The sequence below is a fragment of the Nyctereutes procyonoides genome, unplaced genomic scaffold (assembly GCF_905146905.1).
Source record: "Nyctereutes procyonoides isolate TBG_1078 unplaced genomic scaffold, NYPRO_anot_genome, whole genome shotgun sequence".
NCBI classification, from domain to species: domain Eukaryota; kingdom Metazoa; phylum Chordata; class Mammalia; order Carnivora; family Canidae; genus Nyctereutes; species Nyctereutes procyonoides.
Window position 1 is genome coordinate 41,055,053 of NW_026575125.1, and position 109,716 is coordinate 41,164,768.

Consider the following 109,716-nt stretch of genomic DNA (forward strand, 5'->3'; position numbering starts at 1 on the left):
ACCTGAACCAGAGAGGCAGATGAGAAAATGCTGTGCGGGAGCCTCTGGCAAGAGGCTTCTGGAACCTAGGGAGGCAGATGAGAAATGGCCTGGGGATAGCTCCTCACATGACCATGATGTCCCAGGGGAGGATCACAGGTGGTTCTACCAAGACTTGGGTGACTGCAGTCAAAACTTGACTATGTGACCTATGTGGAGAGAAGCAAGATGGCCACGGTGCCATTTTGAATCTGTTTACCTGCAATTTATAAATGAACATGCAGACCTAGTAGCTTAGAGTCTTATTTGCATTTCATAGGAAATGACAGGCTAGGTGTGAATAATTAGCGAATAGAGGATTTTAAGTGGTACCACTAGCTGAAAGTTGGTCTTATTAAATATTGGTTAATATGATTCAAACAGAAAATTCTTTGTTAAAAATATTAGAACACAAAGATAAATGTTTTCTGATTCATGTGCCATTTTTATGACTTTGTAATTCACCTAATAAAAATGTAGAAGCAAATACATAAGATCAGAATTAGAAGCTAAATAAGGGTTCCACAATTAGCTCCAGATTTATGATAAGAGGGTAAGTCTAAAACAAAATCTTTATGCTTTTGGGCAGAATAATCTTATACATTTAAATCTGATGTTGAGGGCAGCCCAGATGGTTCAGCAGTTTAGTACCTCCTTTGGCCCAGGGCATGGTCCGGAGACCCAGGATCAAGTCCCACATTGGGCTCCCTGCATGGAGCCTGCTTCTCCCTCTGCCTGTGTCTCTCTGCCTCTCTCTGTGTGTCTCTCATGAATAAATAAAATCTTAAAAAAAAATCTGATGATTCATTGTACAATTGCCTTATATTCATAGTCACTTTTTTTTTTTTATTTACGATAGTTATACAGAGAGAGAGAGAGAGGCAGAGACACAGGCAGAGGGAGAAGCAGGCTCCATGCACCGGGAGCCCGACGTGGGATTCGATCCCGGGGCCTCCAGGATCGCGCCCTGGGCCAAAGGCAGGCGCCAAACCGCTGCGCCACCCAGGGATCCCCATAGTCACTTTTGGTAAACCCTCAAATGGTGTAAATAAAACAGCTTTCAGGATGCCTGGGTAGCTCAGTGGTTGAGCATCTGCCTTTGGCTCAGGTCATGATCCTGGGGTCCAGGATCGAGTCCCACATCGGGATCCCTGCATGGAGCCTTCCTCTCCCTCTGCCTGTGTCTCTACCTCTCTGTTTCTCTCATGAATAAATAAAATCTTTAACAAAAAAATAAAACCTCCTTCTGTTGCCACAGCTTATATTTAAATCAACATTACTGACCAAACATTCGGATTTCTTTTAACACATGGTTACCTGTTTATTTCTTCTATATTCTTCCAGGCAGTGTAAATTGAGACCCTTCTCAGGTTTTAGATTCAAAAACCTTTTGCATTGCTGGAAATATTTTCATGAAATGAAATTTTTAAAAGATTTTATTTATTTATTCATGAAACACACACAGAGAGAGGCATAGGGAGAAGCAGGCTCCTAGCTGGGAGCCCAATGCAGGACTCAATTCCAGGGCCCTGGGATCATGACCTGAGCCAAAGGCAGACCCTCAACCACTGAGCCATCCAGGTGATCCAAAATAAAATTTCTTTTAAGGATATATCAGAAGGCAGAGGGAAGGTAAAAGTTATAGGAGTAAATGAAAAGAATGAGAGAAGAAAATGAAGGTAAAAGAAAAAAGGAAGAAGGTGTTTCATTTCTTTATATTTTGGGGGAGAAACATGCCAACTGTTTAGACTTTACTATTTCTTTTTTTTTAAAGATTTTATTTTTAAGTAATCTCTACACTCGACATGGGGCTCAAACTTACAACCCCGAGATCAAGAGTTGCATGCTCTGCTGATTGAGCCAGCCAGGTGCCCCTAACTTCACTATTTCTGAAAAATGTTAGGACAGTTAATCTCTAAGAATCTTAAACTTTGTAATTTCCAACAATGAAAATCACCATTAGAAAATTTACAGGAGGGGATCCCTGGCTGGCTCAGTGGTTTAGCGCCGCCTTCAGCCCAGGGCCTGATCCTGGAGTCCCGGGAATGAGTCCCACATCCGGCTCCCTGCATGGAGCCTGCTTCTCCCTCTGCCTGTGTCTCTGCCTCTCTCTCTGTGTATGTGTCTCTCATGAATAAACAAATAAAATCTTTAAAAAAAAAGAAAATTTACAGGATTCAAGAATGAAAAATCATACTTTTAATTGAAATGTATATTCCTAGGTAATAGGGTTTCCTGTAAAAACTCTTGTTAAATGCTGGGGACTTTTCTAGAGATAATATCATGCTAGGTGTGCATTCATTATACACATTATTCTTTTGGCTATGAGAGGCTGTTAATCCTTCTAAACCTTTTTTTAAAAGACCACTTTGTAATGCAATGCAGTTATGAGAATTACCTAAAGAAGCAGTAACAATACTCAAGTTGAAACTTGATGTATAAAAGTATAGGGGACATAAAATGTTATATGTCAGATACATTTCTACTAAAATTTGAAAAATTTGGGGATGCCTGGGTGGCTCAGTGGTTGAGCATCTGCCTTCAGCTCAGGGTGGGATCCCGGAATCCCGGGATGGAGTCCCATGTCGGGGTCCCTGCAAGGAGCCTGCTTCTCCCTCTGCCTGTGTCTCTGCCTTTCTTTGTGTGTGTGTCTCTCATGAATAAATAAATAAATAAAATATTTTTTAAAAATTGAAAACTTTAAAAAACAATTACTCTACTGTAGGGGAAATAGTGAGAGATGGATGGAAGTGGGCACTTCTTTGGGGTCTGGGCCAACTTGGAAGCAACAGGAGGTGCATTGCACTTTACCAGCCTCAGCTGGTAGCTCCTGGAGCAGCTGTAATTCTTTCAGCATTGAGCCCTCAAACTCTCCCTCCTACTGTCCCAGGAAGATAGTTGTTTAAAGCTCTTGCTATCCGTGTCAGCCAGGACACTGTTTGCGAAGGATCATAAGATATGTGGACAATGATGTTTGGGATCAAAGTGGAAATCTGTTAAAAAACAAAACTCATGGGACGCCTGGGTGGCTCAGCACTTGGGCAGCTGCCTTCGGCTCAGGTCATGATGCTGGAGACCCAGGATCGAGTCCTGAGTCAGGCTCCCTGCATGGAGCCTGCTTCTCTCTCTGCCTGTACCTCTGCCTTTCTCTCTCTCTGTCTCTGTATCTCTCATGAATGAATGAGTAAAATCTTAAAAAAAAAAAAAAAAAAACTTGGAGACAACACACGTGTTTATCAATAATAGAATGTATAGGTTGTGGCATATTCACACAATGAAATACTATGCTGCAACTAAAAGAACAAACTACAGGCCACCTGGCTGACTTGGTGGGTAGAGCATGTGACTCTTAAATATTTGTATTTTGTTTTCATTTTTTTTATCTTAAAAATTTTATTTATTTATTCATGAGAGACACACAGAGAGAGACAGAGACACAGGCAGAGGGAGAAGCAGGCTCCTTCTGGGGAGCCCAGTGAAGGACTCGATCCCAGAACCTGGCATCACACCCTAAGCCAAAGGCAGATGCTCAACCTCTGAGCCATCCAGGCTTCCCTTTATTTTGTTTTTAAATAGGCTCCACACCCAACGTGGGGCTTGAACTCATGACCCCCAAGGTCAAGAATCACATGCTCTATCAACTGAGCCAGCCATGTGTCCCTAGAGCATGTGATTCTTTTCTTTTTTTTTAAATTTTTTTTTAATTTTTTTTATTTATGAGAGAGAGAGAGAGAGAGAGAGAGAGAGAGGCAGAGACATAGGCAGAGGAAGAAGCAGGCTTCATGCACCGGGAGCCCGATGTGGGATTCGATCCCGGGCCTCCAGGATCGCGCCCCGGGCCAAAGGCAGGCGCCAAACCGCTGCGCCGCCCAGGGATCCCCGAGCATGTGATTCTTGATCTCAGGGTCATGAGTTAGAGCCCCATGTCAGGCACAGAATAGAGATTACTTTTAAAGAAATAAAATTTAAAAAAATAAAAACAAAAGGATAAATTACAAGTATATGCAACAACATAAATGAATCCCATAACATGATGTTGAGTGAAAGAAGCAAGACATCAAACAGTGTGGTTCCACTTTTGAAGAAAGTTCAAATCCAGACAAAACCAGTGTATAGTGTAATAAGTCAGGATAATGGCTACTTACTTTGAGGAGGTGGAAGGAGATACTTGGGAGGGGCCCAAAGGGAGTTTCTGGGGTTCTTGACCTGGGCATCAGTACCTGGGTATATATGTTCACTTTGGAATCATCCAGACAGATGTATACTTAGGATTTGTGCATTTTTCTAATAAAAGCATTAATGAAAACTTAAAAAAAATCAACTGAAAAAAATAAAATATTAAGAGGAAAATGTCATGGAAAACTGCTTTATTATAGATAAACGTAAGCAGACACAAGCTATGACTAGTTTTAGGTGTCCTTTCGAAAGCTTTTTCTTTTGCCTTCAAGCTTTGTTCTCAGTCATCACTTCTTCTCACTCCATATGCTCTGTAGTGATCTTATCATTTCTATGCCTTCTGTTGACATGTTAATAAAGTGCTCCCATGTTGCTATTCCATACTTTTCTCCCTGGAGCTCAAAACTAGTCTTTTTGAAGGGTTCTTTGGAACAAATCCCCCAGGATACTCTATGAGAAGAAAAACAGGTCTATGTTCAAATAATTTGGAGAAATGCCTTTACTCTTGGAAATTCACAATGTACATTAACATATTAACAGCTCCCTACCTGTTCAACTTCATGTAGCTTGGAGCTATTCCCCTAACTTCTTTTATATGGAGCTTTCCTCCTTCATTTATCCTTTTAAACTTGCTAATGCCCCAGAGAACAATCAGTTTTTGCCAACTGCTTTGGGATAATGCTGCCTGCCCTTAACCCTTTATCTAATTCTCTGATGGATGTCTCTATCTGGATGTTGTGTAGATACATCAAATACATTTTGCCTGAAACACATCTCATGCTATCACTATAACCTTCAGTTCCTATGTGTAATCAGTCATCAAATCCCAGGGCGCATTCTTCAAATCTGTCTCAACCCACAATCCTCACTGTTTTTTTTCTTTAGGCCATTATGACATTTCTCACCTGGTCTACTGCTGTACTATTTTTTTTTAAATTTTTATTTATTATTTATGACAGTCACAGAGAGAGAGAGAGAGAGGCAGAGACACAGGCAGAGGGAGAAGCAGGCTCCATGCACCAGGAGCCTGACGTGGGATTCGATCCGGGGTCTCCAGGATCGCGCCCTGGGCCAAAGGCAGGCGCCAAACCGCTGCGCCACCCAGGGATCCCCTACTGCTGTACTATTACAGTAGTATGCTAAATATCTCTTATCTCATTCTTTCTTTCGTTCCTTAAAGTCACAGCCCACACTGCTGCCAGATGGATTGTCTAAAAATATAGGCGATGGCTATTGCCACTAGTTAAAACTAAGGATTATTTCTCCATTTGCTTCAATAAAAAGCTTGAATTCCTTAGCAGGGTCTACAGGATGCCCTGTGACCAGTTCTTGCCCAGCTGTAAGACTCTCATACCTATCTTCTCTTCTGCTGCACCATATACAGATTGCAGAAGACAGCAAACCACTTCCTACCCTTCACTCCCTCTGCCTAGAACTTCTCTACTGTCCTTTTTGATTCAGGACTGGGTTCAAGTTCTAGCTTTATTTATTATTTATTTATTTATTTATTTATTTATTTATTTATTTATTTATAGATTTTATTTATTTGACAGAGAGAGAGAGCACAAACAGGGGAGTGGCAGGCAGAAGGAGAGGGAGAGGGAGAAGCAGGCTCCCAGCTGAGCAAGGACCCCTATGCAGGACTGGATCCCAGGACCCTGAGATTGCAGCCTGAGCTAAAGGCAGATGCTTAATGGACTCAGCCACCCAAGTGCCCCTTAAATCCAGCTTTACATCTTACCAGCTACATGACCTTACACCTTACATGACAGGTGCTTTAGCACTATAGGCCTGATTTTCCTCATCTATAAGTTGGGGAATCATCATAGTTTCAGTGATTAGAGGGAAAGAAATCTATACATCGCATATTATTTATTTTTTTTAATTTTTGAATTTTTTAAAAAAGATTTTATTTATTTATTTATGAGAGACACACAGAGAGAGGCAGAGACATAGGCAGAGGGAGAAACAGATTCCCCACAGGGAGCCTGATGCAGGATTCGATCCCAGGACCCTGGGATTATGACCTGAACCAAAGGCAGATGCTTAACCACTGAGCCACCCAGGTGCCCCTATATGTCACGTATTTTTTTTACAAAATAAAGCTGTGACAACTTCATGCTTTAAGACCCAATTTTTATTTTTTTATTTTTTATTTTATTTATTTATTTTTAAAGATTTATTTATTCATTCATTCAGAGAGAGCGAGAGAGAGGCAGAGACACAGGCAGAGGGAGAAGCAGGCCCCATGCAGGAAGCCTGATGCAGGACTCGATCCCAGGTCTCCAGGATCACACCCCAGGCTGCAGGTGGCACTAAACCGCTGCGCCACCGGGGCTGCCCTAAGACCCAATTTTTAGTAGTAATTTTGCAGAATCTCTATTCAGGTTTACAGAGGAAATCAGGGGCAGCCCTGGTGGCGCAGCGGTTTAGCGCTGCCTGCAGCCTGGGGTGTGATCCTGGGGACCCTGGATCGAGTCCCACATCGGGCTCCTTGCATGGAGCCTGCTTCTCCCTCTGCCTGTTCCTCTGCCCCCCTCTCTCTCTGTGTCTCTATGAATAAATAAATAAAATCTTTAAACAAAACAAAACAAGAAAACAGAGGAAATCAGTATTATTTTACCTCCCCCCCACCTCCCACCCCAGCTATATTGAGATATAATTGACATATAACATCGTGTAAGTGTAAGGTGTACAATGGGCTGATTTGATACATTTATTTATTGCAGTCTGATTACCACCATGGCATTAGCTAACACCTCCATCTCATCATATAGCTATCTTTCCTTTTTTGTGGTGAGAACATTTAAGATGTACTCTTTAAGCAACTTCCAAGTATATGATATGGTATCGTGAGTTAGACCTGCCATGTTGTACCTTAGATTCCCCCAGAACTTGTTACTCCTCTAACTGGCAGTTGGTACCCTTTGACCAACATCCCCCCACTTCCCTCATCCCCCAGCCCCTGACAACCACCGTTCTCCTCTCTGCTTCTCAGAGTTCGGCTTGTTTTGATTCCACATAAGTGAGATCATACAGTATTTATCTTTCTCTGCAAGACCCAATGTTTTACACGCAGCCATTATTCTAACTTTGAATCTAGCATTCAGCCAGAAGTTACACATGTTAGGCTGAGCCCGCCCTTAGCACTGCTGGAGCGTGTCAGCAACCCTGACCCCACCAGGCTTCAAGCTTTGCAAGGAGGTCCAGGCCTTACAGGGGCCTCTGAGTGTGATGATGCCTACAGAGAAGGGAAGCTGTGTGTGTGTTCCTGCCCCCGAAGGTCTGATTGCTTGTCACCTTGTTGACATCCTCTCCTTCCAATCCACCCTCTCTTCCAAACATCTGTTGTTTCCCATCTTGTTAATTTTCCCCATTCTCACTGGTGTGAGGTGGTATCTCATTGTGGTTTTGATTTGTATTTCCCTGATGGCCAGTGATGCGGAGCATTTTCTCACATGCTTGTTGGCCATGTCGATGTCTTCCTCTGTGAAATTTCTGTTCATGTCTTTTGCCCATTTCATTATTGGATTGTTTGTTTCTTGGGTGTTGAGTTTAATAAGTTCTTTATAGCTCTTGGATACTAGCCCTTTATCTGATATGTCATTTGCAAAATTTCTTCTCCCATTGTGTAGGTTGTCTTTTAGTTTTGTTGACTGTTTCTTTTGACGTGCAGAAGCTTCTTATCTGGATGAAGTCCCAATAATTCATTTTTGCTTTTGTTTCCCTTGCCTTCATGGATGTATCTTGCAAGAAGTTGCTGTGTTCAAAAAGGGTGTTGCCTGTGTTCTCCTCTAGGATTTTTTTTTTCATTACTCCTCTAGGATTTTGATGGAATTTTGTCTCACATTTAGATCTTTCATCCATTTTGAGTTTATCTTTGTGTATGGTGTAAGAGAATGGTCTAGTTTCATTCTTCTGCACGTGGCTGTCCAATTTTCCCAGCACCATTTATTGAAGAGACTCTTTTTTCCAGTGGGTAGTCGTTCCTGCTTTGTCGAATATTAGTTGACCATAAAGTTGAGGGTCCACTTCTGGATTCTCTATTCTGTTCCATTGATCTATGTGTCTGTTTTTGGGCCAGTACCACACTGTCTTCATGACCACAGCTTTGTAGTACAACCTGAAATCTGGCATTGTGATGCCCCCAACTGTGGTTTTCTTTTTTAATATTCCCCTGGCTATTTAGAGTCTTTTCTGATTCCACACAAATCTTAAGATGATTTGTTCCATAGACCACATCTTCTTTATCCATTCATCTTTTGATGGACACCAAGGCTCCTTCCACAGTTTGGCTATTGTGGACATTTTTGCTATAAACACTGGGATGCAGGTGTCTTGGTTTTTCACTGCATCTGTATGTTTGGGGGTTAGAGTTTATTTATTAACTTATTTTTAAGATTTTATTTATTTACTCATGAGAGACACAGATTGAGAGAGAGGCAGAGACACAGGCAGAGGGAGAAGCAGGCTCCATGCAGGGAGCCTGACGCAGGACTTGATCCTGGGCCTCCAGGATCACGACCTGGGCTGAAAGCATCGCTAAACCACTGAGCCACCCAGGTTGCCCCTAGATTTTACTTAAAAAAAAATAATAATAAATTAGGGATTTCCGGGTGGCGCAGCAGTTTGGCGCCTGCCTTTGGCCCAGGGCGCGATCCTGAAGAACCGGGATCGAATCCCACGTCGGGCTCCCGGTGCATGGAGCCTGCTTCTCCCTCTGCCTGTGTCTCTGCCTCTCTCTCTCTCTCTGTGTGTGTGTGACTAGCATAAATAAATAAAAATTTAAAAAAATAAATTAATGTACAGTTTTAAATTTTTAATTTTTTAATTTTTTTAAAGATTTTATTTATTTATTCATAAGAGACACAGAGAAAGAGGCAGACACATAGGCAGAGAGAGAAGGAGTCTCCCTGCGGGCAGCCTGATTCAGGACTTGATCCCAGGACCCTGGGGATCAGAACCTGAGCTCAACCACTAAACCACCCAGGCACCCTTAAAAAAATTTTTAAGCAAATAGGGGACACCTGGGTGGCTCAGAGGTTGAGCTCCTGCTTTTGGCCGGGGGTGTGATCCTGGGGTCCTGGGATCAAGTCCCACATCTCCAGGACCACGCCCCGGGCCGAAGGCAGGAGCTAAACCGCTGAGCCACCCAGGGATCCCCTTAAGATTGTATTCAGCAGGGATCCCTGAGTGGCGCAGCCGTTTAGCGCCTGCCTTTGGCCCAGGGCGCGATACTGGAGACCCGGGATCGAATCCCACATCGGGCTCCCGGTGCATGGAGCCTGCTTCTCCCTCTGCCTGTGTCTCTGCCTCTCTCTCTCTCTCTCTCTCTCTCTCTCTCTGACTATCATAAATAAATAAAAAATTAAAAAAAAAGATTGTATTCAGCAGCAAGAATTTAATTCTGGACTAGTGGCCCATCTCAAAACCCAAAATTCTGCTAATGCTCAAAGAAAACAAACTCCATGCCCTCCCCCCAATTCTTATAGCAGTTGTAATATTGGTTTTCATTTGCTAGATAAATAAATGAATATAACATTTTGGTGTCCAAAGAAGACATAGACATGGCCAACAAGCACATGAGAAAATGCTCCACATCACTGGCCATCAGGGAAATACAAATCAAAACCACAAGGAGATACCACCTCACACCAGTGAGAATGCGGAAAATTAACAAGACAGGAAACAACAAATGTTGGAGAGGATGTGGAGAAAGGGGAACCCTCTTGCCCTGTTGGTGGGAATGTGAACTGGCATAGCCACTCTGGAAAACTGTGTGGAGGTTCCTCAAAGAGTTAAAAATAGACCTGCCCAGCAATTGCACTGCTGGGGATTTACCCCAAAGATACATATGCAGTGAAACGCTGGGACACCTGCACCCCGATGTTTATAGCAGCAATGTCCACAATAGCCAAACTGTGGAAGGAGCCTTGGTGTCCATTGAAAGATGAATGGATAAAGAAGCTGTGGTCTATGTATATAATGGAATATTACTCAGCCATTAGACACGACGAATACCCACCATTTGCTTCAGCGTGGATAGAACTGGAGGGCATTATGCTGAGTGAAGTAAGTCAATCGGAGAAGGATAAACATTATATGGCCTCATTCATTCAGGGAATATAAAAAATAGTGAAAGGGATTAAAGGGGAAAGGAGAGAAAATGAGTGGGAAATATCAGTGAGGGTGACAAAACATGAGAGACTCCTAATTCTGGGAAACGAACAAGGGGTAGTGGAAAGGGAGGTGGGCAGGGGAATGGGGTGACTAGGTGACGGGCACTGAGGGGGGCACTTGACGGGATGAGCACTGGGTGTCATACTATAATTGGCAAATCAAACTCCAATAAAAAAATATACAAAAAAAAAAGAAATGGAAGCACCATTACCTTAAAAATAAAAATAAAATAGTAAACTCTACCACTAATGTGGGGCTCCAACTCACAATTCCAAGATCAAGAGTCCAGCGCTCTGCAGACTGAACCCAAGACCATACTTTTAAAGGGAAGAACTTTTATACCTGTAATTGTATGCCAATACATTTAGAAACGTGCGTGTTTTACTATATAACAATGTCAATATTTGGTAAGGCAAAAAGATATGATGAACAAAGTCACCAAAGAAAATTTAGATTGAAAATAGTGTCTTTTATTTTTTTAGATTTTACTTATTTATTTGACACAGAGCAAGAGCACAAGCAAAGGGATCAGCAGAGGGAAAGGGAGAAACAAAAAAAAAAGGGATCCCTGGGTGGCGCAGCGGTTTGGCGCCTGCCTTTGGCCCAGGGCGCGATCCTGGAGACCCCGGATCGAATCCCACGTCGGGCTCCCGGTGCATGGAGCCTGCTTCTTCCTCTGCCTATGTCTCTGCCTCTCTCTTTCTCTGTGACTATCATAAATAAATAAAAATTAAAAAAAAAAAAAAAGAAAGGGAGAAACAGGCTCTCTGCTGAGCAGGGAGCCCGATGTGGGGCTCCATCCAGGACCCTGGGATCACCACCAGAGCCAAAGGCAGATGCTTAACCAACTGACCCACACAGGTTCCCCATAACTCTTGCCTTGTTAATGGAAGTTTTTTACTTTTGTATATTTTAGGCAAACGACACTTCTATGAAATCTGCCTCTGGCACAAAGGCAGTGGAAGACCTCAAGAGTGTTGGCCCTATTATTGAGCCAGGGCCTCAGGATCAGTTTCCCCATTGATTTACATATGCAGCCGATGACAGATTAAGATAAAGTTGATGTGGGGTGCCTGGATGGCTCAATAGGTTAAGCAGTTGCCTTCAGGGCAGCCCAGGTGGCTCAGAGGTTTAGTGCTGCCTTCAGCCCACGGTGGGATCCTGGAGACCTGGGATCCAGTCCCATGTTGGGCTCCCTGTATGGAGCCTGCTTCTCCCCTCTGCCTGTGGCTCTGCCTCTCTCTCTCTCTCTCTCTGTGTCTCTCATGAATAAATAAATAAAATCTTAAAAAAAAAAGTATCTGCCTTCCCCTCAGGTCATGATCCTGGGATCCTGTGATCGACCCCACATAAGGCTCCCTGTCCAATAAGCAGCCTGCTTATCCTTCTCCACCACTTGTGCTCTCCTGCATTCATTCTCTCTCTCTCTCTCTCTCTCTCTCTCTCTCTCTCTCTCAAATAAATAAATAAATAAATAAATAAATAAATAAATAAAATCCTTAAAAAAGATAAAGATGTTGTGGTATTTATTTTAGTGTTTCAAATATGAACAAGGTTAAAAATTAAATGTTGCCGACTTTTAGAATAAACTCTATTGGCAACTCCTCTATATTACTGATCAATGTTTACATTGCTATTTCTCCGTATTCTTCTTTTACTTTTTTTAAAAAAAGATTTTACTTATTTATTCATGAGAGACACAGAGAGAGAGGCAGAAACATAGGCAGAGGGAGAAGCGGGTTCCATGCAGGAACTCTGATGTGGGACTTGATCCCTTGATCCCAGTTCCCCAGGATCATGCCCTGAGCCAAAGGCAGATGCTCAACCACTGAGCCACCCAGGTGCCCCTTATTTTTTTTTTTTTAAGATTTTATTTTTTATTTTTTTAAGTTTTTATTTATTTTTTTAAATATTGTATTTATTTATTCATGAGAGACACACACAGAGAGAGAGAGAGAGAGAAGCAGAGACACAGGCAGGGGGAGAAGCAGGCTCCATGCAGGGAGCCCAACATGGGACTCGATCCCGGGTCTCCAGGATCACGCCCTGGGCTGAAGGCAGCGCTAAACCACTGAGCCACCCGGGCTGCCCTAAAAGATTTTATTTTTTAATAATCTCTGCACCCAATGTGGGCTTGAACTCACAACCCCAAGATCAAGGGTCACATGCTTTACGGATTGAGCCAGCCAGGCACTGCCTCCTTTTACTCTTAAATGGAACTATAAAATATAATAAGGCTCACAAATCTTGAGTATACAACTCAGTCATATTTTATACACTTACACCTATGTAGCTACCACCAAGATCAAGATATAAAACATTGCCAGGACCTCAAAAGCCTCCCTCATGCCTTCTCCAGTCAATACCCATCCCCCAATCATAACCACAGTTCTGACCTCTATTACCACAAACTAGTTTTGCCTGTCTTGGCACTTCATATATATTGAATCATGCAGTGTGTAGTCTTTTGTGTCTGGCTCAACACAATATTTGTGAGATTCACCCATGTTGTGTGTAGAGTGATAGTTCATCCTTTTATCACTGCACATTATTCCATTGGGCTAATGCACTGTGATTTATCCACACTCCTACAGATGAGCAATTTGGGTTGGTTCCAGCTTTGACTATTACAAATAGTATTTCTACAAACAATCTAATGCATATCTTTGAGTAAGCAGAAGTACCAACTTCTGTAATGTGTATAGCTATTAGTGGAATTTCTGAGTAGGCAGATATTCAGCTTTCCAAACCAGTTGTTCTAATTTAGAATCTCACAGGCAGTATATAAGAGTCCCAGTTGTTCCACATTCTTGCCAATACTTGGTACCATCAGTCCTTTTATTTTTAAACATTCTGGTGAGTGCACATCTTGACCTATCATTTTTATACATCATCTATGTGATATTTATATCTATTACCTATTAACATCCTGCCATGATATAATTATGCCTACATAATATCATTTATTAGTCTGCATATTTGAACTTATTTAGTTTTTACATAGAGAAGCCCTGAAAGGACAAAGACAAAGTCACAAAAAGGGCACTTGGATGGCTCGGTAGTTGAGCGTCTGCCTTTGGCTCAGGGCGTGATCCCAGGGTCCTGGGATCAAGTCCCACATCAGGCTCCTTGCATGGAGCCTGCTTCTCCCTCTGCCTGTGTCTCTGCTTCTGTGTGTCTCTCATGAATAAATAAATAAAATCTTAAAAAAAGGAAAGTGAGTCTTAAAAAAAAAAGAAAAAGAAAAAGTCACAAAGATGGTTATTTAAAGAGGCCTGGAGTAGATCAGTTGTATGAAACAGGAGAAGGAAAATCTGCCAATCTTTACTTCTCATGTTCTAGTTTTTGAACAGTGTGCATGTGTTATCTATTCCAAATTTTAAAAAGGAAAAAATGAAAAAAATATTGCAGATCCAAGTCCTACATAAGAGTTATATGTAGGGATCCCTGGGTGGCGCAGCGGTTTGGCGCCTGCCTTTGGCCCAGGGCGCAATCCTGTTGACCCGGGCTCCCGGTGCATGGAGCCTGCTTCTCCCTCTGCCTGTGTCTCTGCCTCTCTCTCTCTCTCTCTCTCTGTGTGACCATCATAAATAAATTAAAGAAAAATAATAAAAAAAAAGTTATATGTAGGGGCATCTGGGTGGCTCAGTCAGTTAAGCATTCGACTCTTGATTTTGGTTCTGGTCATGATCTCAGGGTCATGAGATCGGGCTGCATGCTGGGCATGGAACCTGCTTAAGATTCTCTGTCTCTAAAAAAACAAAAAGAGGGATCCCTGGGTGGCGCAGCGGTTTAGCGCCTGCCTTTGGCCCAGGGCGCGATCCTGGAGACCCGGGATCAAATCCCACGTCGGGCTCCCGGTGCATGGAGCCTGCTTCTCCATCTGCCTGTGTCTCTGCCTCTCTCTCTCTCTCTGTGACTATCATAAATAAATAAAAATTAAAAAAAAAACAAAACAAAAAGAGTTATATGTAGTGAAAATCCATCACTGTCTAAACCAGCTGTTTCAGTAAGTCTAAAATTAAAAATCCATGTAATGAAAGCATTATGTCAATGTTTTATTGGCAGCATTTTTTTCTTGATGTTACATAAAATAATGGTGCATCTTACAGCTGTTTTAGATTTCCAGAAATACAGAACATATAGCTTCTATTATATTTTATATTCCATAACATTAGTAATTATAGTCCATGCATGAGCTTCATTTGTTAATCTGGCCAACTTTCTGACATTGAAAAAATTCTAGTACCCAGAATGAACAATGCTATTGCTAATGAGTGTTTTGCACAATATTTTCCATTAGAAGTTAAATATGAGGGGCACCTGGGTGGTTCAGTCCGTTAAGGGTCTGACTTCAGCAGGGTCATGATCCTGGGGTCCTGGGATCCAGCCCCTCCACCCTCCCCAGGTCAGGATCCTGGCTCAGCAGGGAGTCTGCTTCTCCCTCTCCCTCTGCTCCTCCTCACCACTTGTATCTCTCTTTCTCTTTCTCTCTCAAATAAATAAATAAAAATCTTTTTAAAAAAAGTTAAATGTCCCCAATGTTTATAGCAGCAATGTCCACAATAGCCAAACTGTGAAGGAGCCTTGGTGTCCATCGAAAGAGGAATGGATAAAGAAGATGTGGTCTATGTATACAATGGGATATTACTCAGCCATTAGAAACTATGAATACCCACCATTTGCTTCAAGGTGGATGGAACTGGAGGGTATTATGCTGAGTGAAGTAAGTCAATCGGAGAAGGACAAACATATGGTTTCACTCATACGGGGAATATAAGAAATAGTGAAAGGGATTACAGGGGAAAGGAGGGAAAATGAGTGGGAAAAATTACAGAGGGAGACAAAACATGAGAGACTTCTAACTCTGGGAAATGAACAGGGGTAGTGGAAGGGGAGGTGGGCAGGGGATGGGGTGACTGGGTGACAGGCACTGAGGGGGGCACTTGACTGGATGAGCACTGGGTGTTATGCTATATGTTGGCAAATTGAATTCCAATTAAAAAATATACAAAAAATGTGAATTACTATCTGGCAATGATTTTATAGATAAATATACATAGAGATATATACAGATATTTATTTTTTTTTAATTTATTTATTTATGATAGTCACAGAGAGAGAGAGAGAGAGGCAGAGACACAGGCAGAGGGAGAAGCAGGCTCCATGCACCGGGAGTCCGATGTGGGACTCGATCCCGGGTCTCCAGGATCGCGCCCTGGGCCAAAGGCAGGCGCCAAACCGCTGCGCCACCCAGGGATCCCTATGTACAGATATTTAAAATAAATAAGTAATTATGTCAGTGTTGTTAGGAACCAAGATTTTCAGACTTGGTTTATTTATAGACCTCTAAATGCAAAATCAAAGAAGCTAAGTAAAAATCCTGTAGTCCTATATTTGAATGGAAAATAATGGTATGGATTTATGATGCATTTTTTCTCTCTCTCAAATATATATCTTTCCTTGTTTGGTCCACTGAAAAATCCTGGCAACAATGACCGACCTTGTAGCAACAAGTAGCCCTAGCATCTTTAAATATCATCTCCCACTAAAAGGAGCTAAATCTCTTTGGAGAAAAGGGTATATTCTAAGTCTGTGGCAAGGAAAGATATAAATGAGCCTGGACTATCCTATCATCCCAGATAGTTGTCAAAGATTACTAGAGACATGTCAATAGGACACCAGAACCAAACTGAAGGGTTCCCACTGGCTAAAGGTAGGGCAATTTTAGCATCAGTAAGGATACTAATGCTAACGACTTGAAACACAGCCAAATACTAAAATTCATGAGTTCCTAATAATCTTAGCCATCCTCCCCTCAAAAAAAATCCCCAAAATAAACAAACTTCATTGGTTACATTTGGACCAATAAAAGGAAAGAATAGTATTTATATCCTACCTTTCCTGTTTGAAATGTACAGTAGGATGAACAAACAGTTGATTAGAGGAGATTCTTCTTTGAAGTACAATGAAATTGATAAATGCAGGAAGAGGACAAAATTAGCATATCACTCTCTTGCAATAAAAATCTCAGCAGTGATCAGCAACAGTGTTCAAACCATGGTGAAAAGCTGGTGGGCAGTTTTAATGGTTGGATCAGGCTCCACCACCTAAACTCACTCATCAATGTTAACATAACCCAAAGTGAGACAGTCACATTATGTGCCTCCTAGTATAATATAATAAGAAGTACATGGCACCACATATTAAGTTCTCTTGCTAGAAAAAAAATAATTTTAATTTAAAAAAAATTAAAGCTGAATTTTATCAGACCTTTAGATCTAACTACTAGTTTAAAGGAGATATAAGGGGATCCCTGGGTGGCTCAGCAGTTTGGCGCCTGCCTTCGACCCAGGGTGTGGTCCTGGAGTCCCACATCAGGCTCCCTGCATGGAGCCTGCTTCTCCCCCTGCCTGTGTCTCTGCTTCTCTCTCTCTCTGTGTCTCTCATGAATAAATAAATAAAATCTTTTAAAAAAATAAAGGAGATATAAGTCTCAGAGAAATTTTAACACCATGATGATGTAATCAGAAAGCCATGAACATGAGAACATGAGAAGTTAGAACATGAGAACATGTAAGGTTCTAACCTTAGAACATGAGAAGTTCTAAGGTGAATGATCTGGATTCTTCAGCAAATAAATTTCAAGGGAAAAAAAAAAGAAGAAAGAGAAGATCATAAGAGGCTTCATTAAGCAAATGCAATCCATGAATCTTGTTTGGAACTCAATTTGTAAACTCAAATGTAAAAATAAAACTAAAAGACATTGGGGAAACCTGAACACTGAACAGATATTTGATGGTATTAAGTAATTATTGCTAATTTTTCAAGTGTGCTATGATATTTTGTTTTTATTTAAATTCTTATTTAAAAATAAATTATTATTTTTAAAACATTTCAAGATGTTTGACATCACATCTGAAATATAACCTTCCTTATATAACTTTTTAAAAATTTTATAATCTCTACACCCATCGTGGGGCTCACACTTAACAACTCCCAGATCAAGAGTCACACCGACTTGTGCACACTTAGTCACTGACTGAGCCAGCCAGGTGTCCCCTTATACTATTATATTTTAAAAATACAAATGCTGGGGCGCCTGGGTAGCTCAGTCAGTTAAGCATCTGCCTTCGACTCGGGTCATGATCCCAGGGTCCTGGGATTGAGTCCTGAATCAGGCTCCCTGTTCAGTGGGGCGTCTGCTTCTCCCTCTCCCTCTGCCCTTCCCTGCCACTCGTGTTCTCTCTTGCTTGCTCTACCCTCTCTCTCTCTTAGATAAATAATCTTTTTTAAAAAAATTACAATGCTTTCCTAACTTCCTCAAATTGATGATTTCTCCTGAGAGGGAATACTCTGATGCTTATAAGTCTGGAGCCAGGTCTAAAGTCATTCCCACATTCAGAAGATATACAGGGCTTCTCCCCAGTATGAGTTCTGTGATGTAGGATGAGATACGACGTTGTGCTAAAAACTTCCCCACATTCAGTACATTTATAAGGTTTCTTCCCTGTATGAGTTCTGGATGTACAATTAGTTCTGACTTCCAGAAGAAGGCTTTACCCCATTCAGTACATTCATAGCTTTTCTGCCCAGCATGAATTCTTTGATGGTTACTAAAAGATGTGTTATAAGAGAAGGCTTCTTGCATTCATTACATTCATAGAGCTTCTCAGAAGTATGAATCCTACGATGAATGGTGAGTTCCGATTTCCTAGTGAAAGCTTTATTGCATTCAGAGAAGGATGAGGAAGCTTAAAGGGTCCTATAGCTTGTTAGTGCTGGTTACATAGGTCAATATATTTGTCAAATCACACTGGGATTAGGATTTGTGCACTTTACTGTATGTTTTCTTAATATAAAATTTACTTTGGGGTTGCTTGGAGTATGCCTTCGACTCAGGTCATAATCCTGGGGTTCTGGGATCAAGTCCTGCATCGGGCTTCCTGCAGGGAGCCTGCTCCTCTCTCTGCCTATGTCTCTGCCTCTCTCTGTGTGTCTCTCATGAATAAATAAATAAAATCTTTTAAAAATATATAAAGTTTACTTTGAGAATGTCACTTAAATATATCCTGCCACTTGCTATGCATCTTTCTTCATCCCTTAAAAAAAGGAAGCCTGGGGGGCTTCTTTTAGGGCCCTCATGCCAATGATCAGAGCAAGTTGATGGCCGGGGGTTTATTAACCCCCCCCCCCCGATAAATTCCTTTTTTTTAAAGATTTTATTTATTTGCTCATGAGAAAGACAAAGACTCATGCACAGGGAGAAGCAGAGGGAGAAGCAGGCTCTATGCAGGGAGCCCAATGCGGGACTCAATCCCAGGTCTCCAGGATCACACCCTGGGCTAAAGGCGGCGCTAAACCGCTGAGCCATCTGGGCTGCCCAAGATAAATCCCTTTTACTAGGTAGTTTGAGGACCTAGAGAAACAGGCCTCTTTTTTAAGAATTGGCCTAGGGATTGGAGGGCAGAGTGTGTGGGAGGAGGACAATTCTCCTGCTCAGGAAAGTCAAGTATGTGCACAGGAGAGGCGTGGGAAAGGCTGAGTGGGGCACAATAAATGGTCGTAGGACATGAGAGGGATGGTATTCACAGAGGGAGAAGCTGGATCCTAGAGCACAGAAGGACTCCATGGGCTCAGAGGCTGCAGATAGTTCTGTAGGGATACTAAGGACAAGAGATTGCGTGCGTGTGTGTATGTGTGTGCACACATGTGCTGGAAAATATTTAACAACCAGCTCTCTAGGGGAAATGTACTATATAACTGAGTTTACTATAAATTTTACCAGGGATCCCTGGGTGGCGCAGCGGTTTAGCGCCTGCCTTTGGCCCGGGGCGCGATCCTGGAGACCCAGGATCGGGTCCCACGTCGGGCTCCCTGCATGGAGCCTGCTTCTCCCTCTCCCTGTGTCTCTGCCTCTCTCTCTCTGTGTGTGTGTGACTATCATGAATAAATAAATAAAGCCTTTAAAGATTTAAAAATAAATAAATAAGTAAATTTTACCAATATGAAGGATGTGTAGCACTCATTTTATAGTGGATAATTAGATATACAATACTCTTGTTTTAAAGACTTACTAACTGGGATGCCTGGGTGGCTCAGCGATTTAGCTCCTGCCTTTGGCCCAGGGCCTGATCCTGGAGTCCTGGGATCGAGTCCCACATTGGGCTCCCTGCACGGAGCCTGCTTCTCCCTCTGCTTGTGTCTCTGCCTCTCTCTCTCTGTGTGTCTCTCATGAATAAAAAAAAAATCTTTAAAAAAAGAAAAGACTTATTAATTTATTTTTAGAGAGAGAGCAGGAGCTTGAGCTGGGGGAGGGGCAGGGGGAGAGACAGAAGGAGAGAATCCTCAGGCAGACTACCCTCTGAGCACGGAGCCCTATGTGGGGCTCTATCTCATGACCCTGAGATCACAACCTGAGCCAAATCAAGAGTCAAATGCTTAAACAACTGAGCCACCCAGGCACCCCAATATACAATACTCTTTATTTTAAATATTGTATAGCCAATTCATTATCACAGAATTCTTTCATTGTCTTTTGCCAAATTCTTGTATCTGTGGCCAAACTATCTCTTTCAATTGCACTCCAATCTGCTAACTCATTTCCAAATAAATTTATTGTCATTACATCTGATATGTGATCTATTGGGCGATTTCTCATGGTCATGCAGATTATTTTCATTACACAAAAATTGCTTCTATTTCTACTCTTTTTTTTTTTTTTTTAGTTTCAGGAATAGAATTTAATGATTCATCACTTACACATAACACCCAGTACTCATCACAAGTGCCCTCCTTAGTCCCCATCACCCATTTAGCCCACCCCCTGCCCACCTCCCCTCCATCAACCCTGTTTTTTCTCTATAGTTAGGAGTCTTTTTTATGGTTTGTCTCCCTCTCTTTTTAAAAATTTCCTTCATGTTCATCTGTTTTGTTTCTTAAATTCCACACATGAGTGAAATAATATGGTATTTATCTTTCTCTGATTTATTTCATTTAGCTTAATACACTTTAACTCCATCCATGTCACTGAAAATGGTAAGATTTCATTTTTTTAATGGCTGAGTGATATTCCATTGTATGTATATACCACATCTTCTTTATCCATTCAGCAGCTGATGGGCATTTGGGCTCTTTCCCTAGTTTGGCCATTATTGATACTGTACTATAAACATCAGGGTGCATGTGCCCCTTTGAATCAGTATTTTTGTATCCTTTGGGTAAATAACCAGTAGTGCAATTGCTGGGTCATACAGTAGTTCTATTTTTAACTTCGAGAGGAATTTCCATACTCTATTCTTTTCTTTTCTTTTTTTTAAAGGTTGTATTTATTTATTCATGAGAGACACACACACACACACACACACAGAGAGAGAGAGAGAGGCAGAGACATAGCCAGAGGGAGAAGCAGGCTCCATGCAGGAATCTCCATGTGGGACTCAATCCCAGGACTCCAGAATCATGCCCTGAGCCAAAGTCAGACACTCAACCACTGAGCCACCCAGGCATCCCTCCATACTGTTTTCATCAGTGGCTGCACCAGTTTGCATTCCCACCAACAGTATAAGAGGATTTTCCTTTTTCCACATTCTCGACGTTATCTGTTGTTTTCTCAGTTGTTAATTTTAGCCATTCTGACAGGTGTGAGGTGGCATCTCGTAGTTTTGATTTGTCTTTTCCTGATGATAAGCGATGTTGAGCATATTTTATGTGTCTGTTAGCTATCTGGATGTCTACTTTGGAAAAATGTCTATTCATGTCTTCTGGCATTTCCTAACTCGATTATTTGTTCTTTGGGTGTTGAGTTTGATAAGTTCTTTTTTTCTTAAAGATTTATTTGAGGGAGAGAGAGAGAGAGAGAGAGAGAGAGAGAGAGAGAGAGAGAAAGAGAGCAGGGAGGTGGGGGTGGTGAGAGTGACAGAGAGAGAAAGAACCCAAGCAGATTCTGGGCTGAGCACCACAACCTAAGCCAAAACCAAGAGTCGGATTCCCACCTGACTGTGCCACCCAGGTGCCCTGAGTTTGAAAAGTTCTTTATAGAGTCTGCTTTCCTTCCACTTCTATTTTTTAGAACAGTTTGAGAAGAATAGGTACTAACTCTTCTTTAAATGTTTCATAGAATCTCCTGGGAAGCCATCTGGCCCTGGACTTCTGTTTGTTGGGAGATTTTCTATTCCCGATGCAATTTCTTTGCTGGTTATGGATCTCTTCAAATTTTCTGTTTCTTCCTGTTTCAGTTTTGGTAGTTTATAGGTTTCTAGGAATTTATCTATTTCTTCCAGGTTGCCCAATCTGTTGGCATAAAGTTTTTCATTATATTCTCTTATAATTGTTTGTATGTCCATGGTGTTTGTTGTGATCTCTGCTCTCTCTTCCATGATTTTAGTTCTTTGGGTCCTTTCTTTTTTCATTTTGATAAGTCTGGCTAGGGATTTATCAATTTTATTAATTATTTCAAAGAACAGTCCCTAGTTTCATTAATTTACTATCCTGGGTAGGGTGTTTTTTTTTGTTTCTATATCTGCTCTAATCTTTATTATTTCCCTTCTTCTGCTGGCATTAGGCTTCATTTGGTGTTATTTTTCTAACTTTTAGGTGTAAGGTTAGGTTGTATATTTGACATTTTTCTTGCTTCTTGAGGAAGGCCTGTATTATGCTATACTTCCCTCTTATGACTGCTTTTGCTACATCCCAAAGGTTTTTTTTTTAAGATTTTATTTATTTATTCATGAGAGACACACACAGAGAGAGAGGCAGAGACACAGGCAGAGGGAGAAGCAGGCTCCATGCAGGGAGCCCGATGTGGGACTCGATCCCGGGTCTCCAGAATCTCACCCTGGTCTGAAGGCAGTGCTAAACCACTGAGCCACTTGGGCTGCCCCCATCCCAAAGGTTTTGAACCATCGTGTTTTCATGTTCATTTGTTTCCATGTATTTTTAAAATTTCTTCTTTAATTTCCTGGTAGACCCATTCATTCTTTAGTAGGATGTTCTTTAACCTCCATGTATTTGTGGTCTTTCCAAACATTTCTCTTTTGCTTGACTTCAAGTCATCGCATTGTGGTCAGAAAATATGCACGGTATGATATCAATCTCTTTGTACTTGCTGAGAGCTGATCTGTGACCCAGTATGTTATCTATTCTGGAGAATATCTCATGTGTACTGGAAAAGAATGTGTATTCTGCTGCTTTAGGATGAAATGATCTGAATATATCTGTTAAGTCCATCTGGTCCAGTGTGTCATTCAAAGGCATTGTTTCCTTGTTGATTTTCTGCTTAAATGATCTGTCCATTACTGTGAGTGGGGTCTTAAAGACCCCTACTATTATTGTATTATTACAATGAGGTCCTTTATGTTTGTATTAATTGATTTATATATTTGAGTGCTCCCAGGTTGAGGGCATAAATATTTACAGTTGTTGGTTCTTCTTATTGGATAGACTCCTTTATTATGATATACTGCCCTTCTTCATCTCTTGTTACAGTCATTGGTTTAAATCCTAGTTTGTCTGATGTAAGTATGGCTACTTCAGCTTTCTTTTGATGTCCATTAGCATGATACATGGTTTTCCATCCTCTCACTTTCAATCTGCAGGTGTTTCTAGGTCTAAAATGAGTCTCTTATAGGCATATAGAAAGGTCTTATTTTTTTTATCCATTCTGGTACCCTATGTCTTTTTTTAAAGATTTTATTTATTCATTCATGAGAGACACAGAGAGAGAGAGAGGCAGAGACACAGGCAGAGGGAGAAGCAGGCTCCATGCAGGGAGCCTGACATAGGACTTGATCCCGGTCTCGGGGACCACGCCCTGGACTGAAGGCGGTGCTAAACCGCTGAGCCACCGGGGCTGCCCACCCTATGTCTTTTGATTGGAGCACATAGTCCATTTACATTCACAGTAATTATTTTTTAAAATATTTTATTTATTTATGAGAAACAGAGAAAGAGAGGCAGAGGCAGGCTCCATGCAGGGAACCTGATGTGGGACTCGATCCCGGGTCTTCAGGATCAGGCCCGGGCCTCAGGCGGCGCTAAACCGCTGAGCCACCTGGGCTGACCCATTCAGAGTAATTATTGATAGATATTAATTTAGTGTCATTGTATTACCTGTTAAGTCATTGTTTCTGGGGACTTTCTCTGTTCCTTTCTAGTCTTTGTTGCTTTGGTCTTTCCCATTCACAGAGTCCCCTTTAATATTTCTTGCAGGGCTGGTTTAGTGGTCACCAACTCCTTTAGTTTTTGTTTGGGAAACACTTTCTCACTCCTTCTATTCTGATTGATGGCCCTGCTGGGTAGAGTATTCTTGGCTGCAGATTTTTCCCATTCAGTATGTCGAATATATCTTGGCATTGCTAAGTTTCTGTGGCAAGATCTGCTGCTAAACTTATTTGTCTTCCCTTGTAAGGGAGGGACTTCTTTTGTCTTGCTGGCTTTAAGATTTTTTTCTTTATCTCCATATTTTGCAAATTTAACTATAATATGTCTTGGTATTGGCCTGCTTTTACTGATTTTGTTGGGAGTTCTCTGTGCCTCCTGGATTTAGAGATCTGTTTCCTTCCCCAGATCAGGGAAGTTTTCAGCTATCATTTCCTCAGTAAACCTTCTGTCCCCTTTTCCCTCTCTTCTTCTTCTGGGATTCCTACAATACAAATGTTATTATGCTTTATGGAGTTGCTGAGTTCCCTCAGTCTATATTCATGATCCAGTATTTTTCTTTCCCTCTTCTTTTCACCTTCATTCTTTTCTTTATTTTTAAAGGTTTTAGTTATTTATTTATTTTTGAGAGAGAGAGAGAGCACAGCAGGGGGGAGAGGGAGAAGCAGGTTCCCCGCTGAGTAGGGGGCCTGATTTAGGACTCAATCCCAGGACCCAGGATCATGATCTGAGCCAAAGGCAGATATCCAACAGACTGAGCCACCCAGGTGCCTCTCACCTTCATTATATTCCATAATTTTATCTTCTTTATCATTTATTTGTTCCTCTGCTTCTTCCATCCTTGTGGCATTACATTCAGTTGGTTTCACATTTCAGTTATAGGATTTTTAATTTCAGCCTGACTAGTTTCTGGTCTCTTATCTTTGCAGTAAGGGACTCTCTGGTGTCTTCTATGCTTTTCTCAAGCCCATCAAATATCCTTATGATTGTTGCTTTAAATTCTGGATCAGGCATATTACTTATATTTGTTTTGATTAGATCCCTGGCTGTGACCTTTTCTTGTTCCTACTCTTGGGATGAATTCCTCCATCTTGGTATTTTTGTCTAGGTCTCTGCCTTCTTGTGTATTAGGAAAGCCTATCATATTTCTTGCATCTGAGAGGCACTTTGAGTAGTATTTCTGGTGTATGCTGTGTGCCTTCTGCCTCTGTGTTTTGGCTGCTCTTTCCTTCATATCAGTGCTCTGCAGTTTCTTCTTGCCTGCAGCAGGGAGTGTTTGGAACTTGGCCACAGTATGGTGAGTTTTAACTAGGTGTGCTCTAGGGTCTGCTTGTTAAAAGAGACCTGATGTTATTTCCACTAGAGCTAAAACTTTGTAGAACTCCATGGTCAGTAAACATGGTGCATGTGGTGCTTACAGGGCAGGAGAGTGAAATTTGTCCCCTGAGAGGCCAACACCACTTCTCTCAGATGTACTCCAAGATGGTGGAACTGTCTTTCTCAGTGCATCCCAGGGAATCCTTACATCATGCCATCCACTCCTGGGCCTCTGCCCTCCTTCTCCACAGGAACACTGTAGCACCCACTGGGCTCAACACCAGCTAAAGTGCAGACTTCTAAAACTCTAGACTTTGAACTCTGCTGGTTGTAAAAATTCAAGATAATCAGCCCCTCTCATTTTCCTAGTCAATAGCTTAGCAATCCCCTTTGTGATCCTCTCTGTCTCTCTCTTTTGCCTCTTTCCATGAGCAGAGCTCCCTCCTCTCCATAGCACCTGTGATCCTTTTCTCCTCCAAATCACATCTCTGCATCTCCTACTTTCCATGATGTGGCCGCTTCTCTCTCTCTCTAGTTGTGCAGATTGTTCTGTCAGTCCTCAGATCAATTTCTTTTTTTTTTTTTTAAGATTTTTATTTATTTACTCATGAGAGACACACACAGAGAGAGGCAGAGACACAGGCAGAGGGAGAAGCAGGCTCCATGCAGGGAGCCTGATGTGGGACTCGATCCCGGGACTCCAGGATCACACCCTGGGCTGAAGGCAGACGCTAAACCGCTGAACCACCTAGGCTGCCCCCTCAGATCAATTTCTTGAGTGTTCAGAATGATTTGATATTTATGTAGCTGTGTTCAAGCATAGGGTCCTCCTACTACTCCACCATCTTTAAAAAAAAAAAAAGATTTTATTTATTCATGAGAGACACAGAGAGAGTAAGAGAGGCAGAGACACAGGCAGAGGGAGAAGCAGGCTCCACGTGGGACTCGATCCCAGGACCCTGAGATCACGACCTGAGCCAAAGGGAGACGCTTAACCACTGAGCCACCAGGCATCCCCTGCTTCGCCATGTTAAACTCCATTCTCATTATGCAAAAATTTCTTTCAGCTTTAGCACTATATAAGCTGCAATTCCACTCATTGTTCCAATGATTTGAGTGATTTCTTGGATAAATTGGGTAATAGCCATAGACAATATGTAACAAATGTGCGTAGCTGGGTTTCAGTAAAACTTTACTTAAAAAACAGGTCGTAGGGGATCCCTGGGTGGCGCAGCGGTTTCGCACCTGCTTTTGGCCCAGGGCGCGATCTTGGAGTTCCGGGATGGAGTCCCGCGTCGGGCTCCCGGCATGGAGCCTGCTTCTCCCTCTCCCTGTGTCTCTGCCTCTCTCTCTCTCTCTCTCTATGTCTATCATAAAAAAGTTTAAAAAAAATCTTTAAAAAAAACCAAACAGGTCGTAGGTCAGATTGGCCTGTGAGCTACCATTTTGATCCCTGGTTTAAACAATGCACTCTAGAATCAATTGGCTCTGACTTATAGTATTTGCTGATTTCCAGTATGTAAATATTGCCACCATGGCTGATTTCAAAGCTGCCTACATGACATCATTAAACAGAGTTGGGGAGAAATGCACAATAGCACTCCATTATATAGTATTTCCACTATACACACACAATACATGTAAATATTCTGAAGATGAAAATAACAATAAACTATATAAAAATAATTAGGAATGGTTAATTCTGAGTATGTATTACCTTTTTAAAAATATTTTATTTATTTATTTACTTTGGAGGGGTGCTTGGGTAGTGGCTCCATGCTCAGCAGGGAGTCTGCTTCTCTCCTTCTCCCTCTCCCCCTCCATCATGTACTCTCTAGCTCTCTCTCTCTTGAGCATGGAGCCTGATATGGAATGCTTAATCCTAGGACTCCAAGATCATGACCTAAGCTGAAATCAAGAGTCAGACACTTAACAGACTGAGCTATCCAGGTGCCTATATTTGCTTTTAATATAACTCATTTAATTGTAAGTATATATATATATATATATATATATATATATATATTTAAAGATTTTATTTATTTATTCATGAGAGACACAGCGAGAGAGAGGCAGAAACATAGGCAGAAGGAGAAGCAGGCTCCAGGCAGGGAGCCCGATGTGGGACTCGATCCCAGGACTCCAGGATCACGCCCTGAGCCAAATGCAGACGCTTAACCGCTGAAGCCACCCAGGCATCCCTGTAAGTTTATATTAATATTTAATAGTGGCTGTGTTTGATAACCAGTTCACAATTTAACAATGAAAATTTAACAATCAGCTCTTGCAAACCAGTACAAGCCAGCTCCAGCATACCACTGTAATCTTTTATCCACTGAGGGGGCTTGGGAACATTCACATCCCAATTGCAATGAGCCCACCTGATGCCCAGATCTCAGTTTCCCAGTAACATTTTCCACCAATCAGAGCTCCCTGGAGAAATGGCGGATTGCAGGGCTGGGACAGGAAAAATATAATATGAACCTGGAATATCTTGTTATACCAAAAAGTAAGGAGATGCTAAAAAAAAATTGATGGGAACTATTGTAGCCTAGAGGAGCCTAAGGGGACATGATAATTAAATGTAATGTGATATCCTGAAACATGAAAAGGGTGTTAGTTAAAAACTAAAGAAAAAAAAGGGAAAAGTTTTCACTTTTTTAAAAACTGAATACAACCCTGATATCAACCTTACCAAAAGGAGAAAAAAATCAGATGGTAACTACAGCCATATTTCAGTTATGCCTATAAATACATAAATCATATATAAAAAAGTGTGAAACACACTACCCAACAAAAGAATACTACAACATGAACAAGTGGGTTTTTTTTCTAGGAAGGCCAGGAGGGTCAGATGAAAGGAAATCTATGACTATAAATCATAATGTATTGATTGGTGTTAGGAGATAAAACAGATTATCTCCCAGATGTCAAAAACAGATGTGATAAAAACCATTGATCATTCTGAATAAAAACTTGATATACTAGGAATAGTTGGTTATTTTTTTAATGTGATAGAGTATTTTTATCTTAAACCAATAACCAGGGGCAGCCTGGGTGGCTCAGCGGTTTAGCACTGCCTTCAGCCCAGGGTGTGATCTTGGAGACCTGGGATCGAGTCCCAGGTCAGGCTACCTGCACGGAGCCCGCTTCTCCCTCTGCCTGTGTCTCTGCCTCTCTCTCTCTCTCTCTTTGTGTGTCTCATGAATATAAAAAAATCTTAAAAAAATTAAAATAAACCAATAACCAGCATCATATTAAACATGGAACCACTAAAGTCATTGTATTCAAGTCAGGAAAAAGATGAGATTGGTCCCTGACAGGACTTGACATGTCCTAGAGGACCTAGCCAATGTTAGTTAAGAAATTAGAGGCAGGGGGTGCCTGGGTGGCTCAGTCACTTAGGTGCCTGCTTTGGGCTCAGGTCATGATCCCAGAGTCCTGGGATCGAGCCCCGAATTGGGCTCCCTGCTCAGTGGAGAGCCTGCTTCTCCCTCTCCCTCTGCCACTCTCCCTGCTTGTGCGCTCTCTCTCTCTCTCTCTCTCTCTCTCTCTGTTTCTCTCTCTCAAACAACTAAATAAATAAAATCTTAAAAAAGGGCAGCCCCGGTGGTGCAGCGGTTTAGCGCCGCCTGCAGCCCAGGGTGTAATCCTGGAGACCGGGGATCGAGTCCCACATCGGGCTCCCCGCATGGTGCCTGCTTCTCCCTCTGCCTGTGTCTCTGCCTCTCTCTCTCTCTCTCTAGCTGTGTCTCTATGAAAAAAAAAATAAATAAATCTTTAAAAAAATAAAATCTTAAAAAAACAAATTAGCAACAGAAACTAGAGGAGCAGATATTGGACAGACAAAAATTAATATAACTTTTTCAAAAAGATAAGTGTTCCTGCAATACCAAAACACAGAACAAACTGCAGCTGCTGTAAAGATGGAAAATGTGAAAAGCAATAAATGTCAAGCATTAAAAGAAGATTTAGAATGTTAGTTATATAAATTTGGGGGCAGGTCATCTTGACACGTCATTCTCTATATTGGGAAAGACAGCTGTATCTCAACTAGAAGTACTTTGTCATGTAACATGGTAAAGGAAGCCAAGGAAATAATAAAACCTCATAATTGACTTGACAGACATCCAATCATTCATTCTCTCATTACTCACCCCATAGACTGTTTATTACTGACCCCACAGATCTTCATAACTTGTCTTACCCACCCCCACCCCCATCATTAACCAAAGTCACCATTCCTGACAAACGCCAGTTTCTAAACGAGTTGCTATAACAAAGACCCTTACTGTTTTTTTTAATTTTTTTTTAATTTTTATTTTGTTTTAATTTTTTTTAATTTATTTATGATAGTCACAGAGAGAGAGAGAGGCAGAGACACAGGCAGAGGGAGAAGCAGGCTCCATGCACCGGGAGCCCGACGTGGGATTCGATCCCGGGTCTCCAGGATCGTGCCCTGGGCCAAAGGCAGGCACCAAACCGCTGCGCCACCCAGGGATCCCCCTTACTGTTTTTTATCTGCTTCTTTCTTTCTTTCTTTCTTTCTTTCTTTCTTTCTTTCTTTCTTTCTTTCTTTTTTTAAGATTTAATTTATTTATTCATGAGAGACACAGGGAGAGAGGCAGAGACATAGGCAGAGGGAGAAGCAGGCTCCATGCAGGGAGCCTGATGTGGGACTTGATCCCAGGACCCCAGGATCACGCCCTGAGCTAAAGGCAGGTGCTCAACCACTAAGCTATCCAGGTTCCCTTGCCCCCTTCTTCCAATCCTTGCCTATTTCCCACCAGTATGCATCCTCATTATCAGCTGTGAAGTAACAGTTTGCCACCTGTCCTCCAGGATTGTGCTCCTGGGGGTCGGTTCTTCAGGGGTTGTGGTCTTTGTGCTCTGGGATGGGTTGGCAGGAAGAGGACTAGTTTTTAGGGGTTAGGGAACTGCTTCCCAAAGTGTAAATTTGGAGAAATCCCCCTGCTTACATTGGTAAATATACACATCTAATACACAAAAATTTTATAGTATAAAATATGTATAAATATATATTTATATTATATAAATAATATAATTATATATAAAGTATATATTATATATAAAAACAAAACTACACAGATTAAATTAATCACATAGATTGATGTTACATTTTTAAATATGAGGATGTCATATCTATGTGATTTATGTAGGACTTAAAAATCATTTTGGGGAGTTGCCTGGATGGCTCAGTTGGTTGAGCATGGGTCTCTTGATTTAAGCTCAGGTGGTAGTCTTGGGGTCCTGGGATGGAGCCCTGAGATGGGCTCTGCCCTCAGTGGGAAGTCAGCTTCTCTCTCTCTCTCTCCCTTTGCTCCTCCCCCTGTAGTGCACACATGTTTTCACTTTCTCTCTCTCTCTCTAAAATAAATGAGTAAATCTTTTTAAAAAAAGATTTTCAGGGCACCTGAGTGGCTCAGTCACTTAAACGTCTGACTCTTGATTTTGGCTCGTGTCATGATCTCAGATTTGTGAGATTGAGCCCTGCATCAACCTCCACGATGGATGTGGAGCCTGCCTAACATACTCTCTCTCCGTCTCCCTCTGCACTTCCTCTCTCTCCCTTTCCAAAAAAATGAATTATTTTCATGAAAATTGTTGAAGCTTCTGATGGTTAAGGGCACTTGGCTCGCTTAGTTTATGGAGTGTGCGATTCTTGGTTTGGGGTTGTGAGTTGAACCCCATGTTTGGTGTAGAGATTACTTAAAATCTTAAAAAAAAAAAAAAGAACCAAAAAACTTGTGATGGTTATATGCCAGGTCATTATACTTTTTATTATCATTTGTCCATGTGCTTAAGTTTCCATAATAAAAATATCTAAAGGGGCACCTGGGAGGGGGCACCTGGGTGGCTCAATCAGTTAAGCATCTGCCTTCAGCTTAGATCATGATAAAAATCTTAAAAAACAAAAATAAAATGTAAATAAAATATCTCAGAGCCTATGTAGAAAGTTGACAATTTTCAGAAGTGGCATGTGTCACAAAACAGGACAGAATGTCCCATCAATTGTCTTTAATATATATATATATTTTATTTATCCATTCATGAGAGACAGAGAGAGAGAGAGAGAGAGAGAGAGAGAGAGAGGCAGAGACAGAAGCAGGCTCCATGCAGGGAGCCCGACGTGGGACTTGATCCCCGGTGTGCAGGATCAGGCCCTGGGCTGAAGGCAGCGCTAAACCGCTGAGCCACTCTGGTTGCCCTCAATTGTTTTTTTAATGCAGTCTCTGGAAGAGGTACAAACTGTGTGAACTAACTCTCCTTAAGGAGTCCCTCCCAGTCCTATGTTGTTATAATCCTCCAAATCAAAGCTATTTCTGTTTGTGCAAGATTGTTTCTATTAACCAGTTTTAGCTTAACCTTTTATCATCTGGTGGAAATACTTTTTGAGGCTTGTGAATAAAGTATTTTTTAAAGCCCACATCCTATTAAAAAATTATATTACATATATATTCTCTGGGATAAATGCCCAAGAATGCAATTTCTGGAGCGTGTTGAGTTTTATGAGAAACTGCCAAACTATTTTCCAGAGTGGCTGTACCATTCTACATCACCATCAGCAATGTATGAATGAGTAATTTCTCCATATCCTACTAGTATTGGTGTTGTAACTATATTTAATTTCAGCCGTTCTGATATGTGCAGCCTGATTTTGCTTTGTGGCCTAAGTTTGTATTTTCCTGGTGGCTAATGATGTCAAACATCATTCCATGTACTTATTTACCATCTGTACATCCTCTTTGGTGAAATATCTTTTTTCTATTTATGATTGGATTGTTTGTTTTACGCTCTTGAGTTTTGAGACTTCTTTTTTTTTTTAAAGCTTTTATTTATGAGAGACACACAGAGAGAGGCAGAGACATAGACAGAGGGAAAAGCAGGCTCTTTGCAGGAAGCCTGATGCAGGACTTGATCCCCGGACCTGGGATTATGCCCTGAGCTGAAGGCAGACACTCAAACACTGAGCCACCCAGATGTCCGGAGACTTCTTTATATATTCCAGAAACTAGTCTTTTGTTGGCTATGTCGTATACCAAAGTTTTCTCCCTTTCTGCCTTTTTGTCTTCCATTTTCACAAATGATTTTGCAAAAAAATAAAAAATAAAAATAAAAAAACAAATGATTTTGCAGAAAAAAAGGTTTTTAGTTTTGACAAGGTGATAAATTTTTCCTTATGTTTTTAAAAATTATTTATTTATTTATTTATTTATTTATTTATGATAGTCACAGAGAGAGAGAGAGAGAGAGAGAGAGAGAGAGAGGCAGAGACACAGGCAGAGGGAGAAGCAGGCTCCAGGCACCGGGAGCCCGACGTGGGATTCGATTCCGGGTTTCCAGGATCGCGCCCTGGGCCAAAGGCAGGCGCTAAACCGCTGCGCCACCCAGGGATCCCCAATTTTTCCTTCTTTGAATCAAGCTTTTGGCATCCAGTTTTAGAGCTCTTTGCCTATCCCTAGATCCCAAAGATTTTCTCTATGCTTTTTTTCTAAAAGTTTTACATTTCACATTTTTTGCATTAATTTTTATGTAAAGCTTAAAGCTTATTTTTGTTGTTGTTGTTTATGTCCACTTGCTCCACCACCATTTGTTGAAAATCTTATCCTTCTCCATTGAATTGCTTTTGCAACTTTGTAAAAAATAAATTAGTCAGGGTGGCTCAGTCGGTTGGGTGTCTGCTTTTGGCTCAGGTCATGATCTTAGGGTCCTGGGATAGAGCCCCTTCATCAGTTTCCCTGCTCAGCAGGGAGTCTGCCTCTCTCTCTCTCTCTCTCTTTCCGACCCTCCCCTGTTCTGCTCCTTCCTGATCTCTTTCAAATAAATAAAATCTTTAAAATAATAATAATAATAATAATAATAATAATAATAATAATAAATTGGCCATACTTGTGTGGGGCTTTTTCTGGGTTCTCTATTCTGTTCTACTGATTTATGTGTCTATCCTTCCTCCAAACCACACTGTCTTATTAATGTAGCTATATATATTTTTAAAATTTTTGTTTATTCATGAGAGACACAGAGAGAGAAGCAGAGACATCGGCAGAGGGAGAAGCAGGCTCCACGCAGGGACTTGATCCCAGGACCCTGGGATCACACCCTGGGCTGAAGACAGGCACCAAACCACTGAGCCACCCAGGGATCCCTGTTATAGCTATTCTCGTTCTTTTGTCTTTCCATATAAATTTCAGAAAATTATTGTCTATTTACAAAAACTTTGTTGAGATTTTGATGAGAATTGCATTAAACCTATATATTGATGTGGGGAAATTTGACATTTTTACTCTGTTGAGTCTTCCTATCCATGAACACAGTATTCCTCTTCATTCATTTAAGTCTTCTCTTACATTATCAGCATTTTGTAATTTCTAGGTCATGCAGATATTTTACACTGTTAAGTGTATACCCTAATATTTCATTTTCTTTTTTTTTAAATTTTTATTTATTTATGATAGTCACACACAGAGAGAGAGAGGCAGAGACACAGGCAGAGGGAGAAGCAGGCTCCATGCACCGGGAGCCCGATGTGGGATTCGATCCCGGGTCTCCAGGATCATGCCCTGGGCCAAAGGCAGGCGCCAAACCGCTGCGCCACCCAGGGATCCCTCATTTTCTTTTTCTTTTTTTAAAAAAGATTTTATTTATTTATTCACGAAAGACCCACAGAGAAAGAGAGGCAGAGACATAGGCAGAGGGAGAAGCAGGCTCCATGCAGGGAGCCCAACGTGGGACTGGATCCCAGACCGGGGATCACACCCTGAGCCAAAGGCAGATGCTCAACCACTGAGCCACCCAGGTGTCCCCATTACTTCATTTTCTTAGGACTGTTTGTAAATCATAGTGTATTTAAAATTTCAGTTTCTGTGTGTTCATTTTAAGTATATAGAAATGTGATTGTTTTGCATGTTGATTTTTATCCAGGAATGTCACTGAAGTCCCTGATTAATTCTAGGGGTTTGAGGGATAAATTTCTTTTTTTAAAGATCTTATTTGTTTGTTTACTTATTTATTTATTTATTTATTTATTTATTTATTTATTTATTTAAGAGAGAGCGGGGGAGGAGGGAGAAGCAGAGGGAAAGGGAGAGATAATCTGAAGCAGACTCCACCTTGAGTGCACAGCCCTACATGGGGCTCGATCTCACAACCATGAGATCATGACCTGAGCCAAAAACAAGAGTCAGATGCTTAACTGAGTGGGTCATCCAGGTGCCCCTTTTGGGATAGTTCATATAGTCAATCATGTCACTTGCAAATAAGGACAGTTTTGTTTCCCTTTTTATAATCTGGATGCTTATATTATTTCTGTTGTATTATTGGTGTGATCAGGACTTCTCATACTGGGGCACCTGGGTTACTCAGTGGTTGAGCATCTACCTTTGGCTTGGGTGGTGATCCTGGGGTCCTGGGATCGAGTCCCACATCAGGCTTCCTGCAGGGAGTCTGCTTATCCCTCTGCCTGTCTCTTCCTCTCTCTCTGTGTCTCTCATGAATAAATAAATAAATCTTTTAAAAAAAGAACTTCTCATATTATGTTGAATAAGAATGGTAAGATCAGATAGATATTCTTGCCCTATTCCCTAGTTTATTTTATTTATTTATTTACTTTTCCCTCAGACCATGCTGTCCACTCCTGGGCACCCTGTTCTCTCTTTTAGGGGGAAACAATTTGGTCTTTCACCAATAATATGATGTTAGCTGTAGGATTTTTGTAAATGCTCTATCAAATTGAGGTAATTCTCCACTATTTCTAACGTGCTGAGAGTTTTCTTTTTTTAATCAAGAGTGTGTGTTGGATCTTGTCAAATACTTTTTTGCATCAACTAATATGATTACATGATTTTTCTTCTTCAGGTTGTACAGTAAGATATATATATTTGGTCATTGTCCCTGGTTCCTGGCATAGAGTTCCTAAAACCTTTGGGATTTCCTGAACTACAAGAATGTCTTGGGCTATTCATAATGAACATCAGCCTTAACTACTGCTTCTATCAGGTTGTCATACTCCAGGCCTTAATCCACCTGCCCTACTCACCCCAAAGCCAGGTACCAGCTGACTAGAGACAGCCCCTTATACCCAGAGACTACTGAAAGTATTCAAATGAAACAATCTTAAACCTGAGTACCCTGCCTTGACAGTTTCTTACTGTGGAAACCACAGTAAATCTCTTACTCGTATTATTCTTTTTTTGTTATTTATTTATTTATTTATTTATTTATTTATTTATTTATTTATGGGAGAGAGAGACAGAGACAGAGATAGCAAGAGAGCATGAGCAAGGATGAGAGGGAGAACCAGGCACCCTGATGAGCCAGGAACCTGACATAGGGCTCAATCCCAGGATCCCAGGAACCCGGGATAATGACCTGAGTGGAAGGCAGATGCTTAACCAATTAAGCTGCCCAGATGCCCCCTCGTTTTATTATTCTGCTAGAGTCACCATAACAAAATACAGTGGACTGGGTGACCTGCACAACAGAAATGTATTTTATCACAGTTCTGGAAACTAGAAGTCTAAAATCAAGGTGCCAGGGACGCCTGGGTGGCTCAGCAGTTTGGCACCTGCCTTTGGCCCAGGGCATGATCCTGGAGACCTGGGATCAAATCCCATGTGGGGCTCCTTGCATGGAATTTGCTTCTCTGTCTGCCTGTGTCTCTGCCCCTCTCTCTGTGTCTCTCATAAATAAATAAATAAAATGTTTTTATAAATAAATAAACAAATAAAATCAGGGTGCCAGCAGGGTTGATGTCTAGTGAGGGAACAAGACTGCAGATGGCTGCCTTCTCTCTGTGCTTATACCACCTCTTTGTGCATAAACATGGAGAGAGAGGGAGAGACAGAGAGAACATGAGAACTCTAGGGTCTCTTTCTTTTTGTTTAATATGGAAAAATATATACTCTTGAATCGTTTTTTTTTTTTTTGCTTTTAATGTTTTGTGAAATAGAGTCGATATACAACGTTGTATAAATTTAGGTTATGCAACATGTTGATTTGATACATTTTTTATATTGTAACATGATTTCCATTGTAATAAGATAGCACCTTCATCATGTCCCATAATTGTCATTTCTTTTCCCTGATGGAAGTACAGATCTAGTCTCTTAACAAGTTTGAGGGCTATAAGACAATTTTGTTGTCTCTGATGTCTCTTTTTATAAGGTCTTTAATCCCATCAGATCAGGGCCCCTTCTGACCTCATTTAACCTTAATTACTTCTTTAGAGGCTCCATTTCCAAACACAGCCACACTGGGAGTTAGGGCTTTAACATATGAATTCTGGGGGATGCAAACATTCAGTCCATAATATCTTTGTTTTCTCCTTGCCCCTTCTTCTTTATTGACCCTGGGCTTCATTATGTGCACCCCCGTGGTGTGGCATGACCTTCCTCTTGGTATCTGCAAGTATAACCAACTCTCTTTCAATGGCACTTGTCTCCTGACTGGTTGGCTGTGAAGGTATAGTGATATACCTGAATAATATGAAAAATTTACATTTTAAAATACACTGGTATTGGGATCCCTGGGTGGCTCAGCGGTTTATTTTTATTTTTTTTTAATTTTTTAATTTTATTTTATGATAGTCACAGAGAGAGAGAGAGGCAGAGACACAGGCAGAGGGAGAAGCAGGCTCCATGCACCGGGAGCCCGATGTGGGATTCGATTCCGGGTCTCCAGGATCGCGCCCTGGGCCAAAGGCAGGCGCCAAACCGCTGCGCCACCCAGGGATCCCGGCTCAGCGGTTTAGTGCCTGCCTTTGGCCCAGGGCATGATCCTGGAGTCCTGGGATCGAGTCCCACAACAGTCTCCCTGCATGGAGCCTGCTTCTCCCTCTGTCTGTGTCTCTGCCTCTCTCTCTCTCTCTCATGAATAAATAAATAAAATCTTTAAAAAATAATAATAAAATAAACTGGTACAACATTTTGCCACTTTATTTAAACAAAAAAAGATTTTATCTATTTATTCATGAGAAACACAGAGGCAAAGGGAGAAGCAGGCTCCCTGCGGGGAGCCCGATGCAGGACTTGATCCCAGAACCCCAGGATCACAACCTGAGCCAAAGGCAAATGCTAAACCAGTGAGCCACCCAGGTACCCCCATTTTACCACTTTTAGTGAAATATGAAAACCTCACTTCCATCTAGATCCTTTTCTTCCCCACTTTTTTTTCTTTTAGATTTTATTTATTGGGACTCCTGGGTTGCTCAGCGGCTAGGCATCTACCTTCAGCTCAGGGCGTGATCCTGGGGTCCTGGGGTTGAGTCCCACATCAGGCTCCCTGCATGGAGCCTGCTTCTCCCTCTGCCTATGTCTCTGCCTGTCTCTGTGTCTCTCATGAATAAATAAATAAATAAATAAATAAATCTTTAAAAATATATAATGTATTTATTTATTTGAAAAAGAGAGAGAGACTCTGTGTGACTATCATAAATAAATAAAAATTAAAAAAAAAAAAGAAAGAAAAAGAGAGAGAGAGAGCACGAACAGGAGAAGCAGGAGAGGGAGAAACAGGCCTCCTACAAGGAGCCCCATGCAGGGTTTGATCTCAGGACCCCAGGATCACAACCTGAGCCAAAGGCAGATGCTCAACTGACTGAGCCACCCAGGCATCCCATTTCTCCACTTTTGTTTCAACCATCAAATATGATACATTATATAAAACTAATGAAGAAAAGGGTAGTGTAATTTCTGTACCCATATTTCTGCTCTTCTTCTTGAGTCTTTTTCTTTCCTGATGCTCCAAGATGCTTTCTTTTCTCATTTCTTATTTCTTGAAGAATTTCCTTAGCCAATTGTTAAGGGTACATCTAGCTAGCAACAAATTCTTTCAGTTTCCTTTGCCTGAGTATGTCTTTACTTCTCTTTTTATTTATTTATTTTTCTTTTTTTTCTTTGTCTTTTTAAAATTTAATTTAATTTGTTTATTTTTACTTCCTAGATCATCAGTTTACTAAAAAAGGATATAACTCAGGAAGGGCTCAGTGGAGGAAATGAATAGGGCAAAGTGTGGGGAAGTGTTGTAGAGCTTCCATGACTTCTCTTGGCCTGCCAGTCTCCCCACATCTCCATTTGTTTACTAATCTGGAAGCTTTCCAAACCCATCCTTTAGGGGTTTTATGGAAGCTTCACTACATAGGCACAATTGATTATTGATTAAATCCTCAGCCATTGGTGACTGAACTCAATCTGTAGTCCCTCTACTTTCTGGAGAGGTCAGGGGGTGGAATCAAAAGTTCCAACCCACTAACCACCTGGTTGGTTGCCCTGGCAACCAGCCCCTCTCCTTAGGTGCTTTCCAAAAGCCATCTTATTAACATAACAAAAGACTTGACTGCTCTCCTCATTTAGGAAATTTCAAGGGTTTTAGGAGCACTGTGCCAGAAATGGGAACGAAGACTAAATATATATTTCCTGGGACACCTGGGTGGCTCAGTGATTGGGCGTCTGCCTTCGGCTCAAGGCGTGATCCTGGAGTCCAGGGATCGAGTCCCACATCAGGCTCCCTGTGGGGAGCCTGCTTCTCCCTCTGCCTGTGTCTCTGCCTCTCTCTCTGTGTGTCTCTCATAAATGGATAAATAAAATCTTTAAAAAATATAAATAAATAAATAAATAAATATATTTCTTATTACAAATCACAGTATCACAGTCCACCACCCCCTGGTCTTTGAACATGGACTCCCTACAGCAAAATAATCATAAATGTCAAAAGATAATGCCACATTATTAGCATCTGATTCAGTCATTAGTAACTATCCAGTCCATCATCATATCACATGGAAATGTTTTCCAGGGTGAAATCACTCAGATTTGCAGGTGAAGGGGAGCAGACTATGTGATCCCTAAAACATGCCACTTTGGCACCTGGATTATTTTGAACTGAAGGCAGTCAAGACCCAGCATAGTCAAGAAAAACTTACCTTTACCTTAACTACCTAAAATAATTTAGATGAGAGGCCTGGCTCAGAGAAAGACCTATTACCAGAGATAACTTTTATCTGAACCTGTCTGAATGGCAGGACAAGTATCTCATTATCAAACATTTGCAATAAGAATTGTCCTGTGAATTTCCACCCTCCCCTCTGAAGCCCCACCCCCACCCCCCACCCTATGTTATTCTTAGTTCAGGATGGCATATAAGCCTCAACTGACCAACTTGCCCTTGAGTCTTATATCTTTGGGGCTCCTGTACTTATGTAATTAAATTTGTTTTTCTCCTGTTAATCTGTCTTATGTCAATTTCATTACAGAACCAGCCAAAAAAACTAGAACGGTAGGACTAAAAGTTTTCCTCTCTTACACAGGCTTCCATCTCATCTCATCAGTTTCCAAAAGCAGGAGTGGCGTCAGCAAGGTTATTTGTTTTTTGGGTGTTGATTTGTTTAAGTTCTTTATATATTTTGGATACTAACACTTTATCAGATATGTCATTTGCAAATATCTTCTCCTATTTTGTAGGTTGCCTTTTATTTTGTTGATTGTTTCCTTTGCTGTGTAGAGGCTTTGTGTGTGTGTGTGTGTGTGTGTGTGTGTGTGTGTGTGTAGAGGCTTTTTATTTTGATGTAGTCCCAATAGTTTATTTTTGCTTTTATTTCCCTTGCCCCAGGAGTCCTATCTAGAAAAATGTTGCTACAGCCAATATCATAGACATTACTGCCTGAACTGTCTTCTAAGATTTTTATGGTTTCAGATTTCACATTTAGGTCTTTAATCCATCTTGAATTTATTTTTGTTTATGGTATGAAAAAGTAGTCCAGTTTTATCCTTTTGCATGTAGCTGACTAGTTTTCCCAACAGAGTTTATTAAAGAGACTATCTTTCTTCCATTGGATATTCTTTCCTGGTTTGTTGAAGATTAATTGCCTATATAATTTGGGAGTTTATTTGTGGATTTTCTATTTCATTGCATTGATCTATTTTTGTGCCAATACCATACTGTTGTGATTACTTCAGCCTTGTAATATAACTTGAAGTTCAGGATTGTGATACTTCAGCTTTCCTGTCCTTTTTCAAAATTGCTTTGGATATTTGGGGTCTTTTGTAGTTCCATACAAACTTTAGGATTGTTTGTTCTAGCTCTGTGAACAATGGTGTTGGTATTTTGATAGATTGCTTTGGGTAGTATAGACATTTTAAAATTTTGTTCTTTTTTTATTTAATTTTTATTTATTTATGATAGTCACACACACACACACACAGAGAGAGGGAGAGAGAGAGAGAGAGAGAGAGAGAGAGAGAGAGAGAGAGAGGCAGAGACACAGGCAGAGGGAGAAGCAGGCTCCATGCACTGGGAGCCCGACGTGGGATTCGATCCCAGGTCTCCAGGATCGCACCCTGGGCCAAAGGCAGGCGCCAAACCACTGCGCCACCCAGGGATCCCTTAAAATTTTGTTCTTCCAATCCATGAGCATGGAATGTCTTTCCATTTCTTTGTGCTGTCTTTAATTTCTTTCATCAATGTTTTATAGTTTTTAGAGTACAGATCTTTCACCTTTTTGGTTAAGTTTATTCCTAGGTATCTTATTCTTTTTGGTGCATTTCTAAATTGGAATTTTTTTCTTAATTTCTCTTTCTGCTGCTTCATTATTAGTGTATAGAAATGCAATGGACTTCTGTACCTTAATTTTGTATCCTGTGACATTACTGAATTCATTTATCAGTTTTAGTAGTCTTGATGGATTCTTTTGGGTTTTCTTTTCTTTTTTTTTTTTAAGATTTCTATCTATTTATTCATAGAGACACAGAGAGAGAGAGGCAGAGACAAAGGCAGAGGAAGGAGCAGGCCCCATGCAGAGAGCTCGACGTGGGACTCGATCCAGGGTCTCCAGGATCACGCACTGGGCTGCAGGCGGCACTAAACCGCTGTGCCACGGGGGCTGCCCTCTTTTGGGTTTTCTATGAAAGTTTTACTTCTTCCTTACAAATTTGGATGCCTTTTATTTCTTTTTCTTGTCTAATAGCTGTGACAAGGACTTCTAGTACTATGTTGAATAAAAGTGGTGAGAGTGGATATCCTTGTCTTGTTCCTGACCTTAAGGAGAAAGCTCTTACTTTTTCCCCATTGAGTTTAATATTTGTTGTAGATTTTTTCATATGTGGCCTTTATTATGTTGAGGCATATTCCCTCTAAATGTACTTTATTGAGGGCTTTTATTTTTTTTAAAGATTTTATTTATTTATTCATGAGAGACACAGAGAGAGGTAGATGGAGAGGCAGGCTCCCTGCAGGGAGCCTGATACAGCACTTGATCCTGGGACTCCAGGATCATGACCTGAGTCAAAGGCAGATGCTCAACCCACTGAGCAACCCAGTTGTCCTTGTTGAGGGCTTTTATCATGAATGGATGTTGTAGTTTGTCAGGTACTTTTTCTGTGTCTATTGAAATGATAATGTGGGGCAGCCTGGGTGGCTCAGCTGTTTAGCACCGTTTTCAGCCCAGGACCTGATCCTGGGGCCCTGGAATCAAGTCCCACATCGGGCTCCCTGCATGAAGCCTGCTTCTCCCTCTGCCTGTGTCTCTACCTCTCTCTCTGTGTGTGTCTCTCATGAATAGATAAATAAAATCTTTAAGAAAAAAAGAAAAGAAATGATATTGTGGTTTTTATTCTTTCTCTTATTGATGTGATGTATCACATTGATTGATTTGCAAATATTAAACTGTACTTGCATCCTGGGAATAAGTCCCACTTGATTGTGGTGAATCACTTTTTTTAAACGATATAGAATTTTCTTGAATATACCATAAGGGAGTGGCAGGCAGGAGAGTAAAGCAGAGACTGCCAGATAATAATTTTAAATTATATATATATATATATATATATATATATATATATATATATATAAGATTTTATTTATTTGTTCATGAGAGACACAGAGAGAAAGGCAGAGACATAGGCAGAGGGCGAAGCAGGCTCCATGCAGGGAGCCAGATGCAGGACTCAATCCCAGGACCCCGGGATCACACCCTGAGCCGAAGGCAACACTCAACCCCTGAGCCACCCAGGAGTCCTGATTTTTTAAAATATATTGTTGGAATCAGTTTGATAGTATTTTGTTGAGGATTTTTGCATCTATGTTCATGAGAGATATTGACCTATAGTTATCTCTTTTGGTGCTATTTTTTATTTGATTTTTGGTATCAGGGTGGTATTGGCCTCGTAGAATGAATTTGAAATTTTCTTTCATTTTCTATTTTTTGTAACAGTTTGAAAAGAATAGGTATGAACTTTTCTTTAAATGTTTGGTAGAAGGGACGCCTGGGTGGCTCAGAGGTTGGGCATCTGCCTTTGGCTCAGGGTGTGATCCTGGAATACCTGGATTGAGTCCCACATCGGGCTTCCTGCATGGAGCCTGCTTCTCTCTCTGCCTCTCTCATAAATAAATAAATAAAATCTTTTAAAAAAATAAAATAAATGTTTGGTAGAAGAACAAACATTTGGGCAGCCCCAGTGGCCCAGCGGTTTGGTGCCGCCTTGGGCCCAGAGTGTGATCCTGGGGACCCGGGATGGAGTCTCAAGCTGGGCTCCCTGCATGGAGCCTGCTTCTCTCCCTCTCCCTCTGCCTGTGTCTCTGCCTCTCTCTCTCTCTGTGTCTGTCATGAATAAACGAATAAAATATTAAAAAAAAAAAAGAACAAACATTTGTTCCTGGTTGGCTCAGTGGTTGAGCGGCTGACTTAAGCTCAGGGCATGATCCCAGGGCCCTGGGATCAAGTCCTACATCAGGCTCCCTGTAGGGAGCCTGCTTCTCCCTCTGCCTATGTCTCTGCCTCTCTCTCTGTGTCTCTCATTAATAAATGAATAAAATCTTTAAAAAAATGTTTGGTAGAATTTGCCTGTGAGCTGTCCGGTCCTAGAGTTTTTGTTTGTTGGGAGCTTTTTTTTTTTTTTTTTTTAAAGAGTTTATTTATTTATTTGTGTGTGTGTGTGAGAGAGAGAGAGAGAGAGCAGGAGCAGGGGAAGGGGCAAGGGGGAAGGGAAAAGCTGGCTCCCCTCTGAGCAGGGAGCCTAATGCAGCGCTCAATCCCAGGACCCCAGGATCATAACCTGAGCCAAAGGCAGACATCAACCACTGAGCCACCCAGGCATCCCGGCATATAATTTTTTATAATATTCTTTTACAATTGTATTTCTGTGGTATTTGTTGTTATTTCTCATTTCTCCTCTTTCATTTGTGATTTTGTGTATTTGTGTCTTTTAGGTTTTTTTTTAAATTTTTTTATTTATTTATGATAGTCACAGAGAGAGAGAGAGAGGCAGAGACACAGGCAGAGGGAGAAGCAGGCTCCATGCACCGGGAGCCCGATGTGGGATTCGATCCAGGGTCTCCAGGATCGCGCCCTGCGCCAAAGGCAGGCGCCAAACCGCTGCGCCACCCAGGGATCCCGTGTCTTTTAGTTTTGATGAGTCTGACTAGACTCAGACATTTATCAATTTCTTGTCGATCTTTTAAAGAACCAGCTCCTTTACTATGGATTAGTTACTTTATGTTTGTTTTTAACTATTTTATATATGTGGGTGCTCTCATATTGGGTGTATAAATATTTACAATTGTCAAATCTTCTTCTTTGATTTTCCCATTTATTATTTTATAGGGTACTTTGTCTCTTGTTATGGTCTTTTTTTTTTTACATTCTTTCTCCTGATTCACTTTTATTTTTTATTTTTTAAAAAGGTGTTTTATTTATTTATTTAAAGGTTTTATTTGTTTATTTGTGAGAGACACAGAGAAAGGCAGAGACATAGGCAGAGGGAGAAGCAGTCTCCCTTGGTGAGCCTGATTTCGGATGTGGGCCTCGATCCCACAACCCTGGGATCATGACCTGAGCCAAAGGCAGATGCTCAACCACTGAGTCACCCAGGTGGAAGCTTGAGTTTATTTTAGAGAGAGGGAGAGACTGAGTGCAGGAGCATAAGCAGAGGGAGGAACTGAAGGGGAGGGAGGGGAAAGAATCTTGAGCAGACTCTGCAGAGATCAGAGCATGGCAAGGGGCTTGCTCTCATGACCTTGAGATCATGACCTGAGCTGAAACTAGAGTTGGGTGCTTAACCAACTGAGTCACCCAGGTGCTTCTAGTCTTTGTTTTAAAGTCTATCTTGTCTGAAATAATTATTGCTACTCTGGCTTTCCTTTGACATCCATTTGCATGATACATGTTTCTCTGCCCTATCACTTTCAATCTGCAAGTGTCTTCAATTTTTTTTTTAATTTTTTTTAAATTTTTTCAAAAAATTTATTTATTTATGATAGTCACACACACAGAGAGAGAGGGGCAGAGACACAGGTGGAGGGAGAAGCAGGCTCCATGCACCGGGAGCCCGATATGGGACTCGATCCCGGGTCTCCAGGATAGCGCCCTGAGCCAAAGGCAGGCGCCAAACCGCTGCGCCACCCAGGGATCCCTGCAAGTGTCTTCAGATCTAATATGAGTCTCTTGTAGGCAGCAGCTGCATAGGTCTTTTTTTTTTATCCATTCTGTTTATCCATTCTTTTTTTTTTTTTTTTTTTTTTAAAGTATATGCTCCATGCCCAGTGTGGGGCCTGATGCAGGGCAGGGCTTGAATTCAGGACCCTGAGATCAAAACCTGAACTGAGATCAAGAGTTGGGTGCTTAAATGACTGAGCCACCCACCTGGCCCACAACCTTTGTCTTTTGATTGGAATGTTTAGTTTGTTTACACTCAAAGTAATTATTGATATGTATTTATTATCATTTTGTTACTTGTTTCGTGGTTGTTTGTCTCTAGTGCTTGCTCTTTATTCTTTCCATATCTATTAGTGATTTTTGATTTGTGGTTACCATTAGGTGTGTATAGAACACTCTGCAGGGATCCCTGGGTGGCTCAGCGGTTTAGCACCTGCCTTCGGCCCAGGGCCTGATCCTGGGGTCCCGGGATCGAGTCCCACATCAGGCTCCCTGCATGGAGTCTGCTTCTCCCTCTGCCTGTATCTCTGTCTCTGTCTCTCTCTCATGAATAAATAAATAAAATCTTAAAAAAAAAAAAAAAAGAACACTCTGCATAGGGCTGCCCTGGTGGCTCAGTGATTTAGTGCTGCCTTCAGCCCAGGGTGTGATCCTGGAGACCCAGGATCGAGTTCCATGTCGAGCTCCTTGCATGGGGCCTGCTTCTCCCTCTGCCTGTGTCTCTGCCTCTCTCTCTCTCTCTCTGTGTCTCTCATGAGTAAATAAATAAACTTAAAAAAAAATGAGTTCTTTACTAAGGAGCCCCTGAAGAGCTGCTCTGGCCTGGGAACCTTAGATATTCAGTGGTATCTACCTTCTCAGAGTAACAGCTGGAGTTATAAGCTTATAGTTAGGAACTTTTTCTTTTTTTAAGATTTTATTTATTTGAGAGAGAGAGAGAGAGAGCATGCATGAACTTGAGCAGGGGGTGGGGAGGGGCAGAGGGAAAAGCAGGGTCCCTGCTGAGTAGGGAGCCAGCCATAGGGCTGGATCCCAGGGCCCCGGGATCATGACCTAAGCCCAAGGCAGCTGCTGAACCCCTTGAGCCACCCAGGTGCCCTGAGAACTTTCTTATAAAGTTGGTCTTATGTTGTTTTATGAAGCAAGACTAGATTATTGAGCTTGTTCCGAATTTTGTCTTTGGACCACTTCTTTTTGGCTCAAATTTGTTCACTGCGTCTTTGTCTTTTTCGGCTAATTTTCTGGCATTATGATCACTTTATGTCTTTCAGTCACAGAGGTAGCTTCAATTAATAACGTCTAATAGCTAGGTATTAAGTGCCCTTCAAGTGGAAATGCTCTAGGTCAAGGTCCAAGTAGTAGTCGCTGGGAGGTGTTCACAGGGTTTTGCCATAAGGCCCAATCTAAGCTCCATGTGGGCTATTGCATAATTTGTTCTTATCAGCACTTGTCGACTAAGAAAGAATTCACTGCAAATTTAAACAGGCATTTATTTGGGCAATTAGAATTGCAATTCGGGATACACACATTCAGATAGACACCTAAATCATGTTTGAAGGAACACAAAGAGAGGGTGGATTTTCAAATCAGCCTACAGTGTAGTTCTCTTTCAGGTCCTCCTTGCAAAAACAGGGATCTAAACTAGCTTAACTGGGATGGGTTGGCTTAATATGCAAAGGAAGGATTGAAACTTGTTAGATCACATTGGCTCCTTTCAAAGTGCAGTTGGGGATGATTTGGGTGTATGTGGTGAGGAGCAGTTAAGTCCTCGGAGGGTTTGCAGCTGGCTGGAAAGTTCAAAAAAAGTTCATTGTTTCTTCAATGAGTATGTGCGTAAATTCCTCCTCCTTGATGGCCTCCTGACCCTCTTTTTAAAAGAGTCTCTTATCTCTGCTTGCTTGATCCATTTTGAAATCTTTTACACGCTCCGGCTCCTGTTCTGCACTGTGGGCTTAGGCAATTTTACTGATTCCCATTTAGCATGTCCAATTAACATTGCTTTGAAGGGCAGATTTACATGCCTTCTGGGTTACTGGTGTTGGGCAGGGGAAACATTCCCCAGTCAGATACAATGCCCATCCCGATAATACAATTAGATAAAAAAAGATGCAACCGGGGTTCCTGGGTGGCTCTCGGTCGGTTAAGCGTCGGCCTTGGGCTCAGGTTATGGTCCCCTGGTCTTGAGATCGAGCCCAGCGCTGGGCTCCCGGCTTGGTGGGGAGTCTGCTTCTCCCTCTACCTCTGCCTCCCCCCCGCCCCTCTTTCTCAAATGAATAAATAAAATCTTAAAAAAAAAAAAAGATGCAACCACTTCACATAAAGCCTGTTCAAACATACCAATTCCCCTACAAACATTTTACCCTAATTTTATCAGCACTTATGTAGGGGTGGAAGAGTTTTCCCCTCTTCCCTTCTAGCTTCTTTGGCTGGTCTAATAATTACATTAATCAAGAACAATCAAGAGGAGAAAGACAAGTTTACTCACACACAGACCTCCGAGATACAAGGGAAAGACCCAGGGAAACTGAGTAACTCTTCCCAAAAGATCAAAGCTATCACCTTGCATACCACCTTCAGCCAAAGACAAAAGAGCACGCAAATCACAGTAAACCAGGGTAGGATTCTTTTTTTTTTTTCAGGGTAGGGTTCTTATGCAGATTTAAGTCACTGTCTTCTCCACTGATCAGATTTTCTAGAAATTGAATCATCCCCTGCTTCCTGGTTATAGCAAGGAAGACACTTTTACAAATGGAGATTTCCCTTATACATGTAAATGTCTCTTAGCAAACGTAATTTCTGCTCACTTTTCAGAGCTTCACCTGTGTCTGCTGTTTCTTGAAAATAAGCAATTTAAAATAATCCCCATGCCAAAGAAGCATGTTTTTGGGTGGCAAAGTGTGCTAGCCTTCACTTACATTTCTAACTGTAGCCTCCATGAAGACTTCAGGAACAGGTTCTCTTGTACTACATAGAGTTCCTGGGGCTTCTGTTTCAAAGAGTCCTGGAAACTTTTCCAATCCCCTAACCATTTTACCTACTCTGGTGTAAAAGGCCCTGGGGTCCTCAGAGAGGGACTCTGGCCCTTTGGTTCACGTTTTTTTTTTAAGACTTTATTTTTAAGTAAATATCCATGGGATTGCCGGTCAGGTTTCTCATAGTAATTTCTACCTTCTGACTTTTAATATTGCTTTAAACTAGGGTAAAATAAAGCAGAATTGTTTGGGGGCCTTTAATATTGGGGCATCTGCAGGGGGTGGGTCCTTTGGCAGTGCAGTATTAAAACCTTTGTTTTGGGACGCCCGGGTGGCTCAGCGGTGAAGCGTCTGCCTTTGGCCCAGGGAGTGATCCTGGGGTCCCGGGATCGAGTCCCACATCGAACTCCCTGCAGGGAGTCTGCTTGTGTCTCGGCCTCTCTGTGTCTCTCCTTAATAAATAAATAAAATCTTTAAAAAAATAAAACCTTTGTTTTAACTTCATCAATGTCTGTTTGATTCACCCCATTTCTTTTTTTTTTATTCACCCCATTTCTTAATAACCATCTAAAGATTTCCACCCTGCTAAGATGAGTCCCGTGCCTCCCCCTCTGTTTTGCTCGGAAATCATTTGCTTTATGCACCTTACTTCCAAACAACTGTTAAAAAAATTTCCACCTGGTCAGGAAACTTCCCGGGATTCTCCCCCTCTGAATCTCCCCCATTCACTTGTTAATTAACCTAACGTTCCATTAGCATCTGCAAGACCCAGGAGGGGAAGCTGAGATTGCAAATTCAATAAGGCTTCCGGGGTTGTTTTTCAGTTTTGCAACAATAAGTTTGTATGGTGTGCGGGTGAAAGTGGCCCCTTTAATCACAGCATTTCCCTTGACCTGGGTAGTGAGCTGTGAGTCCCGTAGCAATTCAAACAGGCTCTTCCACCCTGCAGCAGCAAAAAACACTGACACAGCTCCTGAGTAAATTATGCTCATAATCCATTTGGGTAAAGTCTTTTCAGGAAGCTGAAGACCCAGATCAAAATGAAAAAGCCCCTTCACACTATTGCCTCCCTCCTCCCCCAGTTTCAATAGTTTCCTGGCTTTGCCCTTCCCCCACCTTGATTTTTTTTTTCTACCTTGGGGGGCGAGTTTGAGGCCAGTGGCTGAAGCTCAGCCTCTGCAATCTGAGCTTGGACTAGCATCAAAGTCTGACCCAGGCGTTGTTTTACTTTTTGTTTAGCTCTTACAGATTTACAATAAACCAAGGGATTGAGTATTTTCCCTTTTTCTCCTCTGCTTGCTCCTTAGTTTCTCATTATTTCCTTATGCATTCAGTGAACCAACTGCCCAGGAGTTGGATGCATTTCTAAATTTCATTGGTCATTTTTATCTTTAGCAACTGAGCACAGCGCAGCTGCTGCTCCAAACCTTAGGTGACCACATGGCCACCCAGGAATCAAACGTTCCTCATCCCCCGCCCTTTTATACTTCTCTTTCCAAACCTCTTGTTTCCCTGGGCCAGGGCCATTCTTAGTAAATCTCATGTGTCCGACACCACTAGGTTGGGTTCCTGGACCCACTTACAATGCATGCGCACGTGTGAGTATGGGGGGGGGGGCTTCTGACACTACACCAAGCAATTCTTTTCTTTAAAAAAAAAAAAGATTTTATTTATTATTTATTTGTGTGTGTGAGAGAGACAGACAGACAGAGGGAGAAGTAGGCTCCACGCAGGGAGCCCGAATTGGGACTCGATTCCGGGGTCTCCAGGATCAGGCCCTGGGCTGAAGGCAGCACTAAACCGCAGAGCCACCCGGGCTGCCCCCTTTTCTTTTTTAAAAAAGATTTTATTTATTTATTCATGAGAGACACACACAGAGAGGCAGAGACATAGGCAGAGGGAGAAGCAGGCTCCCTACTGGGAGCCAGATGCGGGACTTGATCCCTGCACCCTAGATGATGCCCTGAGCCTCAGGCAGACACTCAACCACGGAGCCATCCAGGTCCCCCAACACCAAGCAATTCTGATTCTATTTACCCAGAAGTAGCCCCGGATTCCACAGATTAGGAATTCAGTCCTACAAGACTTGCCCCCTCCCCCCCCACCACCACATACACACATCAGATGGCAGTCACAAGCTCAGGTTACCTGGACTTCTGACCAACTGGCTATAAACCAGAGGTTCCCACCTCCTTAGGCTCTATTAATTTGCTAGAGCAGGTCATGTAACTCGGAGGAACAATTTACTTACTAGATCACTGGTGTTAAGAAGAAAACCACAGGCCCGAAATTGTATCCTTGGAGTTAAGGCCCCCAAGTCAGTAAACCAAGACTTAATACCTAACCTAACTGCAGTTTCAACCACCTAGTACTGTCACATTTAATCAGTCAACATGGGAATTTCCTGGTCAGTAATAGGAAATTTACTAATAGGACCCTTCTTTTCCCCTAAGGAGGGTGATCTTGCCTAAAAAACAGTGGATTTTGCTAATAATTTCCTTTTCCCCTACTCCCTCTCTAGCTTTAAAAACTTCTCCCTTTATGTAGCCCTTGGAGCTCCGCCTCTACTTGCTAGTCAGGATGCTGCCCAACTCATGAATCATTTAATAAAAGCTAGTTAGATCTTTAAAATGTACTCGGTTGAAAGTTTTTTTGAACTTTTGTTATTTTTTAAAAAGATTTTATTTATTTGTTTGTTTGTTTATTTATTTATTTATAGAGAATGAGCTGGGAGAGGGGCAGAGGATGAGGGAGAAGCAGGCTTCTCGCTGAGCAGGGAGCCCCACCTGGGGCTCAGTCCCAGGCCCTGGGGATCATGACCTGAGCCCAAGGTAATAGCTTCACCAACTAAGCCACCCAGGCACCCCTGAATTCTTGTTATTTAACCTTGGTTTATTAAAGCCAGATGGAAGAGGTATATAGGGCAAGGAGCTTCCATGCCCTTTCCAGTGTACCATTCTAAACAATTTTTTTAAATCTTTATTTATTTATGATAGACATACAGAGAGAGGGAGACAGGCAGAGACACAGGCAGAGGGAGAAGCAGGCTCCATGCACCGGGAACCCGATGTGGGATTCGATCCCGGGTCTCCAGGATCGCGCCCTGGGCCAAAGGCAGGTGCCAAACCGCTGCGCCACCCAGGGATTCCCCCAGTGTACCATTCTCCCAGAATCTCCACATGTTCACCAACCTGGAAGCTTGTTATTTCCTCATCTTACCCGACGGATAGTTTCGCCAGATACAGAATTTGCAGTTGACAATTGTTTTGTCTCAGCACTTTGAAAAATGTTATGCCTCTTCCTTCTGGCCTCCAGATGAGAAATATGCTTTCATTTTTACTGAAAGTTTTTTTTTTCCATTAAAAAAATTGGGATATAATTGACATATAACGTTGTGTAAGTTTAAGGTGTATAATGCATTGATTTGACACATTTGTTTATTTATTTATTTACTTATTTATTTGTTAAAGATTTATTTATTTATTTATTCATGAGAGAGAGAGAGAGAGAGAGAGGCAGAGACACAGGCAGAGGGAGAAGCAGGCTCCATGCACCGGGAGCCGGATGTGGGATTTAATCCCGGGTCTCCAGGATCACACCCTGGGCCAAAGGCAGGCACTAAACCGCTGTGCCACCCAGGGATCCCCTATGCTGTCACTTAGATTGGTGTTTCCCTAGAGGTAATGCTTTGTTTCTCTCTGGTTGCTTTCAAAGGTATTTTCATTGTCTTCAGTTTTCAAAGGTTTAATTATGACATATTTTGATGTGAATTTTTTGGGTTTTATCCTGTTGAGATTGCCTTGGCTTCTTGGATCTGTAGGTTTGTGTCTTTTGCCAAATTTCATTATTTATTCATTAGTTATTCATTTCATTATTTATTCAAACACTCTTGGCCTCACTGTCTTTCTGTTACCCTTCTGGGATGTCTCTGATTTGAATAGGCCTTTTGTTACTGTCTCATATTTTCAATCAGTTTTCTCTCTGTTCAGATTGGGTTAATTCTATTGTCCAGTTTTCAAATTTATTTATTTATTTATAATTTAAAAAAATACTGTATTTATTTATTTGAGAGAGAGAGCAGGAACAGTGGGGAGAGGCAGAAGGAGAGGGAGAAGCCGGGCTCAATTCCTGGACCCCATGTGGGTCTCGATGTGGGGCTTAATTCTAGGACCCTGGAATCAAGACATGAGCTGAAGACATATACTTAACTGACTGAGCCACTCAGATGCCCCCAGTTTTTAAATTTATTGATTGATTAAATTTATTGATTAAATTTATTGATTCTATCTTCTGTCATCTCCACTCTACTATTGAGCCTATGGGGAAAAAGACAACGGGCCCCAAATGAAGCCATTTGTGCTAAACTCACATCACCAATTTAGAGACTTAATACCTAACCTAATTGCAATTTCAGTCTCTCCCAGGAATGTAATATAATCCAGTCAGTCTGGAATTTCCTGGTCAGCACTAATGAGGTAATTAGCTGCAGACCTCTGTGACCCCTCAAAGGAAGGTGACCTTGCTTGAAACAATTCACTCTGCTAGAAACTTCCTTGTCCTGCCTCCTTCTACCTATAAAAATCTTCTGTTTTGTACAGCTCCTTGGAGCACCTTTGTATTTGGTACATGGGATGCTTCTAGATTTGTTAATGATTAAATAAAGCCAATTAGAGCTTTAAATTTGCTCAGTTGAGGTTTTTTTTTTTTTAAAGCCCAGTACAGTGAGATTTTTATTTCCTTTGTTGTGTTTTTCAATTTATAATTTTCATTGGGTTTTTTAAAAATGGCTTCTATTTCTTCGCTGAGATTTATCTTGTTTTTCATTTATTCCATGAAAATTTGCAGAATTTATGATTGCTGAATCATTTTGATGATGGCTGCTTTAAAGACCTTGTCAGATAATTTGAACATCTGAGTCATCTCTACATTGGCATCACGTTTTCTTTTTCTTTTTTTAAAAGATTTTATTTACTTAAAGATTTTATTTATTTATTCATGAGAGACACAGAAAGAGAGGCAGGGGCATAGGCAGAGGGAGAAGCAGGGTCCCTGTGAGGAGCCTGATGTAGGACTTGATCCCAGGAGCCCAGGATCATGACCTGAGCTAAAAGCAGATGCTCAAACACTGAACCACCCAGGTGCCCCTTTTAAGATTTTATTTATTTGTTTGATACAGAGAGAGAACAAGCAGGGGGAGTTGTAGGCAGAGGGAGAGAGAGAAGCAGACTCCTCAACCAGTATGCAGCCTGATGTGGGACTCGATCTCAGGACCCTGGGATCATGACCTGAGCCAAAGACAGAAGCTAAACTGAGCCACCCAGGTGCCCTGGCATCAGGTTTTCTTTTCTTATTCAAATTGTGATTTTATTGGCTCTTCGAATGATGGATAATTTTCTATTATCTCCCAGGCATTTGTTTATGATGTTAGGAGACTCTGAGTCCTATTAAAATCTTTTATTTCAGTGGCCCATTGCCTTGTTTAGGTATATTATGTAGTATTTTGGCCTAGTTTTTGTGCTGTAGTTCCAATGGAATTTTAATTTTCAGAAACTTTGTGGTGTTATTTTTTTTTTAAATTTTAAATTTTTATTTATTTATGATACTCACAGAGAGAGAGAGAGAGGCAGAGACATAGGCAGAGGGAGAAGCAGGCTCCATGCACCGGGAGCCCAACGTGGGATTCGATCCTGGGTCTCCAGGATCGCGCCCTGGGCCAAAGGCAGGCGCCAAACCGCTGCGCCACCCAGGGATCCCTGTGGTGTTATTTTCATCTGCCTGCTCATTCTGGTGTCTCTGGGGCTCCCCCCCATTTGTCTCTGCTGGTTCTGGCTGAAGGAGCAGAAGAAATTTCTACAAGCCAGACCTCTGGTGTCCCTCAGTGGTAGAGGAATGTGATGGGCTCCCCTAACCAGTGCCTCATGGTTGCCCAGGTGTCTCTGTGCAGGGAATGGGAATCTTAGGCCTACAAGTTCAAAGTGGCATCCTGGGGCATAATGCTTGTGTGGCTGAGCCCCTTTTGCTGGTTCCACCTTACTATTCCAGGACCTCTGGTCAGGTGAAAGGATTTCCAGGTCTGGCTGTCTGATTGAGTTCTTCCTGCTGATTTCACCCACTAGCCTTGTGCCTCCTGTTGGGAGAAGGGAATCTCAGGTCTTGGGGGCTTTCAAAGGAAAGGAAGTTTTCCAGGCTGGTCTCTTGCTGTGTCTACATTCCTCTTACAGCTTCCCCTGCCTGCTGCAGTGTGGTGGGGGAGAGCAGTCTCAGGCCCAGTGGAGAAAGACAGAACTTCTCATGGCCACTTATTGTAAGCAGACTCTCAATCCATCCCTTTGTGGTTCTTGGGTTTGCCTCATGTTGTCAGAGGGATTTTCTTTTGATCCAGGGGAGAAATGAACCCACTTAAGCTGCCTCATGTTGCTAGGTGAGGTGTCATGTTGCTAGGCAGGGCCTGAATTGCCTTCTGTTGGGGGGGGGGGATATAAGATGCCCTGCAGTTGTACTGTTCCTCTAGTCCAGGAATAGTCCTATCCTAAATGAATTCACCTTTTTTTTTTTTTAAGATTTTATTTATTTATTCATGAGAGACACAGAGAGAGAGAGAGGCAGAGACACAGGCAGAGGGAGAAGCAGGCTCCATGCAGGGAGCCCCATGTGGGACTTGATCCTGGGACTCCAGGATCACGCCCTGGGCCAAAGGCAGGCGCTCAACCGCTGAGCCACCCAGGGATCCACGAATTCACCTTCTTTTTGCCACCCTTCCTAGTTTTCTGTTGATGCTTTCTTGTTTTATTTCTAGGGTGGATAGTTGTGCTTAGCAGGGAGAAACAGGCCTATGCTACCTTGTCTATCTTGTGGAGACTGGAAACCTCTTTTTTAACCATCAACACCTCTCGGGGCTGGCCTCAAACCCAAGCTTCTGTTAATTCTTCCACCACCAGTGCTGCTTTGATCTATCCTTGAACGTGGGTTTCTGTCAACAACTCATCACCGACCTGCCTGGGCCTGTGCTGAAGGCCACGGGGCTGGGGGCGCAGAGGGGTGCAGAGCCTTCAGGGCCGTGCATCCTGGCACAGTGCAGCCCAGGGCCGCGGGGCGCCACCTGCCCGCCGAGTTAGCCCAGGTGCCACATCGAAGCCCCTTCCCTGGCACTGCAGAGCTGTTGTCCCGGATGTAAAGGTGGTGAGCAACCTCGGGTGGGCAGCTCGGAGCCCCTCAGAGCAGGAGCATCCTGCCTGGAGGAGGAAGCACCTGGATGTCTTGGCCCTTGTTAGAGACTCTGCTCATGCTGGGAAGGTGAGGGAAACGAGGCGTCGGGCACCTGGGGGAAGCGGGTCAGGTAAGGCTCAAGGAGGGAGGCGCAGCAGAGAGGCCCCTGCTTCGCAGAGGCATCGGCTTTCGGCCTGTGGGTCCTGCTGCCCTCCGAGGCAGGCCTGGGGCGGGCTGGGAGAGGCTGGGCGCATCTGTTTCAGCCCCTCAGAGCCGGTCATCCCGACCCCCCCACCCCACCCCCGTCCCCGAGACCGTCCCCTTGGCGGCCAAGCCACCCAGGAAACAGGTTCAGGCAGTTAGTGGCAGGAGACTTTTAGGTTGCAGTTGAAAAGCAGTGTGTGCCTCTTGTAAAGTGTTTTGAAATAGCAAGGCCTCTGGGACTGGGGCCTGAGGGGAGCCAGTAGCGGTTGGGGTCCCTCTGCTGGCCGCTGCGGGAGCCCCAGTTCCTTCTCCACCGCTGAGCCTGTCCGCCCCCACCCCCAGGCACTGCACCCCCACTTCTTTCTTCCCCATCAGGTCTTCCTTCTGCCTCCAGCAGGTGCCCTGGGGCAGGAGCGAGCTTTCCAGGACCGAGGGGCGTGCGCTGTCGGAAGGGGGCACGGGGGAGGAGGCTCAGGGGTCTGACCCCAGAGGTGCCCGTGGCCCGCCCGGCCTTGTGCGCCCCAGAGCCAAGGGCCGCCCCTCAGGTGGGGGGTGGTGCAGGGAGGATGGAGCCCTCGGCCCGCTCCCCTTGGGGCCCACAGCAGCCTGCAGCTGGGGTGGGGGGTAGGGGGACTGTCCGCGGGATGGGGGCGCTGAGAAACACCGCCACCACTGAAAACCCATCGTGTAAACTTGGAATTAAGTAACAAATCTGCAAAGCCCATCCCGGTCGGGCCGGTTTACCACAGCTCGTAGCAGGTGCCCTGCACAGAGGGCTTCTTTCCACCTTTATACCCACTCGGAGCAGGGCCCGCCGCGTGCAGAACCTGCTGCTTCCTGTGGGTACTGCTCCTTTGGGAATGGGACCATAAATTGGCTATTTTATGCTGCGCAAACCAAAATAAATTCGTTTGAAGTTATGCGGCGTCTTCCCTCTAACCCCCAAGTCCGTGTCCAAGAAGGAAACCCCCTCCTTGCCTTTGACATTCACCAGGGCTGCCTGGCTAGACCCAGACAGATTTGCTTAATCTCACTTCCACCACTATTGTTAGACATGTATTGTACTGAATCTACGTCCTAAATCAGACAGAAGAAAACAGAAATGTTCTTTCTTGATGCGTGCTTTTATAACATCTAAACTGTGGTCATGTATCTTCACTCTAACCTGGGAACATGTTGAATAGATCATGTGTCCTTGACTCACGTCTAGACACTGTAAGTAAAGTCCTGAGAGAGTTTCTTTCTTTCAGGTAAACTTCCATTTTGGACACGTGCTAACCCACGATCCACTCTCCTCCGCACTGAGGTCTTGCCTGAGGTCCTGGCCTAGGTTTTGGCGTTGGGGTGTTTTGTTTTGTTCCGTCTTGTTCCTTTCCTGTTTTTGCTGCTCTGTAAGCCCTCCTGCTACGAATGTTCTAGTTACCCCAACTGTACTGTATGTATATATGTGCTGCATGTGTGATCCCCAGTACATTCTGTTTCAGGTTTCTGGAGTTTCCATCTTCAGTACAGCTGGTCCTGTTGTGAACTCATGTTTCTGGTATGCTCCTCTGTGTCTGATTCCCAATTGCCAAAATGTTTGACCAAGTATGTTTTGACAAATGTCCCCAGACACCGGTGTGTATCCTAGTGAAAGGGCATGCTCTGTGTGGGACGACTCGTGTACAGCATAAATCTATCAGATGTGGAAGCGTGTATACAATTATATGCCAGATACCTAACATTCATGTAACAGCTGCAAAGATATTTAATGTACATCGGATTATTAATAAAAGAGCTTTTTTGCTCCATTATATATAAAAAAAAAACTCATCACCATTTCCCATCTTTTATAGATCTTCAACCCTGGCCTCTATGAACACTTTTACCATCCATGCCTACCTGGTCCACAACTCAAAACCATGCCTTTTTAACTCGACCACCATCAGTGGCATATTGTCTAGAATCACGCCATTTGAAATGGGAGACACTAGCATAACATGTGATTATGCAGTACTTGAAATGAAGCTAGTGAGACTGAGAATCAAATTTTAAATTTTATTTCTTTTAATTAATGAAGCATTTAAAATAGATACTTAATTCAGTGAATGGAAAACTTTTCAAGTACATTTGAACTAAAATGTGAATTTTTAAAAAAGATTTTATTTATTTATTCATGAGAGACACAGAGAGAGGCAGAGACACAGGCAGAGGGAGGAGCAGGCTCCATGCAGGGAGCCCGATGCAGGACTCGATCCTGGGACTCCAGGATCACGCCCTGGGCCAAAGGCAGGCGCTAAACTGCTAAACCACCCAGGGATCCCTAATCTGTGAATATTAATCTAGGTTTTCAAATTTAAATTTTATGAAATCTAAAGACAGATCAAGTATTTCTGGTGGAAATTCAATATTCCAACAGACATGTTGTAAGTGTAAAATACATATCTGATTTTGTAGACTTATTTGCAACAACAAAAAACCCACCAAATAATCTCATTCATAATTTGAAGAATTGATGACAGGTCAAAATGATGTTTTGGATATGCAGTTTAAATAAAACACATTATTACGTTTCATTTGTTTCTTTTTCTTTTCAACAGGTCACCTGTCTGCAGCCCCTCATGCTAAGTTTCCTCCTTTTCTTCCCCTTGGGCTGGACACTGAGACTGCCGTTTTGCATCAAAGTGATTTAGAGTCTCCAGGCAACAGTGAGAGGCTTCATTCTTACTGATATGATTTGGAACGGCAAAGTTATTGCTGCATAGTAACAGGGATGTTCACATTTCATTGGCCAAGGAAACTAGAGTCGGCCTCGCATAGCCCCTCAGACTATGCCCTGCCCCCTCCCTGCATTGGACCATGGGGACTTTGCTGGTTTACAGACCTAGCAGCCTTATTTGAGTAGGGAGGCCAGAGCCAGATTCTTAACGCTCAGCAACTCCCTTAAGTGCACCTTCAGTCTACAGTTTCTCAGGTACCACTTTGGCTGCCTCATTTCCCACGGTCTTGGCGCTTGTGGCATAGTAACAGTTCACCATAGGCTGAAGAGGCTAAAGTCCATCTTCTCCAGCAGTCATTGGCTATTTGTCTGGAGCTACTCAAGTTAGACCCTGCTTCTCCTTCGCACGTAGCAAAAGGGGCTTCGCCTTAGTAACAGGCTGCTGCTTCATCTCATTGGCCATCAGATACTAGACCCCACCTCTCTTACACAGCCATTGGCCAGTTGTACCATCTATCTACAACCCACAGACTTGGTCTAGACAAGAGAGCTCAAATTGCTGGCTTCTGTTAACTCTTCCCCCACCACTTCTCATCCAGCTGGCCCTTGAATTTGGTCATTTGTTATCTAATCCACCATCAATAACTCTTTTGTCAAAATCTAAAATCCAGGCCCCTTTTAACACTTCTACCACTTCTGGACCCGTTTCTTTCTTTCTTTTTTTTTTCTGGACCCGTTTCTAACTTTATAGAATATTGTTTTAGTCTCTGACTTTAGAGCTCGGATAACTCAGTGCTTTTCTGGCATGGTTTAACGTTCAGCCTACAATTAATCATTCCTCCATCAATGCCCCTTTGATCTGGAGCTTCAGTCCAGGTCTGTGAAAATTTTCACCATCAATGCATAGTAGGACTGATCTCAAACATGACCTCTGTAAACCCTTCCAACATTAACGACCTTGATAAAGCCTACCTGATAAAGACCCCTGGGGTCACATACATAGTCTGACATTAATGGGCTTATTAACTTGCTGCAGCAATGGAGACCACACATCATAAGAACTGAGGAGAATCTCACCTAGGGTGGCCAACTTGTTCAAGTTTACTTGGGACTTTCCTGGTTTCAGCAATGATTGTCCCTTGTCTCAGTTAATCCTTCGGTCTTGGGCAAACAGGGACAGTCAATCACCTTAGTCTTTGCAAACAAAGGAGGAAATGGGATTACTATAGGGTTTTGGGGAAGAGTTGAGTTTAGTTAAAATTTTATTTTATTTATTTTATTTTTATTTTTTTAGTTAAAATTTTAAATGAAAAAAATTTTTTTTAATTGAAAGCAGAGTTTGATCGCTTCTCGGCCTTTTGGCTAAGATCAAGTGTAGTGTGTGTTGAAAGCAGAGTTTGGATTAGGCCAAAGCAAAGCAAGTTGGTATATAAGAGAGTCAATGTTTTTTTTTTTTTTTTTTTAAAGATTTTATTTATTTATTCATAAGAGACACAGAAAGAGAGAAGCAGAGAACACAGGCAGAGGGAGAAGCAGGCTCCATGCAGGGAGCCTGATGTGGGAATCTATCCTGGGATTCCGGGATCACGCCCTGAGCCAAAGGCAGATCTCTGCTCAAGTGCTGAGCCACCCAGGCATCACAAAAGAGTCAAGTTAAGTCTGGACTGTGAAATGGATTCAGGGGCCTTTTTATTTAGAAACACTACAGTAGGGCAGCCTGGGTGGTTCAGAGGTTTAGTGTTGCCTTCAGCCCAGGGTATGATCCTGGAGACCCGGGATGGAGTTCCCGGTCAGGCTCCCTGAATGGAGCCTGCGTCTCCCTCTGCCTGTCTCTGCCTCTCTCTCTGTGTCCCTCATGAATAAATAAATAAAATCTTAAAAATAAATAAATAAAATTAAGAAAAAGAAACACTACAGGAAAAATAGACATGACATGTTCACTTCAGATGCCCCTAATTGGAGCCTCTGAACCTGGGTTGGAAATTGAGGCTGCTCCTCTATGTCAAAGTGACTTGGATCCTCCAGGCAGAGTAGGATGTTTTATTCTTACTGGTATAATTTAAAATAGCAAAGTTTCTGATAGTCTTTGATTACAGAGAACAAGTTTTCTTGGCAGAGCTGGGACTAGGACGAGGCACTCACCTCAAAGTGCAAAATTTAAGGGGGCACCAAAAAAACCCTCAGTAATCAAGATAAACAACATTTTAGTGCAGTGTTTTCAAAAGTCAGAATCAATACAAAAATCCACGATGAACAAAATACTAAAACTTAAAATGCCCATATTGTTACCTATTGTGGCACAACCAATTACTCTTAAAACACAGAAATTTAACAAACATTTATTATTTCACAGTGTCCATGGGTTTAAGAACTTGGGTGTGGCTTGGCTTAGAGATTCTGTCTCAGGGTCTCAACTGATGCTATCTTGAAATTGTAGCCTGGGGCTGTAGTCAGCTGAGGCTGGACATTGGCTCATTTAGATGGCTAGAGGCTAGAGGCCTCCGCTCCTCACTGACTATGGGCAGGTGTTCTTGGCACTGGGGCCTCTCCAAAGGCTGCTTGCCTGGGTGTCATTATGACATAGCAGCTGGCTTCTCCCGGAGTGTGTGATATGAGGGATAGAAGGAGAGAGAGAGAGAATAAGATGGAAGCCTCAGTCTTTTATAATCTATTCTCTTAAGTGACAGACCATCACTTCTGCCTTTGAACTCTGGGCCTCCATTAACCATTCCATGTCTATACCTTAGGAAAACATGAACTTTTCAACATCATCAGTCTCCCTGGTTTGAGCTAAAAACATGTTTATGGTTTTGCCAGAAATTACCATCTTGTTTTACTGGCTCTAAGTCCCAGCTTGTGGGCAGTCTTCTACTATGAATGCACTTGTACCAGGATTTGAGATATTGCCCAGAAGTCACAACAAGAATGTTTTGAAAATTTCTGTAGAAGTGTGTGTGTTACAAAAATGTTCTCACGTTTGCTACTTTCTTCCACTCAATTCACAAATAGAGGGTTACACTCTAACTTTCCAGGTTGTTGGGCTGAGACCCAGAGAGAGGGTATGAATGTCCTTAGGGGACTCAGCAATCCATACCCAAGTTTAGCTAGGGCCTATCTGTTCTGTTTGAAATGCCTTCAGCAGGCAAAAGAGCCCTCTACCTCTTGTCAGAGAAGGCCTACTGAGGAGTATATGTAGGAGTAGGCTTTGAAGAATGTTTAGGATAGGAGTTCAGAGGTGAAGAATCCCCCCCCTCCGTTTTTTAAAGATTTTATTAATCTATTCATGAGAGACACAGAGAAGGAGGCAGAGACATAGGCAGAGGGAGAAGCAGGCTCTCGCAGGGAGCCCAATGTGGGACTGGATCCCAGGACCCCAGGATCAGGCCCTGAGCCAAAGGCAGACGCTCAATCACTGAGCCACCCAGGCGCCCGAAGAATTCTCCCTTTCTCCCAAGAGTACTAGTAGCTCCTAAATTCCCACGTAAGAGAGGTTAAGGGGCTGCAAACTGGTTGACAGGAGGAGTTAGGAGTGTGTCTCGGAGATGTGTTTTCAGAGAAAGTACATTTATGATGTTTTCTAAATATTTTTTCTATTGATAATTTGCTTAAAAATATTAGTTGTCCATATCAATAGCTATTATTTTTATTCCTAGCCATTATTATTTTAGTGGGGATAATGGAGGTAATGGAGATTGAGGGGGTTTCCATTACCCTCTAACCAACTGTCCAGCACATCAAAACAATGTATCCCCCATGACTCCTCCCCACTCTTCTCCAGCGGTACCTCCAGGAAGAGGGCTGAACCAGAGCGACGCCTTCCCTCTCTTGCCCAGTGGTATCTGCCAGGAGGGGGACTGTACCATTCTAATTTCTCCTTTCCTTCGAGTGACATCTTCCCAGGGGAAACTAATCCTGACTCCCCCCTCCCACGCCGTGTGGTATCTCCCTTAAAGATCAGGACACCTCTCCCCGAGCCTCGGCACCTCTGCTTTTGTAAACTTTGTACAGACCCAGAGAACCCAGTTCCAAAGACCAGCTCCTCCCGGAATGCTTGCCCGCAGGTTTCTACCCCGGAACTGCGCCCCCAGCCCCCGCCTCCCATGGAACAGCCCACTGTACGGAATGGGCGCAAAGATGGCGGCCCCCACGGAGGAACGCCTCCGCACAGCCATGTTCCTTTCCAGACAGCACCATTCATGGGCAAAGTCTCCGCAGATCCGTAAGCGCACGTCTCAGAGCGAGTAGACCGCAGCATCACAGCCCTTAGGATCCTGTGCGAGACCAGCACCCCAGAAGGGGCACTGTCGGGGTGGACAGGAAACGGAAGTGGCCCTCAGAGGACGTTTAAGTCTTGTTGGCGCGCGGCGCTAAAGCGAGTGCACGAGGTTTTATGGCGTGACAGTCATCAGTGATTTTGAGGTGATGGCTTTGTTGGCTTTGGGAATGATGAATTGTCAGTTCGTGAAGGTCCATTGGTGGGAAGTTAAAGACTCTGGTGAATGGGAATCTGTGCATGTTAGGGATGGGGCTTCTGGGGCAGTCAGGTTTCAGATTCCTCGCTGCGTCTTGTCAAGTCTCAATAGAGTGTGTGTTTAGATTTTTCCTTATCAGTCTCCCCGGAGGTGTGCTGATCTTACTAGTCTTTCCAAAGAACCAACTTTTGGCCTTGTTGATCCTCTCTGATGTACCTTTGTTTTATATTTCCTTAATTTCTGCTCTTTTCTGTACCATTTTAACTTTTTAAATAGGATGTTAATTCACTAATGTTCAGTCTTTCTTCTTTGTTATAAGCCATTTAGAACATGAATTTTTCTTTAAGGATCTCTTTAGCTGCATTCCACAACATACTATATACACCATCTTATTATTGAGAGTTGTCTTTTTTTAATTTATTATTATTTTTAAAGATTTTATTTATTTATTCATGAGAGACACACACACACACACACACACAGAGGCAGAGACACAGGCAGAGGGAGAAGCAGGCTCCATGCAGGGAGCCCGACGTGGGACTCGATCCCGGGTCTCCAGGGTCACACCCTGGGCTGAAAGTGGCGCCAAACCGCTGAGCCACCAGGGCTACCCTAAATTTATTATTTACATTACTATAATGCTTTTGGGAGGGTTGGCATTTTTATAACATCTTCTTATCCAAGGATATGGTATATTTGTGTGACTACTTTATATTTGTCAATTTTTTAATCGTAGAAGTTCAACTCCTTCAATGTATTTTCCGTAATTCTTGCTGTTACTAATTGGTCCCCCCCCCCGTTTTCATTTGACCATTGCTATTATAGAGGAAAAACTATATGATCTTATAATTTTATGCGGTATCCAGCCCCTTAGCAAATTGCTCTATGAATGCTAGTACTGTCTTTTTCTATGTATAAAATCATATCATTGGCAAAGAAAGCCACATTTCCATTTCCTTACAACATTCATTCTGATTGTTTCATCTTCCATAGTGTGAGCTAGAGCCAGCAAAACAATTTTGAGCTGTGTCAGACATCCCTATATTGTTGATAATTTTAATGGCAGTAGCCTCATCATTGTATTTTTTTAGCATCATAGTTCAGGGCTATGTTTAGTAAATGATTTTTGTGATATTTAAGTGATTTACATCTTCCCTAATTTTAGTTGGGAGTCTTATTGGTAATGTCTCCTGAATTGTGTCATATGCTTTTCTGGTGTAAGTTCATAGCAGCATGGCCCCCATTTGTTGATTAATAAATAATATTATTGATGTTGAACCATCTTCTGGAAAGAAGAGGCTAAGAGCTTCCTGTAGAATTCAGGAGGGATTTTTCACCCTAAAATGGCAAGATAATTAAAGAGAGCAGAAAGAGATACCTTTCATTCAGATTGCCAGGTCTCCAGGTTTCCTGCCTCCACAGACACCCACCAAGTCCCCATGGACAAGCCCTCCCTCTGTTCACGGCTTAGGGCTTTAGCACCATTTGCTGTCCCATTTCTGCCCTCCCTGCAAACCCAGATCTACCTTGAACCTGGAATTGAGGAATAGGCTGGCTAGATAAGGTATGAAGCTCCCTGTGGAGCCACCCCAGTATAAAGGACTCTGAGATCATTAATTTGACTTCAAATATCATGATTGTTTCCATAATCCACCCTAACACTCAGAGTGGGGGTTGCTGAACTTTGTGGTGTAGATATGGAATGACACTGATGACATGGATACTGTCCTTTTAGGATTTCTTGGTGTCTCTGTGGAGCTGTTGAGCTTTCTCCTTACTGGAGGCTGCGGGATCTTCCATTCATTCTGATCGCAGCCCACATACAGACTCCCCTCCAGCTTTGGAAGGTGGTCTGAGACCCAGGGTGAACATGCCAGCTAATGGGAAATCACCCCAGAGGTTCCCTGCCTTGGTTCCAGGACAGTCTGGCAGATCATTTGAGGTAAGGAGGAGGAGTCTACTTTAAAATTTTTTTCTTTTTCTTTTTTTTTAAGGTAAATTTAATTTTGAGATAATTGTAGATACAAATGCAATGTACCATTTACTCAGTGTCCTCCAGTAGGAACGTCCTGCAAAACCTTGGTATAGTGTCACAGCCAGGATATTGACATAGGGAACATTTCCATCACTACAAGGACCCCTCATCTTGCCTTTTAATAGACACAACCACTTCTCTCCTCCCCCACTCTGTCCTTAACCTGTAGCCATCATTAATCTGTGCTCTGATTCTATAGTCTTGTCACTTCAAGTAATGACATATAAATGGAATAATACGGTATATAACCTTTTCGGACTGGCTTTTTTTTACTCAGCATAATTCTCTGGAGATTTGTGCAGATTGTTGTGTATATGGATAGCTTGTTCCTTTTTATTATTTTTTATTATTTTTTTTGTTCCTTTTTATTACCGAACAGTATTCCATGGCATAAATGTACCACAGTTTGCTTAACCAACCTCTAGTTGAAGGACCTATTGGTTGTTTCCAGTTTTTGACTATTATGAATAAAGGTGCTATGATTCGGGACGCTTGGATGACTCAGTTGGTTAAGCATCTGCCTTTGGCTCTGGTCACGATCCCAGGGTCCTGGCATTGAGCTCTACATTGGGCTCCTTGCTCAGCGAGGAGTCTGTTTCTCCCTCTCTCTGCCTGCCACTCCCCCTGCTTGTGCTCTCCCTCCCTCCCTCTTTGTCAAATAAATAAAATCTTATTAAAAAAAGATGCTATGATTGTTTGTGTAAGAATTTTGTATGTGTTGAATGCAATTGCTGGATTGTATGCTAAGTGCATGTCAAACAATTGACTTAATTTTTTTAGTAGAATTTTAGATTTACAAAATAATAGAGAAAATAATACATATACTTCCATGTACCACTCTGTATTCCCCCAGTTTCCCCATGATTAATCTCTTGCATTAGTTTAGTACATTTGTTATGATGAATGGATTCGGATACCCTATTATTAATTATAGTCTTCGGTTTTGTAGTAAGGTTCATTCTTTGTGTTGTACATTCTGTAGGTTTTGATAGAAGCATAATGACACATATCCAACATTATAGTTTCAATACAGAACAGTTTGATCTGTGCTTCAGCTACTCATCTTTTCTCTCCTATGCTTGGACTTCTGGCAACCACTGTTTTTTTTTTTTTAAATTGTCTATATAGTTTTACTTCTTTTAAAATGTCATAGTTGTAATCATACGGTCTGTAGCCTTTTCAGATTAGCTTCTTTTGCTTAGCAATTTGCATTTTAACTTCCTCCATGTCTTTTCATGGCTTTATAGCTCATTTTTATCATTGAATAATAATTCTATTGTATGGATGTACCACAATTTGGTTATCCATTCATCTATTGAAGGACATTTATGTGTTCCTGGTTTTGGGCAGTTATGAATAAAGCTGCTATAAACATTTGTATACAGGTTTTTGTGTGGACATAAGTTTTTTTTTTTTTAGGATTTTATTTATTTATTCATGAGAGATACATATAGAGAGGCAGAAACACAGGCAGAGGGAGGAGAAGGCAGGCTCTATGCAGAAAGCCCAATGTGGGACTCGATCCCAGAACTCTGGGATCATGCCCTGAGCCAAAGGCAGACGCTCAACCACTGAGCCACCCAGGCGTCCCGGGACATAAGTTTTTTTTTTTAAATATATTTTTTTAGTTTATTTATTCATGAGAGACAGAGAGAGGCAGAGACAGGGAAAAGCAGGCTTCTCACAGGGAGCCCGATGTGGGACTCAATCCCTGGACCTGAGATCATGCCCTGAGCCAAAGGCAGATATTCAACAACTGAGCCACCCAGGCATCCCTGGATGTAAGTTTTTAATTCACTTGGGTAAATAAGTAGGAGTGCAATTGTGGGTCATATGGTAAGATTGGCTTTATAAGAAACTGCCAAACTGTCTTCCAAAGTTCTTCACCATTTTGCATTCAAACCAGCAATGAATGAGAGCATTCCTGTTGCTCTACATCCTTGTCAGCATTTGATATTGTCGGATTTTTGGATTTTAACCATTCCAATAGGTGTGTAATGGTATCTCATTGTTTTAGTTTACAATTCCGTAATGATGTTGAATATAGTTGTATGTGCTCATTTGCCATCTGTATATCTTCTTTGGTCAAGTGTCTGTTCAGATCTTTTGTCCTTTTTAAAAAGATTTATGTATTTATTTGAGAGAGAGAACATGAGCAGGGGAGGGGCAAAGGGAGAGGGAGAGAGAATCTTAAGCAGGCTCCCTGTTGGGCATGGAACCCAACATAGGGCTCTATCCCACAACTCTGAGATCATGACCTAGGCTGAAATCAAGAGTTGGACACTTAACTGACTGAGCCACCCAGGTGCCCCCCTTTTAATCCATTTTTTTTAAGATTTTATTTATTTATTCGTGAGAGACAGAGAGAGAGAGGCAGAGACACAGGCAGAGGGAGAAGCAGGCTCCATGCAGGGAGCCCGATGTGGGACTCGATCCTGGGTCTCCAGGATCAGGCCCCAGGCTGAAGGCGGCGCTAAACCGCTGAGCCACCTGGGCTGCCCCTTTTTATCCATTTTTAAAAAATATTTATCTATTCATGAGAGACACACAGAGAGAGGCAGAGACATAGGCAGAGGGAGAAGCAGGCTTCCTGCTGGGAGCCCAGTGTGGGACTCGATAGGACTCTGGGATCACGCCCTGAGCCAAAGGCAGACCCTCAACCACTGAGCCACCCAGTGGTGGGTTGTTTTTAAATTGGGTTGTTTACTTTGTTATTGTTGAGTTTTAAGAATTTTTTGTATGTTTTAAATACAAGTCCTTTATCAGATATGTGTTCTGTAAATATTTTCTTTCATTCTGTGACTTGTCTATTTTCTTAATGGTGTCTTTCATAGAGCAGAATTTTAAAATTTTAATAAAGTCCAACTTGTCAGTTTTCCTTTCATGAATCGTAATTTTGGTGTTGTATTTTAAAACATTTCCAAACCCAAGTCACTTAGATTTTCTCTTGTTATCTTGTAGAAGTTTTATAGTTCTACATTTTGCATATAGGTCTAAGATCCATTTAGAGTTAATTTTTGTGAAAGATAAAAGGACCGAGTCTAGTTTTTTTGTTTGCATATGGATGTCCAGTCGTTTCAGCACTATTTTCTCTATTGAATTGCTTTTTCTCCTTTGTCCAAGATCAGTTGATTATATTTGTGTGGGTCTATTTCCTGTTTCTTTTTCTTTTTTTTTCCTGTTTCTTTTTAAAGATTTTATTTGAGAGAGAGAGAGTGTGCACAATTGTGCAAGCGATGCGGGGGGGGGCAGTGGGGGGGGAGGGATAGCAGCCTGATACTGAGCATGGAGCCTGATGCAGACCTTGATCTGAAGACCTTGAGATCATGACCTGAGCTGAAACGAAGAGTCAGATGCTTAACCGACTGATCCACCTAGGCGCCCAGGTCTACTTTCTTTCTGTTTGTTCCATTGATAAAATTGTCTATTCTTTCTCCAATATGTTGTTCTTTTTTAAAAAGATTTTATTTATTTATTCATGAGAGATAATAGAGAAAGGCAGAGACATAGGCAGGGGAAGGAGAAGCAGGCTCCATGCAGGAGTCCGATTCAGGACTCAATCCCAGATCCCGGGATCACGTCCTGAGTTGAAGCTGACGCTCAACCGCAGGGCCACCCAGTCATCCCTACCATGCTTTTTTTAAATTGAGGTATTCTTGACTTCAGCATTATATTAATTTCAGGTATACAACATAATCATTCGATATTTGTATGTATTGCAAAATGATCACCACAATAAGGCTAGTTAATATCCATCACCATATATAGTTATTAATTTTTTTTCTTGTGGTGAGAGCTTTTAAGATTTAGTCTCATAGCAACTTTTAAATATGCAATATAGTTTAATTAACTATAGTTGCCATGCTGTACATTACATCCCCATGACGTAATTTATTTTATAACGAAGTTTGTACCTTTTGACTCCCTTCCCCCATTTTGCCCCATATCTGGCATCCACCAATCTGTTCTCTGTACTGTGAGCTTGTTTTTTGTTGTTTTGTTTTGTTTTTAGAACCCACATATAAGTGACCTCATACAGTGTTTGTCTTTCTTTCTTTCTTTCTTTTTTTGCATTTTAATATAGTTTTTTAATATATTTTTTATTGGAGTTCAATTTGCCAACATATAGGATATCACCCAGCGCTCATCCCATCAAGTGTCCCCCTCAGTGCCCATCACCCAGTCGCCCCAAGCCCCCACCCATCTCCCCTTCCACCACCCCTTGTTCATTTCCCAGAGTTAGGTGTCTCTCATGTTCTGTCACCCTCACTGATATTTCCCACTCATTTTCTATCCTTTCCCCTTTTTTCCCTTTCACTATTTTTTATATTTCCCTTATTTCACTTAGCAGAATGCCTTCAAGGTACATCCATATTCTTGCAAATAGCAAGATTTCCCTTTTCTTTTATGGCTGAATAATATTCTATTGTGTGTATACCGCACATACACACCCCATATTTTCATTATCCATTCATCTGTTAATAGACACTTAGATCGGTTCCATATTTTGGCTATTGCAAATAATGTGGCAATTAACATGGGGGTGCATATATTTCTTTGTTACTGTTTTTTTTTTCTTTGTTACTGTTTTATTCCACTTTGAATAAATACTCAAGTGGCATTGCTGGATGATATGATAGTTCTAGATTTAATATTTTTAGGAAACTTCATACTGTTTTCCATGGTGGCTGTACCAGTTTCTGTTCGACCAACAGTGCACAAGTGTTCCCTTTTCTTCACATCCTCACCAACACTTGTTATTTCTTGTCTTTTTGATACTAGCCATTCTAACAGGTGTGGGGTGATGTCTCACTCTGGTTTTATTTTGCATTTCTCCAATGATTAGATTAGTGATTTTTTTTTTCAGTAGGCTCCATGCCCAGTGTGGGGCTTAAACTCAATCCTGAGATCGAGAGTCACATTCTCTACAGACAAAGCCAGCCAGGTGCCCCTAAATTAGTGATGTTGGGATATTTTCATGTATTTGTTGGCCATCTGCATGTCTTCTTTGAAAGATCATTTATCTATTCATGAGAGACACAGAAAGAGAGAGGCAGAGACATAGGCAGAGGGAGAAGCAGGCTCCATGCAGGGAACCCGATGTGGAACTCAATCCCAGGACCCTGGGATCATGCCCTGAACCGAAGGCAGATGCACTCAATTGCTGAGCCACCCAGGCATCCCTCTGCCCGTTTTTAAATAAGTATTTTTTTTTTTTGCTATTGAATTGTATGGGTTCCTTATATATTTTGGATATTGCCCCTTATCAGATATATGATTTACAAATATATTCTACCCTTCAGTAGGTTGCCTTTTCATTTAGTTGGTAGTTTCCTTTGCTGTGCAGAAGCTTTTTAGTTGGATGTCGTCCCATTTGTTTATTTGCTTCTGTTGCCTTTGCTTTTGGTATTAAATCCAAAAAAGCATCACCACGACTGTCAGGGAGCTTACTGCCTATGTTTTCTTGGATTTTTTGGCTTAAGGTCTTAGGTTCAAGTCTTTAATCCATTCTGAGTTGATTTTTGTGTATGATATAAGCTAGTGGTCCCCAGTTTCATTTTTCTGCACTGGCTGTCTAATTTTTCCAATGCCATTTATTGAAGAGACTGTCCTTTCCTCATTGAAAGTTCTTGGGTCCTTTGTCATAAGTTAATTGGCCATATATGTATTGGTTTATTTCTGAGTTCTCTGTTCTATTCTGTTAACTTATGTGTCTGTTTTTATGCCAATACCATATTGTTTTGATTACTATATAGCTTTTGTATGATAGTTTGAAATCAGCACAATGCCTCCAGTCCTATCCTTTTTTTTTCAAGATTGCTAGCATGTTGTTATTGATTTATAAGTTTTCTACATATTTTGTTAGATTTATACTTGAGTATTTCATATTTCTAAGTGATTATAAATGATTTTATATTTTTAAATTTTGAAGTCCACATTTTCATTGCAAACAAATACAGTGGGTTTTTGTATTGTATCCTGTTTCCTGTGACTTCATTGAATTCAATTATTAGCTCCAGGAGGTTTTTATTTTTATTTTATTTTATTATTATTATTTTTTAAAGATTTATTTATTTATTTATTCATTCATTCATTCATTCATTCATTCATTCATGAAAGACACAGAGAGAAGCAGAGACATAGGCAGAGAGAAAAGCAGGCTCCCCACAAGGAGCCTGATGTGGGACTTGATCCCAAACTCTGGGATCACGCCCTGAGCTGAAGGCAGATAGATGCTCAACTGCCGAGCCACCCAGGCGTCCTGAGGTTTTTATGTTTTTAGAGATTTTTTGGTGATTTTTCTCCATAGGCAATCATTTCATTTATAAATAGGGGCTTTTTTCTTTTTTATTCTGTATACCTGTCATTTCCATTTCTTGCCTAATTTTACATTATTAGAACTTCTAGCACTATGTTGAATAAGAATTGTGAGAATGGATATTCTTTTTTTTTTTAAGATTTTTTTATTTATTCATGAGAGACACACACAGAGAGAGAGACAGAGACACAGGCAGAGGGAGAAGCAGGCTCCATGCAGGGAGCCTGATGTGGGACTCGATCCAGGGTCTCCAGGATCAGGCCCTGGGCTGAAGGCGGCGTTAAACCACTGAGCCAACCGGGATGCCCCTTGGATATTCTTGCCTGCTGTTAATATTGTCTTTCACCATTAAATATAATATCAGTTGTAGTTTTGGTTTAGATGCTCTTTATCAAGTTGAAGAAGTTCCTGTCTGTTCCTGTTTCTGTTCATATTTTTGGCGGAAATGAGTGTTGAATTTTGTCAACATTTTTTTTTACATTGGTTATCATGTGATTTTTAAGATCCTGTTAATGTGAATTACATGGATTGATTTTTCTTTTTTTATTCATTCATGAGAGACACACAGAGAGAGAGAGAGAGGCAGAGACACAGACAGAGGGAGAGGCAGGCTCCATGCAGGGAGCCCGACGTGGGACTCGATCCCAGGTCTCCAGGATCATACCCTGGGCAGAAGGTGGCGCTAAACTGTTGAGCCACCCGGGCTGCCCATGGATTGATTTTTTTTTTAAAGATTTTATTTATTTATTCATGAGAGACACACAGAGAGAGGCAGAGACATAGGAAGAGGAAGGAGAAGCAGGCTCCATGCAGAGAGCCCTATGTGGGACTCGATCTCAGGACTCTGGGATCATGCCCTGAGCCAAAGGCAGACGCTCAACTGCTGAGCCACCCAGGCATCCCTCACATGGATTGATTTTTGAATATGGAACCTGCCTTGCGTTCCTGGAGTAAACCCCAGTTGGTCATGGTGTATAATTCTTTTAATATATTGTTGAATTATATTTGCTAATATTTTATCAAGAATTTTTTCCTACATATTCATGAGTGATATTGGTGTGTAGTTTTCTTTTTTATATTGTATTTGTCTGATTTTGTAATCAGGGAATGTATTAGTTTCATGTGTTTTCTGCAACAAATCACCACAAACTTGGTGGCTTAGAATAACAGAAATTGATTTTCTCATAGTTCTTAAGGAGGCCTTAAGTCCAAAGTAAGTATCCTTGGGCCAAAATAAAGGTTTTGGCAGGGCTGTCTGTACTCCCTCTGGAGCCTTTAGGGGAGAATCTATTCCTTGCCTCTCTTCTAGCTTCTGGCTGGCTGCAGCTATTCCTTGGCTTTATCGTTTTATTCTTATGGCCAGCATCTTCAAATCTCTTGGCTCTGCCTTCTCATCACTGCCTTCTGTGTGTGTGTGTCAAGTTCTTTTGCCTCTCTCTTATCGGGATACATGTGATTGCATTTAGGACCCACCTGGATAATTCAGGGTACTCCTCTCAAGATCCTCAAGATCTGCAAAGACTCTTTTGTTCTTGCCCTATAAAGGTGATATTCACAGGTTGCCAGGATTAGGATGTGAATATCTTTGTGTGTGGGGGGTCCCTTTTTAGCCTGTCACAGGCAAATCCTAGAATGAATTTGGAAGAATTACTTCCTCTTTTTCCTGTAAGAGGTGTTGTAATTGGTGTTAATTTTTTTTTTAAAGATTTTATTTATTTATTCATGAGAGAGAGAGAGGCAGAGACAGGCAGAGACAGGCAGAGGGAGAAGCAGGCTCCATGCAGGGAGCCCGGGTCTCCAGGATCACAACCTGGGCCGAAGGCGGCGCTAAACCCGGGCTGCCGGTGTTAATTCTTTAAAAGAATTTGGTAAGGGACGCCTGGGTGGTTCAGCGATTGAACATCTGCCTTCAGCTCCTGGCATGATCCTGGGGCTCCAGGATGGAGTGCGCATCAGGCTCCCTGCATGGAGCCTGCTTTTCTCTCTGCCTGTGTCTCTGCCTCTCTCTCTGTCTCTCATGAATAAAATAGAATCTTAAAAAAAAAAAAATTGGTAAAATTCTCCAGGAAAACCATCTAGGCTACAGATTGATTGATCGACTGATTTCTTTTTTGGTGAGTTTTAAATTATTGATTAAATTTCCTTAGTTGTTTTAGGGCTATTCAAATTATCCATTTCATATCAGTCAATTTGTGGTAGTTGGTGCTTTTTTTTTTTTTAATTTTTATTTATTTATGATAGGCACACAGTGAGAGGGAGAGAGGCAGAGACACAGGCAGAGGGAGAAGCAGGCTCCATGCACCGGGAGCCCGACGTGGGATTCGATCCTGGGTCTCCAGGATCGCGCCCTGGGCCAAAGGCAGGCGCTAAACCGCTGCGCCACCCAGGGATCCCTTTTTTTTTGTTTTTTTAAAGAATCAGTCCATTTCATCTAAATTATCAAATGTATATATGAAAAGTTGTTTATATTTGCTTCATCCTTTTGGTGTCTGCAGGGTCTTTAGTGATATCCTTTGTTTCATTCTTGATATTGGTAATTTGATTCTTCTCTTTTTTTCAGTCTTGCCAGAAGTTTCTCAATTTTATTGATCGTTTCAAAGAGCCACCTCTTTGTTTCATTGATTTTTATCTATTATTTTTCTGTTTTCAACTTTATTAATTTCTGCTTTTTTCTGTTTCCTTCTGCTTGCTCTGGGTTTATTTTGGTCTTTTTAAAAAACTAAAATATAATTGTTATATAACATATAAGTTTGAGGTGTACACATACTGGTTTATTTTTATTTTTATTTTTTTTAAAGATTTTATTTATTTATTCATGAGAGAGAGAGAGAGAGAGAGAGAGAGAGAGAGAGGCAGAGACACAAGCAGGCTCCATGCAGGGAGCCCGACACGGGACTCGATCCCGGGTCTCCTGGACTATGCCCTGGGCCGAAGGCAGACAGATGCCCAACCGCTGAGCCATCCAGGGATCCCTGAGGTGTACACATACTGATTTGATGCATTTATATATTGCAATATGATTACTATTGTGTTTGCTAACATCTCTATCTCATTATCATAATTATCATTTCTTTTTTGTGGTGGGAACAATTTAGGTCTAGTTTCTTGACGATTTTGAAGTTTGGGGTGCCTGGGTGACTCAGTTGGTTAAGCATCTGCCTTTGGCTCAGGTCATGATCCCAGGGTACTGGGATGGAACCCTGAGTTGGGCTCCCTGCTCAGCTGGGAGTTTGCTTCTCTCTCTCCTGCTCCCCCTCCCCCCACCTTGTACCCTCTCTTTCTCAAATAAATGAATAAATGAATAAATCTTTAAAAAACAACTTTGAGGGATGCCTGGGTGGCTCAGTGGTTGAACGTCTTCCTTGGGCTCAGGACGTGATCCCAGGGTCCTGGGATCGAGTCCCACATTGGGTTCCCTGCAAGGAGCCTGCTTCTCCCTCTGCCTGTGTCTCTGCCTTTCTCTCTCTTTCTGTGTCTCTCATGAATAAATAAATAAAATCTTAAGAAAAAGCAACTTTGAAGTTTATAATATTGTATTCTATCATCAACTTGCTGTGCGTTAGCTCTCTAGTACTTATTTATCTACTAGTTTCAAGTTTGTACCTTTAAACAACATATCCTTAATATGGTCTTTTTTCTTAGGTTTTTGAGGTGCGACCTTAGACTTTTCAAGACTTCTCTCTTTTAAACGTACGCATTTAGTGCTATGTACTTTTTTCTCAGCACTGCTTTAGATGTGTTCCATGAATTGTAAAGGTTGTATTTTCATTTTCATTCAGTTCATTGTAGTTTTTTAAAATTTCCTTTGAGACTTCCTCTTCGAACCATAGATTATTAGAAATGTGTTATTTAGTTTCCAAGTGTTTGGAGATTCTCTTGTTCTCTGTCATTGATTTCTTTATTTTTTTTTTTTTAAAGAAAGGAGCCTCACAGGGAGCCTGATGTAGGCCTTGATCCTGGACCCCAGGATCACACCCTGAGCCACCCAGGCATCTCTGCTTTCTTTTGATGAACATTTGCATGATATATCTTTTTCCATACTTTTACCTTCAGTGTGCCTATATTGCTATATTTGAAGTGACTTTCTTTTTAGATACCATACACTTGCATGATGTTTTTAATTTTTTCTTTTTATTTGTAGTTTTTAAATATTTTATTTATTTATTCATGAGAGACAGAGACAGAGAGAGAGAGAGAGAGAGGCAGAGACATAAGCAGAGGGAGAAGCTGGCTCCATGTAGGAAGCCCAATGTGGGACTCGATCCCAGGACTCCAGGATCACGCCCTGAGTCAAAGGCAGATGCTCAACTGCTGAGCCACTCAGGTGTCCCTACCCATAGTCTTATTTCCTGTGTTCTTTCTTCCTTTGTGGTGTTCCAGGATTCCTTCTTTTATCTTTACTTTTCTGTTTAGGGAACTTACTTTAGCCATTCTTTTAGGTAGGTCTGCTGGGGACAATTCTATTAGTTTTTTTTTCATCTGAGAAGTCTTTATTTCTCCATTCTTTTTTTTTAAGATTTTATTTATTTATTTATGAGAGATACAGAGAAAGAGGCAGAGACAGGCAGAGGGAGAAGCAACAGGACTCAATCCCAGCACCCGGGGATTATAACCTGATCCAAAGACGGACACTGAACCAACCACTGAGCCACCCAGCCGCCCCTCTCCTTCATTTTTTTTTTAAGATTTTATTTATTCATGAGAGACACAGAGAGAGTGGCAGAGACATAGTCAGAGGGAGAAGCAGGCTCCATGTAGGAAGCCCGATGTGGGACTCGATCCTGGGACTCCAGGACCATGCCCTAGGCTGAAGGCAGTGGCTCAACCATTGAGCCACCCAGGTGTGGCTCCTCCTTCATTCTTGAAGGATATTTTCACATTGACAGTTCTTTTCTTTCAGCTGAAAAATGTCCCACCTCCTAAGGCCTCTATGGTTTCTGATGTGAAATCTTCTTCACTCAAATTGTTTCTGTAGGTAAAGTATCATTTCTCAATCATGGCATTCCAAATACATATTTTTTTAATGATTTTATTTATTTGTTTGAGAGCGAGAACACGAATGGGGGACAGGGAGAGAGAGAGGAGCAGGGAGCCTGACTGGGGCAGGAGTGGGAGGGCCTTGATCCCAGGACCCCAGGATCATGACCTGAGCTGAAGATAGATACTTAATCGAATGAGCCAGTCAGGTGCCTATATATATATATATATATATATATATATATATATATATATATATTTAATCTTTAGTTTTCAAAAGTTTAACAATTCATCTTGGTGACAATTTCTTTGATTTTATCCTGTTTGGGGTTTTTTCTGGTTCTTGAGTCTGTAAATTTATTTTAATTTATTTATTATTATTTTTTAAGATTTTATTTTTAAGTAATCTTTACACCCAATGTGGAACTTGAACTCACAACCCCAAGATCAAGAGTCACATGCTCTTCTGATTGAGCCAGCCAGAGGCCCCTGTAAATTTATGTTTTGCCAAATTGGGACATTTATAGCCATTATTTCTTCATGTACTCCCTCCCTTTTTTTTTCTAAACTTAAACTTAGTTAACAGATAGTGTATTATTAGGTTCAATGTAGCATTTAGTGATTAATCAGTTGTGTATAACAGCTGGTGCCCATTTCATCACATGCCCTTCTTGATGCCCATTGCCCAGTTACCCCATTCCCCCACTCACCTTCTCTCCAGCGACCCTCAATTTGTTCCCTGTGTTAAGAGTCTCTTGTGGTTTGCCTCTCTCTTTTTTATTTTTTTTAATTTTTGGTTTTATTTATTTATTCATGAGAGGCACAGAGAGAGAGAGAGAGAGAGAGAGAGGCAGAGACATAGGCAGAGGGAGAAGCAGACTCCCCTCAGGGAGCCTGATGTGGGACTCCATCACTCAACTCCAGGCTCACATCCTGAGCTGAAAGCAGAGCTTAACCGCTGAGCCATCCAGGCGTCCCTCTCTGTTTTTATCTTATTTTTCCTTCCCTTCCCCTATGTTCATCTGTTTTGTTTCTTAAATTCCGCACATGAGTGAGATCATATGGTACTTGTCTTTCTCTGACTGACTGTTTAGCATTATATAGTCTAGTTCCATCCACGTCATTGCAAATGGCAGGATTTCATTCTTTTTGATGGCTGAGTAATAGTCTGTAGTATATATACTACAGACTATTCTATATATATATATATATATATATATATATATATATATAAAATCCATTCATCTGTTGGTGGACATCTATGTTCTTTTCATAGTTTGGCTCTTGTGGACGTTGTTGCTATAAACATTGGGGTGCAGTGCCCCTTGGAATCACTATTTTTGTATCCTTTGGATAAATAACTAGTAGTGTGGTTGCTAGGTCGTAGGATAGCTCTATTTTTATCTTTTTTGAGGAACCTCCATACCGTTTTCCATAGTGACTGCACCAGTTTGCATTCTCACCAACAGTGTAAGAGGGGTCCTCTTTCTCCACATCCTTGTCAACATCTGTTGTTTCCAGAATTGTTGTTAATTTAAGGCCTGTTCTCTTTCTCTTTCCTGTTTTCTGATGACACGATTTGGTTCTTTTGTTATAGATCCTTAAGGCACTTTTTTTCTTATTCAGTTTTATCTGTGCTGTTCAGATTGGGTAATTTCTGTTCCCTCTGTTCTGTTTTTGAGGCCATCCAATGAGTTTTTTTATTTTAGTTATTGTATTTTTCAGGTCTAAAATTACCATTTGGGTCTGCCTTATAACTTGTTTTTTTCCTGAGAGAGGCTCATTGAAGCATTTTTATGATGGCTCATTGAAAGCCTTAGTTGGATAATTTTCCGTCATCTCAGTCTTTTTTTTGTTTTTTAAAGATTTTGTTTATTTATTCATGAGAGACACACACAGACAGAGGCAGAGACACAGGCAGAGGGAGAAGTAGGCTTCCTATGGGGAACCTGATTTGGGACTCGATCCCAGGATTCTGGGATCACAACCTGAGCTGATGGGAGATGCTCAACCACTGAGCCACCTAGGTGCCCCTGTTATCTCAGTCTTGATACCAATTGATTTTTCTTCATTCAGTTTGAGGTTTTTCTGGTTTTTGGTGTGATTATCCATTGAAACCTAGACCTTTTTTATATTGTTATGAGAATCTTGTTCTTTTTTTAAAAAATATTTTATGTATTTATTCATGAGAGATACAGAGAGAGAGGCAGAGACGCAGGCAGAGGGAGTAGCAGGCTCCATGCAGGAAGCCCGATGTGGGACTCAATCCTGGGACTCCAGGATCACGCCCTGGGCCAAAGGCAGTGCGAAACTGCTGAGCCACTCAGGGATCCCCTGAGAATCTTGTTCTTTTTTTTTTTTCAATAGCTTTTTTTTTAAGATTATTTATTTATTCATGATAGTCACAGAGAGAGGAGAGAGAGGCAGAGACACAGGCAGAGGGAGAAGCAGGCTCCACGCCGGGAGCCCGACGTGGGACTCGATCCCGTGACTCCGGGATCGCGCCCTGGGCCAAAGGCAGGCGCTAAACCGCTGAGCCACCCAGGGATCCCAAGAATCTTGTTCTTTTTTTTTTTAATTTTTATTTATTTATGATAGTCACACAGATAGAGAGAGAAAAGCAGAGACACAGGCAGAGGGAGAAGCAGGCTCCATGCACCGGGAGCCCGACGTGGGATTCGATCCTGGGTCTCCAGGATCACGCCCTGGGCCAAAGGTAGGCGCTAAACCGCTGCGCCACCCAGGGATCCCAAGAATCTTGTTCTTATTTAAGTTTCTGTAGCTAGCTTCCTCTAACTTCAATACAGCTGGGGAAGAAAAAAGAAATCAAAATCTTAAAAAAGTAGTAGAGTTACTGGATCATATAGTATTTCTGTTTCAAAAATTTTTTTCTGGGATCCCTGGGTGGCGCAGCGGTTTGGCGCCTGCCTTTGGCCCAGGGCGCGATCCTGGAGACCCGGGATCGAGTCCCACGTCGGGTTCCCGGTGCATGGAGCCTGCTTCTTCCTCTGCCTATGTCTCTGCCTTTCTCTCTCTCCCTCTCTGTGACTATCATAAATAAATAAAAAAAAATTTAAAAAAAAACAAACAAACAAACAAACATTTTTTTCTAAGTAGACTGCATTCTCAGTGTGGGGATTGAACTCATGACCCTGAGATTAAGAGTTGCATGCTGTACCAACTGAGCCTGCCAGGTGCCCCTCAGATTTTTTGAGGTGCCACCATAGTGTTTTCTGCAGTGGCTGTACCAATTTATGTTCCCACCAACAGTGTGTGAAGATTAACTGAGCTTTTCTCTAAGATCCGGAAGAAGACAAAGATGTCTAGATTGATCTCTGACATTTTGGGAAGACATAACAGAGTAAGAAGTGCAATCAGACACATGTATTACAATGCCTCCATAGGGAAATCAATAATTCCTCTATAGTAAAGATTTCATGATACTTGAGGGTCAAAAAATCTTTTGATCTTCTTATGGATGATGGAAATAAGATCTTCAATTGTAATCTATTTTTAATGATTTTATTTTTAAAATTTTAATTTTTTAAAAGATTTTATTTATTTGTCCATGAGAGACCCAGAAAGAGAGGCAGAGACCTAGGCAGAGGGAGAAGCAGGCTCCCTGTGAGGAGCCTGATGTGGGACTTGCTCCCAGGACCCCGGGATCACAACCTGAACCAATGGTGATCACCACTGAGCCACCCAGGTGCCCCCTTTATAAAGATTTTATTTATTTATTCACAAGAGACAGAGAAGGAGGCAGAAGCAGGGAGAAGCAGGCTCCCAGCTCTGTGGGGCTCGATCCCAGGACCCTGAGATCATGACCTAAGCTGAAGGCAGATGCTTAATGGACTGAGACATGCCGACATCTCTCTTTAATTACAATCTTGTTATGAATGGTCACAGCTTTTCTGTGGCTTTTTTTATTTTTGAAAAGATTTTTCATTCAGTGTTTATAATTAAAAATGAGAAGATTTTCCTTGCAGTTGTTGTGTAATAAAAGAAAGGCTAAAACAGATTATCATATGATTGGTTAATGAAAATGTATCTGACCCAGAGTCAAGTTATTCATTGATATACCAGTTACTTTGTGTGGGCTTAAGAGTTTTAGGGCAAAATATTTCTAAGCAAAACATGCCATCTAAAAGCATAGTGATACTGGGTATATGATATACTACATAAGAAAGGCGTTGGAAGTTACTTGTGTCAGACCTTTAGACTCTTTAGGCTTCTGACAGTTGGTTACCATATGCAGGGACTTCATAGCCAGTTAGTTATTTATCTTTTGACTTTTTCATTTTTTTTTTCTTTTGACTTTTTCAAGTTACTCCTACCCCAGGGAAATTTATAGATTATAGTTATAGATTTTTTTAAATTTTTATTTATTTATGATAGTCACACACACACACACACACACAGAAAGAGAGAGAGAGAGAGAGAGACGCAGAGACATAGGCAGAGGGAGAAGCAGGCTCCGTGCACCGGGAGCCTGACGTGGGATTCGATCCCGGGTCTCCAGGATCGCGCCCTGGGCCAAAGGCAGGCGCCAAACCGCTGCACCACCCAGGGATCCCTATAGATACAGATTTTTAAAATTAAAGCATAATTAACATACCACATTATATTAGTTTCAGGTGTACAACATTGATTCAGCAATTTTTTTTAAAGATTTTTTTTTTTTTTATTGATTCATGAAAGACACACAGAGAGAGGCAGAGACATAGGCAGAGGGAGAAGCAGTCCCAATGCTGGTCTCAATCCCAGGACTACAGGATCACGACCTGAGCCAAAGGCAGATAGATGCTCAGCCACTGAGCCACCTGGGAGCCCCCCAAAGCACTTATTTTAAATATATTCAAACAACAAAAGAAAATCATACTTTAACAAAGGTTTGATGACAATGTCTCAGCAAATAATAGAATCTCAATAATGAAAGCAGTGGGATAACATATTCAATATAATGAAAGAAAATAACAGTTAACCAGCAATCTAATATCCAGCAAAACTATTTTTCAGAACTGATTCAGCAATTTTATATTTGACTCTGTTCACCACATAAGTGTAGTCACTATCTGTCTCTATATGTTATTACATTATTTTTAACTATATTACCTATGCTGTTCTTTTTTTTTAAAGATTTACTTAATTATTTTAGAGAGAGAGTGAGAGAGCATGAAAGCAGAGGGAGAAAGAATCTCAAGTAGACTCCTCATTGAGCGTGGAGCCCAATCTCACAAACCTGAGATCATGACCTGAACTGAAATCAAGTCGGACACTTAACCATCTGAGCCACCCAGGTGCCCCCTCTGTGCTGTACTTTTCATCTGTGTGACTTATTTATTCTATAATTGGAAGTTTCTGCCTCTTAGTCCTCTTTATCTATTTTGCTTGTTCCCCCATTCACCTATACTCTGGCAACCATCAGTTTGTTCTCTGTATTTTGAGTCTGTTTTATTTTTTAGATTCCATGTATAAGTAAAATCATATGGTACTTGTACTTGTCTTTCTCTGCCTGACTTATTTCACTTAGCATAATACCTTCTAGGTCCATCTGTGTTTTCGCAGATGGCAAGATCTCATTCTTTTTTTTTTTTTAAGATTTTATTTATTCATGAAAGACACACAGAGAGAGGTAGAGAAACAGGGAGAGGGAGAAGCAGGTTCCCTGCAGGGAGCCAGATGTGAGAATCAATCCCAGGACCCCGGGATCACACCCTGAGCCAAAGGCAGATGCTCAACCACTGAGCCATCCAGGCATCCCTCATTGTTTTTTTACGGCTGAGCAATATTCCATTCTGTGTGTGTATATATACATGCCGTATTTTTTTTTATCCATTCATCTGTGGATGGACACTTGGGTTGTTTCCATATCTTGGCTAGTGTAAATAATGCTGCAGTAAACATGTATCTTTTCAAATTAGTGTTTTCATTTTCTTTGGGTAATGCCACTAGTGGAGTTACTAGATCAAATGGTATTTCTATTTCTAATTTAAAAAAATATATTTTATTTATTTATTTGTCAGAGACAGCATGCATGAGCCTGAGCAGGAGGAGGGGCAGACAGAGGGAGAGGGGAAGTTGAGTTCTCAGGCAGGGAGCCCATTGTGTGACTTGATCCCAGGATCCTGGGATCCTGACCTGAGCAGAAGGCAAACACTTAAATGATTGAGCCACCCAGGCACCCCTATTTCTAATTTTTTTTAAAGTACTTCCATACTGTTTTCCACAGTGGTTGCACCAACTTACATTCCTATTAAGGTTCACTAGGATTTCTTTTTTTCCACATCTTTGCCAACACTTGTTTTCTTTTCTTTTCTTTTCTTTTCTTTTCTTTTCTTTCTTTCTTTCTTTTTTTTAAAGATTTTATTTATTTATTCATGAGAGGCACAGAGAGAGAGAGAGAGAGGCAGAGAGACACAGGCAGAGGGAGAAGCAGGCTCCATGCAGGGAGCCTGATGTGGGACTCGATTCCAGGACCTGGGATCATGCTTTAAGCTGAAGGCAGATGCTCAACCGCTGAGCCACCCAGGCATCCCTGTTTCTTTTCTTTTTGATACTAGCCATTCTAACTGTGTGAGGTGTTATCTCATTGTGGTTTTGATTTATATTTCCCTGATGATGAGTGATTTTGAACATCTTTTTGGTGTCTGTCGGCTCTCCACCTGTCTTCTCTTGAAAAATGTCTTTTAAGTTCTCTGCCCATTTTTGATTTTTAATTAATTTATTTATTTTAAGAAATTTTATTTATTTATTCATGAGAGACACAGAGGCAGAGACATAGGTAGAGGGAGAAACAGACTCCTTGCAAGGAGCCCGATGTAGGACTCAATCCCAGGACCCCGGGATCACTATCTAAGCCAAAGGCAGATGCTCAACCACTGAGCCACCCAGGTGCCCCTTTCTGCCCATTTTTTAATCAGTTTTTTTAGTGTTGTGTTGTATAAGTTCTTTGTGTATTTTGTATATTAACCCCTTATCAGATACATCATTTGCAGATACCTTCTCCCATTCAACAGGTTACCTGTTCATTTTGTTGATGGTTTTCTTTGCTGTGTGGAAGCTTTTTATTTTGATGTAGTCCCAATATTTTGTTTTCTTTCCCTTGCCTGAGGAGATATATCCATAAATATGTTGCTAAGGGTGATGTCCATGAAGTTATTGCCTATGTTGTATTTGAGGAGTTGTATTATTTTAGGTCTCACATTTCAGTCTTTAATCCATTTTATTTTTTTGTATGGTGTAAAAAATGGTCCAGTTTCATTCTTTTGCATGTAGCTGTCCATTTTTCCCAACACTATTTGTTGTAAAGACTATCTTTTTCCCATTGTGTATTCTTCCTTCTTTGTTGAATATTAATTGACGTGTATGTGTGGGTTTATTTTTGGACATTCTGTCCTCTTCTATTGATCATGTATTTTTACCCACACCCACTAAGGGGATTAAGGATACATTTCAAAATATAGATTCCTTGAAAAAGGAAAAGCAGTTCTACTTCTCCAGTAGAATTTTTTAAAGTTTTATTTAAATTCCAGTTAATTGGGCAGCCCCGATGGCGCAGCGGTTTAGTACCGCCTGCAGCCTGGGGTGTGATCCTGGAGACCTGGGATCGAGTCCTGTGTCGGGCTCCCTGCATGGAGCCTGCTTCTCCCTCTGCCTGTGTCTCTGCCTTTCTCTCTCTCTCTGAATAAATAAATAAAATCTTAAAAAAAAGAAACTTAAAAAAATAACAGTATTTTGTAATAGTATATTACAGTATAATACTAGTTTTGGGTGTACAATTTAGCAATTCAAGACTTACATATAATACCCAGTGCTCATCACAAGTGCACTTCATTAATTCTCCCAGTAGAATTTTAGTTGCATTAAATTATTTATTTATTTTTAAACAGATTTTATTTATTCATGAGAGACACAGAGAGAGAGAAAGAAGCACAGATACAGGCAGAGAGAGAAGCAGGCTCCACACAGGGAGCTCGATGTGGGACTTGATCCCTGGTCTCCAGGATCACACCCTGGCTGAAGGTGGTGCTAAACCGCTGAGCCACCTGGGCTGCCCTAGTTGCATTAAATTATAAGTGAAACAATTATTAGTGTACATATTGTACTAATCTCATTACATCTGTTGAGTAGAATTTGAATTCCAGGTGTTTTCATCTTCACCATCATCTTGAGTCCTTAATCTATTACCTTTCCTTTTTTAAGTCTTTCCTGTGCTTTTCTGACACTCTGTTCTGGCTGTTTCTTTCTTTTTTTTTTTAATATTTTATTTACTCATTCATGAGAGAGAGGCAGAGACACAGGCAGAGGGAGAAGCAGGCTCCATGCAGGGAGCCTGACGTGGGACTCGATCTCAGGACTCCATGATCACACCCTGGGCTGAAGGCAGGCAAGCCGCTGAGCCACCCAGGCGTCCCTGGCTGTTGTTGTTGTTTTTTTTTTTTTTAGTTTTTTTTTGTGAGTTTCTGTATGGTGCACAACTTGAGAGCTGTGATGGTGTTCTGATGATGTTGTCCGGTCTGTGCAGGTAATCAGTATCCAGTTGCTAATCGATATTCAGATGACAAGTCATGGATAAAATACTGTCCCCAACAGTGTCCAAATGTCCCATTGGAAGAGTGAACCATAGATGTAGTTTGACTTTCTGCCTGTGCAGCAAACTGCTGTGCTTTTTCCCTGATTAGAGTCCAGAGGAAACTGATTTATAAAGGAAGAACTATCAGGAAGACAGAATTGAGTTATCACAATAGTATTTCTTTCTCTTGCATAATTCTTGAGCTTATAAGATTCTTCCTTGATCTTGTGCACCTATTGCAACACTTCTAGCCTCTGTAATGCCTGCAGTGGCTCCATTGGCCTCTGCTTCTGGTCCCACTCTGATGCACCTGAGGCTCTCTGCCTTTTAAGTCATTCTTCCTTTTTTCTGGCACAGTGGCACACATTTACAGCTAGGTAGTTCCATCAGCTGGTTTTCTGCCTATAAAATTTTGGAAGGCTGGCAGCCTTGTCTCATTTTTTTTGATGTTTGCCAGTTTATTAAAGGATAGAATAAAGTAAGCGAACCAACAGCCAAATGAAGAGATGCATAAAGCAAGGTATGGGGGGGATAGGGTGCAAAGCTTCCATGCTCTCTAGGCACACCAGTCTCCCCACCTCCACATGTTCACCAACCTGGAAGCTTTCAGCATTTTCTCATTTTGTCCTGTATCTTTCTCTTTCAGTTCAAGCTGGCAGTGTTTCTATGCATATAATGTTCTCAAAAGCCTTGTGACTCTCTTATGTATGTCTGCATTAGACAAAAGGGACCCCAATGATCTGTACTGGATAATCCCATCTCTGTTCCTAGATTTTTAAAAAGATTTTATGCATTTGACAGAGAGAGAGAGAGCGTGCGCATAAGCAGGGGGAGTGGCAGGGAGAGGAAGAAGCAGGCTCCCCACAGAGCAAGGAGCCTGATGTTCTGGACTTGATGGGATCATGATGATGTTCTGGACTTGGATCATGACGTGAGCTAATATCAAGAGCTGGACGCTTAACCTAGTGAGCCACCCAGGCACCCTCTATTCCTGGATCTTGCTGAGATGGTTCAGTGGATCCATTAGCCATATACCTAATCTTTCCAGGAAAAGATTATCTAGCTACACCCTTGGCTTTCCACAGAAAATTTCCACAGACAATTCATTGTTCTCAACAATGAATTGTCTAACTTTAGCCTTCATTACAATATGGGTAGGTTGAGAATATACCAAATGATCAAGTGTCGTTTCTTTTCTGTTAAATAGTTCCTTACTCAATGTATTCCTTTTGTCCTACTTTTTTACTATAAGCAGCAAGACGAACCCGGGCTGTGCCTTCAATACTTTGCTTGAAAATCTCTCAGCTAAATATCCAAGTTCATTCCTTACAAGTTTTAGTTCCTACATAACTGTAGAACACAATTCTCCCAAGTTTTCTGCCATTATATAACAAGGATAGTTTTTCCTCTCAGTTTCCAGTAACATGTTCCTCATTTTATCTGAAACCTCACCGGAAGCACCTTTAATGTTCATATGTTTGTTAGCATTCTGTTTGTGATATATGTATTCTTTAAAATGATAGAAACTGGAGTGCCTGGGTGGCTCAGTCAGTTAAATGTCTGCCTTCAGTTCATGTCATGATCTTACGGTCCTAGGATCAAGGCCCACATCAGGCTCCCTGCTCAGCTGGGGGTCTGCTTCTTCTTCTCCCTCTGCCCCTCCTCCCGCTTGTGCTCTCATGCTCCCCCCCATGAATAAATAAAATCTTAAAAAAATAAAATGATAGAAACTTATCCTACTGTCTTTTTCACTTCCTTCTGAACCCTCTCCAGCAGTGCCTTTAACGTCCATATTTCTTCCCAACAGTCTCTTCGGGGCAGTCCGGTTTTTTTTCTGTCACTTGCTTGAAAATTCTTCTAGCTGCTACATAGTAGCCCAAGCCATAGCCACTTGCACATTTTTAGGTATTTATTATAGCAGTACCTGACTTCCCAGTAAGAAAAATTTGTGTTACTTTCATTGTTGTGCCATAACTAATGACCATAAACTTGGTGGCTTAAATAAACAACAAAAGTTTTTTCTCTCACAGTCTGGAGGCCAGGAATCTGAAATCAAGGTGTTGGCAGAGCCATGCTCCCTCTGAAGGCTGTAAGGGAGAATCCATCCTTGCATCTTCCACCTTCTTATGGGTATACATATTCCTTGGTTTGTGGCTGTATCACTGTAATCTCTGCTTTTGTTACAAGACCCTCTCCTTTGTGTCTGCCTTCTTCTCTTCTGTGTCTTACAAGGATTAAAGGCCCAACTGGGTACTCTGTATCAGTCAGAGTTCTACCAGAGAAATAGAGCCAGTAGGGGATATACACGTGTAGTGTTTTAAGAGATTTATTGCAAGGAATTGGATTAAGTGATTGTGTGAGTTGGCAAGGCAAGTCCAAAATCCATAGGCAGGCCAGCAGGAAAGTGGCGAGAGTTGACATTGCCATCCACAGGTAGAATTTCATCCTCAGGGAAACTTCAGTTTTGTGGTTATCTTTTTAAAGATTTTATTTATTGTGATCCCTGGGTGGCGCAGCGATTTGGCGCCTGCCTTTGGCCCAGGGCGCAATCCTGGAGACCCGGGATCGAATCCCACGTCGGGCTCCTGGTGCATGGAGCCTGCTTCTCCCTCTGCCTATGTCTCTGCCTCTCTGTCTCTCTCTGTGTGACTATCATAAAAAAAAGATTTTATTTATTTATTCATGAGAGACACACACACACAGAGGCAGAGAGAGAAGCAGTCTCCTGGCAGGGAGCCTGATGTGGGACTCGATCCTGGGACTCTAGGATCATGCCCTGGGCCAAAGGTAGGCACTCAACCACTGAGCCACCCAGGCATCCCTTCAGTTTTGCTCTTAAGGCCTTTCAACTGATTGTATAAAACTGGATCCAAATAATCAAAGGATGATCTTTTCTACTAATGTTAGCTAATGGTACATGTTAAACACATCTACAGAAGAACTTCACAGCAACACCTAGATTAGTGTTTGATTGAGTAACTCAGGATGATAGCTGGCCCACTTGACACATAAAACTGACCCATCACAGTCCACCCCTTGTCAACTTGGTGCCCACATGCATCATCCTGAACCATACTCAGTCCCCAATTAAAGACAACAAAGTCATCCTTCTGCCTAACATGATACAGCCATCTTGTGTATAACCGAAAACAAGCTAATTCTTTCCTCAGAAGAGGATGCAAAGTCATTGAGTGATGTTTACTCTTCTCTTTGATATACCATGCACTTACATAAGTGACATAAAGCTAACCATTATTATTTTTTTTTAAAGATTTATTTGTTTATTTATTTATTTATTTATTTTTTAAAGATTTTATTTATTTATTCATGAGAGATGCAGTGAGAGAGAGAGGCAGAGACACAGTCAGAGGGAGAAGCAGGCCCCATGCAGGGAGCCTGATGTGGGACTTGATCCCAGGTCCCCAGGATCAGGCCCTGGGCTAAAGGCAGCACTAAACCGCTGAGCCACCAGGGCTGCCCAAGACTTATTTATTTTAGAGAGCATGAGCAGGAGGGACAGAGGAAGTGAGACTCTTAAACAGACTGCGCACTGAGCGTAGAGCCCTACGTGGGGCTCAGTATCACGACCTGAGCCGAAATCAAGAGTCAGATGCTCAACTGACTGCATCACCCAGGTGCCCCAAAGCTAAGCGTTATTAATAGATTTTATGTTGGGTGATAGAGGGTAAGAGAGGGCACAAAGCAAAAATAATTGTCTTATACACAATGTTCATAACAAAACAAGGAAGAAATACTAAAAAATTTTAGCACTTATTTTTATAACTGGTCAGGTAGTCATAACTGGTATTTATAAGTAAATCCTACTACCCATTACATATTCCCTTTGTTCTCAGCAAGTACCTTAGTTGGTTCTTTATTTAGTGCAGTGACCCAAACTTTCATTCCTGCAGGGTCCAGCTATTAATAGTCTTGCCTGAATTGTGTTGTATAGTTTTCCATCGACTTTAATCACAGAACATGACACAGAGTATGCCTTAAGGGGCCTTTTTTTTAAAAGTAGGCCCCAAGCCCAGTGTGGAGCCCAACATAAGGCTTGAAATCACATCCCTGAGATCAAGACCTGAGCTGAGATCAAGAGTTCGATGCTTAACTGACTGAGCCATCACCCAGGTGCCCAAGGGGTCTTCTGTATTTCAGGCATATAATTCCTTACCTCCGTTGTGTAGCAGCAGCCCAATTTTCTGCTGGGTGGCAATCTTAGGTTCCAGTGAAATGGAATCATTGTGTTTCCTGGTAGAAGCATTCATCCCTTTGGAAATAAGATTTCTATACTAGCAGAGCATAAGGTCATATGGATGAAAAGGGAAATTTTTGCTAGTTTTTCATTATGGGTAAATAGTGGGTGGTGCCATTTTCCAATTCCACCCCTTGTATTCTGGATCCTTGACTCCTGTCTATGGGAGAAACAGTACCATATATCAGATGCTGATTCAGAGGGTGTACAGCCTATTGGAGGACATTGCCTCAGCTTAGCAAGGTGTTACCACCTAGTTGGCACTGCAGCTGAGTCTTCTAAAGGCTGTTCCACCATTCTGTCAAAGCCAGCTGCTTGGTGATGGTGGGAAACCTGGTAAGACAAGTGAATTCTATGAGCACAGACTCATTGCTGCACTTCATTTGTTGTGAAGTAAATTCCTTCATCATTAACAATGTGTTGAATACCGTCATAGTGGATAAGGCATCACGTAAGTCTACAGATGGTAGTTTTGGCATGGTATACAGGAAAGGCAAATCCATATCCAGAGTAACTGTCTATTCCAGTAACAAGAATGTGCTCCCCTTTCCATGATGGAAGTGGTCAGTGTAATCAACCTGCCACCAGGTAGCTGGCTGATTACCCCAGAGAATGGTGCCATATCAGAGACTCAATGTTGGTCTCTGCTGCTGGCACCTTGGGCACTCTGCTGTGGTTGTAGCCAAGTCAACCTTGGTGAGTGAAAGTCCATGTTGCTGGGTCTGTACATAACCTCCATCCCTGTCACCATGGTCATTTTGCTCATGAGCCCTCTGACCTCCTGTCTTCATTAGTAAAATTGGAGACAGTTCTAAAATCATATCTGAGTGTGGATCATAATGGCCAAAGGCATCAAGAGAGCTACTGTTCCCTTTCTTGAAGATGGCACTGAAGGGAAATAAGGAAGCCCCTGTCCCTCCCAAACCTGCAGTTTTGACCACTATGCCATCATCAGGTTCCCCCCTGACTACCGAGACAGCCATGAAGAAAATGAAGACAACACACTCGTATTCATCGTGGATGTCAGGGCCAACAAGCACCAGATCACACGGGCTGTGAAGAAGCTCTAGGACATTGATGTGACCAACATCAACATCTTGATCAGGCCGATTGGAGAGAAGTCATATGTTTGACTGGCTTCTGACTATGATGCTTTGGATGTTGCCAATAAAAATGGGATCATCTAAACTGAGTCCAGCTGGCTAAATCTAAATATAAGTTTTTTCACCATAAAAAAAGGAGCTCCTGCTTTTTGCAATTGAGACAGCTTACTTTTTTTTCCAGGATCTTATTCGAATATGACCGTATTTGGGTAATTTTATAGATAGGAGTTAGTAATATCCACAGACATGGAACATGTGTCTTGCGAAATCCAAGTAACCTGATTAGGTGCTATGTTGTTTTGCTTAATACCAGCGGTAGGCAACTATATATATATATATTTTTTAATGTGTTCACTTATTTTAGTTACACTACATTTACCATGTTATCACCATGGAATGTAAATTCAGGTTAGACAAGAGAATTTCACAAGTTGCAATAACATATTCTGGAGTATACCAAGGTTTGTGTGTAATGTTTGACCAAACAAGCTTGCTCATAAGTCATTAATCACTTCCACTGTAGGTAATTTGTTAACATTTATGAGTCTTATAGGAGAAATAAACATACTTCAAACGTTTAAAAATTGTTTTTCATTTACCTTTGCATTAGCACTTAAAAGATATTTCTATTTCAAAAGGACATTTAAAAATTATTCTAATATAACAGCAGCATAAAAATAATTCTGCAGTTGCAAAAGAGCTAAACTGGGATCCATAATTAACTTATTCTCATGTTTGCAACTATGATCCTTCTTGAAATAAGCACTACTTCTAAGCAGCCATTTTATCAGCTTTTTAAGGTTTGGTTTATTTATTTTTTTTTTTAATTTTTTTTTATTTATTTATGATAGTCACAGAGAGAGAAAGAGAGAGAGGCAGAGACATAGGCAGAGGGAGAAGCAGGCTCCATGCACCGGGAGCCCGATGTGGGATTCGATCCCGGGTCTCCAGGATCGCGCCCTGGGCCAAAGGCAGGCGCCAAACCGCTGCGCCACCCAGGGATCCCCTAAGGTTTGGTTTAAACACACATTTTCAATTACGGGGAGGCTTATAATGTTATATTAATGCATTGTTCTAAAAGGGATCATCAGTAGCTTACCAGCCCTAAAGTACTCAGTCCACAGAGCAGGCAGAAAAAAGTTAAATTAACTGCAATAAGTAGGATTCCTACATAACATGAAATGCATGTGATATTCTGCAGCAACTGGAAATACATCAGGACTGGCATGTTGTCCTCTTTAAAACTAATTTCGTCAGAAGAGTTTAAGAAGGTAACCATTTTGCCACTATCAGGTGCATTTATGTATTTATTTATTTTAAATATTTTATTTATTCATGAGAGACACAGAGGCAGAGAGAGAGGCAGAGGGAGAAGCAGGCTCCATGCAAGGAGCCCGATGTGGGACTTGATCTCAGGACTCGATCTCACTCTCTGAGTTGAAGGCAGACGCTCAACCACTGAGCCACCCAGGCGTCCCTATGAAGTGCATTTAAAAGTAACTTTTTTTGGTACTAATGTGACTCCCCTGAATGACCTGGTTAGTGAACTAGTCACTAGTAATTTGGTCACCAGGGAGATCAAGCCTGCAAGAAAGGAAGTCAATATTCAAATCACCATGTTCTTGTCTGACCCACTCTAATGATTTATTTTCAACATGAACATATAACCTCAAAATGAGATGTCTAGCTAAAGCAACTACCACCAAGCATCTCTTCTAAGGTTTAGGCTTTGCTCAGAATTCCTTATGCAGGATTAGCCCATACCAAGAGTCATTGCTCCCACAGCAAAGCCTTTGGCTGCCAGGCACATGTGGATCAGGTGAACAGACAACCTTTTAGCATTTGCCTTCCTCTTCAATTTAAATAATACACACAAAATGCTGCAAGACCTGCCATTCCAATGGGAACACATGGTACCTCTCTACCTTTCTGGGTAAGTTTAGATCCCTGATCTTTATCGTAGGAAGAGAAACATCTGTGCTGGTTGACAAAGTGACTGCAGAATCCTCCTTTCAGGAAGAAATGTAAATTTCATCACAGATGCTTTATATAGGGCCTGAGGCCTGCTTATGTTCCAAGAATGACAGCCAGTTTCTGGCTCTCGCCCATGCTCACAGTCCAACAGTAGTTCATTTTTTGTTGCCTGTGGAATGTCATGAAGAGCTCCTGCCCTGGGGATTCTGATGAATTTCACCATTTGAGTGGGCCCTTGGATTTTCCCTGGATTTATCAACTCACCTCTGTCCCCGTGTGTCACTCACTGCCTGTCAGTCCTGGCTTGATTTTCAGTGTCTCTTGTATCATGGTGTCATCAACGTAGTGTATTATTATCCTTGGGACCTGTATCAAATCCAAATCTCTTCTAACCAAGTTTTGACAGTTGGATTATGACATCTGGTGAATTCAGAGAACACTGTGGTAGTACTGTAAATGTAAATTAGGATCCTTCCCATATGAAAGCAGAGGGCTGCTTACTGTTTTCCTATCTCAATAGATGGAGGACAAAGCCTTTGCAGGGTCAGTCACTGAGAACCAGTCTCCTTAGCTTTCTTTGTGTTTCCATTGTGGAAACCATATCAGGAGCTACTAACGCGCTGTCAGGTGTTACTAATTTATTTAAGCTGTGACAGTGTGGTGTTGTCTGTGTCAACCACCTTTTTCACAGGGCACACAGGGCTATTCTAGGAGAATTTTTTGGACCAGCAGTTCAGCCTCTAACATGCCACTAAAGTCGTCATCTCTTTTTGTCCACCACGTATTTTTTTTTAAGATTTTATTTATTTATTTGAGAGGGAGAGAAAGAGATAGTGAGAGAGCACGAGCAGGGAGGGGGAGAGTCAGGGGCAGAGGTAGAGGGAGAAGCAGATTCCCCGCTGAGCAGGGAGCCTGATGTAGGGCTCTATCCCAGGACCCCAGGGTGACCTGAACCAAAGGCAGATGTCTGATCGACTGAACCACCCAGGTGCCCCCTCACCACGTATTCTGTACTGCTTCAGAATAACAACTTGTATGGGTTTGGGCAATTCTAAAGATTCTCATTTATCATGTACAATTAATACTGCCCAAAGGGTGAACTTACATTCTTTTTGTTTTACCGTACTAGACAGGAGAAATATTCCCTAGTCAGACATAATATCCACCTTAGGAATACATTTATTTAATTTTTTTTTAAATTTTTTTTTATTTTATTTATTTATTTATGATAGTCACAGAGAGAGAGGGGCAGAGACACAGGCAGAGGGAGAAGCAGGCTCCACGCACCGGGAGCCCGATGTGGGACTCGATCCCGGGTCCCCAGGATCGCACCCTGGGCCAAAGGCAGGCGCCAAACCGCTGCGCCACCCAGGGATCCCCATTTATTTAATTTTTAAAAGATTTTATTTACTTATTCATGATAAACAGAGAGGCAGAGACATAGGCAGAGGGAAAAGCAGGCTCCCCATGAGAAGCCTGAAGCGGGACTCAATCCTAGAACTGCAGGATCATGACCTGAGCTAAATAAAGGCAGATGCTCAACCACTGAGCCACCTAGGTGCCCCTAGGAATACATTTAGATGAAGGAGATGCATCTACATGTAAAGTCCATTCAGACATTCCTATTTTCATCCAAACTTCCACCTTAATTCCATCAACTGTTGAATCCCTTTATCCTTCTGATCTGACTATGGCCCCTGTTAGGACTTCACCAGCAGATTTTGGAATTACAGTTTTGTGTAGCACCAATTAATAATGTGGGAAGATTGAGAGTTAGAAAAATAACCATTTTGAAACTATTAAAGTAATAATTGAGTCAAGCAAGAATCACTGATGGATGCCAAAGTTATTGGGTGAAAGTTGAATGAGGAACAAAATATTTACATTGTCTCAAGTTACATCCCACAGATTAGTCACTGGTTACATAGGGACAATTGGTAACTTTATAATGGAGAAACCTGTTAGTTACCACCTTCACTAAATGACCAGAAATATAAAAATTTTAATTTGAACATTCCTCATAGTCTCACCTTCTGGAGATAATCAGTCTTAACAGTTGAGTAAGATCCTTCAGGAACTCTGAAGTTTTTTGGATATGACTAACCAGTTGTCCAGAGAGATTTGTTGAGAAGAGTATTCTTTCTTCCCTGAATCTCCTTGACACCTTCGTCAGACATCAATTGACCATGTATATATGGGTTTATTTCTAAACCTTACTTTGTCTTGTGTATATCTTTACAAAACTACCACACTGTCTTGAGAACGATAACTTTATAAGTCTTAAAATGAGGTAATATAAGCTCTTTTTTTTAAAGATTTTATTTATTCATGAGAGACATAGAGGCAGAGACATAAACAGAGGGAGAAGCAAGCTCCCTCCAGGGAGTCTGATGTGGGACTCAATCCCAGGACCCTGGGATCACGCCATGAGCCAAAGGCAGATGCTCAACCACTGAGCCGCCCAGGTGCCCCTTTTCTTCTTTTTCAAAATTGCTTTGGCTATCTAGGCTCTTTTTTCCCGTTTTTTTTTTTTTATATATATGAATTTTATTTTTTTTAAGATTTTATTTATTTACTTATTCCTGAGAGACACACACAGAGAGAGCGAGAGGCAGAGACACAGGCAGAGGGAGAAGCAGGCTCCAAGCAGGGAGCCCGACGTGGGACTCAATCCCGGGACTCCGGGATCAGGCCCTGAGCTGAAGGCAGACGCTCAACTGCTGAGCCACCCAGGCATCCCTCATATATGAATTTTAGAATCAGCTTATTAACTTGTAACTCTTAAATTTCTTTACTGATTGTAATTTGTGTTTGTAATAAATATTTTAAGGAACCTACTAAGATTATCTTTTTTTGTGTTGTACTGTATGATCAGTTTTTGTGACTGCTGCATGTGTGCTCAAGAGAAACTATATTTTGTATGATCTGGGTATAGTGTTCAATATATATAGATCCAAAAGTTTCACCTTATTGATTATATTGCTTGGGTCTTTTGTATCTTCACTTATTTTTTGTCTACTTAATCTGTCTCATTTTGTAAGTGGTATGTTGAAAGTCTCCCCTTAGGGAATGCTTGTTTTTTGCATTCCTAACATTTTTGGTTTATATAGGCTTTTGCTCTGTAAGTTTGTGCATAGGTATCTTCACATATTTTGTTTTTAAAGCTTCATTTCTTAAAAAGATTTTATTTACTTATTCATGAGAGACACACACACACACAGAGGCAAAGACATAGGCAGAGCAGGAAGCAGGCTCCCTGCATGGAGCCCAATGTGGAATTCAATCCCAGGACCCTGGGATCATGCCCTGAGCCAAAGGCAGATGCTCAATCACTGAGCTGCCCAGGCATCCCTAAATCTTCATTTTGGACAGGGCTTTTAACATTACAAAGTATTCTCCTTTGGCTCATATAACTGCTTTTGGAATGCTACTTTGACATCAGGATTCCAGTTCCTTCTTTTATATTGTTTTCATTTGGTAAATGTTTGTCCATCTCTTTAATTTTAGCCTGTTTGAATGACTGTGTTGTAAACATGTCTCTTGTGCACAGCATTTCTGGGTTCTGCTTTATGAGGCAGTGTGGAAACCTTTCTTGCTTAATAGGTGAGATAAGCCTATTTACACTTGTTTGTGTTACTGTTTGATGATATAAACAATTCAAATGTGTTTCATCTCAATTCTTTCATCTTCTGATGTAATTACTGTGCATATGTGTTATATTCACTGTATTTTGTTCTCTGTTGAGTGTTTCTTCTAATTTTTTTTTGTAATTAGTAAGGTTGTATTTTTAAAAAAAAGGAATGTTGTATTTTTATGTTGTTAATCTCCTTTGTGTTAATACTTTTTTTCTTTTTAGAGAGAGAGTGGGACAGGGGAGGGGCTGGGGGAGAGAGAATTTTTCTTAAAGATTTTATTTATTTATTTTAGAGAGCATAGAAGTGGGGAGAAGAGTGGAGGGGGGAGCAAGATGGAATGGGAAAGAATCTCAAGCAGACTGCGTGATGAGCATGAAGCCCAAGGCAGGGCTTGATCTCAAAACCCTGAGATCATTACCTAAGCTGAAACAGAGTCAGCCCTTTAACTGACTGAGCCACCCAAGTACCCCATAGGAGAAAAGGAATCTTCGGTAGGCTCCATGCTCACATGGAGGTTGTAATAGGCCGGATTTCATGGCTTTCAGACCATGACCTGAGCCAAAATCAAGAGCCAGAAGCTTAACTGACTGAACCACCCAAGCGTCCTTTGTGTTAATACTTCTTATAGTACCCTTAGTCAAACCTTCTATCCTTCTATTTACTTATTATTCATAAAATTTGTATATATATTCAAGGTATACAACATGATTTGATACACATATACGTATCGAAATGATTACTATAGTCAAGCTAATTAACATCTCCTCATATGGTTACCATTTTTTAAAACTTTTTTTTTTTAAATTTATGATAGTCACACACAGAGAGAAAGAGAGAGAGGCAGAGACACAGGCAGAGGGAGAAGCAGGCTCCATGCACCGGGAACCCGACGTGGGATTCGATCCCGGGTCTCCAGGATCGCGCCCTGGGCCAAAGGCAGGCGCCAAACCACTGCACCACCCAGGGATCCCTAAAACTTGTATTTAAGTAATCTCTACACCACATGTGGGGCTTGATCGAGATCAAGAGTCACATTACTCCTCCAAATGGACCAGCCAGTCACCCCCAAAGTTACCATTTTGTGTGTGTGTGATGAGTACACCTATAATTTAGTTTTTTTAAAAACATATCCATTGTTCAATATAGTATTATTAAGTATAGATAGCCTTCATGCCTGTATATTAGATCTCTAGAATTTTTTTTTTTTTTAAGATTTTAAGTATATCTCCATACCCATTGTGGGGCTTGAACTCACAACCTTGAGATCAAGAGTTTCATGCTTCACTGACTGAGCCAGCCAGGTGCCCCATAGATCTCTAGACATTCATTCTACATAATTGACTTTGTATTCTTTGACCAACATCTCATTTCCCCCATAACTCTGGTAACATTCTACTCTGCTTCTATGAGTTTAACGTTTTTTAAAAAGCTTTCCCATATAAATGAGAACATACAATATCTGTCTTTCTCTGTCTGATTCATTTCACTTAGCATAATGTCCTTCAGTTTCATCCATGTTCTTCCAAATGGTTGAATTTGCTTCTTTCTCATAATTGAATAATACTCGGAAATATCCATCTTTATCCATTCATCCATCAGTGGGCACTTAGGTTGTTTTCCATATCTTGGTTATTCTGATTAATGCTGCAGTGAACATGGGAGTACAGATATATCTTTGGGATACTGATTTCATTTCCTTCAGATATATACCCAGAAGTGGGACTGCTGGATCATATAGTAGTTCTATTTTTAATTTTTAAAAAATATTTTATTAATTTATTAATTAATTAATTTATTTATTCATTCATGAGAGACACACACACAGAGAGAGAGGCACAGAGACACAGGCAGAGAGAGAAGCAGGCTCCATGCAGGGAGCCTGATGTGGGACTTGATCCCGGGGCTCCAGGATCATGCCCTGGGCCAAAGGTGACGCTAAACAACTGAGCCACCTGGGCTGCGCTATTTTTATTTTATTTTTTAAAATATTTTATTTATTTATTCATGAGAGACACAGGCAGAGGGAAAAGCAGGTTTCCTGGGGGGACCTGGGATCATGACCTGAGCCAAAGGCAGATGCTCAACCGCTGAGCCACCCAGATGTGCCTATTTTTAATTTTTTGAACAGCCTCCATACTGTTTTTCCATAATGGGTGTAGCAATTTACCTTTTTTAAAGATTATTTTTAAGTAATCTCTACATGGACTGTGGGGCTCGACCTTATCAAATACATCTAATTTGTCTCTCACCTTTCCCTTTATAGCAGTCCATGATCTTTTTTTTTAAGACGTAAAATTTGTTCACTATTTTTTATTTTTATTTTTAAAATTCTTATTTATTTATTTATGTACATTTAAATTCAATTTGCCAACATATAGTAGAACACCCAGTGCTCATCCCATCAGGTGCCTTCCTCAGTGCCCATCACCTAGCTACCCCATACCCCCACCTACCTCCCCTTCTGCAACCCTTCTTTTCTTTTTTTTCTTTTTCTTTTTTTTATTTTTTAAAAATTTTTATTTATTTATGATAGTCACACACACACACACACACACACAGAGGCAGAGAAACAGGCAGAGGGAGAAGCAGGCTCCATGCAGGGAGCCTGATGTGGGACTCGATCCCGGGTCCCCAGGATCACGCCCCAGGCTGCAGGCGGTGCCAAACCACTGCGCCACCAGGGCTGCCCCTCATTGTGGTTTTGATTTGTATTTCCCTGATGGCAACTGGTGTGGAGCATTTTCTCATGTGCTTCTTGGCTACGTGTATGTCTTTGGAGAAATGTCTGTTTATGTCTTCTGCCCATTTCATGACTGGATTGTTTGTTTCTTGCATGTTGAGTTTGATAACTTCTTTATAGACCTTGGATACTAGCCCTTTATCTGATACTTGCAAATATCTTCTACCATTGTGTAGGTTGTCTTTTAGTTTTGTTGACTGTTTCTTTTGCTGTGCAGAAGCTTTTCATCTTGATTAAGTCCTAATAATTCATTTTTACTTTTGTTTCCCTTGCCTTCCTAGATGTATCTTGCAAGAAGTTGCTGTGGCCAAGTTCTCCTCTAAGATTTTGATGGATTCTTGCCTCACATTTAAATCTTTCAGCCATTTTGAGTTTATCTTTGTGTATGGTGTAAGAGAATGGTCCAGTTTCATTCTTCTGCACGTGGCTGTCCAATTTTCCCAGCACCATTTATTGAAGAGATTATCCTTTTTTCAGTGGATATTCTTTCCTGCTTTGTCGAATTTTTTTTTTTTTTGCTTTGTCGAATATTAGTTGACCATAGAGTTGAGGCCCATTTCTGGGTTCTCTATTCTGTTCCATTGATATATCTGTCTGTTTCTGTGCCAGTACTACACTTTCTTGCTGATCACAACTTTGTAATACAGCTTGAAATCAGGCATTGTGATGCCCCCAGCATTGGTTTTCTTTTTCACTCTTCCTCTGGCTATTCGGGGTCTTTTCTGATTCCACACAAATCTTAAGATGATTTGTTCCAACTCTCTGAAGAAAGTCCATGGTATTTTGATAGGGATTGAACTGAATGTATAAATTGCCCTAGGGTAGCATAGACATTTTCACAATATTAATTCTTCCAACCCATGAGCATGGAATGTTTTTCCATCTCTTTGTCTTCCTCAGTTTCTTTCATAAGTGTTCTGTGGTTTTTAGGGTATAGATCCTTTCCCTCTTTGGTTAGGTTTATTCCTAGGTATCTTATGCTTTTGGGTGCAATTGTAAATGGGATTGATTCCTTAATTTCTCTTTCTTCAGTCTCATTTTTAGTGTACAGAAATACCACTGATTTCTGGGCATTGATTTTGTATCCTGCCACACTGCTGAATTGCTGTATGAGTTCTAACAATCTTGGGGTGGAGTCTTTTGGGTTTTCTATGTACAGTATCATGTCATCTACAAAGAGGGAGAGTTTGACTTCTTCTTTGCCAATTCGCATGCCTTTTATTTCTTTTTGTTGCCTGATTGCTGAGGCTAGGACTTCTAGTACTATGTTGAATAGCAGTGGTGAGAGTGGAGATCCCTGTTGTGTTCCTGATCTTAGGGGAAAGGCTCTCAGTTTTTCCCCATTGAGAATGATAATCCCTGTGGGCTTTCCATAAATGGCTTTTATGGTATTGAGGAATGTTCCCTCTATCCCTACACATTGAAAAGTTTTAATTAGGAATGGATGCTGTATTTTGTCAAATGCTTTCTCTGCATCTATTGAGAGGATCATATGGTTCTTGTTTTTTCTCTTATTGGCGTGATCTATCTCATTGATTGTTCTACAAATGTTGAACCACCCTTGCATCCTGGGGATAAATCCCACTTGGTCATGGTGAATAATCCTCTTAATGTATTGTTCCATCCTATTGGCTAGTATCTTGTTGAGAATTTTTGCATCCATGTTTATCAGGGATATTGGTCTATAATTCTCATTTTTGGTGGGGTCTTCGTCTGGTTTTGGAAGTAAGGTAAGGCTGACCTCATAAAACGAGTTTGGAAGTATTCCATCCCTTTCTATCCTTTGGAACAGCTTTAGTAGAATAGGTATGGTTTCTTCTTTAAACTTTTGATAGAATTCCCCTGGGAAGCCATCTGGCCCTGGACTTTTGTGTCTTGGGAGGTTTTTGATGACTACTGCTTCAATTTCCTCCCTGGTTATTGGCCTGTTCAGCTTTTCTAATTCTTCCTGTTCCAGTTTTGGTAATTTGTGGGTTTCTAGAAATACATCCATTTCTTCCAGATCGCCTAATTTGTTGGTATATAGCTGCTCACATATTTTTAAAATCATTTGTATTTCCTTGGTATTGGTTTTGATCTCTCCTCTTTCATTTATGATTTTATTAATTTGAGTCTTTATTCTTTATAATAAGACTGGCTAGGGGTTTATCTATCCTATTAATTCTTTCAAAGAACCAACTCCTGGTTTTGTTGATCTGTTCCACAGTTCTTCTGGTCTCTATTTCATTGAGTTCTGCTCAAATCTTTGTTATCTCTTTTCTTCTGCTTGGTGTAGGCTTTATTTGTGGTTCTTTCCCCAATTTCTTTAGGTGCGAGTTTAGCTTGTGTATTTGGGTTTTTTCCAATTTTTTGAGGGATGCTTGTATTTGTGATATATTTCCCTCTTAGGACTGCTTTTGCTATATCCCAAAGATTTTGAGTGGTTGTATTTTCATTTTCATTAGTTTCCATGAATCTTTTTAATTTTTCTCTAATTTCCTGGCTGACCCATTCATCATTTAGTAGGATTCTTTTTAACCTCCACGTATTTGCGTTTCTCCCAAATTTCTTCTTGTGATTGGGTTCTAGTTTCAAAGCATTGTGGTTTGAAAATATGCAGAGGACAATCCCAATCTTTTGGTATCGGTTGAGACGTGGTTTGTGACCCAATATGTGGTCTATTCTGGAGAAAGTACCATGTGCACTTGAGAAGAATGTGTGTTCTGTTGCAATAGGATGGAATGTTCTGTATATATCTGGGAAATATCTTTGGTCTAGTGTATCATTTAAGGCCCTTGTTTCTTTGGTGATGTTCTGCTTAGAAAATCTGTCATTTGCAGAAACTGCCATGTTGAAGTCTCCTACTATTAGTGTATTATTACCTAAGCATGTCTTTACTGTGGTTATTAATTGATTGATATGCTTGGTAGCTCCCATATTAGGGGCATAAATATTCATGATTGTTAGGTCCTCTTGTTGGATAGACCCTTTAATTATGACATAGTGTTCTTCATCTCTTATTAGAGTCTGGTATAAACTCTAATTTATCTGACATGAGGATTGCCATCCCAGCTTACTTTTGAGGACCATTTGAATGGTAAATGGTTCTCCACCCTTCATTTTCAGGCTGGAGGTGTCCTTAGGTCTAAAATGAGTCTGTTATAGACAGCATTTAGATGGGTCTTGCTTTTTTATCCTGTCTGATACCCTCAGTCTTTTGATGGGATCATTTAGCCCATTCATGTTCAGAGTAACTATTGAACGATATGAGTTTAATGTCAGCATATTACCTATACAGTCCCTGTTCTTGTGGCTTATTTCTTTGGGCTTCCTCTTTCTTTTACAGGATCCCCCTTAATATTTCTTGCAGATCTGGTTTGGTGGTCACATATTCTTTCAGTTTCTTTCTATCCTGGAAGCTCTTTATCTTTCCTTCTATTCTGAATAGAGCCTCGCTGGATAAAGTATTCTTGGCTGCATGTTTTTCTCACTTAGTACCATGTATATATCCTGCCAGCCCTTTTTGGCTTGCCAGGTCTCTGTGGAGAGGTCTATTGTTAATCTGATATTTCTCCCCATATGAGTTAAGAATCTCTTGTCTCAAGTTGCTTTAAGAATTTTTTCTTTATCTTTGAAATTTGCAAGTTTCATTCTTAAATGTCAAGATGTTGAACGGATTTTATTGTTTTTGTGAGGAGGGGTCCTCTATCTCTTGGATCTGAATGCCTGTTTCCTTCCCCAGATTAGGGAAGTTCTCAGCTATGATTTGTTCAAATATACCTTGTGGTCCTCTCTCTCAGCCACTTCTGGAATTCCAGTTAGACATATCTTCTTCCTTCTGTAGCTATCATTTATTTCCCTAAGCCTTTTCTCATTGTTTCTTAATTGTTTTTCTCTTTTTTCCTCAGCTTCCTTCCTTTCCATCAACTTGTCTTGTATGTCACTCACTCTCTCTTCCATCTCATTACCCTAAGAGTTAGAACATCCAGTTTCGATTGCATCTCGGTTAAAGTATTTTTAATTTCAGCTTGATTAGATCTCAATTCTGTAGTAACACAGTCTCTAGAGTCTTTATGCTTTTTTCCAGAGCCACCAGTAAGTTTATAATTTTGCTTCTGAGTTGGATTTCTGACATGGTATTTAAATCCGCGTTCAGTAATTCTGTGGCAGAGCATATTGGTTCTGGTTCTTTCTTTTGTGATTTCTGTCTTCTAGTCATTTTGTCTAGTGCAGAGTGGCTATATGAGTGAGCTGAGTCAAAAATATCAACCATGACCTATGTAAAAATACACCCTAGACAATTCCAAAAAGGTCAGAGACCAGAAAATAAAAGAAAAAGAAGAGCAGAACAAAATAAAACAAAAAAGGCCACTAAAATGAAAAAGAGATTTTAAAACAAAATAGTAAAAATAAGAAACCAAAAACGAAGAAGAAGAAGAAGAGAAGGAGGAGGAGGAGGAGGAGGAGGATGAGGAGGAGGGGAGGAGGAGGAGGAGGAGTGGTGGGTGGTGGTGGTGAGGAAGTGGTGGTAGAGAGAGAATATCTCCCCGAGGGGACCTAGAGGGTGATCCTCTTGGTTCTGAGTGTATTTTGTTATGTATGTTAGAAGATGCTCCATTCCAAATTCATATAAACGGGATCCCTGGGTGGCGCAGCGGTTTGGCGCCTGCCTTTGGCCCAGGGCACGATCCTGGAGACCCGGGATCAAATCCCACGTCGGGCTCCCGGTGCATGGAGCCTGCCTCTCCCTCTGCCTATGTCTCTGCCTCTCTCTCTCTCTGTGTGACTATCATAAATAAATAAAAATTAAAAAAAAAATAAAATAAAAACAAATTCATATAAACCAGCAAAACTTATATAAAGACCCTACATCGACTCCCCAAGCATAAACAATATAAGAGGGGGGCAGAATGGGAAGGAAGAGAGAATATAGTCTCACATAATGAACCAAAATGATGTTCCACTTGGTTCCGGATGTATTTTGGTCTGTGTGTTAGGAAGTACTAACTTGCACCATAGTGAAACAAAACAAAGTGGAAAAAACAGCAGACCAAAAATCCATATCTCATATATCTACCAAAATTAAATTGAGCATGTTGAAGGGAATCCAGAAATAAAAAATATATCTAGGACATATAATTGTAGAAATATGAAATTCAAAAAGGAAGACGTAAAAACGAAGAGTTGATAAAATATTATAGTTAAGGTGGGAAAAGAGAAAAAATCTTGGAAACTTTTAACCTGATATAAAAATGGGTTGTAATGGAAAAAAAAACAACCCTCTAGTTCTATATATTATTTTCCTTCAGTCCTAGATCTTTACAGTGCTGCTTGTTCAGTAAACTTGCTTTTCTGTTGTTCTTCCAGGAGTTCTTCTGGAGGAGGGGTCTGCTGTGCTGACTCCCAGGTGTCTGTGCCTGGGCAGAGATGCCCGGCCCCTTGCCAGGTGCCAGACTCAGTATAAGCCGTTTATCCGGTGAGGCCTTTGTTCCTTAAAGGCCCCGCCTCTCCCAGTGAAAAAAAGTGGTGGCCAGATTTCCAGCTCCGGAGCCAAGGGCTCCCTGTCAGTACCTAACCGCAGCCTCCCAGTCCACACTGCCTAGATGCTCCTGGGGTCAGTCATGGATGCACTGATCTGCACAGCTTGCCAGGCACCCAATGGCAGAGTTCTCGCTTTCCTGTGACCTCCCTGCTTCCGCCTGTCCCGGGGGTACGGACAATGGCTTTGTCTGCTTCGGCGCCCTCCGATCGTGGACCCTGTGCCACGGGACCCGCACTCCCAGGGATCGCCTCTCCCAGAGAGAACTGAGGCCAGCCGCTTCTGTCCATTGCTGGGCTCTAGGGTAAAGGGAGCTCCAGAGCCACCCTGCATAACCGGCCAGCTTCTCCCAAATGCTCTGGAAGGTTGTGGACCATGGTTTGCGGTGAGCTTTCTCCTGGGCGCCCCTCCTCTTACAGTATCTCCTGGAATCTTGATGCTTCTCTGCCCTCCTGCGTTTCTGCCCCATTTCCCTGCTGAGCGCTTTTCAGTCAGGTAAAACTCAGGGGCGGATTTTTATAGTTCCGACTCGTCCAGGGCTGGGCTATTGTGCCCTGGCGGCGGCGTTTGTGGCTCCGCTTTTGCTCGGCTTGTCATGGCTTCTCTCCCCCACTTAATTTTTTCCACCTTCCTACCATGTCAGAAGTGAAAACTTTTCTCTCTGTAGCGTTCTACCTGTTCTGTCTTTACATCTCAGGTCAAATTCGTAGGTGTGCAGGATGTTTTGAAAGTTATCGAGGTTTGTTAGTGGGACCAGATGAGTTGAGGACGCTACTCTTCCGCCATCTTGCCTCCCTCCTCCTTAGCAGTCAATGATCATATTCATCTTTTCTCTTTCTCTTTCTTTTCTCCTTCTATTTTTGGTTGTTTTTTTATTTTGTCAGAACAGCTTAATGTTTATGCATTATCCTTCAACCCATGACCCCAGCCTTGTTTCAGCCTTAGCTTTACAGCTTTAAGTATATGAAATGCTTGCTGTTAGGCTTTTTCCAGCATTTTCCCATTCATTAGTTTTGTTTGGATGAAACTCATTATTTGGTGTAATGTTGGTCAACAGAATTTCCTGCAGTGATGAGCATGTTCTGTATCTATGCTGTCTAGGATTGTAACCAGCTCTGTGTGGCTGTTGAACCCTGGAAATATGCCTGATGTGACTGAAAGACAGGATTTTCTGTGTTGTTCCATTTTAATTAATCAAAACTTAAAAATAAATAGCCACATGTGGCTAGTGGCTGCCAAATTAAATGGTGCACCTCTATTAAATTCCTTAGGAAGGTCACAAGTGCTTTGGCATACTCAGCTGTTCTTCTAATAGCCTTGGTACTTGAAGAGTATCTTGGCTGGATATAATTTCCTTCATTTGTACTCTTCCCCCTTAACTTTCTTGACAATACTGTATTACTATTACTTTGTTTTTGATAAATTAATGCCAGTTTCATTCTCTTGTCTTGGCATTATTTCATCTTTTTGGCTTTGAGACCCTGAGGAAAATTTTCTTTGTCTTTAAATTCTAATTGTCTGATTAAGATATAGCTCAGAGTGGGTTGTTCCAGATCAATGTTCCTTGGTACTCGGTAGGTCTTTATGGTGAGGTTTGTTTTAGGATGCTGAGTATGTTCTAGCTTGAGGAGTATTCCATGTGTACTTGGAGAAACTTAATTTCTATATTTTTGAGAGGAACGGTGTGCACAGTCAATTGGTTGATGGGTGATGGTGTTTTTGTTTTTTGTTTTTTAATCCCTATTGATTTTCTGTCTACTAGTTACCTTTAATACTAAGAAAAGTGTTGAAAGTCAGCAGCCCTCAGTGTGGATTTGCCCAATTCTTTCAGGTCTGTCATTTTTGCTTCATGTTATTCAGACCATTTTATTCGGACAGTCTTCCCCACAATCCTGCTCCCCCACGATCCCCTCCATGGTCTTTTGGCTGGACAGTTAGGGCTTTAGTCTCTCTGCTTTGGCACTCATTTTCTGTAACTAGGTTTGCCCTTGGGGCCAAGTGGTGGGCAGTTACAAAAAAGGCAATAGGATCCTTTCTACACTCTTCAGACCACTATTCTCCTTGCCAAGGAAAGGAATTTCTCTTCCTTACAGTATGAGGTTTCTTCTGCTAGAAGGCTGGAGCTTTGGGTCTGGGGAAGGACTGCATTAAAAAAACAACAGTTCTCTCATTTTCTCTGTCCCACAGGGACCCTCTTCCTTCAATTTTCATGTAACTTAGGTGTCCTTGCTGAATCAGTACTTGGTACTTCTCTCAAGCTCTTTCTTTTTTCTTTGCCATCCAGTTTATTCTGGTGGCTTCTCCTCATACTGAAATGCTATTGCCTCCCCATCCTTGGCCTATCCTAGCCTTTTCTTCTGAGCTTCAGAACCATATATCCACCTGCCAGCTGGATGTCCATCAGTATGTGTCATAAACACTCCAGCTGAGGTCCAAGATCTATTTTAATTTCCCTTCTGCCAACCCAGTATCTCTTTAGTTTTAATCTTGCTAGCCTCAACCCATCTGCTCATGCCATTATCCTGGGAGTAGTAGTCTGTGCCTCTCTTCCACTTGAAGGTACTTCTGTTTAGTTTATAGATACAAATATATTGTGGGAAGGTCAGAAAATATTCTGATGGTGTAAGGAGTCAAGAGTCTTAGAGACTAAGGATCCGTAGGAAAAAAGAGTCGAAAATCCTCCCACTCTCTGGCCCCAAATGTCTTCTACAGCACTTTATTTCATCAGAGCCTGAAGTGCTGTTTTTCTGTCATGCTGCTCTATGTGTAGTTCTATAACTCACTCTGGGTATTTCATGTTTACCTGCCTTTTCTTATACTATTGCCCCATATTTTTAAGGGAAATTATATTCTTATTTAAGGATTCAAAGCTCTGTCTCCTCAAATTAAGTGAAATCTGCTAACACCAAGTGGAATCCTATTCCTCCCTCATGAAAGCCCATTGCACCCTGTTATACATGTCTAGCACAGCTCCCATAATACCTCATTGCAAGAATGTTTTTATATACAAGTCTCTTTATTTTGGGGTATGAGCTCTTCGACAATAGGCACTCTATCTTCTGTCTTTTCTTTTAACCAGCAACTGAGACAAGTCCGGGTACAAAGTGTTCACTAAGTAGTTAGTAGTCTTTTCTTCATGGATTGGTAAATTAACACAATAGCATGGCTGTTCTGGAGTTTCCCCCCAACAATGTATATCAAGCAAGACAGAAAGTCAGATGTCCAGTGTAGCTTCTAGTTAACTCTTAATGGTGCTCTATGGTGAGAATTAGTTCCCATACATCTTTTGTGTGTCCCATTCTGATCATTGTAGATTGTTGTTACAGGTATCTGTGTCATTTGAGGACGTAGCTGTGGATTTTACCCGACAGGAATGGCACAGACTGGACCCTGCTCAGAGGACCATGCACAAGGATGTGATGTTGGAGAACTATAGCAACCTGGCATCTGTGGGTGAGGATTATTGTCCATGTAACTCCTAGTAGCATGTGTTTCCTTTCTTGGTTACTGTAATGTGTGCAACTGTTGTAGACTTTAATGATACTCTAGTGCTAGATTCAAGGGTCACAGATGATTCATCAGTTTGGGGCATCAGGAAGAGTGTGTGTGTTGTCACTTCCCCCAATGAAAGGTTTAAATGGGCCCCCTTCCTTGTGCAGCTCATGAGGATGCACCTTCCTCCTTCATCAGAGGCTCTAAAGCTCAGACAGCTTGGCCCATGTCCTGTGCCATTTCCCATTAACAGGCCTCTGCGTGGCCAAACCAGAGATGATCTTCAAGTTGGAGCGAGGTGAGGAGCTGTGGATATTAGAGGAGGACTCCTCAGGCCATTGTTACCCAGGTGAGTGTGCAATAATCAGACATATGGCAACAGGGGAAATAATAGCCCAGAAATTCAGGGCAAAACACTTTGGGCAGTGTTTTTCAGTAATCTCTTTTTAGAGGCCCCTGCTCTTTGAAAATGACTGGAAGGTCTACACACTTCAGATACCTAAATCACACATGCCATTATTATGCTCACACTTAAGTTTTCGGTCTTATTTTATTTTGATTTTTGTAGTTATCTACCACTCTTATCCGTCCCTGCCTGCCTAATCTTAGACATTCTTAGCTAGACTGTCTCTCTTTAGTATTCTAAATTACCTTCCTTCCCTCCATTGTCTTGGATGGCTACTGTTGTCAGGCATTCACTCATACATTCATTTAGTGTTCCACCAAATCTTAAATGAGTATCAACTCTAATCTGGTCATGTTCTAGGTGTGGGGGTCCAGCAGTGAATAAGTTGATATCTCTGTTCTCCGGGAACTTGCAGTCTGATGAGGGAAAGAGACCAGAAACAAATGTTTGGTGGTGAAAAGAAAATCTGTTCAAGATAAGAAAGATAGACAATGATGGTTGTGTGCTTGTGGAGAATGTGCTCAGGGAAGACTTTTTTGTGAGGTTGAAATTAGCGTGCCAACATCGGTGATAGGAGACAGACAGAACCATGTAGATTTTCAAATTCTGGGTAGAGAGAACAGTATGTATCAGGCCTGGTCTGAGTGATATATCCTAAAAATAGCAAAGAGGCCAGGTATCCTTTTTTTTTTTTTTTTTTTTTGAGGCTGGGTATCCTGATGGTGGGTGGTGAGGGTGGTAAGAGGCAATATCAGAGAATTAGCTGGGGGCCAAATTATGTAGTTTTTTTTAGGATATGTTAAGCACTTTTTATAGGATATGCTTTATAGGCTTTGTTAAGCACTTTAATTTGATGCCATTTTTGAGATTTAAGTGAAAGAATGATCTGATTTGTTTTTATTTTTTATTTTATTTTATTTTTTCTGATTTGTTTTTAAAGGATCTCTCTCACTGCTGTGTGGCAACAGTTCTGTTGGGGGTAATGCCCTCAGGCATGATAATGACCTTCAGCATCAGAAAATTCAAACTTTGGATCAAACTGTTGAATATAACGAATATGGGAAAGTCTTCTACAAGAAAACAGGCTTTGTTGGACACAAAAGAACACACACAGGAGTAAAAAACTTTGGATGTCATGAATGTGGGAAAACTTACTGCAGGAAATCAAATCTTATTGAACATCTGAGAATACACACAGGGGAGAGACCCTATAAATGTGGTGAATGTGCAAAGACCTTTAGTGCAAGATCATACCTCATTGCTCACCAGAAAACTCACACAGGGGAGAAACCCTTTGAATGTAATGAATGTAGGAAGTCTTTTGGCAGGAAGTCACAACTCATTCTACATCAGAGAACGCACACAGGAGAGAGACCCTATGAATGTACTGAATGTGGGAAAACCTTTTCTGAGAAGGCAACCCTCATGATTCATCAGAGAACTCACACTGGGGAGAAGCCCTATGAATGTAGTGAATGTGGAAAAACATTTCGAGTTAAGATATCCCTTACACAACACCAGAGAACTCACACAGGGGAGAAACCATATGAATGTGGTGACTGTGGGAAAAACTTTCGTGCAAAGAAATCCCTAAATCAACATCAAAGAATTCACACAGGTGAGAAACCATATAAATGTGGTGAATGTGGGAAATTCTTCAGAATGAAAATGACTCTCAATAATCATCAGAGAACTCACACAGGTGAAAAACCCTATCAATGTAATGAATGTGGGAAATCTTTTAGGGTGCACTCATCTCTTGGGATACATCAGCGAATTCACACAGGAGAGAAACCTTATGAATGTAATAAGTGCGGTAATGCCTTCTATGTGAAAGCACGCCTCATTGAACATCAGAGAATGCATTCAGGAGAGAAACCCTATGAATGTAGTGAATGTGGAAAAATCTTCAGTATGAAGAAATCCCTTTGTCAACACCAGAGAACTCACACAGGAGAGAAACCCTATGAATGTAGTGAATGTGGAAATGCTTTCTATGTGAAAGTACGCCTCATTGAACATCAGCGAATTCACACAGGAGAGAGACCTTTTGAATGTCAGGAATGTGGGAAAGCCTTCTGCCGGAAAGCACACCTCACAGAACATCAGAGAACTCACATAGGCCGGCCCTTGCCTTGTACTATGGAGAAAGCTTCTTTGTGAAAACTCCTATTACCATTTGATCAATCCCTTTGGGTCATCTAGTCACCACACACACAGAGTATACCTGTTATAATTGGCTCCTACACTGGTGTGAAAATACATCCTGATTCTCTTTATGGGACAACTCATTGATTTCATTTCTTTTGGACTTCCCTAATTAATGATGAGGTGGAATATTTTCTTACCTGTTGATTGGCCATTAGGATTTTTATTCTGTGCACTGACTGTTCTATATCCTTTGCTCATTGTTTATAATGGGTTGCTTATCTTATATTTGCTTCTTGGTTTAAATGTTGTTGTTTTTGTTTTTTAATATATGAGAATATAAAAATCTTTTTTTCCAGTCATATGTGTTGCAGATAATCTGCTCATGGACTGTGCCTGGTTACTTAATTTTGTTAACTCTTCTGCTGAGGCTTTATGTTTGAATATTACCAGTTTCAAGTTGATAATATTCTCCTGTCCTTTCCTCTGAGGTTAAGGTTTTCCTTTCAACATTTAGAATTTTTCATCTACCCTAGGAGTTTTTGTGTATGTGTATAGTGTGAATTGTACAATATATAATTCTCTATTGCTCTTAAAAACTTTACCTAAAGGATATCATACAGTGTTGAAACTCTGTAGCTTGCTTTTTTCATGAAATGTTACCTTTCTAAGGTCCATCTATGTTGATAAATCTAGG

The 109,716-nt window shown here is 41.4% G+C and overlaps 1 protein-coding gene and 1 pseudogene across 1 annotated transcript; both read left to right on the top strand.

Annotated features, from left to right (window-relative positions):
• The first annotated feature begins 58,715 nt into the window (after positions 1-58,715).
• On the top strand, positions 58,716-58,847 carry LOC129519009 (U2 spliceosomal RNA; annotated as a pseudogene).
• A 2,767-nt stretch (positions 58,848-61,614) lies between these two features.
• On the top strand, positions 61,615-109,049 carry ZNF157 (zinc finger protein 157). The gene is made up of 5 exons (XM_055337821.1): positions 61,615-61,792; positions 63,581-63,787; positions 106,300-106,426; positions 106,719-106,814; positions 107,812-109,049. The coding sequence occupies exons 2-5, from the start codon at positions 63,716-63,718 to the stop codon at positions 109,032-109,034; spliced, it is 1,518 nt and encodes a 505-aa protein (XP_055193796.1). The 5' UTR covers positions 61,615-61,792; positions 63,581-63,715; the 3' UTR covers positions 109,035-109,049.
• The last annotated feature ends 667 nt before the right edge of the window (positions 109,050-109,716 follow it).

Excerpts from the sequence above, each read along its gene's own strand:
- ZNF157 (XM_055337821.1), top strand. The coding sequence starts at position 63,716 with ATGCCAGCTAATGGGAAATCACCCCAGAGGTTCCCTGCCTTGGTTCCA. Across the intron at positions 106,427-106,718 it reads TAGCAACCTGGCATCTGTGG|GCCTCTGCGTGGCCAAACCA; the intron begins GTGAGGATTATT and ends TCCCATTAACAG. Across the intron at positions 106,815-107,811 it reads CTCAGGCCATTGTTACCCAG|GATCTCTCTCACTGCTGTGT; the intron begins GTGAGTGTGCAA and ends TTGTTTTTAAAG.